General features: G+C 35.7%; 3 protein-coding genes and 1 long non-coding RNA gene across 4 annotated transcripts; 1 reads left to right on the plus strand and 3 right to left on the minus strand.

Moving 5' to 3' along the window:
* The first annotated feature begins 10,490 nt into the window (after positions 1–10,490).
* Positions 10,491–49,518, plus strand: LOC121418155 (uncharacterized secreted protein ARB_06907-like). The gene is made up of 28 exons (XM_041611873.1): positions 10,491–10,613; positions 24,973–25,077; positions 26,412–26,476; positions 27,270–27,391; positions 27,607–27,764; positions 28,878–28,967; positions 30,467–30,527; positions 31,283–31,349; positions 31,966–32,032; positions 32,465–32,492; positions 32,784–32,910; positions 33,340–33,504; positions 34,593–34,710; positions 35,285–35,341; positions 35,529–35,650; positions 36,646–36,715; positions 36,982–37,169; positions 37,569–37,620; positions 38,331–38,378; positions 38,808–38,869; positions 40,593–40,679; positions 41,040–41,337; positions 42,070–42,180; positions 43,199–43,283; positions 44,392–44,499; positions 45,488–45,712; positions 46,314–46,483; positions 48,533–49,518. Exons 1-28 carry the CDS (start codon positions 10,494–10,496, stop codon positions 48,665–48,667), a joined length of 3,111 nt encoding a protein of 1,036 aa, XP_041467807.1. The 5' UTR covers positions 10,491–10,493; the 3' UTR covers positions 48,668–49,518.
* Positions 17,006–21,536, minus strand: LOC121418156. Its single transcript, XR_005970426.1, has 2 exons — positions 20,251–21,536; positions 17,006–17,333 (listed from the first exon to the last, which is right to left on the minus strand). It is a non-coding gene; the product is annotated as an uncharacterized LOC121418156 (long non-coding RNA).
* Positions 49,519–50,475: 957 nt separating the features above from the next.
* On the minus strand, positions 50,476–84,999 carry LOC121418154 (transient receptor potential cation channel subfamily M member 5-like). The gene is made up of 25 exons (XM_041611872.1): positions 84,844–84,999; positions 81,823–81,946; positions 80,541–80,712; positions 76,643–76,823; positions 75,501–75,670; positions 74,484–74,736; positions 73,575–73,722; positions 72,772–72,974; positions 71,525–71,625; positions 70,757–70,891; positions 69,533–69,583; positions 68,764–68,851; positions 66,931–67,129; positions 66,003–66,228; positions 64,567–64,659; positions 63,095–63,258; positions 62,711–62,855; positions 61,730–61,858; positions 60,209–60,460; positions 59,189–59,363; positions 58,056–58,191; positions 57,015–57,211; positions 56,082–56,214; positions 55,423–55,516; positions 50,476–54,746 (listed from the first exon to the last, which is right to left on the minus strand). Exons 2-25 carry the CDS (start codon positions 81,918–81,920, stop codon positions 54,384–54,386), a joined length of 3,906 nt encoding a protein of 1,301 aa, XP_041467806.1. The 5' UTR covers positions 81,921–81,946; positions 84,844–84,999; the 3' UTR covers positions 50,476–54,383.
* Positions 85,000–118,241: 33,242 nt separating this feature from the next.
* LOC121418038 (potassium channel subfamily K member 12-like) lies at positions 118,242–125,762 on the minus strand. Its single transcript, XM_041611740.1, has 2 exons — positions 125,756–125,762; positions 118,242–123,865 (listed from the first exon to the last, which is right to left on the minus strand). The coding sequence occupies exons 1-2, from the start codon at positions 125,760–125,762 to the stop codon at positions 122,943–122,945; spliced, it is 930 nt and encodes a 309-aa protein (XP_041467674.1). The 3' UTR covers positions 118,242–122,942.
* Between the last annotated feature and the right edge of the window lie 18,417 nt (positions 125,763–144,179).

The raw sequence follows: 144,179 nt of genomic DNA on the forward strand, positions 1-144,179 counted from the left end.
CCATGCAAATCACCCATACGACTGTTGTTGATAAAGGGTTACAGAGCCGGACGCTTAACAGATCATCTGTCATTGATGTACAGTAAGTATATGAAAGCAAAAATAACTGAAATTATATATATATATATATATATTATATATTCAGATATTTATATGTAAATATGTATGCATAGCCTATATAGACGTAAAATGGAGACATAGATGCAAGACAATGAAACAAACAGAACAAAACCATGCAAATAAAATCGTAATAGAAAAAAAGAACTGAAAGGTAACAACAAGTAGGCCCTACTGAACAGGAGAGTAACAAAAAAGTAACAAACGAAGGATAGTAAACTTAACGGAATTGTTGAGTATCATTGGAAAAGATTTGGTAACTTAAAAGCAATCACACACAGATAGTCCATGATAATAGTTAAATTAAATCTTTTTAACCAGACTTATGGATTTCACCAAGACCGATTCACGGCCGGTCATAGACGCGTGGCATATCTAAAGATGGGGCAAGGGGGCGCTTGTCACATTTCGAGGTGAGAATAATCCTGTTCAGTGTCTGGGGAGAGAGATGAGGGGGTGGGGAGGGGGTATGGGGGTAAGGTGAGTGTGTAGGGACCTTTTAGGATAATAACCTTCCTCTAATTAACCTTTAAAATGATCTTTTATCTTTTTTTTCTTGCACAATTATAATGTGCAAAAGAGATTATTTCTATTCTATTCTATTTAGGGAAAAAAGGTCATCTTTTACAAAGTATTTTTGTCGTTTGATATGGGTTTTTCCCCTCTGCTTTTACATTGTTATAGAAGAGAAATTTGGCAGTTTAATTTCATTTGTAATTATTTTAAAAATGTTTGTAATCTCACTGATATTGATATATTTATTTGTTTGATTGTTTATTTATTGTATACATGCAAATAATCTTTATTTATATGAATTGTGATTGTAAACTTATTGATTTGAAAGAGGAAGAAAATAAAAACATTATTAAAAAAGATAATAATAAAAAAATCATATCACATATATACTTGGGAGTAACATGATTTCAGCGGATGACCCTGGATGGCATCAGTCAGATGCTGTAAGGGGAGCAATATATGAGCAGTAGCAACTTGCCGTTGTTTCCTCCTAGATAGTGTCATTGGGACCTTTCGCAATCCTCACGGACGCTAGTATTAGGGTCACCTAACACAAAAGTTAACGCTTAATCATACACTTGATTTTTAAGATTGATTGTGCATTACAGTCAATAGAATCAAACGTAGAAAACTGCTCTACGATCAATGCTAAGCTTTGTGTTACAGGGGGGTTACAGGCCCTACAAATCTGCTTTTCGTGTGCAAAATCCCTTTCCGCGACACCCGCACCATACATGCATGTATATTACGACTGATGGCTGGAGATATTCGAAATGCAGGACCTAAAATAGATTATGACATGGATAAGAAAGTGGTTTTTAAAACAAATCGAGAACATATTGAGTGAGGAAAAACTTACTGAATGAAAGCTTAAATATAGATCATTACAGTCCATCGAATCGATATTACATTTAATGTGGATTATTGGTGGATCACTGGCAATTGATTTCATGGATCAGATCAACCTCTCCAGCCGAACATGTCGCATGCGTTGATATGTACACATCATATGCGATACCTTTGAACTCGTTTCCTTTTGTTTCTTTTGTTTACTCCTTATACACAAACGATATGCCTCTCGCACACGATGTGAGGGGCATTATGTTTTACATTCCCCAGAAATGGGGATTAGATTCAAATTCCGGGGGGACCACTTCCATTGATGAGTGGATACCAGGCACGACCATGGGGTTTCGAAAAATACCCTGAACAAGGGAAGCAATTCTTTTCCAGATTATGAAAATGCATCTCTTAACAAGTATTTGGCTTGTGAAACCCTACAAGTATTGGATATCCCTTTTTTCAGCATTTTAAACATCGTTTTGACACCCTTATAACGTTACATAGGCCTATATACGTAACGTACCTGCCCACTCTGTCCCCTTTTACGGGTGGTCGCTCCTGGTATCCACTAATCAATGGAAGTGGGCCCCCCGGGCGGCCTCTGGAGCTCTAGGAGGAGTCAAATGTGGCTTTGGAAAGTCGTCCTCAATCGGATAAATCGCTGTTACCATAGTAGCAACCAGAATTTTGCACACGAAACGCATATTGAATGTTTTCGTCGCAGATGCGAAACGAAACAAAAAATCTCATGTCACACAATTTGCATTGCAGGACTGAGTTTTACGACCATGATGACGGGCCCAAAAAATCCCTTCCAAAGTCAACTACCGTTGTAAATAAGCGTCCGCTCCTCAAACGAAAGGTCGGGAGTGTCATTGTCAAATTATCGCAATTTTTGCTCCCCTCAAGCTGCATTGTGCCTTAATTTTATGCCATGAAAAATTGGGCCTTAAATTGTATGTTGCAACTCGACACAATTCGTCAAAGCCAGTTAAGAAGACTAGCGTCATCAAAATTACCGCACCGCGATTTTGGGGGGCAAAACGTAAAATTACCTTAGTATCACAGGCCTAATTCATTTCCCATAGACTCGTGTGTTAAAGTGGCACTTGAAAAGAATTCATAAAAAATAAGGAGGAAATTCGAGGGTTGAATGTATACTACCAGTGGATAGGATAAATGTCTGACATTCCATATCTGACCAGAAAAGGGTACCTCGACCGGCTCATTCTAAAAATAAATCAGCATTTACGAAGACTACACCTGACGGGACCAAATTCATCACTTGAGAGAGTAAAATGACCCTAATTCTTCCGCCAGTGAAAATATAGTTCCATAGTGGTGAAATATCTTTCCAATTTGGAAAAAGTAAGTTCAGTTGGTAACCTCCCTAGAATCAGTGTTGGATTGTCAGTCATATTCATTCATTTTTGTCAATCAGCAATATCAAATTTAAAAATTGAGCAATGGGTTGGTTCGAATGAATATCTTTGGCCTTCCAGTTGTGATAAGGCCCGTGCAGCCTTAGAACGGTTGATAGATTAGTTTAGGATAGAATTCTAAAGCTCTATATCATACATTAATTTGTAAGGCCAGTTGACAAGATTACAGAAATGTGAATTATCAGTAATTTATTACAAATACCAAACACTCGCTTATATATGTGAGACATTGTTTTATTCTTGATATATACATCTAGCGATAATTATTAGTATAGACAATTTTCTGATTTATTTTGTTTTAAACAGAAACTTGGTTAACAAGAGAATGAAACCATGGGAGACCATACAAATATTCAGTTCGGATGTAGATCCTGGAGATATGACAATTAAGAAAAGATACAAAGATCTAAGGAAATCGAGGGCACTGAATCTTACTTACTGGATCGAACAACCTGTACAGTCTTGTGCTCTTGTCGGGAATTCTGGTATCCTTCTCAACAGCCGCTGTGGGGAAGTCATCGACGACGCCGACGTCGTTTTCAGAATGAACTTAGCTGTATTTGGGAAGGAATATACCTCGGATGTTGGTTCAAAGGTTACATTCATGACGATCAATGGATTGCAAATCAAAGATCTGGTATCATGTTTCAAGCCAAAAGTCGCCGAAAATAAGCCAGCGAAGATAAACATTACCGAATACCTTTCTAAGCTGTCTTCCAAATGTAAAACCTATTATGACAGATTAAAATTGTTGAAAAGAGATCACGTGATGATGCCCACCAGGGGACACTTTTCTGAGTTGCTGAACGTTTTGCCAATTCTAAGGAAACAACTTCATTTCAACTTTAGTGTATCCTACAATCCCAAGAATCTCATCACGGTATCTGAACGGTAAAATACCATCTATTACATGCATAAATATTTTTTTTCCTTTCTAACCTAACTCATCGACTAATTTAGTTTGTAACTTCTAACCAGGGACTTGAAGAATGCCGAACAAATATTTCCCTTCCTCCATCCTCCTTAATGATAATTTATGATATAAGATAATGTAATCTATGCACTGGCATTGCAACGGATCTGGTATATTGCATAACACTTTGAAAAGACCTTTTCCCTTCTTTGGAAACCATCCCACCCCTGTGCTCTGAGGGTAAATTGTCAATTCGTCTATATACTGCCAACTTGTCCACTAACCACATGGTCTACTTTAATTTAGTCTAATTCCATTCCGTCCATCAACATTTCGTTTAAAAACCATTTGGTCCATTGACCATTTGATCCAATCATCACTTAGTCTAATCACCATTTCGTCTCACAACCAGTTGGTCAAATATCCATTTTATTTCTAATCATTTTGCACAATTCAAAACTTTGTCTAATTAGACCAAATGGTATATGGACTAAATGACTATTAGACCAACTGGCTATTAGACGGAATGGCATTAGACTAAATGAAAGTAGATCATGTGATGAGTGGACGATATGATATGGTAGACCAAATGATAGTAGACGAGTTGGCAATTGAACGAATTGGCGTTATACGAATTGGAATAATACTTATCTACTATTGAAAACATGGAGGGAATTTTGTTTACGTATATGAAAACGTGTTCGTATCGAACTGTCGATACATGTAGACTGTTTTCGCCTCTTAAAGGGGAATTTCACTCTGAGGAAAACTTTTATAAAAAATAGCAGACAAAATAGTAAAAAAATATTGGTGAAGGTTTGAGGAAAATCCGTTAAAGAGTAAGAAAGTTATTAAAGTTCAAAGTTGTGGATTTGTGACGTCAGAAACGAGCAGCTGCCCCATGTGTTATGTTAAATAAAATGCATGAATTTCAAACTTTGTACGGTTCCTAATGACTTAATTTTGTTTTCTATGCATGATCGGGTGTGAAATGATTTGTCTCTTGATATACAAAAGGTACAGTGAAAACCATCTTCAATTTTCGGAGAAAATGACATTTCATCGATTTTTTTACCATTCGCTATGTAGGAATGCTGCTCGCATATGATGTCACAAAGCAAATAATTGAAATTCTAATAACTTTTTAATCATTTAATAAATTTTTCTCAAACCTTCGCCAATATTTTTTATTGTTTTTTCTGCTATTTTTACAATAAACGTTTTGTCAGGGTGAACTTCCCCTTTAATGTGAAATTCATTAAACGTGGTTTGAAAAGGTGTATATCGCAGGATCCGATCATACCTTTTGATTTAAGACCTGACATTCCAACGTCAAAATTCAAAGATAGTTCACCCTTATTATCGAAATTAATGTATTTGGTTAATGTATACATTATTTTACCAAATTCTTTTATCTTTAAAAAGAAATATCATTCTATTTCAAAATATAAGTAGTTGATAAATAAGTTATGAAGCAGAATTTAAATATGTGAAAGAAATACAACAGTCACTAGTAATCAATATTTGTTCAAGTTGATGAGAGGGGTAAACTAATAACATTGAAACCTCTATTCATAATGAACACTAAAGAATTGCGATCCAAAACATGTGATTGCGGTGGGAACATTCGTGTGTTTTATCTGTCTAATTTATAGAATTATCTCTGTTTCCAACAGATTGTGGCATCTCGTTCATCCGTCTTCTGGGATAGGTGCGTACACGGCCGCAACTCAGCTATGTGAAGACATCACTTTATATGGTTTCTATCCATTCCACAAAGATCCATACAATCGGACAATACTCCATCATTACTACGAACCAAAAGTCAAAATCAATTACACATCGAATTGCCACAAGATGCCAGAAGAATACAAGTTTCTCATTGACTTGGAAAAGAGAGGGGTAATTCGAATGGTAAATAACTGCACCTCACTAAAGACATGAATGGTTTATTCTCGTCATCGCATCCATCCCCAGGAATAGACAAAAACAATCATAAAAAAATAATCTTGAATGGAGAATGCAATCCCAAACTTACTTGAAACTGAATAATATATCTAATAATTCATCTTCTATTTATTTGAATTCATTGGTCAATTCTTGTCTTTAATTATCGGGAGCAATACCTGGGTGCAAGCAGCGGATCTAAGAAGGGGGCACCAAACCTTAGAAAATTGTAATCTGCTACCCCTAAAATTTCAGATTTGCTATTACGTCCCCTCTGTTTAAGAACCTGGATCCATCCGTGCTGCAAGCTCTAGCATTTGAGGCTCTCAAACCATTTTACATTGTATTATGGTTTGTCATATCGTATCTCAGAATATTGTTATAATTTGTCAGTTTTATTTTTTTTAATACCAAATGGGATTGAATAAATAAATACATTTAATAGTTTGAATAAATATAAATTGAAAAAAAAAATGGATTGAAAAACAATGTGTTCCCGATTTAAAGCCTGTAATTAGCTTTGGCAAAGGGCCAGTAAACATATTACAAAAGTGTAATGGTAATCGAATACTTTTTTACCAATTAGAATTTAAACAGGGTATTTTTCTGGTAGTTAGGATTTAGATTTTAATTATAGGCCCCTCTCTCGGTTACGGTTTAAATTCTATTAAGAATAGCCGTTTGAGAACTTACTTTGCATATTTAGTACTTAGATAGATGGCTACGGACTTTTTCCACCCAATCCATGCATGCTTGAGAAGTTTTTATTTTAATGCAAAAATATCTAGATATTCTAGTTTGATCGCACTATAGTCTTCTGAAATAATTATGATTTTTTTACAGAATATATATAAGGTCAATTTATTTATAATCATTGTGTATGCTAATGTATAAAATGTGGTGACGCGTACTTGTATTATGAATGCATATATCTTCATCACAAAGTGATAGTTTCTCTTTATTTTGTATTTTCCTACTATCTGATCCCTCTATATATCTCTCTTTCATTGATACAATCACCTTTCTTCTTCATTGAACATGCTTGTCTCTTTTCGCATACTGTACTTCATTCCTTTTAGTCAAGTGTACATTAATATTCTGCTTTCTAATATGTAATATACATGTAATATAAATTATGTGCGTTAAGTCTTATGCATTGTAACATATGAATTAAACCAGTTCAATCAATACTATACCATGTATACAGTGCGTATCAAAAAAAAATTACACTTTGAAAATTCCCTGGGAATTAAAAATATACAATATATATTTTTTCACATGCAATCTTGGGTTTGGGTCTCATCTATCCAATGAAATTCAAAAATTTGACAGAATGTTACATTTGAGTGAGAACTGTCCGTTTTTGTAAAGCTCGCAGAAATCTGTTTGCGCAGAAATGCTCGTTTTCACGCTGTGTCAAGGGGAAAGGGGAAACTTACCCTGCACAACATTTCTCACACATTTCCCTTGCACTTTTAGTCAACTGAAATAAAACGGATAAATTCAAACATTTTGTAGCTATTTTGCCACCCAAATTGAAATTTCAGCACTTAGTAAGCACAACCTTCACCCTTTTTGTGCCAGCTGGATCTGAGGACATAACTGAATCTGAACAAAAGTTTATATGAGACATCTCCAGCATTTTTCACTATGTTTTTATCATTTGGGTTTACAATTAATTTTTTATTTAATATTGTTCTCCACACCTTTTCCATGCTTGACAATGATTAACAAAATGAAAATCAAGCATAAGCCATTTCATGTAAATCACAGCTCAGTGTAAAGCAAATACCGTCTCGATGGCCTCGGTGAGTTGGGGAGTGGGATGGGGCGCATTGCACTCTTCGAAGAGTTTGGGGCAAGGAAACAAGTTTTAAAAAAGGTAAAAGATAACTTCAAATCCATTTTACTTGCTAAATTCCATGTGTTCTTCATGATTATGGTCTAATTTTATTCGCTTAACTATTTCAAAGTTCTGCGCAAATCATTTTTCACTAACTTTTCAAAAGTAAGTGTTGCTCACTCAAGCGGAAATATTTTTCGACAATTATATCGTCATTTGCTTAAATGGATCTGTACCAATGTTAAAACGTGGAAAAATTTGCGGGATATGACAAATGTATGATTTTACACGATTTTTTCTAAGTGTAAACTTTTTTTTGATACGCACTGTATACATGTGTCATTATCCTGCCTATTGCCAGTGAAGGGGAGTTTGTCCCATCACCACTGGTAGAGGTTTATTGTACCTTCTCTATTATTTTTATTATGAAAAAAATATGATATATATGAAGATTAGCAACGGAGAAATTTTTTATAGAATCTAAAATATGAGTAAATGAATGCATTAATAAATGAAGAGTTTTATTCCAAAAGGAGCTAAATTCACTTTTTGAATTTCCCTGTAAATCAAGGTTTTTAATTCACCACTTTCCCTTGTTTCATTTTGATACGAATATGTGCTATATCATGTTTTTCTTTTTTAAATGTAACAATCAGTATAAATTTCTAAGAATTTTTTAAATTATATTTTTCATGGATTTAGCTCCTTCTGGAATAAAAACTTAGTCGAATGTTAACGACAAATTGTTAAATGCATCAAAATTATGCCATATCTGATAGACTTTTCCATTTGAAAGTGAATGAAATAGTTATTCATGCAATTTTCTTATGTAACTGCTAATTTGGTTAAAGAAAGTGTTTTTTATATTTCAAAATACACAAAAAATGAATAGATCGCACTTACACACCTTCAGAATAAACATAATTTCTAGGCTGCAAAGATAAATGGTGATCACAAAGAAGAGAAAAGAGTATTATTGTTATAGGCCTACATGTATATTGCATGGAAATGTGTTTACGACATCATTCTCGGAAAAAACATTTTTTTTTAAGTTGGAAATATGCCATCGCACTCATACCAAACATATGACTGTGGCTTACTAATTTTATATTTTTATTTTCTAAGATTAAATTTTGATGTGTAAGTCATTTTGATTGATTGCATATAAAAAGCTGTTATCCTGGTTATTTTTATGGAAATCCATTATTACATCTTTAAATGAATATTATGGATGTATTGTGTTGTAATTTAATATTTTTGAAAAAAATAAAGAACCCCATGAAAGCGGAAATTGTGTAGTCAACTAAAAATCATTAAGGCTTTATATGGAATTATTTTTTAATGAAACAGAGTATACACCATATGTTGCAAAGCTTTCAGCCCTGGCCTTCTTCAGTTTTTTTTTTGCTAAACAAAACAAATAGAGCAAATCACAGAAATAAGCAACATAACGAACATAATGGTAATTAATAGCAAATTAAAGAAAAACCAAAACAAATATGAGAAACCATATGATAATTACACGGAATAACAAACGATCATACTCAATAGAGAAAAAAGTAGATGAAATAGTACCCGACAAAGGGTCATAGCAAATTCTTCTGAAGTAAGATTGTGTTATCTATAAATTTGCGTCTGTTATTTACAAAGTAAAAAAATATATTATAAGCGGGTTTGGGTCTCATCTATCCAATGAAAGTCAAAAATTTGACAGAATGTTACACTTGAGTGAGCTCTGTCCATTTTTGTAAAGCTCGCAGAAATCTGTTTTTGCAGAAATGCTCGTTTTCACGCTGTGTCAAGGGGAAAGGGCGATATCAAACTTACTCTGCGAAACATTTCTTATACATTTCCTTGCACTTTCAGTCAATTTAGATAAAACGGATACATTCTAGCATTTTGTAGCAATTTTGCCACCCAAATTGAAATTTCAACACTTAGTAAGCACAACCTTTACCCTTTTTGTGCCAGCTGGATCTGAGGACATAACTGAATCTAAACAAAAGTTTATATCATACATTTTCAGCATTTTTTCACTAAGTTTTTATCATTTAAAGTGGGTTTACATTCCATTTTTCATTCAATACTTGTTTCTCCACACTTTTTCAAAGCTTGACAATGATTTACAAAATGAAAATCAAGCCTTAGCCATTACATGTAAATCACAGGTCAGTGTAAAGCAAATATCGTCACGATGGCTTTGGTGTGTGGGGGAGTGGGGTGGATCGCAATGCCTTCTTCGAAGTGTTTTGGGCAAGGAAACAAGTTTAAAAAGGTAAAAGATATCTTCAAATAAATTTTACTAGCTAAATTCTACATGTTTTCATGATTAAGGTCAACTTTTGTTCGCATAACTATTTCAAGGTTCTGCGTAAATCATTTTTCACTAACTTTATCATTTTTATCGTTTTATCGTCATTTATTTAAATGGATCTGTACCAATGTTAAAATGTGCATAAGTCTTCAGAATATTACAAATGTATAATTTTACAGGGTTTTTTTCTAAGTGTAAACTTTTTTAATACGCACTGTAGAACAATAACCCTAGATTTCTGGAAGAAGTCCGGTTGCTGTTTAATATACTAACAGAACATCAAGTTGTGGACAATGGAAATTATAATAATAATAATAATAATGATAATAATAATAATAATAATAATAATAATAATAATAATAATAATAATAATAATAACAATGATAATGATAATAATAATGATAATAATAATGATAATAATAATAATAATAATAATAATAATAATAATAATAATAATAATAATAATAATAATAATAATAATAACAATAATGATACCACATATATCTCTATGTGTATTAATAACTTAACCAACACTACAGGTGGCGTTCCGTATGTTCAATGTGGCAGATTTATGGAGAGCTGAAAATGACGACCATCAAAGCAAAAAATATTTTTTCTTTCATACTTTTTGTTTCCTTTGTTATTGCCTCTGCAGCAGCAAAGAGAAAAGAAATTCAGGTAAATTTGAATGACTCATTTCTTTTGTCCCTTGTGTCAAAAGTTGATTTGTAACATGGTTTGCTACGAATAAGTAATCTATCACGCCACTCGGCTGAACCAGCGGAACACGCTCATCGAACTATGCCTACGGCGTCGGGCTGCAGATCAGCGAAGACCTGTCGTAGGTCGAGATGCGGCGTTGTGAAGTTGAACGATCGTTGATAATGATACTTTGCAGCTCGATCAATAGACCAAAAGCTTCAGTCTCTGTATTTTGGTTGTTCTGCTGAACTGCGTTGGCCCACTCACCAATACATAGACTGAAAAGCTTGGAGGCCCGGACGTACAGACAACGTATTTTAGCAGTAACGTTAGATCGAACAGCGGGAACCCGATTTTCCGATTGTTTTTTGTACATAAAATGTCATATTACGAAAAAAAAATCACATCCATATTTACGAAAAAATGTTTAAAATTCAGAAATATCGTACCTTAGACCTCATTTACCGCTAGTTCTTTTGAAATGATGATCGAAACATCGTCATCTTCGATCCTTTCGTTGGTCAAGGTAAGTTGCCATCTTTTTGGATGACGTCTTCATCATTACAGACGTATTTACCAGTCGCTACCTAACGCGATTTGTGCCGCTGCTTTGCGCTGCGCTTGGACATATTGATGTGCGTGCGTTCGGAACTTGTCGCTCGCATTGATTGGCCAAGATATCGAAAATTTAATCGGAACGCCTTGATAAAAGCACAACTCGTTGACGGCTGCCATATTTTCCTCTCCGGCAGATCGGTCAAAAAATAAGGAATAACCCGGGGAAAAACTCATCGGTAACGTATATTTTCAAAATATTGTAGCGGCACAGCTTTGCAAGACGGCCGTGGCCGCCCACCGTCTTGCGCTGCCCACGTACAAAAAAAGGACGGGAGTCAAAGAATGACAAGTTCGATGAAGTTAAGTTGTGTATCAGGTTTTATTCTAAATCAAAGTCAAATTACATGCTGGATAATAATAAATGCAGAGATGCCAACCCTCCCGATTTCATCGGGAGGCTCCCGAAAATTCATCCCAACTCCCGCCCTTACGATTACCATCCTTATCCTCCCGAAATTACAATTTTTTTGCATTGATCAAATTGGATTGGAAGGACATGTATCGTCTGCTAACTTTAGCATGTAGGGTCATTCCATAAAGGTCGGACGTACATTCGGACACATTTAAGAGCTGTATCTCCTTTAATTTGATGGCAGTGTTTTATTTATTTTAGTACATCATAACATGTGACCTAGGTTATCATTACACCATGACAGGACCAGGCTGCAATATGAAGAATAGAAAATATGGGCAAAAATGTGAGGGGTCGGACGTACATCAGACGAAAGCAGGTTTTATGCTTTTAGATTTCATGTCAAAATCTCTGTGATTTTTGTGTTGCAGGTACTAAAATTCTAATATGAGGTGATAGCTAAAGGATGAATCTTACAAGAAATGAAGCAAAGAAATTGATAGGCATTGCCTTGTTTTAGTTACAGGCTGATCTATTTGGGGTCGGACGTACACTTTGAAGGGGTCGGACGTACATTGTGCAAAATATTTGCACACTGTACGTCCGACCCCCTTTGAAGATCAGTTACACAAAACATAGACATTCTAAACTGGATTTTTTTTAATATACATATTGTTTGGTTAGTTGTCTTTCACATAAGACAGAATTAACAAATGAATCTAATGCTGGTGAAGAGTTATGCTTGATTAAAGTTGACATGTATTCAGACAGTGTACGTCCGACCCCCATACTGATTTTCGTACAGTCAAGCAAAATGCACCTCATATCTATTACAAATGAGTCAGTGGGTTTAAACTGTTTCCATTTTGATATCTACATTTTTAGATCACATCAATAATGAAACAACTCAACTATTCACACAATGCAGAATACTGTTAAACTTCAAGTAAAATGTATTTTTTTAATGGTTTGCAAAAGACATGACAAAGAATTTCTTCAACATTAACAAAACTTGTTCTGTTACAAACTTTGTTTTTACAAGGTGGGTTACGAACCATGAGTCTTCCCTGATGTTGCAATAAAAAAAAATGCAATATGACCTTTTGACCCCTAGATGACCTTTGATCTCTCCATCCTCAAGAACAGTATGTAATTTTTCCCACTGATCGTTTTCTTCCAAGTTTGGGCAAAATTAATGCAGAAATATGTCATTTGACATTTTTACACCTAGATGACATTTGACCTCTCCATCCTCTTTAACAAATATGTGGTACTACCCACTGATAATTTGTTCCAAGTTTGAATACATTTGAATACAATACACATAAAAAAACTACCAGTATCAAAAGTTAACTTTTGATCCCTAGAAAGCTTGAACAATTGACCTTGAATAACAAAATGAGCAAAAGTGACCTATTGACCCCTTAAAAAACCTTAGGAATTATCATCTTCATCAACAAAAATATTGTATTACCCTCTGATTTTGTATTTCAAGTTTGAACAATATTGATGCAAACAAAAAAATTGATTTAAACAAAATCTGTCAGAAAATGACTAAATGGCCTCCTATCTTTTGACCTTTTGACCCCTAGATGACCTTTGACCTCATCAACACGCACATGGTATCAACCAACGATCATTTGTACCAAGTTTGAACAAGGTTGATGCAGAAATAAAGAAATGAGAACAAGTCAAAATTAAATGAATAACCCTTCACATTTTCTTAACTTACACCCCTATAGGCAAAAGTAGAATAGTCTAGACATCCATGTATCATTACAGCAAATGGGCAGATCTATTTCTCATAGAGGGGCAATTGCTGTACCTGAGATTGAGGGGAAGGGGCAATTTCTACTTTTATATGGAACTTCTTTGTTTATTAAATTTCTCATGTATTTGTAGGTTTTTACTTTTTATTTTCTTTTTTAATTTTCTGCAGGCTGTTATTCAGTCATAATTACCACTAAATTCATTAGGTTACATGTATGTGATAATTTGAGATGAAGGAAGGCAGTTTCCATTGAATATGCACACAATACACAAATAAATCACCATTTCTTGAAGATGATATCATCATTTAAAAATCTACATGTTGTCAAAAATGTGAGGTATTCTTTGTGAAATTTGTCTCAAAACTTGTGCAAGACTTCAAAGAAAAAACGAATAAAACTATACAGCTATATCAGGGTGTGTTAAAGAACTATCATGCAAAATGTTAAAGATGGAAGGTGAATTTTGCCCCCAGTATTTGTTGGGTTAAGAAATACAAAAAAGGTCATTTTAAACTAGATTGAAATTGAAATTTGTATTCAATTTTGAAAGATTGATATGAGTAAAAGATGTTATGATATTAAACTTTTGCAAAAAACATCTGAGCAGTGAAAGATAACTTCATAAAAAAAAGTTTCAAAGGGGTCGGACGTACAGGGGGTCGGACGTACAAAAAAGTTGTACGTCCGACCCCCACTTATCTTGAAATCCCGGACTAGTGGTGAGCTACCTTCTGGTGTATATATTAAACAAACCAAGCTTGCTTTGCATCTGACTTTGGGAAAATTTATCTGCTTTTGTTTTGCTTGTAAGAAAAAAAGTGTATGTGAAAAGGGGTCGGACGTACATTTGAAAGTGCCTGCTTTTAATATATTCGGTTTAAGAAATTTAAGAAAAATAGAAAAAACCTAACTTATTTTTTAGAAACCTGACATAATAACAACTTGGACAACATCCAACTTTAATTATTTCAAAGCTTATAAAAGGTTTAAAATTTGTTGCAAACTTGACCTTTGAAAATAAGTAAAATTCTGTTTTGTTGCTATGGTGATTTCAATACCTTGTCAAAATGAAACGATACATTGTTTGAAATTATTTCTTTCAGATTTATACATTTCAGTTTCTTAGCTTTCATGTGATACCTAATTTGTTTTGTTTGTAGGATTTTGTAATTTTGACCAAAAGGTTTACTATTTTATGGAACTGCCCTGTAGTAACTCCATTACGTTCGCTGCTACTAAATTCTGTGTGAAAAGTAGACAAATAAGGAGCAGCGAAAAGCTGGTGCATGTGATATGCCCAACGGGAATCCACTGTGCACCAGGCCGGTAGGCCCGGCTAGCTTCGCGAGGCGTGTGCGCTCGCGGCCACTGGATTTGTCGAGTCGTGTGATGGAATATCGGTGTGTGATTTCGGCGTATTGATGGGTTGATATTGACACGAAATGGCGGAAAATCAACAAAAGAAGACCAAGAAATGGTCTCAGAAGTATAAGACTGAATATAGTCTCCAGTACCTGTGTGTTCGGAAGTCGGAAAGAGGAATTTACCATGCATTTTGCGCAATTTGCAGCGTGGACATTTCAGTTTAGCAGGGAGGTCGTGATGATAATTCGGAAGCACTTTCATTCGGGAGCAAACGGCATAGGCCTAGCCTACGGACGCGGACATTGCGATGACAAGATCTTCGACTTCGAGGTCCACTAGTACCCTGTTGTCTTTATTTCACCAAGCAAGGGACCAGCGCTGAGCTTTTCTTTACTGGATTTATAGTGGAACATAACCTGCCTATAGCCGATAGTGATAATTCATCCTTATTATTGTTGTTGAACAGGTACTTCTTTTGTCCCCTCATTTTTTATAAATAACATGTGAAAATGCATATTTGATATTTTTGATGTTAAAAAAGTGGGAACAATGTTTATTTCAAAACATGTGAAATGCCCCAAAATAAGGGTCAGATTGCACCAGAGAGCATCTAGAAACCCAGAGCTTCCAGGGCCCTAAGGCGGGCCCCCGGACCCCGGTCGCAAGGGTCGAGCGCTCTGCGCTCGAGATGTGCGCTACGCGCACATAATTTGGTGGCGGTTGCAAATCCTCCCTAATTCTGATTTCCAAAAGTTGGCATCTCTATAAATGTCGCATCTCTGGGCTGGACGACCGACGACAGACAAAAATCAAACCGACATGGCCTACGGCGGCAAAACAAATCGGGAACGAAAAACTGCCCCTTGGCAACTAATCACTCCCTTTTTATCCCCTTTTTGGTCAAACACCGCGTGGCGAAAAAGCCTTTCCAAGTCGACCCTATCACCTTTGGTGTAATGTGCGAAATTAATCCGCCTATAATGTAAGTATATAAAACGGAACTTAATTATTGTGTACCCCGATTCCAAATTCAAGTTCTTCGGCTTTCCATTATTCTTCCAACTTACGTAACTCTCTTAACCACTCCCCCAACTGCTCTCTCAGTCAATTAATCCTCTTTTGCGACTCTTGTCACTTCAGCCACTCCTACTCACAGCTCACTTCCACCAAGGAATTCACCCGTTGCTTCCACACCTGTTCACACTCTCGCTCTCTCTCTCTTTAATCACTGAAGAATGCAAGCGAGCCGAAGAACATGAATAAGAAGCAAAGTAGTAAATAACTGAAGTTCCAATGGACTTCTATTAGTCCTGAACGCCTAGCAACCCAGTCAGTTTGCCCTCTTTCACTTCCACATTCCAATCGCTAGCCTGGCCCAGAAAAACTAGCAAACGAAATCAACACCTTTAAGGAATGTAAACAATGGAAGAAGGCGAACGAACTTCTTTACCCAAACAAACAAATCTCTATTTTCCATCCCGCTATAACTCTCCCCTACTGAATCGATCTGTTCCATAAGATCGCAAAAAATAAGGAAAAAAAGATTTGTTGATACTGACGGTCGTCCATCCATGACACTTACAATTTGTCATAAACAATATAAACATTTCAACATCGTTCTATATTTATGCCAAATATTGTTATTTCAAAATCTTCCCTTTTTGGCAAATAAATTGCATGTATATACATTGTACCTGTACCTTCAATTAAAAATAGGATTTGGAGAGCTTCCATCAGGGGAATGTCAACGTATAGGCATTGGGAAGTGGATGACCCAAGCTTCCTGCTGCTTCATCGATGACATCACCCCTTCAAAGATGAACACTCCAGACCCCTGAAAAAATGAATTGAAAGGTTTAGTTACAAATTCAACCTCTAAACATCTATTAAACCTTCATTATACCTCTTATGCACAACTAGTTATATCAAAAATATTGATTGAAAACTATAAATAACCCGAGTTAACAAGTGCATGTTTTATGTCCAAAATGATACTAAAAAAAATATTTTGCATCAGCATACTTGTATAATGCCCTAGTAAAAGTGTTTATTAATCAATCGAACATTAATCAATGGATGGGTTGTAATTGTAAACCATGAACAATCAACTTCAGGCATTATATATCAACCATGAACATGCATCATAAACAGTAAACAATAAATATTTTGATATTGGACAGCATGCATGCACATGTTAGACCTCGCTCTGCTATGCTTACAAATAATGACGGTTATTCTGAAAGTTACTATTATTTTATGTGTTATACTTTCAGAATCATTACTTTACAGTGTTTTTTTTTTTTTTTTTTTATGTACAATTCATCCTTTGCTTCCAAACAGATGACATAGTGCACCTCTAAGGTAAACTTCCACATTAAAAATATAACAATTGTTTAAAAAAATCCCTTTTTTCATTTGTTCAAATTTTACAAGTCCTTTTACATGGACAAAAAAAATAACCCAAACATTACTTGTTTTCTACCATTTACCAAGACTTTGGGATGATGTCAACACTACCATCAGAGGTGGATATCCCATGCCTCCTCCAGTTCCGTTTGACACCATCCTGCCGTCTGATATGTAGTTTTCCTATAAGGACAAATATAATTACATATTTACAGATTAATTAATATCACAAAATATATTAAATGATCCATGTCGGCAAACCAAACTGGGCCAGTCAATCAATAGAACCAAGCAATCATACATATAACTCATAATCACTAATGTACATCATTTATCCCACAATAAAAAACTAATTAAATCCAAAAATGTGTCTGACAAAAACTTACTATTCTACGTAGGTATAGCTCCTTCCCCCTTTCTGTTATGGGGTGCATCCGGCAGGGAAGGGTGCTCCCAAACCCAGAACAGATCCCTATGTATTTGTATTATGTACCATTCTTTCAAAGTTGAGTCCCCTTCTCCAAAACATCTCAATATTAGTTATTTACCACCTACTTCCAAATTCATGCTCCTTACCCCACTCCCTACTAATCGTTTCACAAATAATAAAACTGTCATCGTCATAAATAATTGAAGGCGGAGTCCAGCCCAGAGACCCAAGGTAAATTTTTAATTGTTTACTTATTACTTTATTTTTCCAATACAGACTTAGGTAAGTTGTATGGATTAGAATGAATGCCTTTATTTTGTCTTTAAGATCTCATCTGGACGACACTTGTTCCGCCTCTGGTACGCCCACTTGTACGCCCCCATCCGTACTCTGGTTAGACCAGTACTCTCCCCTACTGTTTCTGTAGTTACTCTTTCTGGTACTAAAACATATTCATCCTCAAAATCTTTTCTAGAATCCTTGTAGCTAGCAATGATTTTCCTTCTCTCATAACCCAAAATCTTCCATATTTTGGTCAACCACTTCTGATTCAGAAGGTACTTTCGTTACTAGCCTACGATTCACTATCTTTGGATTACCTCCATTAAGGTCGGATACGATAAATATCCTCAGTAGGATTTATCCAATCAACATATAATTCATCAAAACAAACATTCTCCAACTTGTGTCTTTTACTAAAAGCACACTTCTTTAAGTAAACAAGAGATCCTATGCCCAGGGGAGGGGACTTGCAGAGATATTTGCATCAGCTCGGGCCTTATTCCGGGCTGCTAACTTGTCGGTCCTTTCTCTGACAACCTTTTGAGCCCTCTCAACCAACTCGGCTTGTTCTTTAACAAAGTCTTGTTCCCATTCTACATCAGACACACCCAACAAATGATCTAAAGGAATACGCTCTTTCCTACCAAACATAAGAGCAAAAGGGCTGACCCTCGTAGTTTCGTGGGGGGTGGTATTATACATGTAGACAAGATGAGGCAATAATTCAGGCCATCTACGTCTATCACGCTGATCCAGCGCTATGAATTCTATTTGGAATTCCATACTTTGTGAACCAGTGCTCTTGTAGAGCTTTAGCTACTGTTGAGGCGTGTTGATTTCTACAAGGGATTGCCTGAGCTAATTTCGTATATACATCTGTAATAACAAGTACATCCTCAAATCCTCCCTTACCAGGATCTAACTTAACAAAATCAATAGCAATAATTTCCAATGGACTAAATGCCATTAGATGTCTCATTGGGGTTCTTACCCGAGGCTGCATCTCCTTTGCCTTAGCACATTTAATACATCTTTTAACATAAAATTTTATATCACGAGCCATGCCAGGCCAATAAACTCTTTGACCTAGCTAATTGTTCAGTTTTATTTCTACCTTGATGTCCCCATTCATCAAGACATCCAACTAAAATACTCTTACGCAAACACTGTGGGAGTAAAATTTGAAATATATTACCAAATAAAGGATCAAGAACCTTCCTTCCTAATATTCCATCTTTAACAGTAAAATTAGACCATTGATATAACCATTGTTTCAAACTATCCGGTTCTAAAAAACGTGCGGGAAATTTATCCCCCGGTTTCCAGTGCGCACTCCACCGTTCCCACACAAATCTCAGTTCTGGGTCCATTTTCTGCATTTGAATGAGTTGTTCAGGTGAAAAGGAAGGAAACAAATTAGAAAAAGTGGTCCCTAACAAATTTTCCTGGTCAGAAACACCAGACTTCGATTGGATTTCATAAAAGGCTTGCTGCAAAGATTGCACAGTTTATTTCTTTCCAAAATGTTTTTGAAATAGTTCAATAATACTTTTAGTATCTTATTTCCCCGAAAAACAACTTTTTTTACGTGCTGCACCTTCCAAATTTGCTCTGATTATGCCGCACTTTTTGAGTTTCAGAGATTTGGTATTGTTCACAATAAAGATCTATTTCTTCTAACCATTTGGTAAGGGAAATGCCACCTTGTCCAGAAAATCTCTCAAGTCTGGTACTTCTATCACTAGGGGTAAACCTACACCTTTGTAATGCTCCGGTTAAACCGGTTACTAAATCTTCAACTAACTTTTCAGCCATAATTTTACTATGTATATGTGAATACTACTGAAAGGAGACGCAACCTCAACTACGATAAACCTTCAGTTATAACACTTATAAAATAGTCCACTATCTAACTCTGGGAGAGAAAGGTAACCAATCGAACCAGACGCAGAACCTAGGAAAAAAGGCATTTAGTTAAAATTGTGAAATGTGTAAGTCCAGATCACAATAAACATTGGGGGTCTGACATAAAGGTAAGCACAAAAGACTGCAAATTCTATATAGATTTTCTGAAGATGTATTTTCATGTGTTGCCAAAGAACACTACCAGAATCTAGATTTTTACTATTATTATTCTGTCTAGTGGTGTATTTGCAGAATTTATTTGTGCTATCTCCTTCAGATCCCAATGCACACTAATGCAAAACAGACATAATAACAAACTGCATAGCTACACACATATCTTAACACATCGTCATGTTGAGAAGATAACGAGTTCATATCTTTTCAGATACATATCAAGCATATCTTATAGTTTGTAATATGAGAGTCTACATTAAATGTGAATGACTGTTCTGGAAAAATCTTAACAAGGGCTTCACTACATACCAGCGACTCCTGCTGCTTCACTCGCCAAGGCTATCGGCTTCCAAACGACAGTGCCAGCTTCCACCGTCGAAGATATCGAAGACAGGGTCTACCACACCACGTCGATGACGAAGATGAAGGGCCGTGTCGAAGCGTTGGTTGGAAGAACGATGTCTCGGAGCTCCTCGATAGCGTCCAACTCCCCGAGCCGGACTAGCGCCTGCGGCCTTCAGTACCTAACCTCAATCCATCCTCATGAGACGACCAAAGGAAAAGCAATCGCCCTGCTGAGTTCCTTTACAGCCCCTTCCAAGACGATTCTCGCGCAGTTAAACGACTCCTCTCACCGCAGTGTAATGTGAAATCACCAGACTTCGTCGGTACCAACTAATCCGGAGGGTTTTAGTGGAAACCAGCTATGCTACCCCGTCAGGTCTATTTGCAGTGGTTTTCACAGGTCCCTCGACTCCTCGCTACAATGCAGCCACGCGTGAGTCCCAGGACGAAGGGTTCTTTCTCCTGAGCTCAACGGCACATGTAAGGTCCCAACGTCGAAAACCCGGGCGATGTGGGGGCTCAATCCAACCCCTGCAGCTGAATTTCTCTCTCCAACGTTAAAGTTAAAATAATATCAATTCACATCCTCGAACAAAAAATAAGCCGGAACCGGTGACATGAAGTGAAGCTCTCCTTGTTGAATTTATCTCAATGTCCGATAAACATTGTGTTTATGCGTAAAACCAGACTGAAGGACTAAAACGTTCCCCGAACATGCTGAAGATGACGGTCGACCCCATCCGTACTACCAATTTTGTAGCGGCACAGCTTTGCAAGACGGCCGGTGGCCGCCCACCGTCTTGCGCTGCCCACGTACAAAAAAAGGACGGGAGTCAAAGAATGACAAGTTCGATGAAGTTAAGTTGTGTATCAGGTTTTATTCTAAATCAAAGTCAAATTACATGCTGGATAATAATAAATGTCGCATCTCTGGGCTGGACGACCGACGACAGACAAAAATCAAACCGACATGGCCTACGGCGGCAAAACAAATCGGGAACGAAAAACTGCCCCTTGGCAACTAATCACTCCCTTTTTATCCCCTTTTTGGTCAAACACCGCGTGGCGAAAAAGCCTTTCCAAGTCGACCCTATCACCTTTGGTGTAATGTGCGAAATTAATCCGCCTATAATGTAAGTATATAAAACGGAACTTAATTATTGTGTACTCCGATTCCAAATTCAAGTTCTTCGGCTTTCCATTATTCTTCCAACTTACGTAACTCTCTTAACCACTCCCCCAACTGCTCTCTCAGTCAATTAATCCTCTTTTGCGACTCTTGTCACTTCAGCCACTCCCACTCACAGCTCACTTCCACCAAGGAATTCACTCCTTGCTTCCACACCTGTTCACACTCTCGCTCTCTCTCTCTTTAATCACTGAAGAATGCAAGCGAGCCGAAGAACATGAATAAGAAGCAAAGTAGTAAATAACTGAAGTTCCAATGGACTTCTATTAGTCCTGAACGCCTAGCAACCCAGTCAGTTTGCCCTCTTTCACTTCCACATTCCAATCGCTAGCCTGGCCCAGAAAAACTAGCAAACGAAATCAACACCTTTAAGGAATGTAAACAATGGAAGAAGGCGAACGAACTTCTTTACCCAAACAAACAAATCTCTATTTTCCATCCCGCTATAATATTATAAACTGTATATGATATCAATAGAAAGATTAGAGTCTAACGAATATAGTGGACCTTCGTCCAAGATAATATAATGTCATTTAGAATCTAAAAGAAGTAACAAATCTGGACAAAACCCGTCCGCCGAATTGTCGGACCAGATTACACATGAAGGCTCGTACTGACACATTGCCGTCGGTAAATGGGGATTGTAGTAAAATGTCAGAAATTGTTGAATAAATCCCCAGAAACGACGGTTATTGCTGTCTACTCGATCAACTGCTTTACTTTTAGAATATAACTCTAAAGAGGGTGTTACAATGTCTATGAGTATGATACTACGATGTCTCTATCTAACTAGCATGCAACCTAACCCAGGCGGGAGCTCCCTGGGTCAAATAGCCTAAATACAACCGTACTGTGCAACAAAATCATTCATGAATCATGGCATGGACCAGTGGCGTACCGTGGGTCATGGCATTGGGGGGGCACCAGCAAAAATTTTGAGTCACTAAGTGAGCGGCGGAAATGTCGCTCACTGGTCAAATAATGCGAGCGCGAGCTTAAAATTTTTTAAATTCAGACCTAATAAAGGACAATGTAATCAATCTTTTGTAATCATGATACGTACTTGTCTCGCTAAATAATGCGAGCGCGAAGCGCGAGCTGAATTTTTTGTAAATATTGACCCCCAAATAGGAAGATTTTAAGGACTATATTTTAGGAATCCATTAAGATTATACACATCTCACCGTAGTAATCTAATGCGAGTGCCAATAAGCGCTTGCTTATTTTGTTAGGATTGCATCTAAACATGCACATAAAGCACTTGTAATCATGATTAACATACCCATCTCACTAATCAAATCTTGCGAGCGCGAAGCGCGAGCTGAAAATTTAGGAAATTCAGAACTGAAGAGGGGCATTTTAAGGCTTGTTTGTAGGAATCCACGAAGACCATGCATAGTTTACTAACCAAATGATGCGAGCGCGAAGCGCGAGCTGAAAATTTTTGATATTCAGATTAGAAAAAGGGACATTTTAAGGACTGATTCTAGGAATTCATACTTCACCAATCCACTACTGCGAACGTGAGCACGGACAGGAAATGTTTTATATTAAGACCTTAAAATGGGGCAATCACTATAAGTAGTCATGAAAAAGAAGCATACTATTGTACATAAAACAATAATATTAAACTCGAAGTGCGAGGAAATATATTTGGCAGTTTGGTGTATGTGGTGTGGTGGTATATGGTATATGATTATATTTCTCGGTAAACAGACAATGCGAGCACCAGGAACAATGAAGACATAGGCCCTGAGCAAATTATGTCTCATAAAGTTATGAAAAAAATGTTTCTTATGTAGTATAACATAGCATAATTATGATATAATATAACATTATAATGAACAATGTTTTCTTTCCCACTACGTTTCTCTTCCTTTCTCTCTCTTTTTCTTCTTTACCCCTTTTTTTTTTTTTTTTGGTCAGCCGATTGGGGGGGGCACGTGCCCCCCCCATGCCCCCCCCATAGTTACGCCACTGGCATGGACAGTGAATCTGCTGTGAGTTGTAACTTATAATATAAGTAGTGTTGTACTTTTGTAGATGGGTAGATTCATGCAACAAGCAATATTTAAAACGTCTTTAAAACATATATTTTGTTATGAAAAATACTCTGTTCCATTACAGTTATGATTTTTTTCACTATTAGTATTTACTTAGGGATTTTTTTTTTTACCAGAGTGCTCAAACACTTAGATTTTTAGCATACAGTATTTTTAAATTTTGTGTGGCCCTGTAGTACAGTGAAGGCTGTATTTGTGGAAAGTAAACTCTTAACTTTCTACCAATACAGGGCCAACACAAAAAATATGCTCAAAATTAAAGATTTACATTTTTGTTTACCAAAGTTGGTCTGAATTGTCACCAAACAACCTATCTTTCTTATTTAGAAAAACAAATTTAATTTTACTTTAGAGCCAAGTTAGACCTATATGATCATGATGATGAATATCAGCAATAAAAACTGACAGTGTCAAAAAATCAAGCATTCATCCTGAAGAACAAGAGAAAATAAGCATTACCAACCTTATTTGACCACACAAAGTCCCAACAGAGGACAAGGTTATATCATAACCTTAATGGTTCAAACAGAGAATAATCAAGTTGCATTGCATTCTAAAAGCTAAACTGGGATGTAGCAAGCAGTATGCTGTGAAGATTTTGCTCTTTCATTTGAGAGGCGAGTCATGTCAGAATTTATATTTGTGTCGGGCAGGTGGCATCCTGAGAGATTATTCCAATCACTGCCATGAATTGGAAAATGATTACCAGTAGTTTAATGATAATAACAACAAGTCTAACTTACATGTACTTTAATGATTATGAGCTGTTTTGCTTACTTCATGTTAATCTGTACACAAATGATAAGTCAATGACAATTAGATGATGTCGCCCTTTCAGTGTTAACAACTAAGAAAGTTACTGCTAAAATAATACCTTGTGAATATTTTCATTTATAAACAATTCTGGACTACAATGCCATTGCCATATGTAAGCACCTCCATTTTTTTCTGTGTGAAATGTTCTTTGGTTGCCATTGTCATGTCTATGGCATTGGCATTGATGCATTGAATGGATCTGATGCCAAAGAAAGCTTGGGCTTTTGATATTTGGAAAATGTGTGTTTTCATTATTTTCCCTAGTCAAAGTTTATAAATAGAGTCATTTGAACCCAATAGTTAATTTGGGCTGGAGATCATGCAACAGTTATTAGATCTATGTTATTTCAGATCTAGATCTACTTTAGTGAAAAAAGATTATAGAATAAAAACATCCTCTCCTATTTTGTTATTGAAAATATTTTTTGAAGACAATGCTAATTCTAGAATAATAGACCACATTAAATTTCTCATATTTCAGTATTTGATAGTGCAAAATCAATCAGTCCTACTTGAAGTGATTGATTTTGCCAATTAATGTTATGATGATGATGATGAAAATCATCATACCATAATCATAGATTATGGGAATTTCCAATCTATTTTCTTCTTTACCAGAAAGGAGCATCCCAGCTCCTTGAAAAAGAAATACAGAAGATTAATGGGGCAATCTGCAAGTCTACAAACTTTCCAAGCATTCAACAGTTGCACTATTCCAATAAGGTAAATGTTATGTAACTGCTCTCAAATCTATTTCATGTTTAATTTTTCTTAAGGAGAAAAGATTTGATACAAGATAATCCATTTTGTATCTCAGACAGGAAGCTGCGCTTAGATTATTAAAGGACAAGTCCACCCAAACCAAAAGTTGATTTGAATAAAAAGAGAAAAATCCAACAAGCATAACACTGACAATTTCATCAGAATGTGATGTAAAATAAGAAAGTTATGACATTTAAAGTTTGCTTAATTTCACAAAACAGTTATATGCACATCCTGGTTGGTATGCAAATGAGGAGACTGATGACATCATCCAGTCACTATTTCTTTTGTATTCTAACGATTAATTCCTCCCTGAACATGTGGAATTAGCCTTGTTTTATGGTTCAGTAAAGTTGTTCTTTATTGTCAAATCTGTAAATAAAAATGATATAATGTATGCTCTAAAAGATAAAAAACAACAAAATAAATAGTGAGTGAGGGGCATCATTGACTGCCTCATTTGCGTGTTACTGAATTGTGCATATTATACCTTTTTTTCTAAATAAGCAAATTAAAATGTCATAACTTTCCTATTTTACATCTGATTTTCATAAAATTTTCAGCGTTTTGCTGGTTTTATTTTTCTCTATTTATTCAAATCAACATAGTGAGGTAAGCGAGGGGCTGCAGAATGTTGAGTTATCCCCCTTTTTTTAGTAACCATGTAAAAAATAATAAATCACCATCTGATTGTGATTTTTCAACAGTGTCAGCCCCTCCCCTTCCAAATCACTCTATCACCCTTGTGGGATATTGGAAGGAATGTTATCAAATGTTGCGTAAAGCCTTGAACGGCTATAGTTTGAAATTGATATCACCCCCCCAAAAAAAGAGAAAATATCTTGAAAATGTGTGGTCACTAATATTATATCAATGATTATCAATTGTGATGAACATGAAAAATCAAAATGAAAATAGTTTTCCCTGCATACATGAACTTGTACATGTAGGATTGAGGAGTCACCCCCCCCCCTCCATTCTACTTCACCTGGGTGGGTTATGGTGAAGATTGATTTTGTACTTTACATGAGGCAAGGTCAAAAGTCTTTGTCAGGTATAGAACAATGAAATAATACAATGTTCTATGTTGCACATTTATCTATAAAGTTTTTGTGATTATGGCCTCATATTATTTTCAAGTATGAAATATAAATAATTCAATAAAATTAATTTTGTTTAATTGCATAACTTTGGCTACTCTAAAGTTATGCCCCAATGTACATATTTACAACTATCTTGTGTTTAAATGAGATAACCTCAATTATTTATGGGTTTATTTTCAACTTATCTCTTAGGTTGATCAAGCTATTGTGTGCCTTCTAAAATCTTTGTCAGCTACAAATTTAAATGGGTGGAATTGGTGAGTATGACATTGCAAAAATGATAGTAGATTAATTTGAACATTTGTTGACATTAAATTTAGTGAGATCCAAGCAAAATACAGCAATGCTGCATTGGAAAGTATTTCTTTCTTTATTATTTTTTTCTGGTAGTTTTTTATTTCTTTGATATTCTACTCCATTATTGGTGTATAAGATGATAATCTTTACATTGTGATATCAATAACGACAATATGATATGTGTACATAATGATTTGAAATCAACAATGACAATATGATGTGTGTTTGATATCAATAACGACAATGTGATATTTGTACATAATGATTTGAAATCAATAACAACAGTATTATATGTGTTTGATATCAATAACGACAATGTGATATGTGTACATAATGATTTGAAATCAATAACAACAGTATTATATGTGTTTGATATCAATAACGACAATGTGATATGTGTACATAATGATTTGACAATATGATTTGTGTACATATTGATTTGAATACAGCGGCAGCTGTATTTGGTACTTGATTATCTATTTCCATGGCATTATTTTTTATTTCTTTATTATTCTACCACTTTGACATTGGTGTATGAAATGATACTCTTAACATTGCGATGTTAATAACATTAGGATGTGTGTATATTGGATTCAAATCCTTTCAAAATGACCTTTTCTGCAAATGTGTAATTCTATTGTTTTTTGGTGATGGAATGTCTCTTTCTGAAGCAGTAAATTAAAAAAAGAAGAATATTGCAGAACAAGCAAATATGATATCAATTTGGTTTCTCATGTTCACATATCTTTGCAGGTCATATCTTGGAAGCCTTTATTCAGAGAGAGGAGAGAAAGCGAAAGCCACAACATGTTTCAAACAAGCAACAAAGCTCATTGGGAAAGTTAGCCAATTTGTAAACCACTGGCATTTCATTGGTAAATCATTTCACTCACAATTATCAAAGCTGAATGTTATTTGCAAGTAGGCCATTTTTAACCATTCAAAGTTATATTCAAATTCTGCCTGTTCTAAAAAGTTTACAATTTTTTGCATAATACATTGCCTATGACAACTATTATTGCTCTGATCAAATAAATCTCAAATGTATAAAGGAGTTCTGAATTTTTTTTCATTAATTTTTGTTTTTCAGGTCCCTTTGTGATTGGAAAGTCTGAAGTTGATGGGGATCCCCTGGAGTTCTGGGGAGGCATTGGGAATGTTTCAAGGCATAGGCATGATAGGAAAGCTGCATTTTATTCTGAACTTGCTGCTGGTGGGGTGATAAAATGGAAAACATATTCTCAAACAGTAAGTCAGTCTTGTATGGTTGACAAAGTTAAGTTTAAACAAACATTTTATCTATACTTGTGCATTTATGATGTTTACTTTGTCCTAAACTTTGTCCAAGCCCCAGCTATATTTCTGAACTTTTACAAAGAAAAGTTCACAGACACTGTCACAACCTGCGTAGTTCTCACAATAATTTGCTCCTTCACATCCCCACCCATGATACAAAGATTACTTTGGGAGATCATGCTTTCAACTGTGCAGCCCCAAATTTATTGAATGGTTTGCAATAATAGATCCTCTGTATCAGTAGAAACGTTCAAAGTGCATTGACTTAAAACCATTGCAATTAATTCCCATACATTATTTTTCCCCCTTTTCTGAATTTGTTTTTCAAGCATTTCATAAGCTCGATTTAATTACAGTGCAGTAGAATATATGCACACAGTTTTTGCACTATATAAATCAGTATAATATAAAATCCTTTTTGGGGTGTTGCAAGAAACTGATTTTCTATTGCAAATTATTAATGAGTATAATTATCCAAAAAAGCAAGTGTAATAGGGTGTAGCAAGAAAGTTTAGTTACAATTGAAAACAAAGACAATTACATTTTTTTTTCAATCAAAGGACTTAAGCTTGGCTTTGGGACTTACAATTAATTTGGATTTGAGATTGCAATGCTCCATTTATGATCATGCCCCTTAAAATGTATTTGGAACTACCAACAAATGAACGATTTACTTATAATAATGTGAAAAGTTTGATACACATGAATTCATAGTTCTCCAAAATGAAGAGTAGCTTTGTGTGAGAAATTACAAAATTCCTTTCAGTGATATTCACAATGTAATCACATGATGATGTGATTAAAATGCGAAAATAACATGTATGTTGCATATTTTGTCTGTAGATTTATGTGCCACTCATAGTTTTACTATTCATGTATTTGTATGATCTTAAATTCATATCCCTTATTCAGGTTATTTGATTTTCCAAAATATCTTTCATATAGTTCAATGTGTTTTTCATACTACTGTATGAGTGATTTATTAATGTGAGAATTATTCATAATTATTGTGTGTGAATAGAATTTGAGCAAATATTCATTTCCTTTTTACTGTCATTAACACAGAAAGCTGGTGAGAGGGTTCAAATAGCACCTGATATCAACTGGAATGACTTGATATCATCTTTAGGATCATTAGCTATTACTGAATGGCAGGTAAATATCATACAAATATACCGGGTTTGAGAAAGTATAGTGGAAATATTTTTGTCCGAGGTTGGTTCGGCAATTACTATTTAACATTGCTGGACCAACCGAGGATAAAATATTTCCACTACACTTTCGAAAGAAATGCCTGGTATATTTGTTTTATATCTCTTCCATAATTAAAGTTTGAATGAAAAATATTGGCAATCTAGCCTTAATTGGCCCTTCTTCATGATCTGGAAAAAATCTGTATCGGCTTAGCTCTAATTTAAGCAAAATTGGCTTATCATTCTAAGCTAGCCAATTTCTGAATAGACGCGGCTACCGTCCTCTCCAAAGCATCAATCAGGATTGGTGGTGTGGCGGCTGTACTAGTGAGTGAGATCGATCTTCTAATAATTCCACTTACTGGTTGTGAAGGTTGTTTTAACTAACCCTGCTGAATTAAAATCAAGCAGTCCAAATCACATTCGATGATCGAATGATGGCCATCATTAATTTTATTTTTAGTATACTGATTCATTGTTAACTAGGAAGACGCGATTTCTCTTTGACAGTTATTTATCGGAGAGTTTATGATTCCAATAGCATTGCATTTTACCTGTGCTGACTGTGCTGCGCTCAGCAGACCCCTAATAAAGCGTCTGCGCCATTGTATCACTAGACTTGCCCAGTGGAGGCAGTCTGTTGTGCGCTGTGCCTGAGTGATTGCGTGGTTTTCAGTTGGCTTGGACGCAAAAGTAACAAAAACTATTCTACTCTGATGTCACAAACTATTTTGATCTCCGATGAATTTCATTTTTCTGGTGAAATTATGATTAATCACGTGAAAGGCTCTCGAACAATCAAATAGCAACAAATTTTCAGTAAGGGATATAAAAATATATATCATTACTATTCTTTCATGACAACTTGTCAGTGCTGACAATTGTCATGAAAGGATGTCTTAGTTTCCATGATCAGGATATTCATTGATATATTAATTTTCATTCATGTTAAGACTAACAGTCAATGAAAAATCTCCACTGTATATAGTCCCTAAAAGATTTTTCGCATCAGATCATTAATAATTTTATAATGATAGATTCTGGAGTTGGATTTTGATTCGCAGGAAGGAATGGTCATTGAATAATCTTTTTTATTCCAAGTTTTCTTTACTGTGTAGATGGGAAAAATGTATGTGGTGATGCAATGTCAATGGAGTTAACATTTGTAAACAGAAAAGTAAGATCATCTACTTGTTTTGTACAAATTAAAGCTGACTTTATCACTTTACTTCAATGAAGAAGATTTTTGGAGGTAAAAACCCAGTCAAGTAAGAGTTAAAAATATTTCAGTTTAAAATGTTCAGATACTGGTATGTATCCTTTTATTGGGTTCCATTATTGATACATGTACACTTAAAAGAAAATGATTCTTCTTGTTTTCAGCTACATTTAATGAAACCTCCATTAAATTTTAACCTATTTCCTGAGAAATATGTTTTTTTTATCACTCATATCTTGCAGGGCTGGGTTGTTGGAGAATTTGCTGTCAATTCTAAAGGTGATGTTTCAGTTCAGTGTTTAGGTAAGTATATACCCTTTTGAAAAAATATTTTAGTGTTTTTGACACCCTTACTACGTTAAGTATGTAACATGCCCTATCTTGAAAAAGACATCCTTTTTACATGTTTTTTAGGTCACGCATGGTATCCACTTGTCAATGGAAGTGGCCCCCCAGGCGCAAAACACATTTTTCATATCAAGTATTTATCCTTTAACACCTCAGTTAGTGATAATTGTGATAATAACTTCATCATTTTTTATGTGTGAACGAGGAAGCTATTTATTTTATTAATATATAGCATTAACAAGTAAAGCTGGATTTAGTAATAAAGTAGGATTTATATAGGTGCTCAAGGCACTCCTATGTTACCACGGCTAAGCTAGTCTACCAATTCTGGTGCACACAGCTTTTTGAGTAATTACTTTCTGCCAGTACCCATTTACCTCACCTGGGTTGAGTGCAGCACAATGTGGGTATATTTCTTGCTGAAGGAAAACACGCCATGGCTGGGAATCGAACCCACGTCCTTCAGATTGAAAGATGAGAGTCTTAACCACTAGACCACGATGCCCCCACATGTGATGAAAATATGAAAAAAATCCTTCTTTCACCTCTAAAGAATTTCCATGCAAGAAAATGCACATTTAATCCATATTTTAAATACTTTTATTATTGTTGTTGTGGTTGCTATTTAAGCAATATTTTTATATATACATTGTATTAGAAGGTTGATAATTAAAAAGGTTATTTGCTTCCACTTTCTTTTTTATTAATAGGTGTACATACCTTCTTTTTGGATGGAGTATTTATTGCAGCTGATGTATATAGAAGGGATGAATTCTGGTGAGTGTGAAATATGATAATTGATAAAAACAGCAAATGCATAAACCCCCCTAAAGAAAAATTCTGAAACATAATTAGTGAGAAATTGATCCCCTCTTAAGAGAAATAAAAGAATACTAATTTAGTCCAGTAATATAGACATGAGGCAAATGAGGACTCGGATATAACACCTAATCTTTTCAACAATCAAAATGATATAATCAAATAATGTACATTTCCTAAGTCACCTAGCGAAATGCCAGAACCATATCTTTCCAACAGAAATCCTGCAAGAAGAAGTAGCTTTTCATTACAAAAAAATCATCACAGTCATCATAGAAAAAAATGGGAACTTCAGGAAATCTGCAGCAAAAAGATGCATTACATCATCCCTATAAAGAGGGGTTCCTGCTAAAAGACATGGCACAGTCCTAGTACATACTTTGCCTAATTTCACACCTACATGAATCATAATAATAACATTTAAAAGAAAATTGAATACCCAAAGGGCATAGGGAAGGAAGAGTGAATTTCAACCATTAAAAAAATAATTTTTATTGTTTTCATTTAATTAATTTCCTTGAGAGCCTTATGATTAGATCCCAATCTTCTTTTTATGCATTTTTTTTATTGTTAGGTTTACAATTCCTCTAGATGTTGGCATTCACACAATCTTCATTCGCTTGAGAGCTAAAGGTTCACAGGTAAATAAATGACTTGTGTTTTCACCTATTTATAGCGCGATTAAGCTCTAAAGTGTCTAGTTAAATGACTATTATGAATCCATAAAGCATTTCATGGTTGATACAGCAGCATTAAAACGGGAGAAAAGTGGCGAATACTGTGTGTGTTCTCATATTGACTTTGTTTCATTTGCAGATGAGTCAGTCTAGAGAGAAAGGGAAAAATTATAATATTTTCCAATTCATATCAGGTTGTTTTTCTTTCCTCAAGTCAATAAAATCAAGAGAATATTATTCTAGTTACAAACAAATCTTTTAAATCAATGTTTTATTTACCATGATTTGCACCCATACTACAAGGATGTTGCCCCCCCCCTCCCACTGCCTCAACATTTTGCATGAGGAATCTGCCTCTTGATCTAATAAGAGGATTTCTTTTTTTCAAACCTGTAGGTCTTTAGTTGTAACATCAGAGCTGCAGGTAAGTTTTATTATAGTCAACTAATTAGCATGAGATATTGCAACAAAAACAAAACAAATATAACAAAAGCAACTAAAATACAGTGCAATCACAAATTAAAAACTAGTGCTTAATATTTGTTGATATTAGGATGTTTTTAAATTATTTTTAAAACAGTAATAATGAGTAGTAATGAATGATAATAACTTGCTTTTAGCTTTTTAAGGGTGTTGTGTGTTTAATGTCAAATCAAATTTGTCATTCTATTACATAACACTATTTCAATTGCTCATCTGTTTGTTTCATCTTTAGATGGAGATACTTTCTTAGTGCATCCAGCAACCAATGTACCAGACATTGTGGAGAATACCTTAATGGGAGATGTGTTTACTATTCCTCTCACCAATCTTCAGGGGAATAAATGGCTCAAAAATGTGAAGTGAGTCGGACATTTCTAAAGCAAATTCTCAAGGATTCTTATTTTCAAATGTCCTTATTTACGATGCAGGAATGCCACTTAATATGCATTTTATGGCAATAGGTAAACAGTTTCATGAACAAAACGGTTCATTCTTAATGATTGTGAATCAATGTTAAGATGCATCCATGATTCTACTTTATTGTGAATAGGATACATTAATTGATCATGCCATAAAAAAGACAACTTAAAGCCTTGATAAGAGTAGAGAAAAGAAGTGGTACCAAGTGACAATGACACAATAACTCTAATTTTATCAAATTCTTTATCATCAAATAGGGTAAATTAATGTATATGTAATTGACGTCACAGATTACAAAATCAAAATCATTTGTTGTAAAGAAAATATTGTAGTCATATGGATATCATTCTCCTGTTTTACTTACACAGAGTCAGCTTGGCAGAGCCATCTGAAGAAGTCACAATTGACGCAGCCAGGGAGCGGGGTCTGATGAATGTAGCCCCAGGACAAACTATACCAATCATCATCCGTCTTGCTCTAAACAGGAACCAAGATGATCTTGAAGTCCATCAGGATGCCTGCCGTGCCATCAGGTAGGCTGTACAAGGGGTAAAGGTGGGAGGGACAGAGATTGAGTTGTACAGGTGCAGTCAGTGTAATCCTAGCAATAAAGCCCTTTCAAACGGTCACACTTGAAGTTTTTAGCCAGTGTTTGGTGATGTACTTTATAGCAAGCCTTTAAATAATTCAGTCCTATTTTTTTGTATCAAGAGTGCCCATTTTGCTACCTCTACGAAATTATTTAATGATATTGATATTTTGTATGGAGGGAGAAAAGGAAAGAAAGAAGGAAGAGCCCCCGACCCTCCCTCCTGATATTACAAGTAGTAAAAAAAAACAGAGAAAAGGGGGAGAGAAAAAAGGGAGAAAAAGAAATAATCATCTTGCCCTCCCTATAAATATATTCTGGCGCTACTCCTTGAATTGTATTACCAATAATACCAATTTGATTTCCTGCTATCTTTGTAAAGATAAGCTTGTTCTGTGTTTTGAATGACGGTCATAGTTTGGGAATCGTATACAGTTAGTGACCGTAAGGGAAGTTTATGCCCAAGTTTTTTCATCTGTGTGTCTTAGCCAATAAGGAGCTCATGATCACATTCTTAAATGACCTTTCCCATTTTTCATTAAGATGGGCATTCTTTCAAATGAAGATATTGAATAAGCTTTCCCAACATAGCATCTTGAGGTATTTAATTTTTAAAGAAAGAAAGACATGGCATACTGTAGAACGGGTGACTAGAGTGGTACGCCAGCAATCAAATTTTGAAACAGTTTGTTGTGTTGTCTACTTTCAGCACATTGACTATTGACTACTGTCAAATGCCAATGATTATAAACACTTTGTTACTCTTCAGTGAATCTGATGAAAATGTGTTTTAAAAAGGAATATGAATAATTCATCAAATTCCATATACTTATAAATGTTAGTGAATTTGAAAAAGACCTTGATTAACTTATATCTCAAATGTCCTTTTAGAGCTCACGCGTACTATGCAATTGTGAACTGGTACTGTGGTAAAATGATTTACAATTTTTATTTTAACTGTACACCTGCATTTATATAAAGTTACTCAAGAGGTCATGTCACACTTTTATCTTGTTTTTTTGTGATGCCCAGTTTCAAGTTAAAATTATCTGTTACTGGGGTCAAAGAGACCCAGGTATTACCGGTCAAAATCAGATGTAGAAAGAGGCATGAATCCTTCATCTTCTCATTCTTGGATCATGATGGTTCGGTAAGTGTAATCTATCACATTTCCAAAAAAACAGTTTTAGGAGAATTTACTTTTAGTTTAATATATGATTTATCTAATAATAGTGAAGTTTAGTAAATATTTCCTTTTGTAATCCTTGGATCACAATAGCTACTTGTAGATGAGTTAATCTTTTCATATTTCAGACCAAGTTTGAAAAGATTGAAATATACTCCCCAGGGAGTGGAGGATGTGCATACATTGTATGCGGAAATGAAGGATTGAATCTGATGACCAGGGGAGCATTTCATGAAGGGACCTGTCAGACATGTAATCCAACAAGTCCCATTTTATTTGACAGTGCTTTTCAGCCAATCAAAGTCAAAGATCTGACAACTTGTTGGATAAAAAAATTGATGAAATACTCCCCTGGGTAATTACCTGTAAGCTCTTTGATATATACAGATTGATATTTCTATTATTATTATTTTGATGTAGCTCTTCATATATTTGGTCAGATTCCCAATATAAGAGTTTTTAGAGGAATATTTTGCAGTTAACATTTTTTCTTATTGCAGAGTTGAACTTTTCCTTTAATGCATTTACTTACACGTAGGTTCAACATGCAGCTGCTATTGAGCCACTTGAAGATTGCCCCGTTGGTCAGTGTCCGGTAAGTAAAAAAAAGGATGAAAAAATGTGATTTAATTATTAACTCGTATCAAAGCAAATTATTTATTAATCATAGCAATAAGAATGGACCCAATTCTATGATGCAAGATTAATGGGACTATGATATCATTATAAATTGTTGCAAACATGATGAGATGCTGTCACATTTTCAACCATCTCTTTTGCAGGTATTGTTAACATTGCATGGTACCGGTGTTGAAGCTCAGAACCAAGCTGATGGGTACAAGAGAATGGAAGATGAGAGCTGGTTTTTTGGTCTTGAGAGGGCTTGGGTCTTAGCACCCACAAGGTATGAGTATATATTTGCCAGTTTGTATTTATTACTTTAATAGTGTACAAGCAGTTTTATCCAATTCAGATTGTCTAATACCTCATACACTGTACACAGTTGGCAAAACCAATTTGGTCTAATCGCCATTAGTCTTTAGAGGGCTTGGGTCTTAGCACCTTCCAGCCATGAGTACATCTCTGCCAGTTTTTATTCACTTATTCTATAGGCAATTTGTCTTTTAGTCATATAGTCTGGTACCATATAGTCTGTGGAGCGTTGTGGCCCAGTGGATTAGTCTTTTGAATCCCAGCCATGGCGTAATTTCCTTCAGCAAGAAATTTATCCTCATTGTGCTGCACTCAGCCCAGGTGAGGTGAATGGGTGCCCAGCAGGATTAATTCCTTGAATGCATGAATGCTGAAAGGCAGCTTGTGCAAAATCCGAGGTAATAATATTAATAATAACAACGCGCCTCGAAATATAATATTTCTTGATGGATGGCGCTTATAAATGCCTATTATTATTATTAACACATGGGCTAAACTCTAATAGTCTATTATCAGTGTGGTCGTATTGCCATCGGTTTACATATAGATGCTGGTAGAGTATAAAGATTGACAGATTTCTAACCATGGTACTTGATATACACAACATATGATAGTGAATGATAGATAGAACACAATTACATGCGTTAAAGATCATAGGGGAATAATAATCAAACTAAGTTGATAATGTGTCACCATGGAAACAAGTTAAACATAAAACAATAGAATGAGAATTAGTCTCCATCATTAGCAATTTTCAAAAAGTCATTAAAAACTCATCTCTTTCATACTTTGTAGTTATTATTATATTATATGTAAAATATTACATTTAATTAATTCACTGTAAGCGCATTGGGCCTAATGGTAAAAGTGCAGTACAAATAATAATTGATAATAAAGATTTAAAGTTTTGTCATGACCTACATGTAAGTGTTGTCAAATATCATTCATTGACTTGCTTTTATCCAGGCATGGAGCTCATAACTGGGAAGGTCCTGGTACCCTGACATCAATGACTGCACTTCAAAGATTGCATCAGGTTTGTATTGGTTGTTTTATTTCTTGTGGTTTCAGCAGCCAGTACTGGGATCAATGTCTGTAAAATTCATGAGCATATTGACTGTCTGATAATTATGTGTGATTATTTGAGTCATCGATTTTCACTTGAGAGTAAAGAACAGAACGAAAAAGAGTCAAGAAACAGATTTTCCATTTTGATGTACTGGTAAACGGAAAATTGCTGTCCCTACATTTTAACGTTCTTGTTATCTAGCACTTCTTCAATTTCTTTGGTCATGTCGCCAGATGATGTCTGAGATTGTATGGATGCCCAACAAGCCTCTGACCGATCAGGTCATCTTTGCAGGACATTCCATGGGGGGTCATGGGGCATGGCACCTGGCCACCCATTACCCAGACAGAGCCCTCGCTGTGGTCTCACTCGCTGGATGGATCAAGAAAGAGGAGTATGGTGATAGCAATGTTTTCTTCAGGTAAGTGTAATCAGTTATTAGGCGCTTCCTTCTTTATTCCTCCAAATTTAGATGAGTTATGGGGGACAATTTTGCTTTAGATGGGTAATGCAATGAGCTTTGTGGATTGCTATGTCAATGCGTAAATTAAATTTGTAAGGCATATTTGAAGCCCCCCATTAAAAAATTGCCATATAACCTTAGAATACTATAAAATATCTTGGCCTCTGTATGTAAGCATTAAGATGTCCTTGCAGTTTTCATGCTATTTTGTTATATTTGATTTTTAGTGTGACATACAAGCTACGGCTCTATTGTAGTCATGAGTATTTTTCATTGCCGATTGGCGACAGTATCATATTGCAAGTATTTTGTGATTTACGTTCATTGCTACTTTACAAATGTTCATTTCCATTGTAGGCATGACATCAGTACCAGTCACACAGACTCGGCTACTAAACACATATTAGAGGTAAATACTATGTGATTTCAATGCTGTCCAATGATTTATCCATTATTTGGATCACTGACATGTGATGGGCGTGCCACAGTCTGTGATTCTGACCCTTGTCTACCTAACAGAGGGTCATGGGTTCAAAGCCCAGTCATGGTGTGATTTCATTTTGTAAGAATATTAAACCACATGGTGATGCACTCAACACAGGTGAGACAGATAGCAGAAGTATTTCCTTTTATAGCTACAAGAAGGGGTAAAAATTAAAGTTTGCCTTTTAATAGATTAGTTTTATTATATATGTCTATTATTATTATTGTTATGAAACACCTCACAGGTTGAAAATTAATTACAAATTTGCTGAAACTATTTTTTTTTTCCAAACGGGGCAAAAGTCGATTAATACCCTTATAATGTCCAACATAAATCGTGATAATTGCAAAAGATTACCCATATTGACACAGGTTCAATTCTAATTGTACATTTTCATGAAAAATACATGTAGATAAAACTTCCCTCACCCCCAACCCTCTGAGAAAATTAAATTATGTCATAGTTTTGCCAATGGTTGTAATATAAATTGAAACCCCACTGATGAACATGAATAAGGATTGCGTTGATCATTTAATGTGAAATTCAGTGATATTATGTATGACTGCATGTATATCACAAACCAATATTTTTCTCGTCATATTTGTGTTGCTTCTTTCCAATTTTCTCTCATCCAGGCTTGTATTGCTGAAAATGATGCAGATAGACATATATCTAACCTTCAGGTAATTTCACTAATTCACCTTTATCAATTCATTTGACAAAGATATCATGGGAGTGTATAAAGGTGATTCTAAAGCATTTCTGAAGACTCATCTGTACTCAGAAGCTTTTTCTTTTTGTGTGTGTGTTTTTTTTTCTTGATGTATCTAAATAATGGCAAGGATGTTTGAATGGTATCTGCGCCTTGTTATTTTTAGAATTATTTGTATTGATGTTAAATGGGTATCTGGAAGGGTCCAAAAGCTTATATTGGAACTCTTGTTGGAATGCTCCCCAGGGAGTGGAGCAAGTGCATACATTGTTTGTAGGCAAGCCAGGAACTGATGAACAGGCTGATAATAATTATGTAAAGGGTTTAGAAACAAAGTATTAGTGCTATATAGTTGTTACTAATATTATTATTTTCTTTGTCATTATCATTATTTTTTTAGGGTTTACCAGTCCTGACCAGGATTGGTGCCATAGACAGAACTGTCCATCCGTTCTTTGTCAGGTAAAAACAATAGACATAATACACTTGTCGTCATTACGAAAATTTCCCGTTTGATTCTCGACCTCACTTCGGACTGCAAACTGCGGTTTCATACCCCGATTTGCGTTTGGAATATCTCAAACAACTTTTCCAACCCCGATAAACCCATCTTGGCCAGGTAATCCCCTTGTCTCGATTTCACCACCACGGGCCAGCTAAATGAGCGTTGAGCCAAGGACGAAATGATAAACAACGCTGTGCTATTACGTAAGACTTGTCTGCCTGTAGAAGGATCTTCGGAATGAAATTATTGTATTCGATATTAATCACGTTTTCAAAGGCATATTACATTCAGACATCCAATACTAGTCCATTTTCAATTTCGAACGAAGAAAATCGACCTTGAAATAAGGAAAGTAAGCGAATAAAAATTACGGTATGCTTAGCATGCAAGGACCGCGATGCATGCATAGTTTCTGTCCGTCCAGCAAGAAAATGGGTTCACTCGCGCAATGATACAGTCTTAACGTTCGAAAAATAGAAGTAATGGCATACCAACATACAAAGTATAATAATCATGCTGCTGATATGCACAAAAATATGAAATCATTATTTTTTTTACCCCAAAGTCTTATTCATAATTTAAATACAAACTATGCCTGTAACTATTTTTTTAATCGCAAACGTATTATTGCACCATACGTGGTTCTCCGGTAAACTGCCCATGTGTAGAAAGGGGGTGGATGAAGAAAATAAGTCTAGAAAGAAAAGAATTAGACAGCCAGACAGAGAGAAAGAAGGAAAGAAAGGAAGGAAGAAAGAAAGAAAGAAAGAAAGAAAGGAAGGAAGGAAGAGAGAGAGAGAAAGAAAGAAAGAAAGGAAGGAAGGAAGAGAGAGAGAGAAAGAAAGAAAGAAAGAAAGAAAGAAGGAAGGAAGGAAGGAAAGAAAGAAAGAAAGGAAGAAAAAACTTTCTATCAACGCGTGTATACATCCATGCGCTCGCCGGAACTACACACATTGCAATCTATCGTGTGTGGCCCCCTGCTGTGACCGTAGATGCTGGGGTGAATTATCTTCGGACCGAGGTCAAGAAACAGGTGTTTCTATACTTAAATTTCATGCTTGAGGGCAATAGGATTTGTATTACTGGGAGAAGATATTTGATGATAAGGAAAAATGGGGTATACAGCCCTCAAACGCGAGATTTTCGTCATGGTGACATCTGCCCCCTGAAAATTCTGATTGTTACACATTCATTATATTAATAAGCATTTATAATGCAGCATTTATCTATTCTAAGGCGCACTTTTATCATTGCTCGGGAGTTAGCTCAAATTGCCATTTCCAGCATTGTGCATTCAAGGAATTATCCCTACAGTGTACCCATTCATCTCACCTCACCACAAACATTGAAGAATGTTGATGTTATATTGATATATACTAATGATTTACAATGTATTTTCTATTGTAACATAAACATAAAGAATAAGGCAGAAATGCATGTTTATGTGTCTGGAACACGTTAATAACTTTTAAATGATCCTTTTTGTAACTTTGACTGTTCCTTATATAGGTGCAACACCATATCCTTCTGTCTATGAAACCTTACTTGATCTCCCGATCAACTTTCTTTCATAAATACTATTACATTGTGTGTATTCAATGCATTTATTCCTTATCTTTCTCTTCTTCTTTTCTCTCAATCTCTATTTCTATTTGTCTTCCTGTCTCTCTCTCTTTGTAGGCGTATGAACCGTCTATTGAAGGAGCAAGGAATCAATGTTACATACACCGAGCTGGCTGGAAAGGAACACTGGTGGTGGGATACATGGTAGGATCTTCAAAGTTTTCATCTTTCCTATAAGATTGTAAAACATTTAAAGGCTTCATAGTCAGAAAAAAAATTATCTTGTTTCCATCATTAACACATATTCAAGTATTGTCGAGCTAAAAACATCATGGTTCAACTAGTATTTCTGTTTTAAATAAATGACTGCAATACTAATTAATGTCTTTATAAAATTAGCATTAGTAATTTTAGGAACTTCTTAATTGATGCAATTTACAAGTTACTGAAAGTTGATTGGCTAAGGTTGATGCTATTGAATTTTAATATAAAATAAAAGGTCTCACGAAACAGGCATTCCACTGTTGTACTAATCTTTAATTTCTTTCTCTAATTTCTTGACAGGAAGACGAATGACGGAGGAGCTGTGAATGACCCCAAGCTCAGGCATTTTACCAATGAACATGCAAAACTCTCACCATCACTATTGCGCTCTGCCAATCTACAATGTGACGTTGGAGAGGGGGAGGGAAAATGCACCTCTTCTTCCTCAGAGAACAAGTATTCTCGGTCTGCTAGTGGATCAGAAGGGGACGAGATAGAGATAGTGACCCTGACAGTGGTGAACCCCGCCCTAGGGGAAGGTCTGAGAGGAGTGAGGGTGGTGCAGCAGTTGGTTCCATTTAGAACCAGTACAATCAAGGTGGGTGGATGGATGGGTAGAAAGGGGGGGGGGGAGTGATAGAACAGAGGAAATCATCAAAGCACTGCACCATCATGGCACTAGTCAGTAAGTCCAGCATATCTTTTGACTCTCAGCATTTATTCAGTATCAAAATCTTTTCTAGTGTCATTGATTAGTATCATAAGTAATAAGATTAGCTGGTGCAAACCACTCAATAAATCTACAATTGATAATGTACAGAAGTCAAAATGTTATCCTCTTTATTTATTCCTTGAACTAAAGTCTTAAAGTCATGAATGTGCATCTTGATTCAAATCATGAGGCAATCATTTGGGAAAGTAGTGCATAGAGGGGTTGGATGTAATTGTCTATGATTGAGATCCCCCCTCCCCCTTTTTACAGTGTACAAATTCATGAATGTAAAAAAAGTTTATCCTTTGCTCATTAATATGTCCTCATTTATATATCCACAGGCATATCCCGCCACAAGCATGTGCTTCTAGGGACGTACGCCTTCCTCTGTACACATAAGTTGTATATATTTATATTCTTTATGGAAATTGATTTCATGTGAATTCTTGTTAACAAAAATGAAAAAAATTTGTAAAATGGAGGAAAATAAATGTTTATTTGAAATCAAATGAAAATATTGGCAATGCAATCACATGCTTTTTACATCTTTGCTAATTTTCTTTCTTCCAATCACCATAAAATGTTAAATTTATTTTTTGTTATCTTCACCTTGTTTAGATGGCTCTTTCAAATGGTAAAGCTGAGCTTACTACAAGAAATGTGGAAAGATTTTCAATCACAGCTCTTAGTCATATTCTTTATAATTGGAGGAACATCAGTTCACTAAAGGTACATTAAATGGCCTTGTTTCACATTAAATTATTAGATGCAGGTAGCTTTGCTTTTGTTGAATATTTTGGGACCACAGAAATCTGTTCGAATATAAAGGAGAAATTCAACTTTAGGGGTTTATAGCATATTGCTTAAAGGTCAAGTCCACCTCAGAAAAATGTTGATTTGAATCAATAGAGAAAATCAGACAAGCACAATGCTGGAAATATAGAGAAAAATCAGACAAGCACAATGCTGAAAATTTCATCAAAATCGGATGTAAAATAAGAAAGTTATGACAATTCAAAGTTTCGCTTATTTTCAACAAAATAGTTATATGAACGAGCCAGTTACATCCAAATAAGAGAGTCGATGATGTCACTATTTTTGTTTTTTATTGTTTGAATTATACAATATTTCAAATTTTACGAATTTGACGATTAGGACCTCCTTGCTTGAAGCACAAAATGTTAAAATAATGGAATTCCATGTGTTCAGGGAGGAATGAAACTTCATTTCACATGACAATGACAAGAAAATAAAAATGCGTCAGTTGTAGAGCATTTCTTACTATCCTTCAGGAGTAGGGTATTACTATGGCGTGACATAAAAAACTTTGCAAAGATTGAAATTAATTTTTACCTCTTATCGTTAGTTGAGATTGATATGAATCATTTGTCCAGATCAAGTCCAGATTGTATAATTGCCTGGTTCATAGACCCCTATTCATTGTTCTGATTCATGCACATCATTTATAAATGAAGAAATGGACAGATAATAGAGACTTTAAAATATGAAATCTTGAAAGTATTTTATTATTCATTACATTATTCAGTGTTGTTTTATTTAGAAGTATTTATTGAGTGTCATTTAAATAGCTGATATTTCAGTTTACCCCCCCAGGAAAAAAAAGAATTATGAAAAAATCCATGATAATAAAAACCCAAATATAACAAGAAAGTTGATTTTAATTTTCTTAAAAAAAATCATGATAAAAAAAAGAAATGTTATACTTGTATAATTTTGTTTCCTTCAGATTGATGGTATTTTATTGAACACAGACGAGGAGCACGGAATGATGGTCAAAGAAAATGCTACCCATTTTTGCAAAACAGATGCAGGTGATGGATGGTCATTATAAATTCAGTTAAGCATCCCATTTTAAGAAAGGAAACATTTTTAATATATAGAATCCAATTTTTCAAATGAAATATATTTATTTCTTGAAAATTCAATTTGAACACGTTTTCTGTATTGCATTTGAAAACAATACATTTATTGCATGTATTCAGGTTGATACAATCCACAAGTCAATGCAGCTACAAAGGAAATGGAAACATAACATTGAACACAGTACTTAACCCTTTGAACCCTGAATTATTTGGGGCAGCCGTGACCTATACCCAGAATTATTTGCTCATATCGACCACATTCACAAACTCCCATGATTCGAGACCCTACGCCACCTTACCCTGGCTAGTACCCGGACCGAGCTGGCTGAAGTTGTTTAGCTTCTCGTAAACCTAGTCTGCAAACAGAAATATCAGATTTAGTGTCTATTTTGGGCTCAAAATCACTGTTTTTCACCAGCTTTACCACTTGCTTCCCCATAGTAAGCATGTGACTCGCCGCATATTACATCGTGTGTTACCGCACATACGACACGAGCAACCACAAAAAAGTGGCATATTTTGGCCATTTTTTATGCTAAATCCTTCTGAAATCATTGCCGATCTTGACTGAAATTATCAACTGAATATTCCTACACGTACTAGAAAGATGACGTCATTTTAAAAGATCAGCTGACATTAAGAATCCATGTTTTTGAAGTCACATGGCTGTAGGCCTATCGGGTATTTGCACGTTTACTGGTAGGCCACCGGCCTATCGGGTTCAAAGGGTTAAATAATGTTAAGCAAAATATGATTAAATATCATAAACCATTCTACAAATGAATCATATTTTTTTGCAATACAGATAAATAGCATTTTATATGGCCAAACCTTGCCATCAAAGGGAAATAGATAAAGCAGCCACTGTAGACAGGTTGCCTTCATAGACTGTTTTTTTAACATAATCCTCTGAAATGGGGAATTACTTTTTATGGCCACTCGAGACAGGTTTTACTGCATTTGCACTTTGTTTTTAAACTTGTAATTAAATTTGGCCCCCCCCCCCGAAATGCTGTCAAATAGATTGCAAGTGAATATCTATTTATAATTATGACAGGTTCTTGGCTTGTTAGCACTGATGATGCATTGAAGGATGATAAAAGAGATTATGCTACTTATGGACCAGCAAGAAGGATAGCAGAAAGAGAGTTTCTGATCGTCACAGGTCTGTTATTAAACTTTTATTTGTTATCTTTATTTTATGTTTTCTCTTCATTTTTAAAATAATTTTTCCTCCATGAATTGATAATACAAAAAAAAGTGTTTCAATTGATGAATTTGAATTGAATATATATTTGTTAGTTGAAGAACATTCACTCTAATTTCATCAGGATTTAGTCAAACAATCTACCATATGACCTGTCTGCATTACTGCTACCCATCCCTATACCACAGGGTAACCACCCCCCCCCTCCATGATTCTTAGATTACCTGGTAGTTAAAAAAAAGAGAGAAAAGGAAGCACAAGAAGAAAAAAAGTTCAAGAAGAAAGGAGAAAAAAGAAATCTGATTTGTGTACCTCAATATTACCTCCATGATTCAATGAGATGAAATGTCTGTTTGGTTTGTCTTCCCCCCCCCCCCCACTGTCTCCTGGCTACTCCCTTGAAAATGTCCTGCTCCTGGGGGTGGGGACAAGTATCATCATACTTTGTTTTAGAACATACTGAAATTTCCAGTCTTATGTGTACATGTGTCCTATTTTTATTTCATGAAGAACAAATATTTTAGTACTCACTTTAAGACTATAGGGTAATGATAATGATAATAATAATCATGAATAGCATTTGAATAGTGTTAGAGCAAATATACAACAACAACAATGACAAAAATATATTACAGGGTCAAAATTATAACAATGAATGATTGAATTGATGTTTGTTTGTTGAAACATACTTGATATTGATATACAGTGTTGAAATTCTCAAATGAATACTCATTACTCAATGTTTTAAGCTTTGCATGTCATTTCGTCACATTGTTTGATCTGCTTAAACAGTATCAAAATTTCCTATTACTAGATGTGTAATGAATTGATACAAATTTATCTAAGAGTTGGTAATTTTAAAGACCTTTCAAAATTAAGGTTAACTGTAATTCCATGTCATTTGTTTGATTTTAACATTTTGAATTATTTGTATGATAATACCTAGGCACTGCTTCTGATAAATCCAGTGCCACCCTTCTACATCTAGCTGTCTACCTGGCCAACTTATTCTTCTTGACCTCTGATACTGTTGCCACGGTGATTGAAGATGCATCCCTGACAATTGAGATGGCGGCTTCACACAATCTCATTATTATCGGTGGGCCAGGACACAATGCCTGGGCACAGCAATTTATAGAGCAACTACCACAACTTAGCATCAGTGAAAATGGTAAGGATACACATTACCATTTTATGATAATACGGGCAGAGCTTTGCGAGACCAATTTACTGATTATGAACTGATTAAAGTAATTATTTTTTAGTTTGACTGCTTCCAAAATTGATTTTGTATGAACTTTCAATTTTATTATGGCTTATTATCGTTAATTTTATTCATATTTGTAATAAAGTGATATATGAATATAATTGAGTAAATTGATATTTTACTGAAAAAATAATTAAAAAAATTGAAATTGATTTATAAAACAAATTGCAGGATCACTACATATGGAAGCCTTTCCAATAATGATGATTAATTATAAAAAGCACTTAATAGGAGTGCACATATTTACTCTGCAGAGTGCTCAAGATACCGATATTACTACCCTGGCTATAGCCTGGCTAACAATCCCATGGCAAACAAGCATTTCAAGGAATGAATATTCTTTCCAGGTTTACTTTAAGGGGGTTGAGTGGAGCACAATGTGAATGAATTTTCAAGTTCAAGGAAATTGATGCCATTGCTGGGAATCAAACCAATGACCCTCTGATAAAATATTTGAATCACAACCAAACCACAAAGTTCTTTTTCATTTGAAATTTATCTCCAGGATTATCTTTGGGGAGATGCCAGTTTTCAGACCCTCATACAGGAGTACTCTTCCTAGCCCCTCACAGGAAGGGATTACTAGCCCTCGTACTAATGGGCAACTCATTACAAGGTTTAGAAGATATCATGAGACTAGCCAGCCCCACCATTCCTCCTATGACAAGATCACCTGTAAGTATTACTTGTTAGATAACCTGCCAATGATCCTTTTTCTCATTTTATTTCACCTTGTCCATGTACCTTTTTTTTTTCCAGATGAACGTTGGACTCATTGGCTGGTATTCTGAAGTTGGGTTTAAAGTTGTGGTTTAAGTATGGATAGCCAATTGTTACATAAATCACTAACAGTAAAGATATCATATTTCAGCTCATTTGGCTCTCAAATCATTCATAATTGTCTAGGAAGTATAAATAGATTATTGTCTTCACCATGGATAGATCAGGAAAGAGCATAGTAAACATAAGAAATGTACAACTTCATAAAAAAATTGCCACTTTTGGCTTCCCATAATTTGAAGCACAGAGTTAGACCATGGTCTAAGTTAAACCTAACTTGAGAATACAGGCCATGGACTAGTTCTCTGATTTGTCAAGATGCACTTTTATTCAACATACATGTAATGTTGATTTAATGTGTTGATTATCAAAACATGTTGTAGTATGCAGTTAGATTCTGAAGTTTTAATGATTTAAAATATGAGTGGGAACCTGATTTCCGACAAGCTTTTTTAAAATTTAGGTGCCATACTTTTTACATTCCATATTTTAAATCAAATATCAAATTAATCTTGAAATGCCTTGTTTTTCATACAGGCCAAATTTCTTATTACACAGAAATGTTGATCATTGTAAAAATTGAACAATTAAATTTAAAGATGGGCAATCCCATAAAATACATGTTTGTATGTCGGACACCATGTATATGAGACCTTCATGAAATTTTCTGTCTCTGATTTCTAGTTCTTTTGACAGTCTGCAATGCTCTCAAATGATCATGGCTTTGTCAGTTTATGAAATGAAGTAAAACTCGAGGAAAAAAATGTGGGTCGGATGGAAAAAGGGTTGATTTTTTAAGGAATACCCAAATTAGGGTCTGTTACAAAGACAAATACATGTATAAATAAACTCACCAGCCTTTGATTGCTCAATGCAGAGATGTCTAAATCTAACTGGAATTCAATGACATCAAGGTACATTCAAATTTCATCCGGAGCCTGATGGTGCAATGTCCGTTAACATCAAAAATGCATAATATATTTCCAAATAAGAATATGGAGGTCACGTACCAATGATGACTGCACTTGCTAGGCCTTGATGGAACAATGAGATTGTCCTCCAAAATTCACAACTCACACTTGGAAAAACACAAGTGATGGATATTTATAGATAGAAATCAACTAAAAGCTGGTTCTCCTGGAAAAATATAACTGTTGATAATCCTAAGCTGTTAAACAGCTTCTTGCTGAGTTGAGGTAAAACAACAATGACTAGTAGAATTGTACACTATGTCAACACTTTCTACTGAGTGCAGTGAAGTATGCTTATTGGTAATGAGGTCTCTCTAATGCTTTAATGGCTGTTGTGCTTGGTGGATAAAACATGTAGCAATAATAACAGAAGAAACAGTTAAGCATTCCTCAGCTGAATAAAAGAACATGATTGAATTCTTGACTGCTACTTAACAATGAAATCTAGACCAGTGGCACAAAAGAATCAAGTTGAAAAGAACTAAAGCATTCAGTTGTGGATCCCCTGTCCAGGAATAATCAAACTAGACAAAGTGGTGATCAGCCAAGCTCCAATAAAAAGGTGTTTGTTGATTAAAAAATAAAGCTAACTGCTAAAGTTAATTTGTTCTTGTTTGATTGAATATACCTTTTTGTACATTTAGCATGTAGGTACTTGGTAAAATTACTTTGTTTTTTGCATGGAAATTCATTCAATTCTAAAATTGTGATCATAGAAAGGTATTGTATGGAGAAAATATATAGCTCAATTTAATTTTAAGTGCACATCTCTACATCCTGAAAGGAGGATGAAATGTTTGGGTTTACACATCATATTTAAATCTAAGAACTATATAAATTCAGTTCAGTTTAAACAAAAGTTTATTAAAACATGAGTCCCAGCCAAAAGGCTGAATAAAATCATGTGTAAGATAGTAAGCTTTCATTGTCAATCAATTTAACAAGTTTTATCTCTCTCAACTTCTGACCCTAGTTTTCCAACATGGTACCAGACTATGTTATAACAGGACCTGACTTCAGAGCTAAGGGACCCGGTGGTTACGAGTGTGCTGGATTCTGGGGCAATAGATGGGACTACAGACTAGAGGCTTCATCTTGTGTGTGCTAGACCGTTACGAAAAATCATTTTTATGTTTTCCTTTGTTATTTCTTTTTTCTCCTATCATTCCTTTTTATTTCAGAGAATTTGTATTTTGACAAGTCACCTTGAATGATACATGGGTCAAGTGCTGGGGAGCATTTTATCGAGTGTCTTGTCGATGATCTTTAAAGAATGTTATAAGCTACTGAAATGCTTGCAACTGATTCTTTGAGAGCAAATTTGTAAATTGATAAAATGCTCCCCATCCTTCATTCACCCTGGAAGTGTAATTCTTGATATTTCAGACTGACAAGAACAATGCCATATCAGTCATCATAGCCAATCAAAACATTGTATTTCCGTAAATTGTGAAACAATGTACCTTGGAGTAAAATTGAAGTTTTATTTGGTTGGTGGTATGACATAGTGAAAATTATTACAGTAAAATCTAGTTAAGATAAACAACTGGTTGATAGTTTTTGGTAAAGCTTTTTGCATTATCATTGCTTTGAATCATTGATTTACTTTGCAAATTTTAAAATCTTTACCAGCATCCATGCAAAATTGATATATACTTTATTGTAGATTTTAGCTATGGGGTCTTGGGACTTTTATTAGATAACAGGAATACTGGCAGAGCATTGGGATAAATATGTTTAAAACCAAATTAGAGGTGATTTATTTCATGTAGATTTCACAGAAAAAAATAGATTCCTTGTATAGTATTGTTTAAATGGATTTTTGGAAATTGTAATTTGTACTTTTGTCTTCATACTTTTGCAATTATGATTGTTCATTTCAATATAAATCATTGGTATATCAAATGAAGCAGATTTAGTGTATGAATTCTTGTAAAGTTGACTATTTTTGATTGGTCAATTTCACGAAAGTTGTCAGCGCTGACAACTTCAGTGAAATCCTTGGTTTTGATTGGCTCTGAAGCTCTGGCCTATGGTAATTGTCGGGGAAAGACAACTTGTCAGTGCTAACAATTTCATGAAATTTTCCCCAGGTTCTTGGGCCTGTTACATAAAGACTTTACAATTAGGGTATCTTTGAAATTATGCCATTTACCATGGTAACAGGGCTCAGCAGCCAATAACAATCAAGGTTTCTGTGGGAGTTACAATAATGGCAAAGATAACATAGTTTTAAGTCTTTATGAAATAGGCCCCTGATAAATGACATTGTTTGCTTTAGATTATGAATCCACTATTATGTTGTCTCTGAAAATGACTGAAATCAGAAAAGAGTATTATCTTGAAAACTAGTGCAATATTCATAACCAGTACATAAGTGAGAAGGTAATTAAATTTGGTCAACTTGGACACACTATCATAACCTGGGCAATATTTCACATAGAGTTAAGTGTGACTTAGAGTTACGATCAATAATATATAACCAGGGGGGTGTTTCACAAAGATTTAAGTATGACTTAATGACTTAGAGTCACACTTAAATACCAAGGTGCGTATGGTATGAAAGGCTTGAACACATTGGTCAGATCATGTCATGAGAACGTGCACTACTGCGTATCTATCAATGAGATTGCACGTTGCATATAATGTGTGCGTCGACATTTAAGTGCGACTTGAGTCATTCTTAAATCTTTGTGAACCCCCCCTACAATCTTATTGATTCATTCCACAATAGCATACATCCTCTTAGCATGATTGACCAATGCAATGATGCCTTTTATTTCACACACAGATGAAAATTTAAATCTTTGTGAAACACCTACCCCATCCCCAATTATTCAACAGCATATATTTCATCAACTTTAATTAATTTTAAAATAGTTTTGATGTGACATACTAATAATAAACATTAGTAGATTTCTGTGCATTCATATGTTTTTATTATGAAATATAAATGAATTTTACTTTCATCACATTGAAAATGTTACTTTATGCCAACATTTTCAAACATTGTTTCCACAATGAACATGTATTTGAAAAATTCCATGGAATTAAAACATGATTCATCATAGAATCTAGAATCAATGAGATACTTTACAATTTCAGATAGACCTGTGATACTGTTGCTGTCAGCAGACTTTGGTGAACATGATGAATATCCTTCATTTCTTTTTGTATTCATCACAACTGGGGCCCCGTCTTACAAAGAGTTACGATTGATCCAATCAATTGTAACTATAGAAAACCAGCAATGTCAACTTATAAAATGCATGTTTGTTCAAAAAATTTCTAGATGGATGATGTATAATCATAAATTCTTCAATTTCTTGACAATTTAGTGTGTTCTCCTTTGTTTACCAAGGGCATTTTGCAAATTTCTTGTAAAAAAAATTATGACACTGATGGATTTTCATAGAGTTACAATTTATCAGATCACCACAAGTCTTTGTAAGATGGGCCCCTGTTTCCATTCTAGTTTCTACTACCAAGTTGTACTAAAACTCCTAAGAAAAGTTATGCATGTAGAGCAACATAGCAAGTGTCTTTTCTTATCAAACATAATGTTGTGGCAACAAATATCTTATTATTTGACAATGTTTTACCTTGGTACAATTAGGACAAGGTACATGTACTTTTTTGTTGCTTAACCTTTGTAATAATATAACCGAGGTGCAATCATGAATGGATGTATATTTATGTCTTTTTTCCTTTTTTTGCTATTGCACAAATCTCATCAAGGAACAATTAGATAAGGATACATATTAGTTCATTTTAGGTGAGGGATTTTGTTTTGCCTGTTATACGTGTCAATGTCGGTGTGCCGTCTGAATCTTGTAGCCAAATTGTTGACATTTTTAGGACAACTCAGAGTTATGACATACTTTTACCTAGAGAGAGTTCCTCTCAGGCTTTCAGAAACTCTTCTCAAGCAATATGGGGTCACCACCATTGTCATAATTCTAAAATACTCCTTTGTCTACTCTAAGCCGTCCTCCATTCCTCTAAAATTTGATAAATATACAAGGCTTTTAACAGCCCACCGATGAAATGTCATACATTTTATTTAAGTCGTAAGAATGTTGATCATGGAGCAATTGCTGCCAAGACAACACATATATGTATATCTGTGATTGTACTCAAATACTATATCACACATTCCAAGGTGCCTTTCACACATGTCAACAGTCTTCCACAATGTATTTTCTGCTTATGTACAAGGTTTTCTTTATGTCTCATATTCCAACAAGAGAATAATGTTTTTATAAATTTTGTTGTTTATACAATGAAAGACATGGAATTAAATTCTACATGTATGAGAGATATGTGCAGTATGAAAGAATCGTGTACATTTTTAAAACTTTGTGGCCCTTATTCTGAGGCCTAGTTTAATTTAGGCCATGGTCTAACTGTGCTCAAACTATGGGAAGCCAGAAATGCCAATTCTTTTTATTACATTGTATGATTCTTAGTAAAGAAAACTATTTTACTAACCTTTCCCAGACAGTTCTAAATGTGAGTGATTAAGCTGCTAAATCGAACCTGATAATGCTGAGATTTGTACCACAAGTGGCAATCCATAGTTTAAATTACAAATTTAGCCCAGAGTTTAAACTAAACAGTAGTTCATAATACAGGCCTGTATATTTTTACCCTATTGTTGGTGCTCTACTATGAATGACTTAGTAAACCCCAAGGTAAACTTGCACCAAATGTTTATGAAGTGCTTCTAGCCAACTAATTCGCCAAGGATAGATTATTATGATCCTATGCTAAAATTTGTGTCTCAATTGTTTTTGTGCTGAAATAAAAAACAGAAGAGGGTTATGCAAGATTATAAAATCTGAATTGAATATTCTTTGATATTCTGCCTATATCACAAATATTGAATAATCAAAGATTAACCCAGGATTACATAGAAGACTGAAAATAATAAAATTCTTGGTATAGTAACTGTCACAGTTAGACATTTTTAGTCAGCGTATGCTAAAATATCTAGTGGTCATGCACAAAGAGTTGCGTTTAAACCCAATAAGGAAACCAAACGGAAGTCCTATATATATTCACTATGATTGGCTCGAAACCAAGATGCATTTGATTGCAACGCCTTCTTCAAAAGGCTGCTTGTGTAGCAGCCTCTTTAGTCCTGTCTCTTAACCACAGCTTAACTTATAAGAAACCGCAAAATGTTTCTATAGCAGTCTTTATTTTTGAAGGAAGAACAAAATAAATTATGTACAAATAAAAGTTATCTATGTAAGCTAATTAAAAAAACAAATGAGGCAAGATATTCTTACTATTTGGGGATTTTACCTATGTAAAAGTATATATACAAATAGATATACAGAATGTTTCACATAGAAATCTAACTCAACTTCATATATGTGTACAGGGTCCCATTTCATGATGATTCGTTAGAACAACAAATGTACAATAGAATGATTTACCAGATTGAAGGATTTCAGTAGCTTTTAACTGTTATCGTAAATTTTTTATGGAACTGACCCTAGATTGAAGGGGAAAGATTACCAAATAAAATACAGAACAAGTAATACTAAATTCATACTAAAATAATTCTTTACATCACATAATTGTGACAACTGCTGAACTGATTATGAACTTTGGCTTAAATATAATAGAATTAGAATGATGTGGTTAAAGATTGTATACCATATTTTTCATTGAATCATCAATATCATATCCAGTCATTGATTCTCTCTCCATTTATGATATTACTAGCCTTACCTCTGGTTACAAATAAAATTCATGAAACCAAGTAAAAATTAGTTGTAGAGCACCATCTGATTAGTTGCACCTATCATCAAGCAAAGTGTAACATCTGTCTATTATCACTAAAAACTATTCATGATGTAGCAATTATAAATACCAGTTAAAAAGTTCAAAAGTAGTTGTCAATATTCAGAGATTACTGTTTTCTACACGATGCTTAGTTACATGGGTAAATTCCCTCTTTGCGGTGGAAGATTCATTCATGAAATCAGTGTTTACAACAAATGATTTCATTTATCCTTAAGATTGTAGAAGGCATTACCCATATATGCTTTATGACCATTTCAGGATTGACCAACAGCCAACCCATGTTGGACCTGGTGCATGTTTCATAAAGCTGTTCGTAAGGTAAGAGTGACTTTAAGAATGACTGGTGATCCTTTCTTGTGGTCAATGGTATATTGAATTGGTGATGGTTTAGCACGTAAGAAGGGTTCACCAGTCATTCTCAAAGCCACTCATAACTTACGAACAGCTTTATGAAACGTCACCCTGAATAAATCAATGGCAGTACTATGTACCTAATTGCTAGAAAATATACAGGATGTCTTTGTACCTATGCAAGCCTTGCAAGGTTGGCATCTAAATGTAGTAAGTGCAATGCTTGGGTAGTGTCAACAGCGTGAATCAGACTATTGAACTAAGTTCTAAAACCTACTAAAATGATATCAATTACAAGACCAGTTCCATTCCATGTTATGTGTTAAGATGGCTGTTGTTGGTGTTACCCAAACAACCCATTATCTTACACCTTATCATCTTACTCCTTGTCGATCACTTCTTTTCCTTCATCTTCCTGCACCAGCTCCTCCTGTTCCAGCCCCTCTATCTCCTCTTTCTCTGCATCCTACTCCTCTGTCTGCCTTCCATTCTCCCCCTCTTCCTTACATTCTTCCTGATTCATTTCCTCCACTTTGCCTGATGTCTTATCTTCTGCTTCCCTTGCCTTTCACTCCTTCACCTCATCCTGCTCTGTTGATGTTTAGGTAGCTTTAACACCGAAGGTCTGGTACTTGGATTTACACCATCCCATCATGTTACTCGTTGTCATTGATCAACTCAAGATTAATATCCAGAATGGATTCTTCATCTTCCTGCACCAGCTCCTCCTGTTCCAGCCTCTCCTGCTCCTCTTTCTCCTCATCCTGCTCCAACCTCTGTTCCTCCATCTGCCTACCATCCTCTCCATCTTCCTTACATTCTTCCAGAGTCCTTTCCTCCTCTTCGTTTGATACATCCTCTTCTACTTCATCCCTTGCCTTGGACTCCTTCACCTCACCTCGCTCTGTGGATGTTTTAGGAATCAATTTCTTTGGTGTTTGGCCCTTGATTGTAGCTTCCCCTGCTGACCCTGATACTGCCTTCAGTGTCTGATGAAGCAGCTCTTTCATCTCTGTCATCTGTTTGATTTGCAAAGGATTAGATAAAGATATTAAAAAAGGATTAGAGATGAGAGGTTTAGATGATTTAATAGAGGATTTTATACAGACATCTAATTTTGAGATATTTTTGTGGAATATTTTACATTCATTTTCTTTTTAAATATGATGAACAAGACCCATTAATCAGATGAAAAACTTTCCAATCTATTGTGATACTTTTTTTAAATGAATGTTTAGTTCTAGAAAACATCTCCACTATACCCTTTCAAACAATGCCCATTATTTTATTCAAAAAACAGAAGAGAAATTTATTTCTAAAAACTGTTATATTTCTTCGACAGTTATCCTCTTTTCGCCAGATACATATTTTTCTTGTCGCTATGTTTAAATATTGTTAGAATTACTTGAAATGATATTTGATAGTGTATCAATGCAGAATTGAATTTTTTGTACGGTGTGATCAATTTGCATTATAAATGAATTTATATGAGTCATCAAACTAGACTTATGTATGAATTTCACCAAAACACATGACTTCATAACACCATCTTTCAATTCTGGGGAGTATTTCATAAAACAAATGGTGACTTTTACTGACTATTGTTATAAGCTGCCAAATCCTTGAATCTGATTGGCCTAGGGCAAATTTTGTCAGTGAGAAATCCCCCAATAATGAAATATATAACCATTATACCTGATATTCTAAATTATCTAATCGTTCCTTCATTTGAGTGCCAATTTCAGGATTGTTGAAAAATGCTGTTGATTTCCGAGAAAGGCTTTCTAATCTGTAAACAAGGATAATAAAATAAGGCATATTCTAATTTTTCATTTAAGCTGGAATATGACATTTGTAGAACAAAATGCATCTTGTTATCCAGCCATTAATTTTTCTTCTTTTCAATCTAACTTTCATATTGTGCAAAGAAGAATGAAGGGCTATGTAAAAGATTCACTGAAAGGCAACAGATTAATGGCAAAAAAGTTAATTTTGAATACTTCTTGTGTTTTCTTTAGAAGATAAGATACAGAGGGAGGAGGGGGGGGCGGGGAGAAGAAATTGGAGAGGCAGAGGGGGGGGGGTAGAGACAAATACTGCGAGGCAGAAACAGAGAACAAGGGGAATGATGACAAGGGAAAATCAATCAATCAATGGATCAATCAATATCAATCACTCAATCAATGAATTAATTAATCAATCAATGGATTAATCAATCAATCAAGAAACGAACAGAAGACTTGCAGGATTACCTTTTCTTCCGTATATTGCTGATGCTGAATGGATCAGTCAATCAATCACTCAATCAATTAATCAATCAACAGATAACAAGTATTCTAGCTGATCTAACTTACTTCATCTCTGTTGTACTCATTCGATCGGTGAGGTCAAGATTCCTTTTCTTGTTTCTCTTTGTGACGTAATCTTCACCTTGTATCTTTTCCCATGTTGTGATTTCAGCAATTAAGTCTCCGGGAAGTAACCGTCCTAAAAATTGTAACAAACAAAAGAGAAGTTTTAAGATATGGAATGTTAAAACAGCTTCTTTGCCTTTCATTCCAAGTGAAAAACAAGTTTACATAAAAATTATCAGCCTACTTAAAATACAATTCTTATCAAAATCCATTCTGCAGCTATTAAGGGGATTTTTATAATCTATTTTGAAATAACGCGTGGTGGGCGAAGCATTAAACTCAATATTTATCGTGTTCACAATATGGAGTATGTTTAAGTTGATTTTGATGACGTAATATTGGTTATGAATTACTGCCTACCTAATCATCACTTAGCAAGGAAGGATATTCTATGCACTGTTAGTTTATAATTTGCATTCTAGAAACATCACCACACCGCCAGAAAAAAGGAAAAAAATATGTTAACTTGGGTGAAAGTGTACTAAGCATAATTAGTTTGCTTTTTTGGTGAGGTGACTACAGACCTGCCTGCCACTTTCTTCCTGGTATCAGTCGGTTTATGCCATCAAAGACTACACCTCGTAACAATTGCAACAACTAACGCATTAACAATGATAGGGTTGCATGTTCAAATGCCACTTCTGCCAATTTTTATTTATTTCAATTTACAGAACTTTTAGTTTTACAAACACACATGTGATGAGTCCCAGAAGGACTTGGAAAAGCGAATAGAAATAAAAGGTAGACGTTAAATAAAAAGGCAAGAAAACATAAAGTTAAACAGATTATTTTTTTTCTCAAAATAACAATAAATTCTAGGCCTTGGTAGATATTTGGATGGCAGAGTGGTAGTAGGTCCATGCTATTACTCACTGAGGCTCCTTGAGAGTGCAAACCTGTCGCAACAGCCACACCAACATCGCAGAATAAAGCTGTACAAGATAAAGATGTGACTGATGATGATGAATGGAGGTGCTAAGATTGGACGATTGTAGTAATCTTTGATGAGAGAGTATCGCTGAAACTTCCATACCACGTCTGTGTTCTCTTGTACCAAGGCGAAGGTATAGCTGGAGAAAAAACAGGGGAAAAAATAGGATTTAGTAAAAGGATCTCCTCCTCTGCTGTCTATTTCAACCTTTTTCTCTTCCTTCTCATTCTCCTCTTTTTATATCTTTCATTTTTCTTCTTCGTTGTCTCTTCCTCCTCCTTCTCCTCCTTCTCCTTCCTCCTACTACTGCTTCTACTACTGCTGCTGCTGCTGCTGCTGCTGCTGCTGCTGCTGCTGCTGCTGCTGCTGCTGCTGCTGCTGCTGCTGCTGCTGCTGCTGCTGCTGCTGCTGCTGCTGCTGCTGCTGCTGCTGCTGCTGCTGCTGCTGCTGCTGCTGCTGCTGCTGCTGCTGCTGCTGCTGCTGCTGCTGCTGCTGCTGCTGCTGCTGCTGCTGCTGCTGCTGCTGCTACTACTGCTACTACTGCTACTACTGCTACTACTGCTACTACTGCTACTACTACTACTACTACTACTTCTACTTCTACTTCTACTTCTCCTACTACATATATACTACAACTTATACTTGTGCTGATACTGCATGTGACTTTGGGGTGCATCAGGCAATTTAGAAAGATTTTGCAGAATCATTGTAAGTATCTGGGTATATGAATATTAGCCCAATGATAGTTCTTTTCGAGTCAACCAAGAAGGAACAGAATAATGTCCAGTGAGGATTTAGGTCAGTTTTTGTCAATCATTTTGGGTACTTTTGGATGTAATTCTGACATATTAATTACTCACAAGTCTGGCTTATGTAAAATATCAAATGTTTAACTCAATTTGGCAAAGAGATGGACTCCGGTTATTCTTATATTCATAATTAAACTCATTTTTTACATAATATACAGTAAAATTTGACCTTACTTTAACATTGCTATAAGGAGATTGAGGAGAAGAACATTGCTGATGAAGAGATATACGGCAAGAATACTTGTTCCAAACCACATATTGGCTGGGCAGGGCTCCATCTGTGGGTCCTCGTTTGAACAATCGTTGCGTCCTGAATTTGATGAGAAGTTAATTTGCGTTAAAAAAAAAAAATTAAGAAGCGATTGTGATATGAACTCTAATACATTTTTTAAACAGCCTTAATTCTAAATAAGATTCAAGAAAAAAAAAACACAAAATTTGTTTCACTAGTGTAACCCCATATTAATGAGGCCAGGGGTGGATCCAAGATAAAAAAAAGGTTGAAAAAATAAATTAATGGTATTACGTCCATAACTTTCAGGGGGGCACACTTGTGTTAACAACATTTTTACATTACAAATTTTAATTGAGCTTCTAAAGAGGGGAGGGGGGGGGGGTTCGTGTCGGTTGTTCCCTCCCCCTGGATCCGCCAGTGAATGAGGAAAATTAAAAAAAAACGTTCTTTTCACTCATCAATTAAACTATGCACTTGTTCTCCTTTCCCTATCTCTTGTCATACTTTATTGAAAAAAAAGGTTTTCTTTTAAAAGTAGAGATAGTAGAACGCAAGCATTTTTGAAAAAAAACGCCACCCTTTAAATGACCGGATATGCAGGGCGGCGTCCTTTTGGGGAGACCATTTTTGTATTTATTTTGTTGTACTGATCACCTTATCAAAGCAATCCCCATACAAATAATGATATACCTACCGTATATAAAAAGGATAAGCTTAGAATATTGTTGCTTTACATGCATGAACTCATCTCAATTTCAGAATTCCATCCAAAAGTACCCGAAAACTATGAAAAAGTAACCAAAATTTTTATTGGGCAGACACGAAAACTCATTTTACTGTTCATAACAATCGAAAAAAAATCACTATGAACTTGAGATGCTTTTATATTCATACACTCTAAAACTATGGAAGGGATGAAAGGGGTGGATCGCCATTTAAACGGATCGAATAGTGATAACATTTTAGAGAGGAAAATGTTGAATTTTTATTACTCCTCGGCCCTTTTCCACCCTTTTCGCCTTTTGTGTTTTTAGAGTGTATATAGATTATCGACCATGCAACTGAAACCAACCTTCGAGTTCCTCCAGGAATAATTCCCCGTAAATCTGGAAGTATGATCTATAGAAGATTCCTTTCATCATCTGTCTAGTATCAGTAACATGAGGAAAGAGGACTGCCTGACATGCTATACCATAGGCTAATACGAACACCAGTAAGATACAGATGAATACTAACAGATCATTTATCTATGGAGTGCAAGAAAAGAAATAAAACTTGTTATTTCCTTTCATAAAAATCAATTAAAGTTTAGAATGGAGGAGACTATTGTTCTACATAATCACATGATGATTAAAAATAAAAATGGATCATTTAAAAAGGAATTAAATTTAAATAATCGACTCGCTATAGAATTGTAGCAACAGCTATATATCGCTGGTTGGTATTATGATTGTTGATCTATCTTATTGAATAATTATTCGGGGTAACGGGTGAACTTTTTAAATCGCTTTTAGAAATATAAAAATATGTATACACTATCAGTACTCCAAATATTTCGTTTTAAATAAAAAAAATAAAGAGAAACTTTAACAGAACTTGAAAAATGCATCAATGGAAAGAGGAACAGAAAGATAAACTTTGAAAATGGGCTAGCTTCAGAGTTGGGAAATGGCTCTTTTTCTGTTTAATCATAAAAATGATTATCATTTGTTTATAAAGTCGTCAAGCACAGCAATTGAATAAGATGAGGACGTCTTCTAAAAGTGTAAATTTGATTTTTGAATTGTTTTCATCACATGATATTTTCAGTATTCGAATTTGCATAATATATGGGGGAGCGTTTCACGAAAAGTTTTCCTTTGAATTTTACCAACGGGTGTTTCTACAAATCTTTGCATTTGATTGACTGAGAGCAGATCAGCTCCTATTTATCTTATCTTATATTTTTTAAATCCCATTTTTTATGAATTATGTATGATCATGATTGACATTTAACTTTGTGATATATAATGCGTTTTTTTTTACTTATTTCGTAACTGTGATCGTATTTTGAGAAGGGGGAAAATGAAGAAATCTCAAATCTAAAATTTACCATTTTCATGATCATGATGAGCTTGGGTCCGAGGTGCTTGTTGACTGAGAAAATGTGGAGAAGTCTGATATAAAACGTAACGAGCGTCAGGGAATGGATGATGCGGGCGGCATCGAGCATGCCGGGATAATGTCGGATGACGGTGCCGGCAGCGAACATGATGACACAGACAGCGTCAACGAGGTAGTAGTAGTTGAGAAGCCACGATTGGATGAACTTACGACAGTCGAAGAAACCGCCGATGGAAATCATCTGAATTACAAAGAAGAACAAACGATTCAGTTTGAGTAATTATGGTAATGTTGATATCTGAATCAAGTTTCAAGTTTATTTAGTTTTAAGTTTCAATGATCAATGATTGTCATTTCTATGAACTTCATCACATTCAGTAAAATGACAGTTCCTCAGATGAGGGTGTTCCAGAGAAGCGTTTCATCAACAAATTTGTCTGACAAGTTGTCTGATCTATTTTCTTTGATCTTGATTGGCTGAGAAGCACGGTTACTATGGTACCTGTCCGATAAAACATCAGACAAGCCATTTAATGAAATGAATTGAATGAATTCAAGCTTCATTTCTGGAAATATAAACCTTTCTTAGCTAGTATTTGTAAGATATCCATGAGCCTTTACTCTGTTTCAAATTTATCTTATTTAATATTATTATCTAGATCTCCATTACCCCCCCCCACACACACACACAAAAAAAAAATGTTATTTGTTATTTTTTTTCTTTTCTTATTTCATTGGGATGGTTTTGTGACCAGCCCCACACCAAACCAACAACAGGGTTCTCTATAAATAGCCATAATAGCAATTTTGTCTCAAAAAATAAAAACAAAAGTAGCTTATATAGCAGAGCGGTTCTACACACTGTCAAAATTGAAATTCTGAAGTTGAATATAAGAAAATAGTTTCTTTGGCACATACAGTGTGCGAATCTCATGCTTAAATGAACCTCGAAATTGAAACCTTAACCTTTTTTCATTATTTTAGAAACTCTCGCTGAATTTCCTATGCATTCAATAAGGTATTTGTCAGGATTATTGTTGATCAAAATTGAGAGTTATTCATGCTTTTATAGCTTAGGAATGAGTTTTCAAGCTCAATAAAAATCTCAGTGAATTGATAGGGTTGAATCTCTTTTATACATGCCTTCTAAATTGGTAAACTAAGGTTAAACTTTAATTGATTATCTCGGGATTTAAGAATTCAGTCATACACCATGTTTTTGTTCTGATTTGTATCATACCATTATTGCTTAATAAGATTAATTTGAAAAGTCATCACGACTAGCTTTATTTTAAGGAAATTTATATATAATACACGTTTAACTCTCCATTTAGTTCATTGGACTCTTATAATTCTTCACGGTCCGTTCTCATGAGGTTTTCTGAGCCTATATCTTATTCCTATAATGTGTGATCAATCAAACATTTAATGAATTAAATGATCTATGGTTAATGGCCAATTTCATTTCATTACAACGAAGTAAGAAGTGATTAAAGAAAAAAAATCTTACTTGTCTGATGGTCTCGATTGCAAGTGTCCCGACCCAACCAATAAGAACATACTCAGTGATGGTCGCTTCCGCTTTGAATTCAACCAGCAGAACATAACTGAACAGGGCAAGAAATACGATGTGCGACATCTATTGAGAAGTATTGCAGAAAAAAAACACATTGAAATATTCATGAAATAAAAGATGAACTAGCCTTGTTGAAAGTTTGATGATTGGGTGTCGATCAATCATTCAAGTCTGCCTCCTCTGAAGTTGTTGGTTGTCGTAAATTAGTAAAGTGAGCCAACAATCAACCATGCATTTTAATGAACAAGTCAATGAATAATATATAATGATATAGGATTTGTATAGCGCACGTATCCAACTTACTTGGTGCTCAAGGCGCTCCTATATTACCCCGGCTAATCTACCGATTCTGGTGCGCACAGCTTTTTCAAGAATTACTTCCTGCCGGTACCATGCATTATTTACCTCACCTGAGTCGAGTGCAGCACAATGTGGGTATTTTTTTTTTGCTGAAGGAAAACACGTCATGGCCTGGAATCGAACCCACGTCCTTCAGATTAAAAGATGAGAGCCTTAATCACTAGACTACGATGCCCCCATTGAATCAATCAATCACTCACTCAATCAATCACTCACTCAATCAATCAATCACTCACTCAATCAATCAATCAATCAATCACTCACTCACTCACTCAATCAATCAATCAAACAAGCAATTTATTAATGGGAGATCATGATAGTCAAGAAAACAAAATACCAATTTGGTCAGTTGCCTTTGATGGCCAATCAATCAATCATTCACTCAACCCATCATGAAAAAGAAATCAATAAAACATTCAACCAACCCATCAATAACAAAAATCAATCAATCGATCGGTCGTTAGTTCTTCGGAGGCTTTTGGAGTATTCGTGCCCCATAGGAGTATTCGTATATTCGGAATAACGAACCAATCAGTCATGGTTATTAATACCTACCACATAGTATCTGAAGTTGATAGCGGGAGCGCTGAAGAAGAGAGGTAACCGTTTCGTCCAGGGGACTCTGGTTTTCTCCTCATGATTCATAATCGATTCCAAATTCACTGTCTTGTGTTTGAGCATCTCATCAAACGGTAGGAGGCTGTCAAGTTCAAAAATTAGCAACAACAAAAAATAAAATTGGTGCAATCAATCAATGATAACAAAGTTAGCATCGAGGCACCCCTAAAACTTGTTTGAGTGCAAGGAAATGCACTGAATATTTTGATTCGACAGTTCAGTTGATTCGACAGTCGTTACCCCTCTACAATGAATAAAAAAATCTCCCAGAACTGCCGCCTATGATTACCATAAAGGCCAGCCGCAGCCAAATATACTTACGTGAAGTTCTGTGCAGGGACATGGGCTCGAAAGGATGATGAATTGAATGTGATGCTACCAGTGTCACTGAGGATTGAATCTCGTCTTTTATCGATCAGACCATCTTCCTCGTCATCGGAATCAAACTGCAGTTGACCACACGCTCGTGTCTTTGATGCACGAGTCTTAAAAACAAAACAAAACAAAAAATCACAGAATATGTCGACAACCAAAAAAAAAACAAACAAACATTTCTCTGAAATATTTCCAAAATGTAGATCTATGAGAATGTTGGAAAAGGAGGATGTTGAAAAAGAAAGTGAAAACCCTTGAACAAACCATCAAGAACTGATAACTTTGCTCAAGATAAAATATTTTGGGTGCACCAGCAATCAGATTCAACATTTACAAGACCAAAGATATAGCCACTACCGCCTTTTATTTACTCATTGGAAGACACAGGGTTTTTTTATAATGCCAAATGTGGTGATACTAATCAAATGGCTCGGTGTAAAAATGGCAAAGGTAAAAATGGCAAAGGTAAAAATGGCAGAGGTAAAAATGGCAAAGGTAAAAATGGCAAAGGTAAAAATGGCAGAGGTAAAAATGGCAGAGGTATGACAGAGGTATAAATGACCAGTGTTAAACCCCCGTCATGCCCGTGCAAAAAAATTCCAAAAGCCTCTCGATGTACAGTATATTTAATAAGAAATGTTTTTAGAAGAAAATTAGAATGCTAACGTTGAACTAATGGAAAGGGTAACATTTTAAAATCATACTGTAAATCTTCTGCACCAAATCGAGTTGAGTTGAGTTGGTATTTAATTCCTCGACTTTCATGCACGGCCTTCACGTCAAATCGCTCCTCGGATATTCAAATTTGAAGCACACTTTGGATCTTCTCAACTGGAAATTGTTAAGTTCCAGTTAAAAGCAATTGAAACCAGTTGAAACCAATTGAAACCAGTTAGAAATCCAACTGGTTTCAATTGGATTTTGGTCCTGGGAAAGCTGATTAAATAGAGGGTTGAAAGTAAGATGATGAGAAAGACTGAAACGATCTCTTCAAAATATAAATTCCATGAAAGAGAAGCGATTCAAACAGAGTATTATTGCGTTCATATTCCCTTTTGACATGTTTGATCGTTCTTTTGATCCCCTTTCAACAATCTACTTCTTTCTTCCTTTTTTATCTCCTCCATGTCCTCCTCATATATCTCCTCGTATATTCAAATTTGAAGCACACTTTGGATCTTCTCCTTCAAAACAGGTCGATAGAATGATTTAAACCTTTGCCATTATTTCCTGTTATTACCTCTGCCATTTTTACCTCTTCCATTATTACCTCTGCTATTTTTACCTCTGCCATTTTTACCTCTGCAATTTTTACCTCTGCCATTATTACCTCTGCCATTATTACCTCTGCCATTTTTACCTGGCACCAATCGAATGACCATCACATTTTTTAAACAAACACTTGAACGTTTATATACCTGAAGCGTGACACTGTATATCCTGTCCTTTTCCTCATCTACAAATCTGATGCCCCAGAGTGCGTAGGGTGGAAAGAATGTGGCCAGCCACGACTGGCGATCCGGATAATTAAAACAAGATGGATACAAAGAAATGATAAAATTGATAATTACCATAAACATCCATGCAACGCCTTCATACAGGAACACAGTATATTAGAAAATGAACGACTGATCTGAAACAGACAACCAAACATGTCTTCCCAAGCATATCATTTTGAATGTTCATATTATAACTTTCTCAGGGTAGTTTATCTTTAAAATTTTCTACAAGCTACTAATATTTTTAAGGTATGCAAGTTTATCCAGAGAATTTCTGTTGGTAAAATCTTTAAGTCCCCGACTTCGCAAACGAAATGGGCAGCCATTTTAAATAAATGAACCGGCTAATAATTAGAACAGATTGTATATGATTCCCTTTAAATGCGGTCTTTCAACAAAACTGCTACTAATTTGTTTAACGAATTTTCGGCATTACTCCTATTTGTTTAAGATCAGTATGCTCGATCTGTATGAAAATCATAAATCATAAGTCAGAAAAAATTGGAACCAGCGGGATTCGAACCTGCCATCTACTGCTTTCCGGGCAGCGACTCAACCACCAGGCTATTCTGGTTCACGGTTAAGCCACGATGAACTGGAATTCAAATACCCTCGATCCTCTTCTTTCTGACTCATTACTATTCAAATGCTGTCCGCCGTGGACAATAGATAGTAAATTAAGAGGCTTTTTATAGGAGGAGATTATAATTTGTTTAACAAATTTAAAACTGCTACTATCAATATAAACTGTTCAATCGGATAATTGGGGTGAACAAACATCTTTACGATATTGGCTTGTCTAAATCTAATTTATGTACATTTTGTTCTTTCTCTGTTGAAAGTATTTCACATCTGTTTTGGGACTGCCCTGTAACTCAACAATTTATTTAAAACTTCCAAACCTCTTTTTTGAACAATGACGTGTATTTGAATAAGAATTCATTAGTTGGTTGCCCTGACGCTCAATACTCTACTATAAACCGTTATACTCTTTACGCTAAATATTTTATTTTTTGACACGTTGTAAGGGTGATAGGTTATGTTTTAGTTGTTTTAAGAACGCATTGAAACGAGATTTTGAAATTGAAAGGGTTCTCAGTAAAAAACATCATAATTTTTGTTTTTATCATTAGATAATTTAGTACAATTGTTGTTGTAAACATGTTCGCTTCATGATTTTTATGTAAATTGAATTGCTTTCGTGTTTGATTTTGAATAAAATCTTTCTATGAAGAAAAAAATACTAATATTGAATATATATTGTATGAAATATTTCTACATCATTTTAAGAGAGAAAATTTATCTGATAATCTTACATTAAAGTAGAAAAGACATTGCCACTTTGCTTTGTATACCTGCCAATGACTGTTCTGCCTTGATAATCTTCCTGACCAAAGATCATTCAAAACATTCTGGACAGCGGGGTGAGCTATGAAATGCTTGTCGTGCGCTGCTGCCCCTAGACATAAACACGACACGTTACCCCACTCGGGCATTTCTCGTATGAGGAGCAGTGAAGTCCTTCTTCGGTCTTCTCTGTAGCAGTGGTCCAAGACACCAACGGCGAGTTTCTCGTATTCCCTGAAATGATATAAAATAAATTCACTGACAAATGAGAAGTTTATGAATAGTGCTTCTCACTTTGGAATCGAAGGATACATGAGAAAATGCAGAATAGCACTTGTATTGCCTTAGAATGAAACTGTAAAACTTATCTGTATACTCGTATTGATATATGAAAGAAGGATGTCAGAATAACAACGCTTCTTTTTATGCAGGTTGTTAAATATAAATATATCAGTATTCTTGATATTGTTACCATTACTTAATATTTTAGAAAGAACATTAAGAACAATCAGACTAGAACAATCAAGAGAATGAAAAAAAAAAAACAATTTGAAATGTATAATCACCAAATAAATTAGTCCTACAACGAACATTTCAACAATATAAATATATATTAAAACTAATTCGTAGAAAGTGTTGCCACTAAATGGATAAGTCACATCCAATCTGTGATTTTTTTTCTCAAACTCTGAAACATACAGTGGCTGTGAGCATCCCAGTCATTTGGGCATGATGAAGGCGACACCGGTACTCTCATACAAGTTTAATGTTCATAACTTAATTCATAAAAGTATGATGAAAACAGGGTAAATCTGGTTGTCGATAAGAATATTTTTTAGGGAATAAATGGAGAAAAAAAATGAAGACGAATTTGAAGCGCCCTCTAAGACAATCCTCAAGAAGGGGAATGAAAGAGCCATCACTTGCATCACCTACCTCTGATGTTCCTCGAGGTTGGCCAGCCGCTGTGGCTCTGTCTCCAACCTCTGCATGGCTCTCATGATCCGACTGGCTACCAGAGCTCCACCAATCCACGCCTTGCCTTCCTCCCAGAACAACCGAGCAGTCTCCTGCCGGTCCTGCAACACTGCCCACAAGAACAGCTCCCGGCAAGGATTCAGAGTGGGTTGAGAGTCTGAGGGAAAAGTTCAAATAGGGGAGGGAGTTGTCATTTCAGAACTATTTCGTAATTAAAGTTATTTTATTTGTTGTTTGCGTGTGTGATTTTTTTTTTTGGGGGGGTCGACGCATTGATCATAATTATTATAGAATATAATGATACTTATCCACAATCTCAAGTTTATAAAACCAAAGGGAAAATGTGCCGTGAGAGCGAAATCAGGAAGAAAGATGTACATTGAAACCATAGACCTACATGTACTAGTAGGTCCATGTTGAAACTAATGTTTATTGATATATCTACAATTAATACGTTCATGTAATAAAAACCTATCCTTACCGTTTCTAGACTGACTTTAATCATCCCAGTCAAAATAGCCTACCCTTATATGGTTAATTTAGTCAAAAGTTTTAGATTTATTTCAATCCAAAGATGTTACAAACTTAAATCGTCTGCTGATAACAATTAGACCAGTTGCATTCACAGAAACTGTTGTCCTAGTGAAACCTTTTAAAAGGTTTGCTTATTAACTTTTTTTATCATTTGAATTAAGAAGATTAAGCAAAAACATTTTACTAACCAGCGATCTCTCATAAAACAAACAAATAGTATTTCCTGATTGGTCTATTATACAGTGCGTATCAAAAAAAAGTTTACACTTAGAAAAAATCCTGTAAAATTATATATTTGTAATATTCCGAAGATTTTTCCACATTTTAGCATTGGTACAGATCCATATAAGCAAATGACGATATAACTGTCGAAAAATATTTCCGCTTGAGTGAGCACCACTTACTTTTGAAAATTTGGTAAAAAATGATTTGCGCAGAACTTTGAAATAGTTATGCGAATAAAAGTAGACCTTAATCATGAAGAACACGTGGAAATTAGCAAGTAAAATTAATACGAAGATATGTTTTACCTTTTTAAACTTGTTTCCTTGCCCAAAACACTTCGAAGAGTGCAATGCGCCCCATCCCACTCCCCCACACACCGAGTACTTCATGACGATATTTGCTTTACACTGAGCTGTGATTTACGTGAAATGGCTTAGGCTTGAATTTCATTTTGTTAATCATTGCCAAGCTTGGGAAAAGTGTGGAGAAACAAGTATTAAATGAAAATGAAATGTAAATCAACTTTAAATGATAAAAACTTAGTGAAAAATGCTGGAGATGTCTGGTATAAACTTTTGTTCAGATTCAGTTATGTCCTCAGATCCAGCTTGCACAAAAATGGTAAAGGTTGTGCTTACTAAGTGTTGAAATCTCAAATTTGGGCGGCAAAATTGTTACAAAATGCTTGAACATGTTGAATGTATCCGTTTTATTTCAATTGGCTAAAAGTGCTCGGGAAATTTATGAGAAATGCTTCGCAGGGTAAATTTGATTTAGCCCTTTCCCCTTGACACAGCGTGAAAACAAGCATTTCTGCGCAAACAGATTTCTGCGAGCTTTACTAAAATGGACAGTGCTCACTCAGGTGTAACATTCTGTCAAATCTTTTACCTTCATTGGATAGATGAGACCCAAACCCATAATTATATGTGAAAAAATTACCCACATGTTGTATATTTTTCAATTCCCAGGGCCTTTTCAAAGTGTAAACTTTTTTTTGATACGCACTGTATATATGAGGTCACATGTTACCTGATAAATAAAGGGGTTCGTAAGCATGTGTTGTAAGACTCTTGATGACATGGCCAACATCACACAGATCTACCGGCATTTTGTTATTCTGAAAGACATTCAAATTGAATATGTAGATGATATATAAATATTATCATATTGTTATAAATACTTAAATGGTATGATCTTAAATAATGAAGTATAAAATCTCAAACAATAGGGTATAATAAACTGAAATTATGAATTGAATCATTAGAAATTAGCGTGTAAAGATATTTTTCAGCTGTAATTAAGAGGCTAAAACAATCGGGGGCCCGTTTCATAAAGGACTTACAAACTGTTGTAACTTTGCTATTACGGCAACTACCATAGAAACGTTGATTCTGATTGGCTGATGAGCCCTGCTACCATGGTAGTTGCCATAATGACAAAGTTACAACAGTTGTAAGTGCTTTATGAAACGGGTCCCCCATTTACCTCACAAAATAGGCATTAATATGCAAAATCAATAACATTTTCAATTTTTGATAAAATTTAATACATTATACTGGAAGATTACATATTAGATGACGTGTGGGCCGATCCCCCCTCCCCCCCCCCTATTCGTCGAAGGCATGCAAAGGGGTTTTTCAAAATATCCAGTATAAATTTTCGTCTTTGATAAATTTATTAAGAAAGCAACTGTGAAATTGTTGTAGCACTCAAACATACAAATATTCTAGACCAAGAGTCCAATACTGCATTTTTCTCAAGAATATTATAAAAAGAAACAAAAATGACACGAACTTACCCGACCTCTGTGTTTTAAAAGCAATTTGTAGAGTAATGTATCCTCATGGACCTGTGTTTGTTAATGAGAAAAGGTCATCAAACATTTTGCTCTGATTCATTTTTCTCCAAACGATAACGTGATTTATATATGCGAACAATTATTATTGATCCATCTTTATTATATAGAGGTTTACCTATTTAATAAGGGATAAAAGTAAATTTGTCATTCTACCGAGATTTTATTAAAAAATAAATTATCTGAAAAAAAACTTAGCGAAAATATTATAAAACGTTTTAGAAATAGTAAAGTGCTTATCTCTGAAAAGGTCATTCGAACAGAGGGCTATAATGTAGGGGTGTCCTCACAAGGGGAGGGTTGTTACACCCACAAATGTAATAACGCCCACAAATGTAATAACACTTTAACCACAAATGTAATAAGTTCACCCACAGATGTAATAACACTTTAACCACAAATGTAATAAGTTCACCCACAAATGTAAAAATGCACTTTGCCCACAAATGTAATAATTTTTGATCACCCACAAATGTAATATTGACTTTACCCACAAATGTTATAGATTTGAAGAGGTTTTTGGCGAAACTGAATCTAAACTAAAACCCTATAGTAATGCGTTCATATAGCGCAAAGTCACAGTCTTTTTTCTTCAGACCTTGGTATTCAAAACATTCAAAAAATCTTCCGGACAAAGATCCCAAAATTAATTCTTCTTAATGTGAATAAATTGAAATTATAGCGTAGTCTTATCTCAAGACTCAGTTATTTCAAAATAACGAATCATAAAAAGATATCTAATCATAAAACAAAGATCCCACAATCTTATTGATGTTGAATAACAGGTAAATATATTGTAGTCTTCCCTCCAGACCCAAAGATGACATTTTTTAAATTTAATAAATCAACTGCAGTCAAAGCTATCGCAATAGTTTTATCAGTCACCAAGGGAAATGTGTTTCAGCGTCAAAGAACAATAGGTGAGCGGTGAGAGGCCAAAATTGTGATTATTTCGTTAAAATGTCCTACTAAAACCACAACAGTTATGTTATGGAATTCAGGTCAAGTATATAGGTAAAGGGTGAAGAGTTTCGTCCTGATTCGTTACTGACCAAATTTGCTCTCAGCCAATCAGATACGAAGATTATCAAAAGCTACAACAGTTATCACTGAAAATAACTGACAAATCTTTTCATGAAAGTCTCTCCATGAGGGGAGGGGTTATACCTCATTGTAAAGTCGTCGGAGTTCACCGGCGTGGAGATAGTCTTCGAGCTTGACGTTGATATCGAGAAAGAGACGTATAAAGTCTGTCTGGTCGTTAACCAACGCAATGCGGAGTGCCTCAAATAGTTCTGACGACTATAGTAAAGGGGTTGGAAAAGTAATGTGAGGAAAATAAGAATAATTGGTTATAAATTAATGATAAATGCGTGAGGAAGAGGTTTGATTTTTGTATCCCAAAAATATAATATCGGAGAGGTATTCTAAACCCAAAATAGTAATAATAATATAGTTATCTATAGGTTAAATTGCAAATAAAAGAATTTTGTTTAGAATTCTAATATTTTGCTAATTCAAATATAATTTCGCTGAAAGATTTACGGAATAATTTGTAACTAAGTACTACAAGCTTGATACCTGCCAAGTTCAATAATTTTATACACTTTATTCAATCTGATTTTTTGCTGCTACGTTTGGATTATGCTCTTGGAATCAACGCAAAATTTGATTGAACGCATTCCCTCAATCCCTTGTTTTCTTTCTTTCTTTCTTTTTTAAATCCTAACTGTATATGTTTGAACTATTGTTTTTACCGTCTACTCAATACGGATAATTATCATATAATGTATCGCTTCTATACAAGCTAACTAGCAAATAATTTTAATTACAGCCCGTGAAAAAGAAAGTAAACTGTTCTGTTCAAATGTCTTGTGAAGTCAAATATTTCTTCACACTTGCGCAAGCTCCGTTATAGCAGTAAGATCGACTTACTTTCCACTTGTATTGCGATAGAAGCTGATTCTGTGCCAATGTCACTCTCCTCCAGACTACTGCCATATGAAGCTGGTCTTTCTTTCCCGAACCTTGTGAACCTGGTGGAAAATATCAGGATCCCGTGACACAAAAGATTGATCATACTTCTTGATTTTCACGCTTGATTGTACATTGTAGTCAATTCAATCAAAGGTTTTGTTTAACTTTGTGAGCAGCCGATTTAAAAAAAATTCTCAAACCAAGATGAAACATGTGTACAAGTGCATGTATTAGAACTAATAAACCCTGAAAACAACCATTATTGTGAATGAAAAGCTAAAACTACAAGGCAAACCACGATTTTGTAAATAGGCGTCTTATATACACTGTTAGAAAATTTATCCTTAAAATAAAAGAAGTTCCTGCAGCAGAGTCTCGTGAACACCTGTAATCTTACCAGATTGCGTAATCTTACAGGAAATTGGTATTTGGTGTATGGCATCTTACAAATTTCCTTGAATAAAACAGTCTTTTCACCTTTTTAAACAGACCTGTTCTGTTAAATTGCAGAAAAAAATCATGTTTTATGAATTTACAGAATGATTCTGTAATTGCTTTCTGCAAAATCTTCTTTTATTTCTCTGTAAAATCACGGGTTTTTTAACAGTGTAGATACCTAAATAGTACACATACGTGTATGGGATAAAATTAAGATGGTGTTTCCGGTCACTTTATGTTTCAATTTTTGAAGCACTAAATAATTATTTCGAACGTAATTTTTTCGGGCTTCATTTTTGTAACATATCACAGACACAGGTGACAAGTGCGACCTTCTAGCTTAGATTTTTTTTCAAGTCAAACCAATGTTAACCAATCACTTTAATCGTGAAGATATTCTTCTATTCGATGATTGCTAAGCATCATATCAAATTGTTCCATCCAAAAGATACAATAATTCCAGTATAGCTTCGAAGATTAGTATAGAGAATCGCGTGTAAAACCTAATTTCTGACTACTTTTACCAACTGCTTTATAATGAGAAAATTATATGCCTTTTGCATTTAGCAACCAGTATTCCGAATGATGATTTGTTTTTTCTTTGATACTTAAAAAAGGTGTTTTAAGTATTTGTTACCATAATCACACCAAAGAAACTCACTCCAAACCGACCGATGACATTCCATTTGAAATAACGTACAATCTTTGATAGGTCTGGAGTTGATTTCGTTGGTGTCATTGTATAATCTTCGTCAATGATGGTGTACCTCTAAGGAGGGCCTTTAGGAAAGCCTCGTCGATGTCGATCCGTGGGACTCCCTCGACACCGTCGAGATCGAAAATAGTAATCAGATGTTTCCTCTTGACGATTTCGTTTACCTTCTTTAGGAGTTCGACCATCTCGCTCGGCGGGACGTTGTTACCGAACTCTTGTCTCACGATGTTGTGTAGAGAACTTGATCCATCGTCACTGTTTAAAGGTGATGAAAAGCTCAAGAAAATAAAAAGCAACGCATTTTTCATCCGCACCCTTCTCTTGCTTCCTTCTCCTCTCCTCACATTTTCTATCCTCCTCCTTCTTCTTCATTCTTTCTTCTTCTTTTTCTTCCTCTTCTGCTGATGACGATGACAATTTTTAGAAAAATTGTGATGATTGTTCTAATTATTATCATCATCATTATTACTATTAACGATTAATATCTTTATTATCATTGTTATCATGAACATCATCATTTTTTTGTATGTAAAAGTTTCGTACAATTCAGTTCTTACTTCGAACAGTCTTGAAATAAAATACCATTATTATATTCATCAAAATTATTCATAATCAATATAAAATACCATTATTATATCATCATAATCATAATTATATATATTATAATCATAATAATTATTATTATTAGCATTATCATTATCAATCATCAATTTTATTATCCTTTTAATATTGCTACAATCATCATTAGCAGTAGTATCTCATCCATCGTTGATAGAATCGTCATTATCACCTTCATTGTAACGTCTATTATCAAGATGCATTTATCATTGATAAAATGTAATCATTGGGACTCACTTCTGCCTGTAAGCTTTAGCAATGACGTTAGCACAGCCCTTGGACCCTGCAAGGACTAGGACAGGGGTCTTATTTTCTATGGCATTGTGGACTGCATGTATCTGATGAGGTCCCCCATTCACCAGGAGACATACTGTTGGTACATTGGCTGTAGTGAAATATAAGAGAAAAATATATATAGTTTATATAATTATGGGACATAAGTTGGAATTGACCATATCATTCTCCTGTAAAACGCCATGTTTAATAGACTTACTCGTTCAAAATTGATTTTGACCGACCTAAGTATATGATCTAAATACAAAACTATATTTACACAAACTCTGAAAAGGTGCAATGGAGCAACCTCCCTCTCCCGTAGAAGGCATCAATTGAATTCCAAAGTTCTTTTCTTACCACCACCACCACCACCACCACTACTACTACTACTACTACTACTACTACTACTACTACTACTACTACTACTACTACTACTACTACTACTACTACTACTACTACTACTACTACTACTACTACTACTACTACTACTGCTGCTGCTGCTATCAGTAAAAATGACAATAATAGTAGGAAGAAAAGTGAATAAATTCATATTAATGGTTTCTTGATTAACTAGAGAAAAGATTTGGGCTGCTGAGTGATCCTTGAGTTACGCACAGTCTATATTTGTCAGTGTCAATACATGATTCACTTTGATCGTAATACTATGCGTTCCAGGGAATATAATTATGTCAAGTATAAACTATAGGCAGGAACTGTTAATACTATAACCATAATCCTTTTTTTTTCGTGTCGCGATTTTCTTTATCAAGGCATTGATAAAAAGTAGTTGATTGTCGATCCTCTGTACCGATGTAAATGTTTTCCAGTTTAAAAATAAATAACATAAATACAAAACTCATAAAAACTCACTGCTACTGAGGGTAATATTTCGTGATGAGATCTCATGTTCGATCAAGCTCCTAATCCTGATCTCTGAGCTCTGCTGATCTCGTATAGTCATCGGGTCAGCGTCTTGTCTATGATTCTGTGACGACGACGATGCTGATGTGGATGAATCTCTCTTTGGATCTGTTACGAGTAGTGCATATGGATGATTTGGATCGAGCATGGCCTGCTGTGTAATTCTTTCAGAACCCTGTCCGTATATCACGGGCCGCCCGTGCTGAAAGTTATCAAATATGATATGAAAATAACATAATCTATGGAGAATGGCTTCATTTCATTTCCACATGATTGCAATGAATTTCCAGGGAAGAATAATTGACTTACACAATCTACGCAATGTGATTACTGACTCTACAATGGAAATATATTTAATAAAATATATTTTTAACTTTCATTATGCTGAAAGCCCCTATCCAAAATGAATAAGGACACAAGCTTATTTCAAAATGATTGAATTTGTTTAGAATAAATTAAACCTTTTCTACGTATAGATGCGTCTGTCCCTGACATCAACACTGTTTTCTTAAATTTTTGTTACCAAGTTACCATCAGGAAAGGATAAACTAACATTCATTAGTAACGAAATTGATAGCAGATTTAATGAAATACGGTAGTACTTTTTTTAAATAGAAATAGTTATATTGACTACATCCATAGTGGTAGTGACAATGAACATACCTGTTTTACATGTCTATAACAGCCCCGTTTCAGAGGGCACATTTCTATATTACAATACGAATGGGAATCATTAAAAAGGGTCACGAAAAAAATATCTCAAAAGAACGAAAATGACAGTGAGATCGATCAAGAGAACGTAAAATCAAATGACTTGATGGCACTGTATTTAGATGATTACCGGTTCTACAAACATTTGGTTTTCTCATATCACACAAAATAAACACTTAAGGTATGAACAGGAGTTAACTTAACACCTTAGACCCTCCCCTATTGTGCAAAATCAAGCTTGGAGCGCTTTACTACCTCCGCGCCGTCGATGAGGGACTGTGCGCCATCGATCTCTCGGAGCGATGTGAGTGCGATAGCAGCGACCTTCTTACGACCCCGACCAGCAGCTACTGCGTGGTCTTTCACAGCCTCACCAATTGTCTTGACGATACCGCAGTTGAGTCCACTTGAAATTATCCATGCTCCTAAAGGATAGTGGGGGTATAGACATAAAGAATTATATAATGATCAAGTATGTATATTGAGACAACCATATTCCATGATCATTTGATTTGTAGTCATACTTTGCAAGTGTACCCCATTATAATGTAAGGATCCAGTTGGCCGAAATAATTTGGTAATTAAGTAACTGACTTCTACAAAGGAAAGATTGAAACCTTATGGCTAATTTAACAGCAAAGTGGAAAAAAGAATTGTCAGCAAAATGTAATGCAATCCATTTCATGATACAGACGAGTACTTTCGTTTCTCAAGTAAAACGGTGGAAGTTTGTTTTTTAATATAATTTTTAAAAGACTGTTGTCGTCATGGTAGTGAAGCATGGTTCACTATATGACATCCAAGAAAGTAGATTTAAAGGTGTAGGGCTTTCCATTTTCGTTGCTCCAACGCATCCTCAACATACAAAGTTTCTCCACCTTGTCATGCTTGTGGTTCAACAGATTACACTTGTCCTTATGACACCTACAATCATCGTAGATTGTCCGTTGGTTGATCGTACTTTATAAGTAGTATGATCTCCTTTATGCTTCGTTTATATTTGTTCTATGATCGTACAAACTTCGTATTGATGCACGATAATCATACGATTTTCGTATGGAAACAGAATCAGCATATAGGGTCTACAGAGGAGGTATGTCCTCGATTGGCTATACGATGGAGCTATTAATGTCAGTAGTTCCATGGCTGAACGTTGAGGTAGTGTAGAGTAAGCATTCACCTCTCACCCTCAAGTACTTAAAAATAACCTATACATGTATAGGATCGTCCCCTGTTTGTATTTTTTTTTGTTGAGGGGGGTGAGACGAGTTATCAGTCCTGCAAGTTCAGGTGTTAACCACAATATCCTACTATTCACCCCGTAAACATGCTCACGTCAATGTTAAACAATTTGTTGAACACACAATAATGAGTCTAATTATAGAACATATACTCACCAGTGGTAGCTGCGGCTTTGGCGATCCCGATACGGAAGACTTCACGACGCTGGATATTCATGTGAAAGTTGCTCGTGCCTCCCACGATCGAGATTACGAGATTGGGTTTTGGGAGCCGCCATTTCTCTAAAAGGAAATTCACCACCTCCTTGGCACAGGCATTGCTGGGAATCAAGGCGTACTGTTTGTGGGGATGGAGAAGTAGTGGGGATAGTGATGATAGTGACGATTGTTATAGTGGGTAATTAAAGAAATGAAGAATTGCTAAAATCCCTTGAGGAAAAAAAATGAATTAAAATCCACCATTACCACCTTTACCCCAACCAACATTAAAGTCAGCAGCAGCAGTAGCAGTAACGACAACATGGGTAGAAGGAGCAGTAGCAGTAACGACAGGATGGGGAGGAGGAGCAGCAGCAGCAGCATGCATCATCTTGTTCTAGATTTGTGGTCCAGTTCTAGATTGTTTCCGCCAGCTAGCTCTCGTAAGGCTTCTGTAGGCCCTTTTTGCAATGTTCCCATTGTTTTACGCTTGGATTTATGACGTCATTATTCTGAACTATACGTTAGGAATTTACACCAGGAGAATTCTCAATCTTGAAATATGAACTATGTGCGGCTGGAGCAATCACGTACGGAAGGGTCCATGCATGTTGTTCTAGCATATCATGTTGTTACTTTAATGTTTATACGGAGTAAATTCATGAACTTTTTCTATCAGCAAATTATGTATCTAATGAATCAGCACTCCTTATGCTGTTATGATGTTTTGTAATAAACGCTGTATACACTGCAAAAACTCTGGTGTTAATTTAACACCAGCCCGGATTCTATATCTGTCCACACCTGAGAAGTATTGAAATAACACCAGCTTGGAATCAAACCGATCCTGTTTTGATACTAATTGGTGTTGTATAAACACATATCTGGTGTTAGACCAAAACCAAACTGGTGTTGTTTAACACTTCTCTGGTGTGGACAGATATAGATTCCTGGCTAGTGTTAAATCAACATATGAGTTTTTGCAGTGTATCTCTACAATCAAAAGGTACTGCAAGAATACAAGCTCATTACCGACGACGAAACTCGTGTTCATCTTCACAACATGCTCACACAAGTATAATGAATCATTCAAATTTATTACGTTATCTCAAGATTTTACTTATAGTCGATTTGACAGTCTCATAGGCTCAATACACCAACCTAGAAATGTTCTTTCCGATGAAGTTTTTTTCTTGATTCGTGTTCGTATGGGTCCTAGAACAAATTCAGCTTGGTTGCCCAAAGTTGTCGTTTGGGCAATTTTGCTAATTTGCATAAATCCAAAATGGCCGCCAGATGCAATCTTGAAAACCTAACTTTTGAACCCCTGTCCACAAAATGATGAGTAATGACTCGTTTTAGGGGTTTAGAGATGTGTAGAACCGATTTCTGTAATCATTTTTGCAATATAAGGTCATCTTCAGGTCAAATCCAAGATGGCCGCCATATGCCATCTTGAAAAATTGACTTTTGTTCCCATTGCCTCAGAATGACGAGTAATACCTCTATTTAGGGGTTTTGGGGTGTGCAGAATCCATTTCTGCTTTCTATTTTGCAATATAATGTCATCTTCAGGTCAAATCCAAGATGGCCGCCATATGACGCCATCTTGAAATATCAATTGTTGAACCTTTTGCCCCAGAATCATGAATAATAACTCTATTCATTAGTCATTTGGTATGTTGATTCAATTCATGCAGTTATTTTGCACAAAGGATAATCTTCAGATCAAATCCAAGATGGCCGCCAACCGCCATCTTGAAAAATTACTGTCCGAGGCTTATGTCCGGGAGTTTTGATCCAAACGGCAACTTTGGGCAACCAAGCTGATTTTGTTCTAGGACCCCATAGGAACATGGATCAAGAAAAAAACTTCATCGGAAAGAACATTTCTAAGTTCGGAAAATGTCAAATCGACTATTATTAATCTTTATATTTACGACCGCGATGCCTTCATGGTTGGTGTTACGGGAAACAAGGGATGATCGCCCCCAAGATTTCCAAGAAATGAAAAAGGGGGAAGAAAATGTAAAAATGGTGAGATTTAAGTCTGTTCTTCTAAACTCTACAATTAATGTTATTAAATCTTAAAAAAAATGCCATTGTCATTATGTCGTCTTGCCCGTCCCCCTCAAAAATTCCTGGCGCCGCCTTGTTGGCCAATCATAATGCCTTAAGTAGTATTTCATCCCTCATGCTCACAAATATAACAATTACGTCATCCCTTACATTGCAATGTCTGGCTTTAAAAATGCATCGATTTGCCAAAGACGTATACGGTTGTAAAAATGTGAACTACAAACAATCTTCCAGACAAAATATCAAAGTTTTCAGGAAAAAAAGGTCTGACTACCTGTGAACAAATCCAAACATACTTCTGAGTGAGTTCGGAGCATTTTGTTCAATGTCAATTGAGAAACTCGATACTAATTTCAAAATCGCAGGGCTTGTTCAATCGCAGTGTTCGACGCAATAGATTTGAAATGATAATCCTTTACATATACTTAGGGATACATCCCTTTTCATAAACAGGGGTGGCGCTAGATTGTGAGTGTGTGTGTGTGTATATGGGTGTCATGATAGTATAAGGATGATTTAATTTGGTTGTATCAGAAAGACAAAATGTCCGTGGCAGATTAATACACGAGCCATACAACAACAAATTATACGACTTATACTACTGCTGCTACTACTCCTAATACTACTATTATTACTACTCCTACCAGTTCTTCTGCTACTTCTATACTACTACTACTACTACTACTACTACTACTACTGCTACTACTACTACTACTACTACTACTTCTACTACCACTACCTCTACTACTACTACTACTACTACTACTACTACTACTACTACTACTACTACTACTACTACTACTACTACTACTACTACTACTACTACTACTACTACTACTACTACTACTACTACTACCTCTACTACTACTACTACTGCTAGTACTACTACTAATACTACTACTTCTGCTGCTACTGCTACTACTATTACTACTATCACTACTGCTACTGCTGCTATCACTGTTCTTATTAATACATTGATGTTATTTGCAATAGTACTTGCGCTATCGCAGTATACTTGTCTGATTGACAGACTTATAGCTGGGTTCTAGTTAGGTTGTATATGTATTCATTGTGAACATTGCTTGCACATCTATGAAAGAATCGCCATCGATGATTTTACGTTTTTTTTCCCTCGAGGACGGTTATTTCTGCAGACGACTCTTACAATATCTAGAATAAACGTTCTTTCAATTTCTCTATTCTTAAAACAGCTTAATAGCCTGGACAGGCAGAAGCGGATATGTACTAGTTTGCAGTTTAACTGTACTCGGAAATAGGCTGTTACCGGAATAAAATTAAACCGGAATATATTGCAAGTTAAATTGCTATCAACAAAGAATGTATAGAATGAAACGAATAATGTATACTATCATGGAAATTGCTCTTTGCCAGATACTTTATCGCACAACATCAGCAATCGATCTTAAACATCAATATCTAATAGCATCAAAATTTCAAACCTTTCCCTTTAATATTCAAGTGCATGTTTGTTTCTATCTCCCAAATTTGGCATATCCGCACCATTTGATCAGCTACATAATCAGGCTAATATTCGATATTTCCGTCGTATCTCATATTTTATAGAAAGACTGCCAATAACTGCATTTTTTCAAAAGCTCAATACCAATACAAGGTCTCCCCAAGTAAACCTCCTTATGAGACATACACGCACTGACACGTCTACCTCAATATATCCCCTACCCCCTCCCCGGAATCACAGCCCTGTATTAATACAGGCAATCATTCATAAGTCTTTGGTTATTGATACTGTTCTTACCCTAGTCTTCAGCCATCTTTTTCCCGTTCTTAAACCGCTCTTTAATTCTTTCCGATACAGGATTTTGCTCGTCTCGAAATTAGCACTGGGTTCGGGTTCTGGGGTGTAACTCTTGACAACGGTTTCCATGGCAATCCTTTCGTTTTCCTTTGAAGATTGTCGGCTCGGATTCCTATGACGACAATATGAGACGGACACAGTAATTTTGACCGCGTTTTCACGAGTTAAATTTGGATATTTTTATTTTTAGGTCTACAGTGCCTTTTGCTGAATAAAATACCGAACTGATTGTACACGACTTTATTGGAGCCTGGAACACGTTAAGTGAATGAGGTAGTAGAGTTCGTCAACTCGGGATGAGTAATCTAGTAACGTGAATTGACAGGACCTTACGTCTGCTGCTATCATGAGTCAATGTTTTTATTAAAGGCAATCGGCAAAATTCCAACGTTGCCAACCATCCTTGTAATAATTTTCACAGAGTGATCAGTATATCCCATCGGAAAACTGTTTCTTCGTTGTTTGACAGCTTAAATATTTTATGAGAAAAAAAATCATGGATAGCAGTGGGGGTAATGAGCCCCCCCTCCCCCCAAAAGGGTGGAGGTGGCTGATCATGGCGAATGGGGGGGGGGGTGGAGGTAAGAATCACATGCCTGTCAAGTGAAAAATATTGGCCTTGTTAGACTAAAAGTCTGATTTTGTGGTAGATATTTAAAGAGTATTCAAAAGCATATAACATATTTCATCTGTTTTTGTCCCTTTTTTTGTTCACTATCTCTTTTTATATGGCTATCGGGGTATAGTTGAGGGTTCATTGTCCCCCATCCTTCCTAATGCTAGTGACTGATCGGTTCTGTCTATTAAAAAACCCCGCCCACATTCCCAACTCTACTTTGATTTAAACCACAAATATAAAAACATTTTCCACTGTATTTTTCCCTTGTTTACAGCGTTTACTAATACCAAGGAACAATTAGGGGAAATATTCTAGTAATTATTTCTAAATAGTTGATCACGATTTGAAGGCAAAACAATGACTTATCTTTCCATGATGTAATACGCAAACATTTAGCATTGAAAGCAAGCTTACCTTCGAATTAAATTTGTAAGTGAAAGCATACATAACCACAATTACAGATTGGTATTATACCTATATTGAATAACAAACTGCTAACGCACATAAAATAGATTTATCGAGGATCTTTACAAAAGGGGAAGAAAGATGATTTTCCTTCAAATTGTGTTATTTTACCAAAAAAAATCTGCATTTAGTACTCACATTTGTATATTCGGTTGTCCATGTTGAGGCCCGAGTTTGTAAGGCTCTGCTCTATCGTCCGATGGGTCACTTTCCGCCACACAGCAACAAGAAGACATATCAGAAGCACCACTTAGTTAAAAACCTGATTTTGGGATAGATGAGGAAATTTGATTGCTTGATTACGCCCCGGCAGTTGATTGAATACAAATGAGAATTCAGCTAACTAATTCCCTTGGTTATTCATCTATAAAGAGGACATCACTGACGGAGTTGTTCTTACGCACACCTACCGCACCTGAATGCGCCAATCATTAAAAACCAAGTAGATATTTGTGTTATTGGTCGATGTAAAAAAAAAAACTAAACCGTTACTATGGTAACCAAGGTAAATTATGATTACCGATTACCATTTGGAGCCAAGCATCATAATAACCACAGGATTTATACAAACTATACCGGTATACTCCAAATCCAAGAAGAGAGAATAACAGATTAGTGTTAATGGTTATTAGTAAAAATGATGAAATTGTCAATTTTTATGTAACAAGAACCCGGACTTGGAAAAGCTGGCAATAAAAGAGTCTTCCAGATTATGGAGAAGATTTTATTCTGTGGAATCCTGACTATTATTGGTAATAGCAGGGTGAATGACGGAAGGGATATATGATGAGGGAATGAGTGGGAGAAGACGAGGAAGGGAGGATTTGTTTGTTTGTTTGCTTGTTTATATCAATCGGGTTAAAAAACTTGTTGTCAGCCGACAAGGCTGTTTTTCAGCAAGTTCGTAAAAACAAAAGTTAAAAAATAAAAAAAAACCCAATAAAACAAATGTATACAGTTTTAATTATAACATTAGTAATAATGCTGTTATTAGAATGAAAGAAAGAGGGTGAGGAAGACGAAGAGAAAAAAGGGGGATAGCAGGAAAAAAAAGAGAACATAATGAGGACGGAGAACAAGGGAAAGAGAGAGAGAGAGAGAGAGGCAGAAAGATGGGGAGAGAGGGAGGGAGAGGAAGAGAGAGAAAGGTAGTAAATCAGGCAAAGACAGACACATACTTTTTACTATAAGCACGCTCATTCGCAGGAAGGACGAATGCCAAACATAAAATGAGTGTCCATATCGAAATATATTTCTTTTCATCGATCATCCAGTCAATATCAGATGTGGCTCAAATTTCCTGTCTCAAATAGGGGAAAATGTCAAAATATAATCTTGCAAGATGCCGTTTCTCATTGGGAACTCTGGAAATATGCGAATAGGGGAAGGGGATCTGAAAGGATGTTTTCAAATCTGATATATTTTTTATTATAATTCATACCACGATAACAACGATCAACCGCTTTTTAAAGCTAGAAATTACAATTTATAATGAATGTGAAGGATAGTTTTTGCCATTTAAAGGAAAAGTTTGCCCTGCCAAAAGTTAAATGTAAAAATAGCAGAAATGATTGAAAATATTTGCCGAAGTCTTGTTAAAAATCAAAGCATAAAAAGATATAAGAACTTTGATTATTTGATTTTTCACATGCGAGCACACTGTTAAAAAATAAAACTGTAAAACAAAACAGTAATTATTACTGGCAGCTAGGACTCACAAACAGAATGAACTGCTAAGTTGCGATGGACTGTAAAAATGCAAAAATACTTCAGGGATAATTATAAAAACCCACAATTTTAACATCCATTTAACATGAAATTTGCCTTTAATCTATTATACGAACACTATTTATAAGATAGATTCACTGCAATCAACGAAAAAAAAGATATTTCGTTGGTATTTTTGCAAAGATTATTATATTTTACTTTGTTTCACACTTGAATTGTAATTCCAGCGTTACCAACCACTGCATTAATACGTTTGGTTTGTTAAATCAATGTATCGACTTTTTTAAGGTACACATCCTGTAAATTTACGATTTCTCTTTGTAAAGTTACTAGTATTCTTAACAGTGCAGCTTTTAATATTCATATATATCGTATAGTAAAAAATCAATGAAATATCAATTTCTCAGAAAATTGAGAATGGTTCTTACTGTACCTATAGTATATCAATACACAAATTATTTTCACACCCGTTCCTTAAAAAAGTCATCTGGAATCATCCAAAATCAAATGAAATTTATGCATTTTATATTACATAACATATGGGGTAGCTGCTCGTTTATAAACGTCACAAAACCAAAATTATAAATTCTAATAACTTAAAACAAAAATCTTTAATAGATTTTCCTCAAACCTTCACCAATGTTTATAATAATTTTTGTCTGCTAATTTTACAAGAACTTCCCCTTGAACGCCTCATAGGTGACTACAATAAGTCAATAGACGTTTATGTGATAATGCGTATGTTGATAATGCAATGGATAGGTAAACTAATTTCATTCATATTTTTTTATAGAAAAAATAGCTCTATATGGGATTTGTATTGCATAACATATGTGGACTGTGACACCACGGGTACAACATGAAAACTTAAAAAAAAATCCTTATTGAAAACAAAAGATATTATTCGATGGCTTTACCCCCAAATATGAGTTAATTTTCCCTTATTATTTCTGCATTCATGGTCTAAAAGGGAATTTCACCTGAAATTGCTTTCTGGGTGAACTCCATATCTTCTTATAGATATTCGGAGTGATCGAGCAAAGCGAACGAGGAGTCAAACTCATTACGCGCTGTAGCAGTGGCATAAAATACAAAGCCTACAATGTATTCAAACTATATACTGTATTAATATTCACCCTCCGCATTTTCAAAGTTTTTGTTCTAGTTGCATGAAGAATAAGTACGTCCATGGCAATTGATGTGTTGACGTTTTTCTCGTATAAGGGCCTACACGCAAGCAATGACCGGCTTGCCCGCAAGAACTGATTGTAAATAAAAGCAGCACACTTCTGGAGCCTCCCAATTTCGATGATCAATACCTACTGCCTATTATAGTCTAATGGTAGAAGTGGAAGGGGAGATAGTACACAGTCTTTATGATACCTTTCACCCTCCAAGATATCAATATGAGGGATTAAAAATCAGTCTTACCCGATCACTTCCTCCTAGATCCTACATAATATATGTCAGCTACTGTACATGGCCACATACACCCTCCATTTGGCTAGTTTCAGTAAGTTGGCAGCATTCTTGATACTCTCAAAATAGCAAAGCAGTGCCCAGATTTGAATAAAGGGTAATACGTATGCATGAGTAGGCCTCTGTTATTCGGACTTTAGAGTCGGTTTGACAAAAATCTCGGCGCTATTGTCGGTATGAAAGACTTCCACGATCACGGCTGTGACTTGATTTGCTTGTCAAAAAGGAGTAGAAATCACACCAAAAGACAAACATCTATCTGTGCATGTCTACATTTCGAGAGTAAAATTACGCAGTTTATATGATTTTTTTTAAAGAGGGTATATCAGAAAACCCTATTCACTTTGAACAGGAAAGATATTCGGTGAGATCCCAAAAGATTACGTCATGCAACGATTGATCCCTGTTATTCGAGATTATGTCGCTCTCGCAAAACCGGGAGTGCTCCTGACTGGTAAATTCTCTTTGCCAACCTTTGTACTAAATATTTGTATTATATCACTTGATTGGTTTGAATAAACTTATATCATTATCAACGTGATCAAAGGATTCTCTTGAATTCGGGTCTTTTCGCGGGTGAAATTTGATATTACTATAAAAGTGTGATGTTCTGTGAAAACCTCAATGAGACAGAAGTTTTGGGGAAATCCCTTGCTCTTTTAACAGCATGTGTCATGATAATGTTCCATGGTTTCGGTATACGTTTGATTAAACAATGCATAATTTGTATAAAAATTGATAATATAGAATACTGAGTACTTAAAACTACAGCTCTAGAGCATTTTATTTATTTGTTTGCCTCTTATTGACTATATATAGCTGGCTTAGCTGCTTTGCCAGGCACTACTTGAATCTTACTGCAGATGCACCGGTGAGAAAAATCCGCCAATAGGCAGATTCGATTAAATGTTGACCAGAAATGTGTTCCTACAGCTTAATGATTCATCAATTTTAAGGGGATTTTTTATGCATTTTTTTTGCTATCTAGAAAATAAGGGAAAAAAGAATTGCAATTTTGGACCAAAAATGTATATGATGGTTGTGATTACAACTCCATTCACATACGATGACATCATAAAGCCCATTTCTGAGGCCTGCAAATAATATGCAAGTTTTTCAGTAGCAGAATGCAGTAAACAGTGAAAATGCGTAAAATTGTATTGTTATATTTCATTCCTTCATATCCAATAGTCTTTAAGAATTCTTTTTAATAAAAGCGACGAAAATCTAATCCAAACTTTCTTTTAACTGTGATTTTTTTAGAAGTACATTTCATCTTTTTAATCCCGACCATTAAAATAGCGCTACAAAACACACAGATTATTATAATCCAATATTTCCTGAGTAGGATTTTAAAATCGCACGTTTTGGAGGTCCACATTTAGATGAGCAGTTTAATCAGCCTTGGCAATAGCAGATTGCTCTTCTTTATTTTTGATGTTGTTAAAATGTAAGTATAACACCGCCCCGAAATTTGATTCAAAGATCGTTGAACAAATAGAAAGAGCAAAATGAAACAAACGGTCAAAGTCCAAAAAAAAAAACCTCACAAAAAGAAAGGAACGCTTTTGTGTTTGTCAAATGTAATGGTGCTTTTATTCTTCCAATGTCAGTTTTTCCTCGCAGGAAGAGTCATCGCAATCAGTCACCAACCTAAAAGAAACAGGGACTGTCCCAGATGAGGATAGGGAAAGGGACCAACCACGCTCCTTTTGACTTCATTAGCAGTGAGAAGGGGGGGGGTGGGAAAGGAGTGAAAAGGAAAAGGAAGAGCTCTGAACCATGCAACTCAAATAACCACTATAATCAAATCAAATAAATATACCAAATTTGTCAACTAGCAATATTACGCATAATCCGAAATCACATAAAGTTGAAATTGCGGAAGTGGCTATACAAACTCAATACGGTAAATTCCAAAGGTAAGGCCCGGGATGCGCCAGGTTATTTTGAGAGGGATCAATGCATCTTTAAAAAACTCAATTGCAGGGGTAAGGAGTGGAGGAAGGAAGTAATATTATCATACTACCTATAACACGGGCGGACCCAGGATTTTCCAAAAAGGGGGCACGTTTTCCAGAGGAAAAAAAAATGTTTTCACCCAAAATTCACGCGGTAATTTCGTCCAAGGAAAACTTGAAAATCAAGGCAAAACAATACAAAGAAGGTCATCGTTTTGAAGGGGGAGGGGCACTTGTGTTAGAACAGCAAATTTACATTACAAAAACTGTTTATTAGCCTCTCAAAGGGGGGGGGGCACGGGCCGGATATGTCCCTCCCCCACTATAGATCCGCCAGTGACCTATACTTCTCTTTACAATAATTTTTTAATTCCATCTTTTAGTTTTTTATTGTAAGAATTCACAGGGGGAAGGTTGCTCCCTCATTAATCCCCCCACAACGCCATCCTCTGGTAAGTCTAGTATTTATTAGAAACTCCTGTTTTTTCTTTTTTCTTTTTACAATTCACGCTTTTCTTTCCCCTCTCCTATATTATGTTCCTTAAATTTCACAATATTGACAAATAGCATATGTTATTTCTGTCATGGTTTTACATGTTGAAGACGAATATTTCGTGGAATAATGGTACAATACATTTTGTCGCATTCCCGCTCTGGAGCTAAAAAAAGATTTTTTTTCCTGTCCAGTAGGAATCGCTATAAAAAGTCGGCTAGAAAATCTTGCCCTACACCTTCGGAATCCAGCTACTTGCAATAAAAAAAATTATGACAACAAAACTTATAACAACGTATTCATTTTTTTTCAATAAGAAATACAAGTAGTAAGGTATTGAAATATTAAGTTTTATCGAATCAGCAATGAACTTCTCTTGACGGTTTTTAAACACAAGAGGGCGTAGTTAAACAAACCAACCCATGGCCATTGATGAGGAGTGTTGATCAAACACAGGCACACGGAAAGGTTTTATGTAATAATTGCCCTGAATCATATATTGATGCTAGTTTTGAAAGCATACCGCCATCTTGCTTTGAAAATCATTAAGTAATACTTGACTTTAAGAGAGGGACCAACGCTTTCTTATCATTTCGTGTATAAGATGAATAGATCATGATTTTTTGTTGTTAAATTAATCATATCCCCCCAAATCATCACTCAAATATTTTGTTTTAGTTAAACAGGTAGAATGTGATTTAAAGAAAATGATACGTTCATTATGTTGTTTCCATCGGCACCACTTCTTATTTTGAGAAAACGCAATAACCTTGAGTTGTAGAAGCAGATATACATGCTTTAGGCCATGCAATTTGTATGATGTTGTCATGATAGCATTAAAGTGGTGCGTTAGAAAGTTGAATGAGATGTGTAACAAACTATAAATTTACTTTGGGTATCAAAGCAACCGTTTTCCCCTAATTATTCTCCGAATCACTGGAATATTTACGGATCAACTCAAACCGCTAATGTCTGACATTTCCCACACCTCTTCCCTTTTAATAACCAACCAATTCCAAATGTACAAAATGAAAATCCTGTAGACAAAAGTGATGTAAATATAAGAAGATAATCCTCGATTGATTCCTACCGAAAGTAACTGCCGCCTAACTTGTATTGCCAAACCCAATATCTCATTTAATTAGATGTAAAAGAGGCGACAAACAAATAAAACAACACGAAACACACCGTCAAATGCGACGGCGCTCTCCAAAATTATCTCTAATGCACTGTGGTTAATCTAGGAGCCTGAAGCTTGTTCCAGTCAACGTCATCTTTCCCATCAAATTAGTCTAATTGCCCCGCGCTACTCTCGCAATAATCAAAATCTAATTGGGAAAAACTGCATAAAGAACGGTTACCCCGGCGACGTACCTAATTTATTATATTGAATTAACAAGTGGCAATGAGGGGAAAGGGTTATTCAAAGCACACAAAATGGGCCTATGTATATTCGCCGTCAGAGCTTTTGTGTAAGAGTGTGCGCCGCGGCTGATTTGGCTGTCATTATTTCATAACATATTCTCTTCTTGGCCTCCCCGGGGATGTGGGTCCTATACGCCCATCCTTTCAGTGCTTACAATTTTGTGAACAATGCACCGTGACCATGCTGCAGTTACTTCGGGCGAAAATGACTCCAGACAGACAAATAATGTTACGGTATTAACCACTGACAAATCATCGATCGGTTTGGATTCGGATTTTGGTGCGACTGTAGCATTATACTACATTGGTTTGTTCTGAGCACGTTTTACGCCTTTCACTGCTACCATCGCCTATATGAAGAATGAGCAAGCTATTGTGATCGCGCGCAACGAGAATATATTCTTATCAAATATGCGGGAGGTTCCTAGGCAACCTATATTATCGAGGCCGCCTCCTACCACTCGCATGTCTACTCTCCTATAAATTACGAGGATTAATTGTTGAAAAATTGATAAAGAATTCGTGCGCTGCACACTACTGTACTCGTCAGTGGCGGACCGTGACCCCGAGGAGACAAGGCATTGCAAGACAAGGCAGGGGGAGGGGCACGGCATTGTTCACAAACAATGCAGTGCCCCCCCCATGCTTTGTCTCCTCCGGGTCACGGTCCGCTACTGGTACTCGTAGAAAGTTTTACATACTTATGCGTGTCTGTATACATACAGGATATACCCGTACCTATTATGATAATAAATCGATAATTCGAGTCAGAAGTGTGGGTATGGGTTCTTTTTTAATGAAAATCGAGTTCTCTATAGGGCTCCTTAACGAGTGGGTAAAACAGGAATAATTTATTAATCAATTGACGTGTACCATTACCACATAAACCTTTTTAATGCCATGAAAACGAATTCAAATATACTGGAAGTTAATGATTAAAGTTGTTAATATGGTTGATATGTTCATGTACATTGTATATGATTCCTGGATTACTTTGTCAACTCTTGTCATATCTAGACTGCTAATTTGCGTCAATTATGGTCGCATAATCATTGCGCAGGTAATTATCTACAAAATATCTTTCATAAACGACAAACTCACTATCTCAGGAGGACAGTTTCTAAGATAAACTCATCATCTTCTCAGCTCTAAGAAGGCAAGAAATCATTTATGTTTGATTTTACCTATTGATCGTCATCGTCTGAGAATCCTTGAATTCTTGGCCTGCTTGTTTACCCTTAAGGGACAGAAATGACAATTGTTCAAGAGATAGATTATTAAGTTTGCCATTCCAAGAGCAATTATTAAGACATCACAACAGCATGTCACATTTATCGGAATACAAAAGAACTAAATAAAAGAAACCAATTACTATGAAAATGCGATCTGATTGCATGGGTGTGTGCACTCAAGTAGATGCGTTAGTGCGTTAAAATAGATAATCATTTTAGTGTGTCGTATAGTAATAACCAAAGTGCAGTAAAGTATATCTATATATTGGCTTTATTGCTCAACAAATTCATCATTTTATTATTTATTGTTACTTATGAACGAGCAGTGTACATTGCAAGTGACCTGCGGGCATTTTTTTTCTCCCTCCAACAAAATGTATAGAAATATTAACATGACTAGCCTCCATACTCTCTTTATCCTTTCTTCTTCTCTTCATTCACTTCTAACTTTTCTCCAATTTTGTATTACTTGGAAAATCATGGTCATTCTGTCCCGCCTGCAGCCTTACTACAGAGCAAAAATACGAATGCAAAGACAGTTGATCTGAGAAAAAGAGATGAATGTTACCAGAGATACCCTGCTAACATATCAAGGGTTTTATTATGTCCATGGATGCGGTGGGGCAACTAACAAAATTCAGTCTTCCTTACTCTTCTCTCCATTCCCCCTGTCCACCCTTCTCCTCTTCCTTACCCTTCTCTCCATTCCCCTGTCCGTCCTTCTCCTCTTCCTTACCCTTCTCTCCATTCCCCCTATCCGTCCTTCTCCTCTTCCTTACCCTTCTCTCCATTCCCCTGTCCGTCCTTCTCCTCTTCCTTACCCTTCTCTCCATTCCCCCTGTCCACCCTTCTCTCCATTCCCCTGTCCGTCCTTCTCCTCTTCCTTACTCTTCTCTCCATTCCCCCTGTCCACCCTTCTCTCCATTCCCCTGTCCGCCCTTCTCCTCTTCCTTACCCTTCCCTCTCTATCCGTCCTTCTCCTCTTCCTTACTCTTCTCTCCATTCCCCTGTCCGTCCTTCTCCTCTTCCTTACCCTTCTCTCCATTCCCCCTGTCCTCCCTTCTCCTCTTCCTTACCCTTCTCTCTCTATCCGTCCTTCTCCTCTTCCTTACCCTTCTCTCCATTCCCCTGTCCTCCCTTCTCTTCCTTACTCTTCTCTCCATTTCCCCTGTCCGTCCTTCTCCTCTTCCTTACCCTTCTCTCCATCCCCCTGTCCACCCTTCTCCTCTTCCTTACCCTTCTCTCCATTCCCCTGTCCACCCTTCTCCTCTTCCTTACCCTTCTCTCCATTCCCCCTGTCCTCCCTTCTCCTCTTCCTTACCCTTCCCTCTCTATCCGTCCTTCTCCTCTTCCTTACCCTTCTCTCCATTCCCCTGTCCTCCCTTCTCCTCTTCCTTACCCTTCCCTCTCTATCCGTCCTTCTCCTCTTCCTTACCCTTCTCTCCATTCCCCTGTCCTCCCTTCTCCTCTTCCTTACTCTTCTCTCCATTCCCCCTGTCCGTCCTTCTCCTCTTCCTTACCCTTCTCTCCATCCCCCTGTCCACCCTTCTCCTCTTCCTTACCCTTCTCTCCATTCCCCTGTCCACCCTTCTCCTCTTCCTTACCCTTCTCTCCATCCCCCTGTCCGCCCTTCTCCTCTTCCTTACTCTTCTCTCCATTCTCCCTGTCCGTCCTTCTCCTCTTCCTTACCCTTCTCTCCATTTCCCTGTCTGTCATTCTCCTCTTCCTTACCCTTCTTTCCCTATCAGTCCTTCTCTTCCTTACCCTTCTCTCTCTATCTGTCCTTCTCCTCTTCCTTACCCATCTCTCCCTATCTGTCCTTCTCCTCTTCCTTACCCTTCTCTCCATTCCCCCTGTCCACCCTTCTCCTCTTCCTTACCCTTCTCTCCATTCCCCTGTCCACCCTTCTCCTCTTCCTTACCCTTCTCTCCATTCCCCCTGTCCTCCCTTCTCCTCTTCCTTACCCTTCTCTCCATTCCCCCTGTCCGCCCTTCTCCTCTTCCTTACCCTTCTCTCCATTCCCCCTGTCCGTCCTTCTCCTCCTTACCCTTCTATCCATTCCCCTGTAGGCCCTTCCCCTGTTCTTTGTGTCTCTTTCCCAGACTTCGCTTCAAACTGTCCATACTCGCCTTGGGTTACCGCTTCCCGTTTTTCGAGACAATGGGATACGCATAAACATTTCCAGGCTACTCAAATTAGAAGATTGGGAATAGATTAGGCAAATTGACAATTTTTAGCATCGCGGCTCCCAGAGACAAAGCCTGTCTAAAGCGAAAATACCAAGGGAATTGCTATTGCAAAGGCATTTCAACGCGATGTACAAAGTTCTGTATGAAATTAGGCCTGTTTTCTTGATATCAAAGGCGTGGAAGTGTTCCATTTTGTGTGAATGTTAATCTAATGATGGCACTTACCGATATTTGGAGTCAGTACAACTGTCTACATCATACGGACATGCTGACAACAGCAACAACAACAATAATGAAAATGATAATAATAATAATAGACAGTTCTTGTATAGCGCATAACACATTATAAATAACGTCTCTATGCGCTTCCAAAGGACTTGGATATTATTACCCTGGCTTTAGCCTCGCAGCCTTTTACAGCGCGATGGCATTTCAAGGAATAAATTACTTGATAATAAATAATAAATAATAAATAATAATAATGATATTAATACTTGTATAATAACATTATATTTTTGACAACATTTATATGTTAATATTTATAAGCTTTATACAAACCAATCAATTTAATTATAACATAAACACAAATTCTTAAGCATTACTCCATCTCAACACAACCTCCCCCCCCCGAATATTTCAACCATAATGTGCCACTTATTTAGCGTAGGGGGAGTGAAGCATTTAACTCAGACATGTCAGATCAATGTTTTCTCTACGGGGTTTATGTGTTTTATTTGGCACCAATGACGTTAACAGCATGCTGAGCGTTAATAGCGTTAGCCCCACCAACGGATAACCAGTAACCAGTGGTTAACCATTGAGGGGGAGGGGCGACATGAAACACCTTTCTTTCACAATTCTTTGCCAAGATTTAAAAAATAAAAAAAGATTATAACGACGCTCAGGGAACAATTTCCGTTGCAAAATGTACCCGTGTAATTTAATAGAAAACATATAAACATGAACATGGACAATTTACATAATCATAAACCAATTATTTACATACTTCTGCATGTTGTAAATATATTCGATCACCAGTCTTCTGAACATGCATATTCTGTTTTTTTTTCAAGGATTCAAGTTTTAAAAGATGGTATAGTATAAAAAACCACAAATCAATATATTTCATCGTCATTAAAGTGCTAAATATCTCCAATCACTTTCTCAGAGTTAATTCTGATATATTTAAGTCTACGAGGTCTAATACATGCATCATTTTGAATTTGTATTTTCTTTTTATATATGTGAACCATTTGTAAACAAATTTTTTTTTCAGCCATTGGCTGCCAAATGTGTATTGTTTTTTGGAATAAATAAGCCATGAATATGGCGATCTGGGATTTTCAATCAAAATTAAATGTTTTTTTTTTATTCGTCAATAAAAAAAAACAGATAAAAAAACTGATAGGGGTATTCTGGATGACCATGTTTAACTCATATTCTTAGCCAAAACGAGATAGAAAAGGGAAAATTAATTCCAAAAGTAAATGTTGAGAGATGTAATTCAAAACGAGAGAGAAGTGAAACTACATGACCAAACCAATTCTTAAGAAAAAAATGCAGTATACATCTGGATTGGAATTCCTGTTATTTCGGTTTGTTTCATCCCTTCCTTGCGTTCTCCCTCGCCTGTCTGGGGATCATTTTGAGACCCCATCCCCGGTATATGGACCTAATAGACGGGAAGACGCTTATTCTATCGTATTAATTGATGCTTTTATCATTTCTCCTCTCACTTGTATCTGTTGACTTTCGCAAGCGGACATCTCTGCTTGTCAGCGATGAGACTCTGATGAACATCAGACCACATGGGCCATCAGCAATAAATAAACGAAAAGGCCCATATATCGATATATTTGTATCCTATCATTCGTCCTTTGAATAACCCTCATGCTTGTTTTTCATCTTTGCTCACTGAATGTAAACTCTACTCACCAGTAATGATCGGCGCCTTTTGAACACCAGCTCCCCTCCCATGTGTTAAACTGGAAAGGCACATGGACGGATATACTTTTATCCCAAACCCTTGTCATCCCTAGTTAACAGCGTTTCATTTATCAATTAAATAAATTAATATTCCAAATTTAAGGCAAATGTATTTTGATGGCAACCAGGTTTGATTGTTGGTTTGCCAAACTTTTTAAAATATAGGCACGTTTTATCGCCATATGCACGTCACATGCCATGTACGTTGGAATTGATTATGTAGACCATACATCACTTAAAACTAGCAAATGCAATAAAGGGCCTTATATAAATGTATATTAGCTCGTTTTGTTTAGTCAGTTCTCGCTTCATTTAACCGTAACATGATGGTGCTTGCAATAGTCGCATTGCCAATTGGAGGATCTTCATAGCATTAGTGATTGCAATATTCATATGCTCATAACTTTCTCATTATTTTTCCGATTGTTTTCTCAAACTTTCTTTGTTCTTATTCTTTGATTTTTCTGTTTCGGCACAAGCCTCCTTATTCTAAAGGTTTCACTCCCTTTAAGTGAAAATCAATCTGATGAATTCTATTTTTAATGACTATATTTGAAACTTAGACGATATAGATTCATTCAAGCATCTATTATCGTGATCATTGAAAGGCATGAAAAGCAATTTAGCAAATCGATCGGTGGATTGGTAGAAATGGCTCGGAAAAACATCAAATGGTCTTTATTACACACTTCAAGAAAAAATGGTTCGAAAAATATTTGGTATTTCATTGTGCACTTGTTCGGTACCAATCCGGGTTTATTCATAGTAGTGTAACTCTATATACGGACATTTAATGCATTATACTTTATACCTTATAATTACTTGGTTTATAGCCTCAATTCTTAATAGTTTATGAGCTTGTTTTTATATATACATGTGGTTATTTTCATATGGGGATTCTTTTCATGAATTTTAGATTTCTTTTGTAAAATTTCTATTACTGTCATGCTTTAATGCCTGGAGATGAAATAAATGAATAAATAAATGAAAAAAAAAAAATAGATAGATGTCTTTAACCCCGTGTCTTTTTACTTACCGCACAGCAATATGACAATTTTTTTCAACCGAATTAACTCCTAAAAATCTTAGAAAATAAAGAAGAAAATCATGTATTTAGTTACTTTTTTTTGCTTTGCTTGGATATAGTGGTCGATCTTTGTACAGCATTGACGGAGAAAGGATTAAACTTATAAAAGTGGAAGAATGAAAGTAGGATAAAACAACGAACCAACACGTTAAGAAGAAAAAGCGACGAAGTCTGAAGATGTGGAAAATAAGTAAAGTGGGGAGCAAGAGAGGGAGAGTGGGGAGATTGAAAGAGAGATAGAGCTAAATCTGGCTCTTAAATTATTGTCAGCTGAAAATATCATGCCACTGCACGGCTAACATGAATGCGTTGTCGTTTTGCATTATCCAGTGTTTTAATCCAATGGCACGAAAAGAAGCGGGAAAGTGGGATAGCAAACACGAAGCACTCAGAGGGAGAAATTAAAGCGACCTCCTCTAAACGCATTCTACGCACGTTTACCGGTGTTGACCATAATGTTTTCTGATTATTTCATTTCATTTATTTCCACAAAATTAAAATATATACAAAGCAATATGCAAACACATTTTGAAACAGTGGTGGACCAAATGAAAGCTCATCAGGCTTGTTTGGATGGCCCATCCATAATCATAATACATAAAACGTAAGATATACGTAATCATAGAGCTATATATGGCATAAGATAAGACAGAAAAGAAGAAGGAAAGGAACTGTAAGAGTCAAGAGAAAGGGGTTGCTGAATGTACAGTAAATGTCTTTTGTAACTTAAATTGAAAGGTTTACAAGAAGACTTTACAATATGAATAGAAAATTGTGGAAAATGAAGAACATTCTTTTGTTATCGATAATGTTCAAAGACGCCAGCAGAAAGTATGCCTTTAGAATAAAATGGAAATGGTTTATCAAACAAAAATCACTTCCGGCCGAAGTGCCGAATTACAAATTTTCATACAATAGAAGTGTCCATCGAAATTACATTACAACACGGCATAATGATATGAATAAAATATCGTAACATAATTGCAAAATACATTAAAAAAATAATAATTACTTGTTGCTACCACCTGACCACTAGTCTAGTAAACGAAATGTACACACTGTATGAACACGAATCTAATATTCCCATAACCGCATTTTTAGTTTTTGTTTGCTGGGCATGAAAGTACTTTTTAATACATATTTTCACCAAATAAAAATTATATAATTCAATTTGGTCCAGTTTCCTGGCGAAACAAGGTTCGGTGTTGAATGTTATCATATGCTCAATTTCAGATTTTTTAAGATAAATAATCCCTCGACCCCCTTTTTCTCAAACTCACACTTTCAAATGTAATACGTGCTGCATAATATTAATAACAGTTATATCCCTCGTTTATACCTCATCGCACACTCGCCCTCTTTAAGAATGTGGGTGTGTATGTGTGCGTGTAAGTCAGGGAATGATAAGCGTGCATGCTCAAGTGAGGATGAGTGAGTGTGTGCGGTAGGACTTAATAGTACGCGTTAAATGGAATTCTAGTATTACAAATGTAAGAAAAGACAGTTTTGTTAAGATAGCTAGTGGTCTGGCAAGGCTCTCATTTACACATTAAAGTAAGGACAGAGAGAAAAATATATACCGGAGCAAATTTTGCATATGACATCGCTAGCAGGAACAAGAGTCATACTTCAAGTATGATATGATATCGAGTTTACAGCCATTTGGCCAGTGTCGGTCTCAAGATAACCTGTAAAAAGACATGAGATCAAACAGACTGAAACAGGAACTCTTACTTGCAGTCAGATTAAATTCATCATGCATCCATATCGCCCATCAGCCGAACTTGGCACAATTTCCATAATATCTCTTTCGTAACAAAACACATCATGTGTTTTCATGTTTTCAAATCTAATTGCCGTTCCTTTACCTTTCACCATTAGATAAACAATTTAATTCATTTTCCCCTTACCATACCTGGTACTAACGACATCATAACCGTTTCTACACCGAAGCTACCATTGCCGATGCAATGCGCTTATTGATCACGTGTATAATTAAAGACACTGCCTGCATATTGTCTCCATTGAATATCTCTAGGAGGATATAAACGTGATATTATTTGACATCATTCTCTGTACAGGAAAAATGATTGAAATTCCGCTGAAGCATGCATAAATCACGCACACATACCCTTATAACGATACACACCAACAAATACACCCACCAACCCCCATTAACAAACATACACATACACCCTACACACACACACACTCACGTTTGGAAATAACCAACACGCACCAACATATATCAAAGGTCAAGTCCACCCCAGAAAAATGTTGATTTGAATAAATAGAGAAAAATCAAACTCGCATAACGTTGAAAATTTCATCAAAATCAGATGTAAAATAAGAAAGTTACGACATTTTAAAGTTTCACTTATTTTTCACAAACCAGTGATTTGCACAATTTAGTGACAAGCAAATGAGACAGTCGAAGATGTCCCTCACTCACTATATATTTTGTTTTTTTATCGTTGAATTATGCAATATTTCATTTTTTTACAGATTTGACAAGAAAGTCCAACTTGTTTGAACCATATATGTAGTATTAAACAATGCTAATTCCACATGTTCAGGGACCGAGGAATTACATGTAATCGTTGTTTCACTTGACAATGATGAGAAAATTAGAATATTTCATATGATAAAATACAAAGGAAGTAGTGAGTGGATGACGTCACCAGTCTCCTCATTTGCATACCGATCATGATGTGCATATAACTGTTTTGTGAATTTAAGCAAAACTTTGAAATGTCATAAATTTCTTATTAATTCTTACATCCGATTTTGATGAAATTTTCAATGTTATGCTAGTTGGATTTTCTCATTTCATTCAAATCAGATATTTTTGGATGGACTTGTCCTTTAATGCAAAGTTTGCTCATGCCATCAGCTGTTCAAATGATTTTTTTTTATCTAACTGAAGACGACAATGTCATGATAACCCATCACACAGATCAAAACCTAGAATGAGTTTTCGAAATACCTTGTTGGAATCTCGTCTTGATACTGCATTTCGAAAGTCTTGATGGGGGAAATACAACTAAATTATAAACATGGTGATTGGTCATTAATTGTTTTCTAACGGTAAACTCCTATTTTTTTACATTCACATCTGCGTCTCCAAAGACGACCGAATTGTATTACAATTAAATAAATAGAAAAATGTAAATAATTATTTTTTCTTCATTTAATTGATCATATTTCCAGAGTTAGATACATTTTTTAACCAATTGTTGTGTGGACTGTATGTTGCGAATTATATTAAGAGTGTTCTTGGCAGCTTATCCTCATTCGAATATCTCCACTAAACGGGGTACCAGTCTTTCCCTTGAATTGAAATTATGTTATTTTTTTGTTGTAATTGTGTTTTATTCGTGATATCCTTCAGTCTTGGTTTTTTTTCCTGGGTGAATCGAATGAAAGTCCTTTAATAAAATAATATAGGTGGTTTGATATAATATTATATTTTTGCTAGATGGTTTACTAAAAGCGGTATAGGGATCGAATTTTATGGCATTGAGTGATAACCAGGCCCCATGTCCCTGCACGGTCCATGTGCCAATCTTTTCAATTAAAGGGAATTGACCTTTTGCAACTAAAATTATGATACTGTGATGGGGAAAAACAATTTATGCCTGGCCTTTAGGCGCACGAGCATTCATTTGATAAGAATCTTTCATTTGCATCAAATTTAGGCCCGCGGATATTATCTGTTCTGCCTTCTGTTCTGGGAGAAGAAAATATGGAAATGCATTCTGTCTAATTCGAGGTGGGTTCATTTAGCAAACTAAATAAGATCGCACCAGATTAAAAGTATATGCGGATGTGGTTTAGATATACATCTTATCTGTCTGAAAGTTATGCAAATGTATGCTTATATAATTGTGTTTTACAGTGAGGGTAAATCTGGTTGAGTGACAGTGAATTCAAGCAAATTGTCCCGAACGGCTTTAATAGGGTTTCATATGTATTTTTTAATACATTTCGTCGAAGAACACGGTATTTGGTGCTTTAAAACACCGAAGAACACTTGAAATATTGGCATTTTAGAAAACAGAAAACTGGGGGTGTCTACTCTTATATGTTTGCTTGCTGTATAATCGTATTACACATGTGAGATTGCCACTTAAGCATCTTCTTCGGCAATCATTAATTATAAATTTGTTCTGCCAAATTGAGCTTTATTTTTCTATACAGTAAAACTTTGGTGTTATTTAATTCCCGTCATGGCTGCGTTACGACTGTCATGTATTGGAAGGTAATGCTTACTATACAGTGCGTATAAAAAAAACGGGACAGATTTTAAAAGTCTATAAATTTTTTGTTTCAAATTATGATTTCTATATTTTGGTGTCAATACGTGCTCTGGAGTCTTACCCTTCAATTGCTATCAAAACGATTTAGTTTCGTTCATGCTTGAGCGAACACGGAATGTTTTTGTCTGGGGTAAAAAAGGAGGCTTGCGCCAAAATGGCATAAAATTATCAATATGATGGTCGGACTTCTTGCTAATCAGCAGACTTCCTTTTAACCTTTTCCTTATCTTTGCCATAATTTTCGAATTATGCGGTCAAAATTCATTACCAAATCTACTTATTTGCTTGAATAGTTCTGTTGTTGTTCCTTTTCAATATGTTTTCTTTTAGCTTGGAATATTCCTTCCTTAAGGGGGTATCTCACTGGGCTTGAAACTAGTTCGCGACTAGTTCGCGACTACAAATTTTGCTAGTTGCAGAGACGTCTCCGCGACATCTCTGAGACGTCTCATGAAAATTACAGAGTCTCCGAGGAGTCGCAAGAAGATTAAACATGTCTAATATTTTTGGAGACTGTTTCTAGTCTCCGCGACGCATGCGAGAAGTCTCCATCAGTTGCTGCGACGTCTCGGAGACTAATGATATCCGCGACTGCTGAGACGTCGCCGCGATGTCTCCGCGATGTCTCAGAGACGTCTCAGAGACATCGCGAAGACCTGCTGGAGACCAAAAAAAAATTATAATACATTGCGGAGACGTCTCCGCGACACTTCTTCACACTGTTTGACCCACTTCAGAAACCACGTGACTGAACGCGTGCTGATATCCCTCCTCCTGCTCCAAGTCAGGTGTATGACCTTTCAAACGTTCCATTGAGACGTCTCCTTGGTGAGAGCGCAAGCCATTTTTGTCTCCGAGACGTCTCCGCGACTGCAGCGACTGATAAGTTGGAGACTGTCGCGACGTCTCCGTTGGTGAGATAGGGCCTTAAGGCAAGAACGTTTTTTTTTAAACCAAAGTATGGGAGATCGAGCGTTTTTTTTTTACAAATCCTTTCATTCTTTCATTCAAATCCTTTCATTCTACAAAGGTGGCATACTGAGGGATGGGGGCTTGGGGTGCTCCCCCCAATAAGAAATTATGACCAAATAATAATAATAATAATACATTTTACCCGATCTGCCATATCTTGCTCCTTCAAAATTGACTCAATACACCATTGCCATTGAAAGACATTAAGCCTTTCCTGCTTGTCCTGTCAAGCACATTATTAAACTTGGTTAAGGATTCAATAACCCCTTGAAAATAGGATTCATGCCTTTTATAGGTACCATAACATAATTTGTTTCACACAATAATAGGATTTGAATAATTACAAATTCTCCCAATTAATAATGCAAATCTTCTTACTTGTGTTGACAAAAAGTCTCTTCTTTTCTTGCTTATGAAGGAAAATTCAAAGGTAAAAGAAGTTAAAATTAAAAACCTTATAATTCAGGTAAATAAATGAATTTGTAAATGAAATTTGACAGCATAAGTCGAAAACTATGGCAAAGATAATGAAACGATTAAGAGGAAGTCTGCTGAGTAGCCAAAACTCTAATCATCAAATTTCCCATTTCTGCCATTTTGGCACAAGCCTGTTTTTGAACAAAAACGTCCCGTGTTTGCTCAAGCAAGAACAAAATTTATTTTTTGAATGGCATTTCAAAGATAAGATCTTAGAGCATCTATTAACATCAAAATATAGACATAATGATTTGAAACAAATTTTTTACAGACCTTTCAAAACTGTCCCGTTTTTTGATACGCACTATATATATATATATATATATATATATATATATATATATATAAACATATATTTATGTGTTTATACTGAACTATTTCCATCAAATCGTTCTTTGTCCTCGATTTGTCGACGTCATGATGGGCTTGGAGGAAACATGGGTCTGAGGTTTTAGGCAGCTCATTGAGTATAATTTGACAGTCATCTCCGTGAGATCTTTCTCAATGCATTTGTTCTGGTCGCTCATTATTTTTTCTGTAAACGAAATTCTTCGTGAATTGCATGGAAATCCATGATGATACTAAGGTCAGACCAGCGAAATAGATTTCAAACCGATGGTAAGCCATTAGATATAACATAATAGGTTTGATCGGCCTCATTTTTGTGACTGTAGCATTCGTCACATCCCCCCCCCCCCCTGAGTTAAAGCCAGTGAAACATGTTCCTAGTCCACTTGGCCCTTCAATATAGGTTTAATCTCCCTATCTATTGGCGGCGGACGTGAGGATCATATTTGTGTGTGTGTGTGGGGGGGGGGGGGGCGCAACAACAGATGTCCTCCCCCCATGAACAAAGGACAATCCTCTGTGCCAGTCCCTATCTATATCTCCTACCACCCCCCCCAAAAAAAAAAAAAACCTACCCACAAACCCTTTGGTGCAATTCATCTTTCATGACACACTTGATAGCGCTGAGACATTATTTTCCTTACCTGATTTCTGTTTGTTTTACATGTGTCACCCTGTCGCCGACATGCTGAGCGCTCCGACCTGTGCAAATCAACACCCCTCTTTAATTACCCCCCTTCCCATCGCACTCTCAAAGAAACGACACTTCTCCTATACATCCCCCATTTCTCACGTCACCTCCTCTTCTTGCTTTTCACCCGTTTCTCATCATTGTATTCATGATGGCCAATGAACTGTATACATTCGCTAAGTTGCCATGGCAATCTCCATGGATGACGTCATAAAGAGATGACGATTTGCATTTTATCCAAGGGTCTGAAGCTGAGAAGATGAATGTGACTAGTTTTGCCGCCAGCTGAATATCATGGTTATTGTGCAGTTGCGGGATGTATGTATAAACCAAAGAGACGGGGGATTGAACAACAAAAACCTGGGAGATTGAGGAGGGAGGGGGGGGGGGGGAAACAGAGCCTACATGTATCTTATATATCTATTGAAAATATTTTGACGAAGTGTTAAAACATTGATTGGGGTATTTTGTAGAATGATGTGAGGGGTATAGGCTCGGGATAGCAAGAAAGGGGATATAAACATACGGACAAATATTGCAAATCAGAAATTCAACTTTTGATTCAAAGAAACGAACAAAATGCCAAAAGATAAATATCTGTATAAAAATTCATTTGGAATGTGTACATATTGACTTTAATCAGTATTTGAATCGATTTACCGCATATGCCTACATGTGTTAGTTCTTTTATTTTCCTCTTACTTTATCCTGTCATGTTTGGCATGTTTAGTCGAATATAATGTGTGAAGAACACAACTCAAAATCAAATATTCGCTATTTCATTTCCAATAAATACAGAAATACACTATACTTTAATTCATATTTCTTTTCTTTTCAACGCCGTACCATACCCTTGATTCATTGATATTTCAAATATTGATTCTAACAACATATCTTATGAGCAAGCTGTAATGATAACTTTTTCGAGATTTTCTTTGAAAATTGTCAAAACATGTTGACATTCATTTCTTCTTATTAAATGTATTGGGCTTAAAACTTACTTTTATAGAAGGAGTTTGAATGAGGAAAAACTATGGTTTCGTTAAAAATTAATTACGTTTGAGAAAAGTTACACTATTGATGATTAAAAAAAATATTTACGAAGCTGGAAATTGAAGTTTACTGTAATTGATGAATCTTGATTCAAATGTCACACACTATTTTGTTTGCTCGTCGAATAGAAGAATTGCAAAAAGAATGCATGCAAATATTTTTCTCTTTCACAAACACGTATTATAGTTAGTGCCAATGATGCTCATAGCATTTTCTATTATTTTAATGTAAACGTAAAAGATCGTGATCTTTAACAAACAAAAATTCTCAAGGGCAGTACTACCGTGTAGGGAATCGAACTTTCATGAATCCAGTTAAATTAGCGGCTCAAAGACCAGCTCCACACACAAATACTACACAAACATACGCACACATACACACCCACACTAGGCCTTCACGCCCCCATACCTATGTACTGCTTTATTTCCGATAACAAGTAGTGCTTATTGTTCCGCTACATAATTGGTCCCTCGTCTTCAGACCGTCGAAGGAATAAGGTGCATTGTCCGACTTTCGAGGACCATTTCACCCTCATGGGTTTTTGCTAATGGTTATATAAGAGCATCCAGCCCCCCCCCCGCCCCCTCCGCACACGCACATCCATAAACACACAACACTTTGTTTCTATCGAATATTCGCTTTTCTCTTCTCTCTTCCGAGTTCCTTCACTCTCTTCTCCTGTCACGTCGACTCCTACTTGCGTTATTCCTTCTTTTAAAGGACAAGTCCACCCCAACAAAACTTTATTTGAATAAAAAGAGAAAAATCCAACAAGCAGAACACTGAAAATTTCATCAAAATCGGATGTAAAATAAGAAAGTTATGACATTTTAAAGTTTCGCTTCATTTCAAAAAACAGTTATATGCACATCTCGGTCGGTATGCAAATGAGGGAACTGATGACATCACTCACTCACTATTTCTTTTGTATTTTATTATATGAAATGAAAAATATTTTGATTTTCTCGTCATTGTCATGTGAAATGAAGTTTCATTCCTCCCTGAACACGTGGAATTCCATTATTTCAACATTTTGTGCTTCGGGCAAGGAGGTCCTAATCATCAAATTCGTAAAAATAGAAATAGTGTATAATTCAAACAATAAAAAACAAAAGAAATAGTGAGTGAGTGACATCATCGACTCTCTCATTTGGATGTAACTGGCTCGTTCATATAACTATTTTGTTAAAAATAAGCGAAATTTTGAAATGTCATAACTTTCTTATTTTATATCCGATTTTGATGAAATTTTCAGCATTGTGCTTGTCTGATTTTTCTCTATTGATTCAAATCAACATTTTTCTGAGGTAGACTCGAACTTTAAAGAAGAGTCCCCCTCTCTGTCATTGATTTTCCTTACCCCTTCTTTCTTAGTTTACCCCGTCATCACATCATCTCAGGTGATAAGTGGGGCATGCAATAGTAACTCCACCTGAGCCTGGCATTTGACAAATTGGCATTTAGAAAGTTGTGACCGTTCGCTTTCATGTTTCAAACTCCAGCCCACCTGGTACCGATGCAATATAACCAAGGCTAAACATAACGGCACGCAAAGCTTGAAAGGGTGTTAGAAACACGGCAGTATAATCTACTCTCCATCTTTTCAGTTAAGAAATGACTTCAACGCTTATTTCACCATTTTCACACCCAAAATTTGCTTTTGATGACATTCTTGATTACAATTTGATGACATATTAATGACCCTTGATGAAATTCTTTATACCATGAATGGAGTTTGTTGTCACGTATTTCAAATGTCGTTATTTACCTTATATTTGTTATATGGTAATTAGGCATCATATTTGTTAGCAGATCTATGAGTCGATGTGTCGTTCTATCACTAATCATAATTTTTTTAAACATGTAGAAGGAGTGGTACTTTTAGGAGAAGTATTAAGTTTAACAGGAGCAGCTACATCAGTATTATACAATTAATATCACTCGAAGAAGTAGAAGGATTAAACTTTTAAAGCCAGGGCTACACCACGACCAATTTCTTCCGTATAAATTCTGACTGATTCTGCCCGAAAACGGCCTGATCCCGATTGTTACGGTGGATTCGGTGAGATCCCCGAATATAGAAAAATTGTTCCGAAATAGGTCCCGATTCAGCGCAGCATCGTCAATAATTGACCCGTATCAATTTTGGCCATCCCAAATAAAGCCGAATGCCACCCGAATCGTGGCAAGAAACGCCGAGCCAAAGGTGCCCAGAATCGAGCCGAATGTGATCCGACTACGACCGAATGACGATCCGAATGTTGACTCGAATCGGAACGAACATGGTAAAATGCGCCGAGCTTCGGACCGTTACGCCCCGAAGGATACGGATAGGTCCGAATCTGCTCAGAATACTCCGAATGTTATCCGAATAACCCTTATCCTCCGAATGTTATCAGAATACCCCTAATCCAACCGAATGTTATCCGAATAAATCCCAAATGTGGCCCGAATGAAATTTGTTGTGGTCACATTCGGGAGTATTTTGGAGCAAATATTCCCAAATCCCTCCCGAATTTTCTCGCATTTGCGGAGGGAGAACAGAATATTCCCGAAACCATCTAACACGTGTATTCGGATGGATTCGCAGCTGATTCGTTAGGGTGCAGTGGCGGACCGTGACCCCGAGGAGACAAAGCATGGGGGGCATGGCATTGTTCACGAACAATGCAGTGCCCCCCCCCCCAATGCTTTGTCTACTCCGGGTCACGGTCCGCTACTGTTAGGGTGTAACCCTAACTTAATACGTATTGCAATTGTATATATTTGATTGAATTGAATATTAATTCATGTTGCTACAGTGTGCACCTGTCACATAGTTTATAATCAATAAATTCTCAAAAGATAAACAAAAATACTTGTATTAATGGCACCATTATTAATTAGATTACTGCCTTATTATTTTACCATTAAAACCACAAATATGCAGATTAACCAAAATAAGTCAATTTGGATACAAAAAAGGAAAAATACTCGAAATTTCATAATATCAGGATGTGAATATGGAGGTTATGTCATTTTGGGGTTTCTCCTGCTTTTACAAATTAGGTATAGCAACATGGACCGTACAAGACAGCTCATATACTTGTAACAAGCAATCCTTTTTTATTTTGCATTTTATCATGAAATGTACATATTGCCATCCAACATATGAAATAATCTAAAACGAGAAGGTTTCTTTATAACCAAATCTATAAAAATTTAAATGTACAAGTTTTCATATGATAGAATACAAAAGAATAAATTATTGAGTGACGTCCCAAGTTTTCGGGTGTACGTATTACTTTTTTGTCCTGCATTCTACAAGCTTTGCTTTTCAGTGGACCCCTCCATTCTTCTTATAATATGTAATTGTATTGATTTAATTATATTCAATGATATTGATTATATTGATTTAAACTTGACATGTATATTAATTTATATTTAAATCACTTTCAAATATGTATTTCATTTTTTTCAATATTGAATTTTGTTCATGCTATTATTTATTTAAATTGAATCAATCTATCTTGTACTTATCTGTATTATTTTGAAGAATGAAAATAAATTGAATTGAAATTGAAAATTAAAATAACTATTTTTATAAAACAAAATAAAACCTAAAATTGGCTATATTTCAAAAATTAAGCGTACAATTTGAAGAATTTTGAGCTTCATTCATTTTTACCTTTTTACCTACTAATTGCATTCAACTTGATGGTTTATTGGACTACGTCTTTAATTGAAATAACCGGGGTTATCTTTCTTTGACAGAAACGAATATCGTTATATCGTTTTTAATTAAATTCATAGCATTCTACAAATACCCTTTTCCCATTGTAATCTACAGATAGAAATAAATCCCACCTGAGCCACGTCGGCTGTGTGGCAAATAAATATAAGGAATGCCATGGTCACATTTGCTAATAAAGTATTGACGTTATGCCAACAGAGATTCGGCACCTTTAATAAGGAGGTTAGCCCGGGAGTAAGAGGAGATGGATAAAGATGAAGGGAAGGGGAAAGGAGGAGGGGGGTAATATGGGATGAGAAAGAAGAAAACGTCGAAACTGAATTTGCAATTACGGCGCCTAGAGCGAAGGTCGGCTCGGAGATGGATTAGAAAATGGGAAATTGTTCGAGGGCTTCGTTAGTTGCTCACTCCGGTATAGTTTGAATAATCTTGTGGGAAACCGTGTCAAGGTATGGGGAGTATTAGCACATTTCATTTAGATTTTTTTTAGGAGACCACCTAAGTTAAATTTGTGTCTGCCTCAGAATATATAGCGTAGGCTGCAGGATTATATTTTCTTATGAATAAGATTATTTTTAAAGATCAATATGAAGGGAACATCAAACTGTTGTGGCCATGCGTTTTATGTTGGCCGCACACATAGGTGGTATCGTTACATTTGCGCGACAAGCAAAGAAATAATTGATGGTATAAAACTTTACATACATGTGCTACATTGGTATATTCGGTATCACATTAAAAATAATTTTTATACCAATTACTTTAAAGAAACAGAAATTCCTGAGATTACTTCATTTACCAGTAATTAGCCATTATGTAACATTAATTGGCCATTTTTGCATGGTGGTTGACGAGGGGAGCATAAATTTTTATTTCATTAAGAAACTAAGTATGTAACATCACAGTACCTCAATATGGAATACTTTTGGTGCTCACTGGCTTATTCTTTAATCATAAGTGGGTTAAATTTGAACATTTAAGTTTAAAGGATGCCTGATTGAGCTAATTAATATAATTAATTAATGTAAATCATGAAATTAACACAATTTAGATTGTAGCTGTCTGATGAAAATAAAATGAGGAGAGATGAAATATAGTTGTGGGTAACACCTTCAATAAAATTTAGAAGATGCAAACATTTCTAAAGGAAAAGGATAAAAACTAATTAAACACTTCATAGAGAAATCAATCTATTGTTAACTATGACCTCATGGTTTCAATTTTGACAGTGTAGACTGACAGTGATGTCTTTGATGTGTCCGAACACAACAGATAGTCAGTACACCTTTTATGCAATTTTAATTAATGAAAACTTGTTTGTAGCAATAAAGTCCTCATCTGATGCTATTTACTCTTTTTTTCTTAATGTTACATCACACTGCGTCTATTAATCAGTATATGACACATAGTTGGCTGGCACAAATGTTTTCAGAGAATATTTACCCCAATTATCAAACAAAAAAAATACTTGAGAACGACACTGGTACAAATTTTACACTAAAACAGAGGCAATTGTACCCATAGAATTTTTTTTTTATTGAAATTGAAATTCAACCCTGTTCCAAGAGACTATGTCCTGCAGAATGTCGAGCGAGAGGGTATATTTAAAACATAGCACTATAAAATAACATAATCGAAGTATTTTTGCCAGGTGTAAAATAAATGCATGATTTATTTATAACATGTTGGGTTTTTTATACTAAGTTTAAGTTAAAGCAGTTATGAGAAGTTTTCATTGTGTGTTCATATCTTTCCTATATTTATGAGAAACCTGACTCTCGGTCGTAAACCTTTGGTCCACCGGTCTTAGAGCCAAGAGATGACAAATCCCACGATTTGAGTCAAATGATATCATTTTTTTCATTCATAATAACGACAGTAAATATATTATAATGTACTGGTTACTGTTTGGAAATATATTCATGCAACTAAAGGCAAGACTACATAATTTTGGGGGTAAATCAGGCATTGCTACATACATGTATCTACCCGAAAAATTGTGATGTGAAATTTTGTCTTAAAAGATGATTCCGCAAAACTATTTTGGTAAGAGTTATCCCTAACAGGTTATATATCATTGGAAAGGTCTTACTCTAACAGTTGAAATATGCATGTTATTTTCCTGATTCTAAAATTATTGAGAAATATATTTTTCACAGTTTTCCACATATTTTGAACTTTAACTTTTTATGAAATTACCCTATGCCTTTTCTGATTGCATTTTTAAATTTCTAAGACAATATCTTATCAGAATATATATACTTTTATGGTATAGACCAATTTCACAACGTGAGAGGGCAGCAGACTGGTCGCCATGCTGCGGTGGGCGAATCAACTTTTATAGTACACAAGTCAATAGGGTATTTGGTACATTCGTTCGATTTTTTTTTATTTTGGACCAATTGAGCAGATTTCTTGTAAGATTCACAATGAGCATTAATCGGAGAAGTTCAGGTCGCAGCTGTGCTGTGTTCAATTGCCACAACAATTGGAGAAAGCTTCAGGATTGGAAGCAAAGTGAATGTGAAATTCACTCGCCTTGGACTCATGAAGCCTGTTTGTGTGTGAAGCCGTACTCCCTGCATAGGTTTCCAGGCCGTGATGAAGGAATGCGTCGCCAGTGGCCCTCTCTTCCCCTTCCTCCTTCCTCTCTGTTTTATTCTCTTGCCTTGCCCCCTCCTTTTGGATACTTATAGGCCTGCATAAAATGTGGTGGTGGTGGTTTTTGTGGGGGGGGGAGGGAGGGGGGATTTATTTGATCATGCTTAGATGGAAATATCAGTCCCTCTCTCTCTCTCCCTCTCTATCTCACACTATCCCTCCCTCTCACACTATCCCCTTCTCTGTATTACAACATCCCCCTCTCCCCCCTTTGCACACACTTTCTCGCTAGCCCCCCCCCCTCTCTCTCTCACACTACCCCCCCTTTCTCACTATTCCCTCTCCCCTCTCACTATCCCCCTCCTCTCACACATACTCTCTCCCCCCCCCTCTCCCTCTCTCATCCTCTCTCTCTCTCACTCTATGTCTCGTTAACTCTCCCGCTACTCTAACACAATTAACTAGTACTAGCAACAAGAAGTGAGCTCCCTGATGAAAACCAACAGCGATTCTTGGTCATCATCAACTCAATTTTACTGACAAAACTAAGGGGAAATGTAGCCAAAGTGCAAAAATTCATCATACCTTCATCGGTCAGATATGGCCATTGTCTTACATCGTCTACCCAGGTCTCCATGCTTTATTTTATTGATTTATGATGAAGTTAATGACACAATATCAGAGCTTATCTGTAATCTTTCATTGAATTTGTACACAGAGCCAATCGCGGTCAGCGCACTTGCCCACCGCAGCAATGGCGTCGCCGATAGAGGGCCAAATACATAGACCGGCCGTGAAATTGGTCTATAGGAAGTCAAACATAAGAAAAAATGCAAATGAATGAAACGGTGCTATTTTGGAGGAAAATTTTAGTTGTAACGGAAATGGGCCCAACTCAAAACGCATGGCCTTATGTAAAACTGTATCGGATATAATAGGTCATACGGAGAGTCTTGTGGAATTAATTTAATGAAACTCGGAAATTCATGAAAATTGAAGAATTCAAGATATTTTAAATGTTACATGCGGGTATTCAATTCCGAAGCCCCATCTCTTAATGTTATATGTCAATAGCATTTTCCATGTCTCGAAATATACCACTGATTCAATTTGCAGATAATACTAGGTTATTCATGTCGCAATAAAATTTATGCACAAAATATTATTTTAATGCTGAATGTGAACTTGTAAACAGGCTCTGAGATAATGAACTTGTTATGAATAAAAAAAAAATTATTGGTCTTTACAAATGAAAAAAAAATATTAATGATATTGTTATAAAGGTCAAGGAAACCAATCTGGCTCATATAACACACAAGAAATTCATTGATGAAAAATATTTCGTGTTAATGTGTATAACCGGCTGTTAAAAGGTGTCGGAGTATTTTGTAAACTTAATTCTCTTTGTAAAAAAAATGTTGATGTTATATAACAAATTGATCATACATACTTTCAGGCGTAGAATAATTTTAAATCCATGTATTTAGACTGTATAGGGGAAAACGTTAATCGTTTGTAATATATCACGTAGAAATTTTCTTTAGAATCTAATTAAGCACTACTTGCTGAGAAATAACGATGTTTACACCTGTATGACTATGTTAGATATGTATTTTGAATTATTCTTTACGTTCGGGTATGAATAGAAGTGACAATTACCATTGTCGCCAATAAAAGATTTATTTCATGACTTTTTCTATATTTGAAATAAGCTGTAAGTTTACGGCCTGACAAGCGGCCTCTATAGTGGTTGAGCATAATCGGTCTCCATGCTCGACTATGATCCATGCAATATGATTGGCACTAAGATGTTTCTGATCGAAACTCTTTCCAATTTTTATTGAAATCTGCTGCGACAGGATGAGCATGATTTCCTTAGTAAAGTTATAATAAATGAATACTTGTCGTTATTTCGTTGTACGGAGCTACGTGAATGTATGGTCGAAAAAGCAGGAGTGAGAATAGTGAAATTTACTGAGACAGTGAAAATACTGAGATGAGTGAGGATACTGAAATTACTGAGATAACGAAATACTGAAATTACGGAGAAAATGAATAATGGAATGACTATGATAATGGCGATAAGGAATGACAGAGATGTTCAAATCCATGAGATCTAATCTAAGTTACTGAGAAGGAGCAAAGAGTCAGAAGTGAAGAAGACGGACTTTACACCAACTGGTTGTATATAAATTATATATATATATATATTGTAAAAGAAATGGATGAAGAGAACAAGAGTTATCTGCCCTGTGCCAATTTTAATTGGTATAGTGTCGAAAATGTGTCTATCTGACGGTCAATCGGATCGGAATCGCCCTAGCCACTAACCCGTCTTTGTGGTCTAATGTTTGAGGCACCGGCGCGCGTTCAAAGCTGGGGACCCAGGTTCGATTCCAGGCAGAGACTTTTTTTCGGCATCACCAATTTTTCCAAAAGGGCAGATAGCTCTTAGTCTGGATGATCGGTGCAAAATATAGCAAGAATTGTTCAGATTATGGTACAAGCATGAAATTTGGCTGACAGGTAGAGTAAACAGTGCTGAACATTTTTAGCAGGGGGTGCCAACCTGGAGCCCGTTGAAGAAAGAGTTGCAATCAAACGCATCTCTAAAAATCATGCGCAACTTCATTTTCAATCAATCAAAAGCGCGCATTTTGGACTTGCGATTGATTTTTTGACTTGCGTTTAAACGCAACTCTTTCTGCAACGGGCCCCTGATCTCTTTTCGTATAGCAACAGTTGCTAGGTAACATATTCACCTTAGCAACCACCATTTTGGGGTGTTATCTTCATTTAAAAAAACATAATTTTTACTTATAAGCGCTAAATTTTACAATCACATATCAAGCAACGTCCCCATCGTATACAGCAACAGTTGCTAAGCAACACATTTTCCATAGCAACTATAGATAATATTCCTGAATACCACATCTAGTAATAATATTTCAATGAAAATTGCTAGAAAATTTGTCAAAGTATGAAACCTGGGAGTAAAAACTATCTAATAAGCCTGAAAACATCAGAAGCAGTCCAAATAATCCTAATAATCGTATCTAGGTAAAAAACCTAATTTTGATCTACAGGATGTGATTATATTTCTTCATACATTTTACTCATACATGACAAATCTAACACACCAACAAAAATCATCACCGGTCATTGAAAGTTCTTACTATTAATGATTATTAGTATCTCGCCTGTTATGAAAATGTGACAGGGATTTGTCATGATTGTAGTGGATGTACATGGAACTCTGGGAAAGACACTCAAACTTTAGGGGAAGCTAAAATTTGAACGATAATTAGACTAATCGCTCCCAAATGATCAAAGCTTCATTGGGAAGCAATGGCGATTAATGCCCCACACGCTTGTCAGTAAAGTTTTGATATTATTGTCTGACCTGAATAGCATGTAGTGAAACAGCCTCAAGCATCATTGACTGTATGTTCACTGTATAGCATGGACAGTAGACCTGAAACAGCTTCAAGCATCGACTGTACATGTACCACTTGTGAATATGTCACGAAGCAGTATATTTGTCGATAATACAACAAAATCTTTTAAAAGAAATTGCTATAGCCAGCCTGACACTAATCATTAACGCCGCATCCTACAAATCATGAAGATGAAGCGGTAAAATGCAAGATAATGTATGTTGTACCAGGTCATCAAAAAGTATGGATGGAAAATGGGAAGCAATGCGAAGGTGTTGGTACAGAGCTTTGTAACCTGCTTAAAATGACTTCTATCATCATTCTTGCCCATTATATTTGAGCATCTTAAAAAAAAATTATTCAAATTCCGAGTTTACTAGAAGCAATTGCCACTGTATGTATGTCTTTTATCTAATCATAATACTGGGCACTTGATTCATTTATATAATTTACATGATATTTTGCAATAATTTCTAGATGATGACGCAAAATAAGTGATTTATATTTACACTGTAAGTTTAAAATAAACTTGGGACTATGGGTACAATTCTAGCAAATTAATCGAACGTACATTTTATGTGTCGCACATGCCTTTTCAAAGTAGGGCATATATTTATTCCAAAATTGAAGTTAAGACTGGGTTAATTATAAATACGGGAAAACAAGACTACTGTGAAGCATGCAGTATGCTCGACAAAGAATATTAGAGGCAACAGAGAAATACATCAAGAAAGTTACAGCCATCAACCTCTTCGATGGGACAATTAATTGTTCATCAATCAAAATGTAAGAAACGTTTCTCTCCATAAGGAAATTATATTGCGAGGCAAGGTGGTAATTTCCATCTGAGTTGGACATGCCGAGAAGTATTGGAGGTATATGGAAGGAAGAAGCATATCAGAACTTAAAGCTACTGTTCTGTGGCCGAATATGGATCGCGTCCAGCCAACCTGATATCACAAGTGCTTCACATACGTAGGTGAGAAAGTCAGTTGCGCATAGATCTATCAAGTCATGATCGATCTTGAAGCTGCAGAATCCTGGCCAAAATGCCTGCAATTGGAACTAACTGGTCAAATCAACTTCTGCACTAGCTTTCATGTCATGGATCCTGGAACTGCAGGATTAATCCAGGTCAAAACACCTGGAAACAGAACGGACAGGTCCAAATCAACTTCTGCGGAATCGAGTCATGATAGACCAATCACATAACTGCAGGATCCAGGCCAACATGCCTAGAAACAGAACTGACAGGTCCAAATCAACTCTGCAAGATCTTTCACGTCATGATAGATCCCAGAGCTACATTACCAATCCAGGTCAAAACACTTGGAATGTGAACTGACAGGTCCAAAATCAACCTCTGCAGAAGTCACAATTGATCATGTAGCTGCAGGATCCTGACCGACATGCCTGGAAACGATACTGGATGGTTTAAATCGAATCTAACAGATCTTTCAAGTGATGCTATGTCCTGGAGCTGCAGGATTGATTCATTGGTCAAAACACCTAGAAAAATAACGGACAAGTCCAAATCAACTTCTGCAAAAGCTTTCAAGTCATGATAGATCCCCGAGCTGCAGGATCCAGGCCAGCACGCCTGAAAACAGAACTAGCTGGTCCAAATAAACAGTTGCAATTTTTTTCACGTGATGACAAATCCCAGAGCTGCAGGAATGTTCCATGTCAAACACCTGGAAAAGGCACGGACAGGTCCAAATCCACTTCAGCAGGATCAAGTTATTTAGCTCCAGAATCCAGGCCAGCATACCTGTATATAGAAACGGAACTGACGGGTCCAAATCAACTCTAGCAAGATTTGTCACGTCATGATAGATCGTGCATGGAGCTGCAGGGTTGTTCCCGGTCACAACACCAGGAATCAGACCTAACAGGTCCAAATCAACTTCTGCAGAATTCATGATAAATCATGTAGCTGGAGGAACCAGGCCAACAGGCAAGGAATGGAACTGAATGGTCCCAATCGATTCTAACAGATCTTTCACGTCATGTTAGATCCCTCAGCTGCGCAGGATTGATCCAAGTCAAAACGCCTGGTCAAAATCAACTCCTGTCCGTTGCATCCGGTGTGGGAACGGCATGGAGAACTAATATGATCTTCATCACAGGCTACAGAAGGGAGTGGGTAAACCAAGGGAAAGTGTGTTGGCTTTCAAGTCACCGAATAGTTAGCAAGGGATAAAGAGGTATCCAAGCACTCAACTGAAAATTAACTTCTGGCAAGTTTTAGGCGTTTGAAATAATTCTAAGCTTAGTTGACTCAATCAATTCTTGGTGGACATTCTTTAATCTCTCCAAGATCAGAGATATTTAGGTTGTAAGTACCCATGACCTCCTGGAGAGCTCTTGTTACAGTTCTTATACAAGAGTGACCTTTTGCTAAATGTTGATATTGTGGAATTATTTCCTAGGGTCGATATTTTACATAATGTTAAAGTTAATCCAGAATAAATATGATTTCCAAATGGATAAATATGGGTGAGGTTCTTCCAGCAATGGATATTATTATACCATTAATATGGAGCCCATAGACATCGTCTTTTGAAATAAGAACCGTATCATGAGGTAGTTTAATTTGTGCAAGGTTTTACTTTTAAGCTTCTATTAGTACCTCTATAATTTACACACACCAATAATCTTACCTTACGGCCTTAACCATTGGTTACTACAGAAAACATATTACTTAGCGACTGGTACTTCGCATGGGCTTGTATACATGGTATAATTGTTCTTTGGTTGTTGTGATTAGTTTATTAATGCGTTAATATAAAAGGTGTGATTCATATAAATTATAATCATAAAAATGATACCCTATAATAATTGGTTATCGTGGAAAATGTTACTTAGCAAACGGTTGCTATGGTGCTCATTTTGTCTACCTATTGAAACAGTCATCACATGAGGAATCCATGGGCCAGATTTAATTTCTGAGCTTTTCTGAGTAAATCATAATGATCTGAACTAAGATAAAGAATTTGTTGCTATGGAAGAGGGTCACCTAGCAAACTTTGTTATGAATAAATGGATCAAAACTATTGTGAAACACAGGAACATGCTTTAGATTGAAATTTGTATGACATATCCCTTGTGAAAATGTAACTCAAGCCCAATTAAGCTCAGTTACTAAGGCAAATATGTTACCTAGCAACCGTTGCTATGTTTGGTGAACTCACGTTGGCACCCCCTGCTAAAAATGTTTAGAATAACATATGCCAGGCTCACACTTGCACGACTTTTGGCCACGATTTTGTCGTGGCAAGTCGTGCCATTTTGGGGCACGAACTGGGAGGCTCCCACACTGTTTACGACTTGTTCACGCATAGCTCACGACAAGTTCACGGCGAGTTCACGAATAGTTCACGAATGCGTGCCCGTCAGTGTCCACATTGACACGAACTGGCACGACGAGTTCTCGCATAGTTTGCGCATAGTTTACGCATTTCCCGCATTGGTACGACAAGTTTGCGCAATTCGGACGGTGTCGTGCTGAACTATTCGTGAACACGTCGTGAGCTGTTCGTGAACTATTCGTGACAGTCGTGGCATGGCGCGCACTGCCACGCATCCTCCCGCATCGTCCCGACGAGTTCACGACGAGTTCACGAACAGTTGCGCATAGTTCACGGCCCGGTCGCTAAATTTTGTCGTGACCAAAATTTTGAACATTTCAAAATTCTCCTCCCGACATGGCACGCAGTCACGACGTGTCACGACGTGTTTACGCACACTTCACGCCAGTATACGACTAGTTTGCGCACTGGCACGACTTGAGTCGTGCCAATGCGTGACACAAAATCGTGCAAGTGTCAGGCTGGCATTACTCTACCTTTGTGCCGATTTTCATGCTTGTACCATTTTCTGAACATTTTTTTCACCAATCACCTAGACTATCTGGGGAACTTTGATTTAAGCTACGCCTACCATTGTTCTCGTCATCCATTTCTTTCACAAATTATTAAATTAAAAGAGTTGCCAAAGCTGTTGTACATGTATAATTTCACACATATGATACACACACACACACACATACATATATATATATATATAAATATACACATATATATATGGGCGTCAGGCAGAGGTTTATATCTTTCAATTTTTAATTTTATTATTATCATTATTATTATAATTTTTTTAAGCGGGGGAGCAACTATACTGTAGATGTCCCCCCAAACAAATCTTTTGCGCTGAAGCACTTGACATATATACATATGCCCATGGGAGAACTTGAAATTACTGATGGCATGAAAATTATTGGCATAAGTTATACGAGAAATGTAGAAGAGATAAAGGCAAATCAAATCAAACATTGTTAACGCCTGCTCAATGGCCTTTTGAGTCATAAAGACAGAAATATTCTTAGGAAGAAAATATGCACAGATTAAGCTAGAAAAGGACGAATAAACACAATAATAACAAAGAAAACAAAATCTAGCAACGCAGATATCATTGAAAAATGACAGAGCAATTTATTCATAATAACAAGTTCTAGCTCGTCAAAGCGAGTAGAGAATGGAAATATAAGATTGTATGCAGGCTTTAAAATTATTTTATGTAAATATCTATATCATGATGATATACTTATGGTATCTATACATACACACACTGACATATAATAAGATGCAATCAAACCAATATTATGCAATTCATACCATCAATCGAAAATATAGCAAAAGGGGAGAGATGCTCTCCATTTAGGAACAGAAAGTAGACTAGGTAACTAGCATTTATTAAAAACGAGTTTGATAAATATAATGTTATTTTTTAAAGAAAAGATTGTATTTAAACAAATATCTTAGAAATATGTCGATTTTAACAAATCAGAGTTTCATTTTCTGCTATGTCAAACAATGAAGAAGCAATTATATTGTAATTTATATATATATATATATATATATATATATATATATATATATATATATATATATATATATATATATATATCTTCATTGGTTTAATTTATTGGTAGCTGCAGTTATCATATGAAATAACGTATTCAACAACCCAAGACTTAATAATAATATACGAAGAGGGACTCTGTATATCTATAACTCATCTTCTCTCGACCGAATCATAACCTCTTCCGAAATGTTTGTGCAATATGAAATCTCAAAGCACATTTAAATATCATCTTTTAAAGCCAAATATATTTCGCTTTTAATATTCAAGTTTATTACACCTAATAATGCTGTCAATAACAACATTGTGATCTTTATACTCGCATTAATATTCGTTTACATTTATGAATAAATGAGTATATAAAAAGCGTAAAGTATAAAACCATATTCAGAAGTTTGATCAATAGATGTTGTGATTTTTCGATAATTTCAAAATACTCTCGACGATAATTATGGTCGCATTCATCGTTCTTATACATTCATCAATAAATATGAATATACATGCGTATAGTAAAAACTATTTCTAGAAATTTGATCAATAAATTTTGTGTTTGTTCAATCGGTTCAAAATACAAATATGATTTTTTTTTTAGATTTGATCTTTTATCCATTTGTTCACGGATGTCTTATCTCAGCCTCTCAGTTTCAGATGTTTTCATTATTTGTCTTCGCTGATATGAAATATATTTAATACATATATAGGAGTTAGAAGCATTTATGTTCAAAATAATCAGTTACCAACTGAGATGTATGATTTGTCCATATACCTTATCAAGGTGCGAGCAAAGTAGTAACTTCATAAACTAATTCAGCAAGCATAAAATTGTCAACGACACATTAAACTTATAACAGTTGAAAAATATTGGCCAGTATACTGAATATGATACAGAAACAGTGTCTATATCAAATTTCGTAGGAGTGTACACTTTTAACAAAAACATGGACACTAAAAACTTATGCGAGGTTTTTCTTGGTTTTTCGCAAGTTGTATATATTTATTCTAAATCATGATTTGGTATGACTAATTGTATATTTCTTCCTTCCACAGATAATGTGCAAAAGAAAGATAGAAAATATTTAAACTTTCCATTCATTATGATAAATACGCCAACATTGAACGGAAATGGTTTTACCGACAAAGTATTCCTAAGCAATAAATGCCACCCCGAAAAGGAGTCACAAGCATTACATGACACGACAAAATCATCACATTTGTAAGGTTATAAAAATCATGGAAATTCATCAAAATAATTATCTGGTAAAAACTATCGGAATAGATGATAAGCAAACAGTTAATTTCGGCGTGGAAGAAAATATATCATATTTACAAGTATAGAAACTGAAATCGTTATAGAAAATAACACTAGACCTCTTCTTCTAACTACATTTTAAAGCAATTCCGATCATATATATCGGTCATTATTTATATAAAGTTTGAAGTATATGCTTCCCTGTTAGAATATTACAATCGACTCATGTCTATCATGTGTTAATGAAATATCTAATAGAAATGCAAACAAGTCGCATCATCATTTATAATAATTCCCTAATAAAAATATCACTTTCATAAGATATTGTGAAAAAAAATAACATAAGTTTTCTCGAAGTAATAAATCTATTGGTATATGTTATATAAAATAGTTCGTAATCTTCGATTTTATTCTGCATTATCTAATATCGCTGTATTGCTATAATAACCACACCATCGAGCCACGCGCTGATCCTTAAATACAGCCAATAATACATTTATTTAATATAAATATCAAAATAAGCCGCGACACTTGAACGCTGTATGGTAAAGTTATACCAATGAAACTGAATCAAGACCTATCAAAGCTATAACGTTATATCGAATGCCATATTATCGGTCGGTATGGAGTCGGTTTCGTTTGTGCGACTATACCATTTGTGGACTGAAGTCTGACAAGTGGACACAAATATGGGTAAAAAAGGATAACGAAATATCTTTACTACGGTTTACCTACAGAAATCCTCATATTGGTGTTATCCGTGCTCTAATATCATTTTCTTAAGAAGTACATATCCTGCGGATATTCTCCAATTTACAGGGTGATTGCCTTGTACTCCATGTTATTTATTTGTTTTGGTAAACCAATCGTTCTTTAATTTTTTTTTTTTGGGGGGAATGACCATTTTCATTCATTTCCAAGTATATTTTGTGCTGAAAATGATATCAAATGTTGTGTGTTTGCACGCTGCAAGTTTAAACATGTTAAATTATTATTAGTCAGTGCCAACTACTATATATTGCTATCTCAGTTTGATAATGATTACATAGAAGTGCACCAAAGCATATCGAAATATACTCCCGTACACCCCTCCCCCCCAAAAAAAATAAAGAACGATTGGTTTACATGGAATATTATCTAAGAGATTAAAAAAAGTGTAACCTTCACAATCTCTCCAAATATATTGAAAAAAAAAATGGCATTGTAATATAAATAGTGATACTAACTGAAAAAACCCAAATATGTGATCATAGGCGGTGGCCCAGGGGGGGGGCATTTCTATCAATGATGCTACAATCTCTCTCTCTCTCCTTTTCACACTCTCTTTCTTTCTCTCTCTTGGACTGATGATGGTCATCAAATAAATAATTGAAATTACTTAAGTGTGAAATAGAAAGCCAATCTATGGAACCTGATTTTTACTATATAAAATTTCATTACATTGCATTGGATTAGAATATGCATGTACATTATATCAATATTGACTGGCCCTGAGAGAAATAGTACATTTCCCAAACAAGCCACATAATATGGACAATAGTGAAGGAAATATTATGTTCTATGTCTCGTGAAATCGAAGTTAGTCACAATTTTTTACTTTTAACTCGTCATCAGCGTAATCAGCCTCAACTTCTTTACTGATGAAGTTTCTATTAAAGTCACAAAAACTCAGTGATATTTTGCATTAAAAAGAGAGAAATTTGCATTAAAAAAAGAGAACATAAACATTTGGAAAATAACAAATTTTCTTTTAGTTTGGAATTCGCTGTTCTGTTCTTCACAACACATCTAACGATTCTCTGATAAACGCTTCTCAAGATATTTAAAATTAAAAAAAGTTCAAGGCTACGGCAACGCATTTTGCACTGACTACATAATGAAATTTTCATTCGATTACATAATTATTAATGACCTCAGTGCAAACAAAAATAAATAATGAAACACTGGTCTTAACAGTATATTCTAAAATGTTCATAAATATATACATATACACACGTATGAAAATGTATGTTTGTTCATGAAAAATTGATATAAGGTCACTTTGTGAACCATTGTTCTAAATTCCCTAATATATTTGCATACTATATAGTTGATTACGTAACTCTTGAAAAGGCTGATATAGGCTTAGCGTATCTACTTTTCGCTACATTGCGCATGATCATTTCGAAATGCCGAATGCAATTAAACTTTGAATGCGAGAAAATAATTTGATATCACAGATTGACATTTCCATTGTTAAAATATCACATTTTAATTTTCCATGAGCATTATATTGTAATTGGATAAGAGGGTGATATCGTCAAACGGCGAGAGACAAAACAAATACCCGTGTTTTATACAATTCTGCTATCTTTTGATATCCCTACGTCAGCCTATTTTATCACTAGGGATGTAATGTGGGTGTCGCTATAATGGCACAGCTATTTCCAATGCCGACGCATTGATGAAAAACATTCTTTAGTTATTTTCACGACATATTGCAAAGTTCATTCCAGTTTAGCTTTTTGGAGCTGCAAGAGGAATTATCCCATCAAGTATCACAATGATGCATTTGAAATAGTATGGCAGTGTGGGAGATTCGATAAAAATTATTTTTAAAAAAGAGTTATATCAATTTTCTCGAGTGTTTTTTTTAAATTGGGATGGAAATATAAAATAAGAACAACCGACATGCGTTTAGTTGAAATAATTCTATTTTTTGTGATTTAGATATTGGCCGTGTTAAACATTATCATTATTCATAGCAATTACGCAGGCAACATATCTTATAAAAAGTTAAACGTGCATTAAAATCACAATCATAATTATTTCCATCGAATATTCATCAATATAAATACCAGGTGTAAAGATCACCTTGAAATTGACTGATGAATTTAGGATACTTACAATTTTGTTCAACTTTATTCTCTTAAGACAATGCGAATTTGTTGAAAGTTTTGATGTTTAGTAACAAAAACACAATAAATATTTGATCTGAGATGGGAATGTTTAGTTTGATCTTTAGATGTGAACTTTGTTCGCTAGATGAATGTGATCATTTGTTATCCTTTTATTAACTCTAACAATCCATTCCGGGCAGAGACTCCTTATTATAGGGTCAGGTTTTGCAGCAATTCGTAGGATGCAGATACTTTCGGCTAAACACTTTACGTTAACATTTTTACAGAATGAACGGATCAACACAAGAAATTCAAAATTTTCGTTAATTTATGCTAGTTTTCTTCCAAACGTGAATCAGGTTGATTTCTTAATTATAATTTGCTATTTTGTATCTGACCTCCCATTCACAAAGAGCTATGTAACCTCTGGATAGCTCCATTAAAGTTTTAGCATCATGCCGAGTCTATCATCTTCATTTACGCGATCAAATAATCTCTTTCATGTTGCAGATTGTATTTCTAGTGAATAGACACACCATCCAGACGTGTGCTTTTTCATCAAAGTCACAAAGTTGAGTTGTGGAGACACCATGACAACGGGCTTCCATATATGCTCTTTACGCGTTCCTTTGGTAATGTAGATTACATTTGCATAGGCCATTAGGTAGATTGCTTTTCGTTACCTAGGCTACGGGATCGGCATCGAACCTCCACGTGAGGGTTCGTCGTGGGTAAGGTGATGCAATCATCTTATCATTTTTCCTGATATTTTGGTGCTGAGTTTGCTTACGGGATAGCATTAAAATGCGATTTCTGGGTAGGATATATTTTGAAATATTATATTTTGGTATTCCTGTGCTTTTTATCCCAGCGGCATCTTGTAGAACAGATTTTAGACACTCGTCGGTTTATCCTCGCTTGATGAAGGCAACTAATTTAGGTAATGACTTTGCTGCGAAGCATTCTCTTCTAAAGGCGATTGACATTTCTCAGTAATTGTCAATCGCGCCTGTCTGTCTCTTGTAGTTTGTTATTCAGCATGGCGAGGCCCCCTACTCCCTGGCTAAGTCCTTGTCCCACACCATTCTTGCTGGAATGGTGTCGGTGCTGGGATGTTTCGTAAAGCTGCTTTTGCATGACGGCTAATGACACTTTATTTGCTGCCAAGAAATCCTTCATACTGATCATCTCATCAGACATCCGACGTCCGTCCGTCTCGCTGTCATAATCAGTGACCTCCACATTACCCGGGCCATTGTGGCGTTTCCCGGCAGAGTTCATTTGTCTCTGGAGATGACCTGGGGTGATTGCGTTCCGCCGCGGCCGCGGTCGCTTCCGGACGCAACACCTACAGTCAAGTTTCTTGATGGCCCAATTCAAGAACTGTTTAATCACGATAGATACTACATTATAGAGAGAATAGATACAACACACTCCCGCTGTAAGGAAGATAAAATTACCAAAACGATACAAGTACTGATGGTCGTACGTATAATCCTGACTTGTCACATAGTCCCCGAAACCAATCGTGCTGAAAGCGACAAAACAGAAATAGAAACTGTCCAGAAAATCCCATCCTGTCTCTGCATGGGTATAAACTGCGGAGGCGATGCAGGCAATGGCGGTGGCTGATATACCCAGGTATAGTAAGACCCAGTACACTGAAGGCTTCCAGTTTTCCAGGTCGTCGTCCGACTGTTCCGAAGGCCGCCGTCCGCCATTTTTAGCCTGGCCGTTCTGGTGCTGGTCCTTGATCTTGCGTATCCTCCGCTCGTGGCATTGCTTCATGACGTAGGCCAGGAACGTGATAAGGCGCTCGAGGAATATGTTGAAGAAGAGGATACAAGCGGCACATCCGGGTAACCCATACACGATCAGCATTGCTCGGCCCCATTCCGTGGACGGAGAGGTCATACCAAAACCTGTAAAAGAGAAAAAGAGAGAAGAAAATAAGTCAAATTGAGCAAAGCTATTATCTTAAGAGATATTACATTTTATCTACCACTTGAGAATGGTGAAGGAGCGACTTTGGAAGCAACTTGTTAACTTAAAAAGTTTGATCTGATAAAAATTATGAGCGAAATACATCAATCACGAAACCCCATTATGTCATATTCACTCTAAAACATATGGGGTAAGAATGTTCCATGAGGGTTATATGTGTCCATCCAACATTGGGCATTTCTTTGGGGCATTTTTATCTATCCAGTGTGGTGAAAATTTTGCCCATTCTAAAGTAATTGCTGCTTATTTTAAACCTTACTGGACAATATGCTTCCCCCCGTTGGGTAAAAATATTGCCCCAAGTTGGTTGGACCCAATATTTTTCACAGTGCAATTCATTTACATAAGAAAAGACATAACATCAAATCCAAAAGACCAAGACACATTTTTTTCAAATATAAATTCAGGACGCCACGTTCGCCCCTACCAGACCACAGTCCAACATTTCTTTCTTTATCTCTCTTTATTTCATTCTTTCTTTCTCTCTTCCTTTCTATTGGGTATATTTGAAAGCGTTATTTTCTTTCAATATTCATGGCCTCTCAAAGTGTAATGACGAGAGGGTTTGGAATGTCATCTTGTGGGCTTGAACATCATTGTGGTTTCAACCATGGATCCAAATGTGACATATCGTGAAATATCTAAATGTTAATTCAAAATTAGCGAGTAGCCTGCAAAGCACACACACACGTGATTGTGTATAGGGGCAGTGTTTGAAAGACGGTGAACAAATCAATATTCATTTTTTATTTTACCAGAACAAGAACGGTTAAATACTGCCCTTCCACCAACCTGTTACTCAGATTCCCATATACACATGTAGTAAACACGTGCACTGCCCTCTTTGCGGTGCGTTAATATTGTACTTGCAAATGACTAAAAGAATACCTTATCATGTTTTCGTAGGTATCAATTTTAAGCTACTTCCCATATAAAATAGAGAGAAATAATCTAAAGGGTCCGTTGATTCGAAGGATTATATGAATTAATAAAGAATGGTAGACAGAGGAGTGGGGGACAGGCGAAAGGCAAGCATAGACATTGATATCTTATACATGGAAAGGCAAGCAAGTGAAAATATGTTTATTTATACTTGGATTCTACTCAGGGGAGGTGGTGGAGGGGGTACACCCGCGAATTCACGACCAATGTGAGCTTGCCGTCATGATTCTAATATACCCAATATTTGGATCTGACAGGCCGCGGCGGCTTGCAGTGGTAATAGAAAAAGAGAGAATATCGAATGGGACAAAAAGTTTACATCCCAGCTCTTGAGATATAGACAAATCTTGGTGGGTAAATATGCACAGCGTTTATTGCGAAGCTACGATCCTTCGTGATGACGTCATATCACATCTACTTGAGCTCTTGGACGGCCGACTCTCTCCTCGGACAGCTTTTTTTTTGGCCTTTCCAATATCTTCACAATATTCATTCTCATTCTCTCCCTTTTTTTTTATCTCTTTCTGTCTGTATGGATTTTTGCTGTTTGTGTGTGGGTGTGTATGAGGGTACGGATGTGTGTGTCTGTATGATATATATTTGTGTGTATATGTGTGTGAGGTATGTGAGGGAAGGCAGAGGTGTGTGTTTTGATGAGTGAGGGAAGGTAGAAGTGTGTGCGTGGAGATGTGTGAGCGTGAATGTGTGTGCGTGTGTGTGTGTGTTTTGCGTGCGCTCACACTGTCTTGTTCTTCGTCTTGTATGATTTGAGGTTAACAGGAGGTTAGCTCAGCGAAGTGTAAAGTACAAAGACAATTCTGATGATTTACGGCTCTAGTTTTCTTAAGAACAGTAGAATTTCTCACTCCACATGTTTCTATTTACATGCCATGACGTTCCTTTGTATCATCCTCATCACTTCTCAACCATGTCAACTATCTCTTGCGAATGCCATTAACTTTAGCCTGAGGTTTAACGGTGGACAGAATAAAAGTATGAAATTCAATGTTTAATTCATAGAATTAATAATATTAGTCCTTTGACTTGAGCACACTGAAATTGGACGACCCTTCGTGTACATTTCTTGAAATTTGAGTATCAGAAAAGAATAGTAAGGAAAGTAGTAACATAGATAATTTTAGCCTATAATTAGACCATTGCTGAAACGACACAATGACTTCGCCATCACTTCGCCCACAGCTTTTTTGACATCCCCATCGATTCGATCCTCTCCCTCGCCCAATTCGCCTCAGTGATAATCAAGCTACACGACCTACTCAATCATTTTTTCCCAGTGGTATTCGTTCGCACATCCCATATAATGAATATATATATATATATATATATATTGATTGATAACGAATTTATTTCATTCCAAAATTTCAACAAGGTTACAAAGTAAAGCAAAATATAATATAATATTATGAAATGAAATAGAAACCTGATGAAAAGCAAAGCTTGTTATTGAAGGTTTCCTTCAATAAATAGGACATATTAATACAAAATACAAAGTTCAATATATATACATGTATATGTATAATATACAAATCATATCTTTCTTGTTGAAGTTCAAAACATATATGATACACACGTCATCATATCTTTCTGTAGAAATTAAATGTAAATCCTTGTTGAATATATTTTTTTTTACATATTCTCCCAAGTAAAAGATAAAGAAGGCTGGATTATATAACAAGATATGAAGAAAAAGTGAAAAGGACACGCTAATCTAACCGTTACAAAAACAGGACGTGACAGAACGGTACAAGAACAAGGCATGACAAAAAGTTATACAAAAACAAGACATACGAAATAGTATAACAACAGACAAATTAAAAAAAAAACACAAAGGACAAAGTGAATTCCAAAGTTTGATGCCAGAAGATATGAACAGTTTGTTTGTTAATCATGTCCTCGTTCTAGGTAATGGAAATGTCCAGCAGATCTTGTAGGGTAGTGATGAACATTGATATTTGTTGTAAACATAGAATAAAATACTTCTGGTAGTTCATCTCTACTAAGGCTGTACATAAAAGATCCAAGATTATAATGGTAAATATCATGTATCTTAAGAATAACATGAGTTTTAAAAAGAACATATGTGCCCGATAATGAGAATGGCAAATAACGCGTAAAGCTTTTTTCTGGAGTAGCAAAAGTCTATTCAAATGAAAATCAGCACAAACCCCCATGCAATAATACAAAAGTTCAAATGTGGGAGTATCAGCGTAGAGTATAAGTTTAATAATATACGAGTCGGGAAGTAGAATTTAACTTTATTTATAATTCCAATATTCCGTGAAATTATTTTACATGTGTTATGTTCTTTTCATGACAGTCTGTCGTATATAGTTACTCCTAGAAATTTCGTATTGAATACTCTTTGAATATTAATATTAATTTATCACAAGCAATGTTAACTAAGATTTAATCAATGATATTGCTGAAGAGCATGTAATTTGTTTTATTGAGATTAAGCGATAATTTGTTGGATTTGATCCACTCCGAGACAAGTTTTAATTCTTTATTGAAAGTGTCAAGTAAATATTTGGGGTCCGTATTGGAAAAAAATATATGTTTGAGTCGTCGGCAAAAAGAATGAATGATAAAGTACTTGAAGATTTATAAAAATCATTAATGTAGACCAAAAAAAGAAGCGGACCCAAGATTGAGCCTTGAGGGACTCCACATGAGATAGATTGTGTAATTTGACATATTTGTTTGTATAAAGCTGAACAGGCTAATCTGGATAAAGATGTGAAATAAATAAATAAATAAAATAGATTTGGTAGGGGAATTCACATTTGCTATGGAAACATATTGTTGCCTACTGCTGAGGTATATAGTACATATATATATATATATATATATATATATAAGTGTGACTTTGACAAAAGAGAGCGGCTGCAAGACGTAGCAATATTGTCCAACTCCTTTATTATGCCAAGCTTTCGACCGTGTAACCGGACTTCCTCAGGGCTTTGAGGGACACAAAGAATATAAACGAATAAACGAAAATAAGGATGTCATGCAACATAAACACAATCTAAACAAGCGCGCATATATATGTGTATATATATATATATATATATATATATATATATATATATATATATATATATGTTATATATAGGCGCGTGACGATAGCCACCGGCAAATAATTCACCGCGACCATACACCAGTCAGTCATTATCATAATAGATTACGAGTGCATTCTCCAAGCGCGAAAGGAATGGAGTCGGGGGATAGGATTACTATCACCAATGTTCGGTCGCAAGCGGGATGAATAAATTCAAGGTCGGGAAAGACAAAAAATATATTAAACCTGTATACATTTAATCAGTCTGCTATATGAAAGAGAGGATATCCATATCCCATTCGATGTTTTAGTCCATTAGACAACTTGGGGTCGAAAAACATTGGCCGATGTTTGCTTAACACAACTGTGGAATAGTTGTATATATCAAAACAAGATCAATAGCCGCAACGGAAAGTCATTACGCTATATAACAAAGTATGTTGTAGGGTTTAGCTCCATCCGACAAATCCCAGGATTATTCTTAATTGATATTAAGAAGAGGGCTCGTTCTGACTTTCATCATTATTGAACTAATATCTTGCTTGAAAAATGTGTGGCCCAGCTTATCAACAATACCAATTCAGATAAGCATTAAAATCATAGATCTCTGGGGTAAATCCTGTACGCTATATCATCTCTCGCTATCAAGAAATATGGACACTTATATAAGTGCAACCATGGCAACGACCCGGCAGCAACAGCTTGTATGGTATGATATCGTGTACTGTTTGTGTAATAGGGAAAAGACATCTAGCCCACGCCAAGCCGCCCCCCCCCCCGCTCTTCCCGAATTCAAAGCACAAACGAAACCGACTCCAGACCGATGAAAGACATTGAGTCGGTTTCGTTGGTGTGACGATTATATTCAGGAGGAAGCCGACATGGGGTACAAATAATAAATATAACTTTAAACATTTACTGTTCTGCAATATTGACAGGGGCACTGCAATTCCTATATTGATGGTCGGCCATAGAACAGTAGGCCTCTAAACCTGGGGGAAACCTTTCATTAATGCAACCACATCTACCACTGCTGCAGTAAACATGATTATTCATTTCAGCGTCAACACGTTCCTTTCGTTTCCACAAAATGTAATTGAAAATTTGTGGCCGAAGATTGGTTAGATTTAATAGCAACCAATCGCGTATTTCATGGGGTCAAGATTTTACCAGTTTCGTCCAATATTTTCCTAATCAAACTGAATACTGCTTAAATAGTTTTAAGTTGGATCATTAGCATTATTGCGATGGAAATACTAATGATATGTGTTTTCATTGCGAAATAAATCGGATTCTTAGTGTAGTGTTTTTTTTTATAATAATGGTATTTCAACATTTTCAAGCAAATCTCACTAATTCTGATCTGACCTGAATCCGTTGTGTTGTAATTGAATCAAAAGGCAGATAGAAAGAGGAAAAAAGACTGGGGACACTTCGAAGGGTTTAGAAACAATTATGAAAAGCAATATAGGATGATAGAGAAAGAAAATAAGACAACAAGGGAGAGGCAAAGGATAAAACTTTTTCGAGAACAATGGAGGGTTTCAAGGTTTTTGCTCATTTTGTCCACTATTTTTCACATCAAATTGAATAACACTTGTATGGATTTAAACCTGGATCATTACCCATGTTTAGGATGAAAATACTAATGATATTTATTTTTATATCATAGCCGATCACGACGAATACTTTTCAGGGTTTCATTTCGAAATAATAAGGATTTCTAGTGTTTTAAGCAATTATATTAAATCATTTTCAAATACATCAGTAACTCTGACTGCGAATCTGCTGGGTTGTACGTGAGTGGAAGACCGAATGGGGAGAAAAGGGGAAGAGACAGGAACAGTTCGAAGGATATAGAATAATTATGAAAAGCAATATAGGATTAGAGGAGGGGAGAAAGTCAGAGAGCAAGACAAAGGGAGGGGGTAAAACTTCTAAATATGACTAACTCTTCATAATGAGACATCTAAGTTAGATATGGACTTACAAGATTTTAGACAGTCTTACGTAACAATTCTTGCATCAATTCAAATAGAAAAGGAACACAGAGCGAAGTGCTGTGTGGGGTGTAATTACACTTGAGGTAATAGGAAGATTGGATATGTTTGTGTTACTATGGCAGTTGTATGTATGGGTGTGTATGAGTAATGGAGAGAGGATGTGGAAGTACGTGTGTATATATATGTGTGCATGAAATAACAAAATATACAAGTATATGAGGAGATAGAGAGACCGACGGAAAGAGAGGAGGGGGGGGGGGGGAGATACACAGAGGGATAGGTGGAGAAAAAAGAAGAATTAGAGAAAATGACATTAGGGTTGCATAGCAGAATAGCAACAGGACTTCATTTATATAAGCTGGATTTTAACCAGTTTGCATGGTATAACATCGTTATGATGTCACCTTCACCGCCTACTACCGACAACATGGCCTATCATCTTGCTCGACGTCTCTGCCAATTAATATTCTAATTTATTATCAGGGTGCCTCTTACCTGTACAATAATCAGTTGCCTCGGGGAGGACTATGAAAACTGTTACCGACAATATTGAAAAGAACTCAGTGACGTTAGGTCGAAACCAGACATGGTTGTTTTCAACATTTATAAAAAAAAAAAAAAAGGATATCGCCATCGATGTTAAGCCTACTAAGTTCCATCCATTTTCGTGTAAATATTCCTCTAGATTTTGTCACAAAAATTGTATTATGATGCCTCATGACACGGTAAACACTAGGGATAAACGGTGAAAGCTGTATTTGTCATTTCTCAAATAATTCGATTATTCGAGGGAATAATGCACGTTGATTGTGATGGTCTCATACGGCAGAGAATGCGGGAGTCAGAATATTCACATTAGAAATGCTACTCAATTCAGTTTTGATCTTTTAAAATGATATGATTAGATGGTCCAGCTGTGCACATGAAGGGACATCCAAACTGGGCGTTCTCATGATGCGTATATGAAAGCCCCCACACCACCCTTCCTCCTGAAAAGGTAGATACAAATAAATAGGAAAATGTAATCGTTTATGCGTTTCATAAACTGTTTTCATTTCGCAAAAGAACAGCCTTTTTCGTTGACAAGAACGAATCCATTATAAAATATCGTACGGAATTTTTTTACTAAATATCTTCTCATGTTTTCTCATTTAGTAGGTCTTTATTAAAAAGGTTTTGATGATTTGTGACTGTTTCCGAATTCCGAAGATCATAAAAACAGGGGAAAATGTGGCGTTGACATGCGAGTTCAAAGAAGCGAGCAGTGCTATTTTGGTCAATGCAATTCCATTCTCCTCATGAATAGTCACAAAAATTCATCATAAGACATTCGGTCGGGAAAAGAAAAATAACCACGTTTAATTGAATCAATACAAAGTTCAAGATCCGACCATGCCTACTCTTCCCCATGGTCATTAGGGGAGTTCCCACCTGACAACATAACAAGAGTATGTAATGTGCACGAGTTGTACTATAAGGACAACAAGCCACAAAGTATGATTCATAATGTATATGACGCCATTAATTCGATTGTAGTTTTTATTGTATACTGATGTGTAATGTCGTAAGTTAATATAACTCCAATGAAAAATTTATTTAATCAAATTATGATGTCTCATCTGCTTACGATAATCATATGCTGGGTGCTCTTGTTTTTGTTTGGGAGTGCTATCACTATACGCACCGAGTATATCTTTGTGACTATTTTGATAATTTCATGAACAGAATCACAATCAAATCATATAAAATAGATTTAAATGTAAATACTAGCGAAAGTAACAACCACATTCGATTGAAATCCGTTTTTAAACGCAATGCCATTTTTTTTATTCACCCCCGCTCGCTCGTTATAATTAAATAGAGTTACCTCATACACTCTTAAATTGTTGGGCAACCTATGTCCACACAACAATTGATTAAAAATTGTATCCAACTCTGGGTTGTTTTCAACCAATACTGTGTAGTTTTCACCCAAAGCACACATTATTGGTCTAAAACTACCCAGAATTTTGATAAAGTTTTGACTATTATTCTTGTGTGGACAGTATGTTGCCCAACATTTTTAAGAGTGTAGTTCGACTTTTATTAAGTTCAAATTGATGACTGTTTGATTACATGTGTTAAGTTATATGTATAGTTAACAATACGAAACATTCGCAAATACCTTCATCATCATTTGAATTAATAACAAATAATACACATAATGCGAAGCTCTTCGAAAACAAAACTACCAATACTTTCTTGTCTTTAAAATATGTAATTACCATCGACTCTCATATAAAGCTATAGTGGTGTTCATGCCTTAGGATAAATGACGATATTATGTCATGCTATGGACTATGATAACTACAAAAAGAACAGTCCAGCTTACAAAGACTGCATTTTATACACCACATACGACTTAATTATGCAAGTTATGCTATAATAAAGATAATGTCCATGAACAAGATCACCATGCTATTTCATGGCGAGATTTGGGATGATAAGTTTTTTTTCTCCTTCCTCCGGCTAGCGTTGGAGATTATACAAGAATAGCAACGATTCCATGAAACAGCTCTTGATGTAAACATAATGGGTCGTCTTGAAAATGCTTTCTTAAGGGTCCTCTTTAGATTTAAGGCAAATCACGAATTTAGATTACGGATTCATCAAGCGAACAGTCTGACAAAGTAGTTGCACGTGCAGGGAATGTTTAGCAGGGCAAACTGATATTACTGCAGTCAAAGAGCGCAAAATTACCAAGAAGGGGAACCTTGACGTCACCATCTGCCTGGGATACAAAGAGATGAGCAGTGGAAAACTGGAATTATGAATTTAGGTTATGGTTATTTCCAAATATGCTACTTATTTTGATTAGTCTGTAATTTGATTGTGTGTGCGTGTGTTTTGGTTTTTAACAGAAGTGTCTCAATCAGACAAGTTGATGCAGCTGTACAAGGAACAGTTGCCTATTAACATGATAAAGGGCCACAAATAAAAAGTAGTACGGCCTTTATCTTGTTTTCATTTCATGATAGTAAACAGTCTGTATGCATATAACTCAGCTTCTTTATTTTTATGGTGCTGTCAACAGTTAAAATTCACATACATTAATTCAATTAGGATTGCATTTCTGAGAAGTGCTGGGGCCTTCGAGTCGGTTGCAATGATCCCAGCCTGACCTACCCGCGTGAACGACAAGGTGGCATTTCGGATTGGTCAGAGAAGACGGCTCATTTCAAATTCATTCGGTGCATCAGTAATGAACTGCCTTGAGAAGTGTCAGAAGATGGTGCATCAAGTCCAGGATGTAGCATTTCTGTATCGATTTGTCCACCCAAATGGACCAGTGACAAGTATATGGAAAAGTGAGACTACCAAACACATTGCATGTAGCCAAGCACTGATATGATGTCAAGCAACCAACAAACGGCGCGTAATCAAATTCGAAGGCGCGAAATTGCAGAGGATAAAGCTTGACAACCTGTCCTTGCTTTTAACTATCTCTAGCATCATGTGTAAATGCTGATTCTGATTTCGGGGACGCGGAAATTGGAACGGAATGCGTACGTCTACTGGTAATATAGATGGACTAAGATCTAGTGCTTCCTCTGTTTTCTAATTTAGGGTAAGCCTGTATGATGATCAAGGATTACTTCAAGATGACTGCGTTGCTGACTTTCAATCAACAAGCCTCAAGAGGGTGTAGAGCCGTATGCTCTAGCTGTCAGGACATTCAATAAACATTTCAGGCGAAAGTCAACTTGGTGAGTTTTGACCGAAAATGAAAATGGGATGGGATTACGCATGCAGGCTCGATATCTTCTCCCCCTTTTTCGAAATCCAACGGGATTGCTTGCGTGTGGGACTGGTGATTTAGCTGCAATAACAATACATGGGGTATGATGCCGGGCTCTCGAGGACTCCAACACTCAGTTGATTTCCCTCGATTCGATTAGCAATTATTACTAAGCGCACATTAAATTAGCAGCCAAATTAAATGTGATCAGCCAAGTCGGCTGGGAATTCGTCTACGGCATTCGCCGTCTTCCACTCTCGCTTGCCCAACACAAACATACATGACTGTAGAAGAATCGACGCAAAGAGAAGCGAGGGAGAGAAGAAGAAAAGAAAAGAAGAGAAAGAAAGAGAGTGGTGTAGAAGAGCAGGGAAGATAAAAAGAGGTTGGATGGAAGGAGAGGGTGGACGAAAAAGAAATAGACATTTCTTGCATAGCAAGTAATTTGCTCATGACCTTTTTCATAAGTGACATTGAGTGTTTACTACCCCCTATTCCAGCTATATATGAAAACAACCCAGTGGAGAGCTCTGCGTTTCTAACCATTCGACATTGCAATGTCAAATCACATCTCACAAAAGAAAACAAATTATCCTATTTTCGCTGGATGATCTTTCTTCGCAGTTTAGAATTTTGCAATATCCCATAAAAAAATAACTTGCAACAAGGAAGTGAGATTACACATATCACCATTTTCGACGTACGCCTTGATTGAACAAAATGCTGCATATCTTGGTGCATATGCTATAGTTTATACGAATACACATTTTCACGCGTTGTGTAACCTGTCGAAACTTCGTTATTTGCTAAATCTCGTTAAAATGCATTTCACTGTAGACATTAATAATGAATATGCAATAAACCTCCGCCTTTCCTGTTCCATGTTTTAAAAATGAAGAATGCAAATTTAAAGAAAGATATTATCAAAATTTTCGACTTAAATAATCCCGAACACACATACTGATGTGCACACACAAACACACACTATATCATTTGATTAATAACGTAAAGAAAATACATGATCTTCACAGTGTCATTGAGTAGACGCTATACAATATAATTTTTCCTTTAGTGCTTAATTAATGACTACTGGTTTTATTACTGGCACAACAGTTATTCTGAAAATTTATCTTGTGTAGCAAGTCAATTTTAAATGGAAGACGTTTTTTTTTCAAAATAGAAATTTGAAACAAATAAAATACACATTTTTCTGGTTGTCCTGCACTCCTAAATTCAAGATTGTTTCGCAGACATCATACATACAACTTGGAAAACCTATCTCAAACATTACAGTCCTAAAACGTCGAACAGTCAATTCAATTTTCAGAGGGCTTTCTCTCGTTTTTCTCCCATTATACCTTTCTTAATTTTCTTTTGTTGGTGGCATGGCGGGAAAGATGTGTTCGATTATCTGCGAGACATAGTGAACGAGGTCTTCCTGTCGATGTCAAGCCGAAGTGAAAAGGGAAGATCGTGTGACGCTATGACAACGGCTACAGCTCCGAGCCATGTATCGATGGAATCTCGTCAGTTAGAAGGGGAAGACTCGAGGGTTGACATGGGGTGAATTGTGGGGGCGCGGTGGTGTATCGGCAGAAATTCGGGTAGAGAAGGTCGGATAGAATAGGGAACGGTATATGAGGAGGACGGGTGCAGTGGAGACTATGAAATAAGGTCATTAGAATTTAAAGAATAGAAACAACCTCCCCCCATATCGTATTTGTTCGACTTCGATCACGCTCTCTGTTGATGGAAAAGAAACACACCATTTTTTAAACATTTTCCTAAAAATATTTCCCATTTTGAAGTTATCCATTCCGAAAAAAATGAATTTGCCTATACAATTACATATTTTTATTCAAAGAAAACTTACAATATCTTATTTCAATTCAATCTGAAGTTATATATCTCATCAAACAGAGATTTCATTGAAAAATATGTCATTTTGCTTTAGAGATCTATCCCTTCTACTTTGTTAATGTCATAGTAAGTAATTATTCTATTCAGAGCCAAACGCTTGCCTTTTTTTATTCCAGAATCATCAACCCTGTCAAAGTTGACAATAACAATCGCATCGCGACGCAGAATGGATTGAAGATCATAGAACACGTACTATAATAATATAAATATAAATAACGCACGTATCCACCTTGCTAGGTGCACAAGGCGCCCCTATATTACCCCGGTTAAGCTAGTCTACCGATTCTGGTGCGCACAGCTTTTTGAAGAATTACTTCCTGTCGGTACCCATTTACCTCACCTAGGTCGAGTGCAGCACAGTGCGGATAAATTTCTTGCTGAAGGAAAACACGCCATGGCTAGGATTCGAACCCACAACCCTCTATTTGAAAGGCGAGAGCCAGAACCACTAGACCACGACGCACCCGTATTGTCATGGTAAAGGGTACCCAAGATGTTTTTTGTTGATAAAAAAGGTAAATCAAAATAGCAGTTAGTCCTGGACCTTTGACAAACGACACATTTGCATTTTGTTTGTCAGCTCCGAACCATAGGATAAAGTTCTCTTCCGATTCACCAACTTTCGATAAAGGCTTGTCACCGGTTCTTTGTTATTTGACAGGCGTTTTCAATACAATTACTGTGTTCTTGAATCCGTTCTGAGTCGCGCTGCAAAACCATACCAATGTTCACGGGCAGGCATGAATCTTACTGACTTGGTGTCTGAGGCGAGGAGAAGCCAAAATACCTGAAAGAGATAGGGCAGTAGCCCAGTTTTTGGAGGGAGATTCTTGTCTCATATTACCCATACTCTTTTGTGAAAACACCATACCAATGCCATCATGCCTCATCACTTTCTAGCGATCGCCCACCATTTCTCTCTCTTTCAAATTCATTCTTTTCAATTTCTCCGTTTCTTTGATGCTCGCTCGGTCTAAATATATCACACCATGAAGTTTCTACTTGTAAATGTTTGTAGATTATTTTCCTTTGCAAAAGAGGAATTTAATTTCTACAGTGGCTTTACAGGAAATATTGTAATCCAATATTCGTAAAACTGGGTGAATAGAATTATTCATACTAAATTCCAAAATGAAAATTATACATTGTACTACAAATAATAAAACTAAATTCAGTACTGAGCTCTGTATTAATGATATCAAAATTCATATCGTTTCATTATGTTTGGGGATTATTTCACTTTCATTATTCTAAAGACGAGTATGTACTATGTAATGGTGACTTTTTTCTATTCTTTTTTGGTAAATCGTTTTGTATCCTTTGGCAAAAGGGGGCTAATGAGAGTATTCTTTTTATATCATTGTTTCTTCCAAATTTTTTGTTACAAAATTAAATAGAACTAAGGTGATAATTTTAGGAAAACTAATTCAAATCGAATGAACGTAATTTAGCCTAAGAAATAAACTGCACACGAAATTCATAAGAGAACATAAGTGCAATGTAATTAATAAGTGGCTGACATTTCAATTACAGCGGTCCGGCGGTTAGCCCTAATTCATCTCAATCTTATTAAGCATTCATGATATATCGGCTCTATCGCATCTTACCTCGAGGTTGTGTAACCGTTATACATCATGCTAATAAAATATCTCCTTATAAACTCTTTCTTTCTCTCTCTTTCCTTCTTTCTATCTTTCTTTCCTTTTTCTTTCTTTCTTTCTTTCTTTCTTTCTTTCTCTCTCTCTCTACAAAATACCTACCTCTAATCATACACGATTTGGCTGAGAAACTAGGATGAAAAAATTCAGTGAAAAACATAATTAATTCGCCGAAATAGCATTTAAATCAAATATTAAACTTTAAAGATGGTGAATTTTGTGGATATTGCCATTTTTAGAACATTGCCCAATATTGCCAGAATGAAGAATATTGAGTTGTGGGCCTACAACAGCACGTCGTTATACAGAAAAAAAATATGCTTAACGTCCAATTAAAATACTCTTTAACATCCTGACCAGATGTTCTTTGAAATTGATGGTGCAGCACAGCGACTTGTGAGACCCTATACCTACCGTAATATCACGATATCGTATATATCTGTAAAAACAAATTACAGCTTGGCTTTGAATTCTGGCCTTTCCTATCTGACCAAAGGATTGTAAGGGATAGACCATCAGCTAAATTAGTGATTATTTGGGTTTTGAATCACACATGGACATGATCGATAGGTATATTTCAAGAGTAAGTGTTGAAATAATGTTCATGGTATACTGGATTAAAATATAAAAATCATCAGAATGCGTAATATTTTCTTTTTTATAAATGTCAGCTATGACCACACATTTTGAAGATTTATCATAATATCTGATATGATCTACATGAATAGATAAAGTCGAAGCTAATTTACAAGGCGCCATAACAGAGTGTTGTTATCTAGTATTGTGAGAGGAGATAAGAAAAAGAAATCCAAGAGAAAGACGAAGGGGGAAAAAATCGAAATGTCAATTCATGCAGACGTCCAGATTCGTGCATTGTCCTTACTTTTTGGAATCAGGCATCATGTATATATAAAAAAGAGCTTCCGTTGCCATGGCAGCCGTGTGCGAAAAGAGCTTTTGAAAATAGGTAAGCATACTCTGTAGAGAATAACAAGTAATTTCTCAGCCAGGCAGACTTGTTAAGTGGCTGAAAAATTGGCGCTTTTATTTTTTGTCGCGTTGTGAATAAACGATGAAGAATCAGCTAGAAAGAATGAAATAGAGAAAGAGAAAGAAGGAGAGGGAGAGAGAGAGAGAGATGATGATGAAGTCGCTGAGAGATAAGCAACGATGAGACGAATACAAAACGTATATCTTCCGCAACTCTCAAAGAAACATAAAATTGATTGATTTCTAAGAGAAAGATAGCTCAAGAACCCTTCACGCTGCCTTGATTTCAAGAGGTAGTGCATCTTCAAATGGGAAAAAAATTATGTATATTTCAAATGAAACATGTGATAGCATGTGATTTACATGTGCACTGTAAAAAAAAAATTATGTAAATTTTTTATCACCACGAGGAAAATTATGTGTCCAACCATTTTGGGGCAGTATTTTACCCAATGTGGGAAGCATATTGTCCAGTAAGGTACAAAAATAGGCAGCAATTACTTTAGAATGGGCAAAATTTTCATCACACTCGATAAACCTGCCCAAAAGAAATGACCATGTTGGTTGGACACATAATTACCCTCATGGAGCACTTTTACCCAATATTTTTGTGCACAAGCAATGTTTCTTTTCTCTCTATTTCTCTGTCTCTCTCTCTACATATATATGTATACATCTTGACACACATACACCCACGCACACATTACTTTCCCCTTATTTTTTAACTGATTTTATCAACAGAGCAATTTTTGAAAAAAAAAACGAATTATTATATTCATTCATAAATTTAAATACTTTTTAAACATATATACTAACATAATATAATATGTAATAATGAATCAATTCATTGACACACGCACAATATACAAACCGTAACACATTCTCTCCATAGTTAGATATTTTTTTTAAACAAAATATCACGAGATACAATTTTGCATCTTTATCTCTCGTTCTCTACATAAATTATAACTGTTTTTGTTTTTGGTACTGTAAATGATTTATTTTATAACAAGACTGTATATTATCAGTTATTGATGTACTACTGTTAAACACTCATTATCTGACTATTTCTGTACATTGACTGAAAACAAATGTAAACTGGAGCCATATTGACTGTGAAAGCAAATATACATGTAAACTGAAGGTTTATTGAATAAAACATCCTACTGTGGGTGAAAAAGAAATTGGAAAAAAAATATCACTTTCGCAAGCAATTACCGAGAATGCAGAAGTATAACCTAGTTTTTAGTGTCCTCTGTTCAAAGACAGTGGATCAGGGTAAATGATCTTTATGCTAGTTGGGATTATAGGTGAATAATTCTATATTTTATATCAAAATTATAATCTTTCCCTGGCGCGATTCGTACAAATCTACTTTACAGGTTTACCGGTTGGTGAAAACGCTTTGTTTAACACTCTACCATTTCACTTCCATCGCTGTTCAATAGTATGTATTCTCATATACGTCTGAAATATTAACTCTATCGTTATGGCTCGCTCAGTAGAGAGTGTAAATAGCACTTATTACCTGTCAAAAATGTTTCAGTGCCTCATAATACCTGTCGCTTCGGGTTGTGCCAAGAATAAAATACGGAATCTCATAAAATGGCCCCGTCAAAATGAAATGAATATACGGAGAGGTTACTGGGACGTACAAACACACGCACCTTCTGTAACAAGAATAACGTCAACATTCACAAAAGTCAATCTGATTTGAAATATATGAGTGTTATTTCAACGGTCGTCGGTAACACAAAAGTACTTTCCTATCGAATTCATGATATTGCTTTTAATAATGCAGACGGTGTTTGAATGAATTTCAAATCCAAATTATTTTATGTCTTGATAAAAAGCGTCCTATTATCAGAGTACATCAAATACGATAAGGTCCAAAAGGATTTTTCACATTTTACTTCGCTGAAGTAAAAAAAAACAAACGCTTAAGTTCTCATAACGGAAGCATTTATCAAAATAATTTAGGAAGATTTGATATATGTAACATGATAAATTTCTATATGTAAAGCAAAATCTCTTACTAAACATGCTAAAAGAATCTTTAAATTCTACCCGTAAAATCCCGTCTTTTCCTTATTCTCCATTTAGTTAAGATCTCATAAACAAACATATCAGATTACTACATAAGATCTATAAAAGTATTGCTGAAGAAGTTATTTTATTTATGGGCTATATGGGATGTAGGAAAATCACCGGCAAAATTATCACCCATATAATGTAGAACGATTGATAAAACCTGGTTTACCATAGGAACTGATCAGATATTGCTTAAATATCAAGCAAAAGTGCGAGTTTCTTTTAATATAAACTTCAACATCAATGATAAAAACTTCATACTTATTGCTATTGAAAATAACATTAGCACTGTTTTAAAATATTATTTACTATTTGCTCTCATATGATAACCAATCGTTTCATTGCTTTGCTTGTGCAATGAATAGCATTAGAATAATGGATATCATGGATCGGCAAAATGCTCAAATCGCCTGGATCTATGTGCATTAGTTAAGTGAAGTATAAGGAGCAAATCGAAATCGAAGAAAACCAACTTGGATACATGAAGCTTGCTATATAAGTCATTCCATTCATGGTCTACCACTCTCCGTCTCAACTTTCTTTCTCTACCATAAAATTCATTTATAATTATTATTATTATCATTATACACACACACACACACACACACACACACACATACATATATATATATATACATATATATATATATATATATATATATATATATATATATATATATATATATATACTTAGAGACGCAATGAGACGCAATATATTAAGCGCCATGTAAATATTAGATAGATAGATAAATGGTTTATTTGATAAAACTCTACATCATGGCGGCCAAGCCGAATTGTGATGCATTTACATATAAATTAAAATAAATCAATACATTAAAAATGGAATACATATCATTGAAATGAATAATAATAAGCGCAAGTTTTGTTGAATAGAAATACCTTTTGATTAAAATGCAAATTCATTAATAATTGCAAAGGTAACTATAATCGTTGATGCATCAATAATTGCAATTTGATAATTGTGAACTAGAAGATATTGAATTGAAACTGATTTAAACTGGAGGTTAATTGACAAGTATAATATAAACATTGATTCTGAAGAGTAGTTAATTGAATGTATAGAACAAAATGTGAAATAGCGACAATAATGAAATAATATCAACTAGGAATGATTTGAATGAGAATTTGAGAAACTATTGCAAATTTATCAATAACTGCGATAAGCTACTAAATAATGCATCGATCAGTTCGTGAATTGAGCTGTTTAAGATTGAAATAATTATTAATATTATCAATATTGTTATCATTATTATCATATCGACCCTTCCTCTACTCTGTTTATTTATTCCTTTCTTCATATCGTTACACCATATTTTCAACTTCCTATATACAAGAGGATTCGAAGCACAATTTTATGAGTGACAGGAGAATATGAAAAAAAATAAGTGCTGGGAAGGGGCGAGGAAAAGGGTAACGTGAATGAGAGATGAAGATTGATAAAAGGAGAGAGAGGGGAAGAGATGGATTAAATTTCTGATTAAAACTGGTTGAGTGCGAGGGAGGAAAAAGGAGCAAGTGGGGATAAAAGAGTAAGCTGAATAAAGAATGAGAAGGGGGAGAAGAGACGCCATCATAAACCACGCGAGAGGCAATGGAAAGTGGGAGAAGGGGACAGAGATGAACGAGGTATTAAATTATTTGGTGCCGCAGGTGGATAAAATGTGAATGAAGTAAGTGAAACGAATATGATCAATACTGAGAAGGAGGGGAGGGAGACTGTGGAGGTCTCACACATCCGGGACTAATAGAGAAAAGGTTGAATAATGCCATGGAGTATAACGCGTATAATGGAAGGAGATTAATGCAAGGATCCTAACGCTACAGCCAAACCATACACATAGGCAAGACCGAGTCCACATTCCCTTTTCCGATATTTTGAATGGTATACCATTGGTACGTTTGATATCGGTTTCTTTGGTGTGAATGAGCATAAACATTAACTTCGGAGGACATCCATGCATATCATGGTTTCAGAGGTTACACTTCGTAACTCCGAAACACGTAAATTGCCTATACCTCGATGTTCGTTAATCCGAAAACGTAATAGGGTTCGTTATTCCGAACATTTGTGGCGTTATTCCGAAGGTTCGTTATTCGGAAGGTTCGATAATCCGAAAACGAAATAAGGTTCGATGTTCCGAAGGTTCGTTAGTCCGAAAACGAAATAAGTTTCGTTGTTCCGAAGGTTCGTTAGTCCGAAAACGAAATAAGTTTCGTTGTTCCGAAGGTTCGTTAGTCCGACAACGAAATAAGGTTCGTTAATCATTACGTTTTCGGACTAACGAACCTTCGGCATTACGAACCTCATTTCGTTTTCGGATTAACGGACCTTTGGAATTACGAACCTCACTTTATTTTCGGACTTACGAACCTTCGGAAATACGAACCTTCGGAATATCCGAACCTTCGGAATAACGAACCTTCGGAATAACGGAGCTTCGGAATTACAAATGTATGCGGTTTCAGACAAGGGGAGATGCAAAAGAGAAGACATAAAACAATTTTTTTTTCAAATTTGCATATTAATCTTTTCCCTTCAATTTCTCCGTTATGATGTAAGCGTTGTGATACCAATTTCATTAACAAATAACAAGTATAACTGTCGGAACGGGGGATAGGCCTATATTACAATAAAGTGGTAGACAATACAAATGGAACCATTCCTAGATGGCGTACATGTATATCTTTAAAAAATATGAATAAAGGGAGAAAGAAAGAGAAATGCAGGAGCAACAGATCAACGACATGAACAATAATATCACTAACAGCAAACGAGAGAAGAAGGAACATTTACGAAGAACGGGGCGGAGAAAAAAAAATAAATAAATAAAGCTGAAAAGGGAAGAAAAGAAAGATCAAGATCGAAACAGATATCTTAATTCGACATATCCAGACTTCTACACCACTTGAAAAAAATATATATATTTCACTCGACACGACTCATCTTTCCTATTAAAGCAAAAATAGAGAAGTAATTGTTAGCTGAAGGCTGAAGCAGTATCAGCCCTGGCTTCCATCTCGCGTTATATCAGAGCTATTGTAGAATGACATCGTAAATTACTTAACCACGAAAGAAATTCTCTTCTGTACGTCCCTCAAAGCATGAATAAAATACAAGCACCTCTTACTTTCTTCATAATTATGCCTATCTAGTCTCCAATGCACCATAATATGACGTAATGTACGTTACTTAAAGTGATTTACTGAGGTCGTATGTAACGAGCTCCAAGACTACATGCTACAAATGTATTATAATATGCTTCAAGCGATGTCAAAATGTTCAAGTAACTAGAATTTCAAGATGATTGTTCCCTTCCAAAATATAAATGGGTACGTTTTTATGCATTATTTTGGCCACAGCAAGGAGTTTTACTTTGTACCTCCGTGGTCAAAGAAATGTTGATAATAAAATATCTGTCATTTCGAAATCTGCAATTCCCTAGTTCATATCTGAATCAAAACAATTGTTTTGATTATTTCAGCAACACTCATCAACTTATTAACAAATTGAACACTTTATCAACAATATGTTATAGACCACTTAACTAGACTTTTTTTATAATTGATATTTGATGAGCTTTAATTGAATCATAAGCTTTAAAAGTTCTTTTTAAATGGCTTTATCTTAGGTAATGGAGAATTTAAAACAAATCTGGTTACTTCCATATCTTTGATGCCTTTTCATTATTCTCATGCTGTTTAGATTGGAAAATTTTTAATCTTACGTTGTGCATGAATTTTACTATATTT

The sequence above is a fragment of the Lytechinus variegatus genome, chromosome 7, assembly GCF_018143015.1.
Source record: "Lytechinus variegatus isolate NC3 chromosome 7, Lvar_3.0, whole genome shotgun sequence".
NCBI classification, from domain to species: Eukaryota; Metazoa; Echinodermata; class Echinoidea; order Temnopleuroida; family Toxopneustidae; genus Lytechinus; species Lytechinus variegatus.

Bases quoted from the DNA above. Each gene is read 5' to 3' on its own strand.
- LOC121418155 (XM_041611873.1), top strand. From the start codon at position 10,494: ATGTGGCAGATTTATGGAGAGCTGAAAATGACGACCATCAAAGCAAAA. The intron at 37,170-37,568 runs GTAAGTGTAATC...TTTCCATTGTAG, and splicing joins GATAGCAATGTTTTCTTCAG to GCATGACATCAGTACCAGTC. The intron at 38,379-38,807 runs GTAATTTCACTA...TTATTTTTTTAG, and splicing joins GACATATATCTAACCTTCAG to GGTTTACCAGTCCTGACCAG.
- LOC121418154 (XM_041611872.1), bottom strand. From the start codon at position 81,920: ATGTCTTCTTGTTGCTGTGTGGCGGAAAGTGACCCATCGGACGATAGA. The intron at 73,723-74,483 runs GTGAGTTTTTAT...ATTTCACTACAG, and splicing joins AAATATTACCCTCAGTAGCA to CCAATGTACCAACAGTATGT. The intron at 58,192-59,188 runs GTTGGTTTCAGT...CATCAAATTCAG, and splicing joins ATTCCTGGAGGAACTCGAAG to GACGCAACGATTGTTCAAAC.